Genomic DNA, 102,814 nt, shown 5'->3' on the forward strand with positions numbered 1-102,814 from the left:
CATGGGGTTCTCAAGGCAAGAATACTGAAGTGGTTTGCCATTCCCTTCTCCAGTGGACCACATTCTGTCAGACCTCTCCACCATGACCCGTCTTGGGTTGCCCTGCAGGCATGGCTTGGTTTCATTGAGTTAGACAAGGCTGTGGTCCTAGTGTGATTAGATTGACTAGTTTTCTGTGAGTATGATTTCAGTGTGTCTGCCCTCTGATGCCCTCTTGCAACATCTACCATCTTACTTGGGTTTCTCTTACCTTGGGCATGGGGTATCTCTTCACGGCTGCTCCAGCAAACCACAGCCGCTGCTCCTTACCTTGGACAAGGGGTATCTCCTTACCGCCGCCGTTCCTGACCTTCAACGTGGGATAAGACTCTACACATGGACATCACCAGATGGTCAACACCGAAATCAGATTGATTATATTCTTTGCAGCCAAAGATGGAGAAGCTCTATACAGTCAACAAAAACAAGACCAGGAGCTGACTGTGGCTCAGATCATGAACTCCTTATTATCAAATTCAGACTCAAATTGAAGAAAGTAGGGAAAACCGCTAGACCATTCAGGTATGACTTAAATCAAATCCCTTATGATTATACAGTGGAAGTGAGAAATAGATTTAAGGGCCTAGATCTGATAGATAGAGTGCCTGATGAACTATGGAATGAGGTTCGTGACATTGTACAGGAGACAGGGATCAAGACCATCCCCATGGAAAAGAAATGCAAAAAAAGCAAATTGGCTCTCTGGGGAGGCCTTACAAATAGCTGTGAAAAGGAGAGAGGCAAAAAACAAAGGAGAAAAGGAAAGATATAAGCATCTGAATGCAGAGTTCCAAAGAATAGCAAGAAGAGATAAGAAAGCTTCAGCAATCCATGCAAAGAAATCGAGGAAAACAACAGAATGGGAAAGACTAGAGGTCTCTTCAAGAAAATTAGAGATACCAAGGGAACATTTCATGCAAAGATGGGCTCGATAAAGGACAGAAATGGTCTGGACCTAACAGAAGCAGAAGATATTAAGAAGAGGTGGCAAGAATACATGGAAGAACTATACAAAAGGGATCTTCACAACCCAGATAATCATGATGATGTGATCACTCACCTAGAGCTAGACATCTTGGAATGTGAAGGCAAGTGGGCCTTAGAAAGCATCACTACGAACAAAGCTAGTGGAGGCGATGGAATTCCAGTTGAGCTGTTTCAAATCCTGAAAGATGATGCTGTGAAAGTGCTGCACTCAATATGCCAGCAAATTTGGAAAACTCAGCAGTGGCCACAGGACTGGAAAAGGTCAGTTTTCATTCCAATCCCAAAGAAAGGCAATGCCAAAGAATGCTCAAACTACTGCACAGTTGCACTTATCTCATACACTAGTAAAGTAATCCTCAAAATTCTCCAAGCCAGGCTTCAGCAATACATGAACCGTGAACTCCCTGATGTTCAAGCTGGTTTTAGAAAAGGCAGAGGAACCAGAGATCAAATTGCCAACATCCACTGGATCATCAAAAAAGCAAGAGAGTTCCAGAAAAACATCTATTTCTGCTTTATTGACTATGCCAAAGCCTTTGACTGTGTGGATCACAATAAGCTGTTGGGAATTCTGAAAGAGATGGGAATACCAGACCACCTGACCAGCCTCTTGAGAATCTGTATGCAGGTCAGGAAGCAATGGTTAGAACTGAACATGGAACAACAGACTGGTCCCAAATCGGAAAAGGAGTATGTCAAGGCTGTATATTGTCACCCTGCTTATTTAACTTATATGCAGAGTACATCATGAGAAACGCTGGACTGGAAGAAACACAAGCTGGAATCAAGATTGCTGGGAGAAATATCAGTAACCTCAGATATGCAGATGACACCACCCTTATGGCAGAAAGTGAAGAGGAGCTAAAAAGCCTCTTGATGAAAGTAAAAGAGGAGAGCGAAAAAGTTGGCTTAAAGCCCAACATTCAGAAAACGAAGATCATGGCATCCAGTCCCATCGCTTCATGGGAAATAGATGGGGAAACAGTGGAAACAGTGTCAGACTTTATTTTTTTGGGCTCCAAAATCACTGCAGATGGTGACTGCAGCCATGAAATTAAAAGACGCTTGGAAGAAAAGTTATGACCAACCTAGATAGCATATTCAAAAGCAGAGACATTACTTTGCCGACTAAGGTCCGTCTAGTCAAGGCTATGGTTTTTCCTGTGGTCATGTATGGATGTGAGAGTTGGACTGTGAAGAAAGCTGAGCGCCGAAGAATGGATACTTTTGAACTGTGGTGTTGGAGAAGACTCTTGAGAGTCCCTTGGACTGCAAGGAGATCTAACCAGTCCATTCTGAAGGAGATCAGCCCTGGTTTTTCTTTGGAAGGACTGATGCTAAAGCTGAAACTCCAGTACTTTGGCCACCTGATGCGAAGAGTTGACTCATTGGAAAAGACTGTGATGCTGGGAGGGATTGGGGGCAGGAGGAGAAGGGGACAACAGAGGATGAGATGGCTGGATGGCATCACTGACTCGATGGACGTGAGTCTGAGTGAACTCCGGGAGATGGTGATGGACAGGGAGGCCTGGCGTGCTGCGATTCATGGGGTCGCTAAGAGTCGGACACGACTGAGCGACTGAACTGAACTGAACTGAACCATCTTACTTGGGTTTCTCTTACCTTGGGCGTGGGGTATCTCTTCGTGGCTGCTCCAACAAAGCGCAGCCGCTGCTCCTTACCTTGGACAAAAGGTATCTCCTCACCACCCTTCCTGAACTTTAACATGGGATAGCTTCTCTAGGCCCTCCTGCGCCCGCGCAGCCACTGCTCCTTGGGCTTGGAGTTGCTCCTCCTGGCCACCACCACTGGCCTCAGACGCGGGGTAGCTCCTCTTGGCCATTCCTGCACCATCACAGCCTGGCACTCCCAGCCGCTGCCCCTGACCTCGGACGTGGGGTAACTCCTCTTGGCTGCCGCCCTTCGGGCATGGGGTCCTCCCAGCTTCTGCCCGTGACCTTGGATGTAGGGTAGCTCCTCTCGGCCGTGCTTAGTGCACCGGTCGCAGCCGCCCGCGCTTAGTGAGCCGGTTAGTACTTCTAATTTCCAAGGAGTTATGAAATGGTCAAAGAGACTGAAAAGTTTGACCGAGAAAGGAGAGTCTGGTCCACATGCTTTGCCCATTGATGGTCGGTCACCGAAGGAGACATTGGGTGCCTCTTGGTACTGGCAGGTCAGTATAAACCCCAGACAGGTTTCTGCCATAAGCCGCATGAGGTCGCTGCAGAACCGCAGAGCAGGGCTCCTCGCTTGCTTCGCTCAGGGCATTTCATTCATTCATGCAAGCACACCATAGAGTTAGTAAAGTACAGCAGAACATGTGTTTGCTAGGAGAACAGAGAACTATAGCTCCAAGCATCCTTACTTTGCCCTGAAGTATCCCAGACGAGCCCATAAGATGAAAGTTTGTTGCTGAACGACCCAAAGACGCCGGGATTCTTGGCCTCCAGAGGAGAAGAATTCAATCTGGGGCCAGAGACGAGGCTTGATCGCACAGAGCTTTTGTGTAATAAAGTTTTATTAAGTATAAAGGAGATAGAGAAAGCTTCTGACATAGGCATCAGGAGGGGGTAGAAAGAATACCTCCTTGCTAGTGTTAGCCATGGAGTTATATACTCTCTAATTAGTTATTACAGTGAATCAAAAGAAAGTCTGGAGGTTGTAAAGACCTCACTAGACCTACTCCCGTAATTTACACCTTAAGATAACAGGATTAGCCAGAAGGTTTTTTCCAAAGACATCCTCAAGCAGGATACATGATCATTATATAATCCTAAGGAACATAGAGAGACAAAAAAAAGTTCGTCCTTTCCTCCTCCTTGAGAACTCCAGACCCCTCTCTCCTTGGGGACCCCTGGACTTCTTATCAATCTGCCTAGGAACTGACTCTCTCAGTGTTGGCAAGTTGCATTTTGAACACGCACACTCGGTAGTATCCGATTGTATCTTAGGATCCAAGGTTGAGTATGTTTTCTTTCTTCTAAAGCTTATTGATGAATTTTCTTTTTCATAAACACCAGTGACTCACAGCTTTATTGTAAGCTCGGTATGTTATTTAGTTGGTTATATGCTTACAGATACTTAGAATAAAAGATAGAACATAATTTTTTGTTCTTTATATTCCATATGTATCACCAAAACTGGTTTTTAAGTTCTTGATGACACATAGTTCATATTCTTTCAAGCTGAGAAACAATCTTTCTAACTTTAAAATTTTTGTTAATTGGAGGATAATTGCTTTACAATACTATTAGTTTTTGCCATACATCAACATGAATCAGCCAAAGGTAACATATGTTCCCTCCCTCTTAAACACCCTCCCTCCCCTTCCCACCCCTCTAGGTTGTCACAGGGCACCGGGGTTTGAGCTCCTTGTGTGGTACAGCAAATTCCCACTGGCTATCTATTATAACCATTTTTAAAAACTTTTTATTTGCTATTGGCTGTATAGCCAATTAACTATGTTTATTTTCTATTAGAGTATAACCCATTAACAATGTTGTGAAGGTTTCAGATGGACAGCAAAGGGATTTAGCCATACATATAAATGTATTCATTCTCCCCCAAGCTCCCCTCCCACCCAGGCTGCCACATAATACTTAGCAGAGTTCCTCTGAAATACAGTAGGTCCTTGTTGATAATCTTTTTTTCTTCCCATTTGCACAGTTAGTTCATTTATTCTTAGAAGCATGAAATCAGTTCAGTTCCTAAAAGTTTCCTGAGTTTTTTCCTAAACTGCTACTTTCTGCCAAACACAAGATGTTTCCTCATGAACAAACCATCCTAATAAGCTCTCTGGACAAATACAGGAAGTGTGACATTTAGTTCAGTCTCTCTATATGACGGATAATGCTCTAAGTTATGAAAAAGAAGGTGTACTCACTTAACCCAGAATAAATGTCTGCCTCACCCTTACTACCACTGTATTACTCACAATAATAAATCTCACTTTGAAACACTGTCTTCATTAAATTAATAAGTGAGAAAATGAATCACCAAAAAATTTTCATCTACTGCATAATTTACAGTATTACAAATAAATTGAAGGTTCTCTGTGCCTCAGGTAGATGAATCTCAAACACAAAATAGCAATTCTTTCTTCTTTTGACTCAGGTTCATATTTGAAGTAATAACCATTGGGATTCTATGAATAACTTTTGCCCAAAAGTGTTCATCCAAAAGAATACAGAAATTACTTTTCCCATTAAAAGTTCTGTGAAGGATGATTTCATTTCCTTCCTCCAGTCATTATTAAAAATAACTAATTTAAATTTTTATAAAATGACTCTGAAATCTAATTTGCCAAAGATTCTAAAGAGAATGAAGACATATTCAACTGTGAATGAGGAAACCCAATGAAGTTATTCATCTGGGCAACCAACTATCAGACACAAGACCTGTCGTTGGCTTCAACCATCAGTTCTACCCTGAGAAGAAGATGAAAGGACTTCCCTGGTGGTCCAGTGGCTAAGACTCCACACTCCCAATGCAGCATGGCCTGGTTCAATCCCTGGTCAGGGAACTACATTCTATAAGCCACTTGGTGCAGCCAAAAAAAAGGGGTTATAGGGGAGAAGTCTTATAGAACTGAGAGCTTAACCTCTGGGTCTACCTACCTAGATAGGTCTACCTCTATCCTCAGGTAGATAGGGTCAGGATTAAGTTATCAGACACCCAGTTAGTGCCACAGTCGCTTAGTGGGGAGGAATCCCCACACCTCTGTTGCTGGAACTGTCACGAGTTTGGAAGTAGTGAGGGAGTAAAAGAGACACAGGAGGAAGAACTGAGCTTCCTGACCCAATTCCTGACCAACAGAAGCTGTAAGATAATAAATTTGTGCTGTTTAAGCTGCTAAGTTTGTGATAGTTTGTTAACCATTGATAGAAAACTAATACACTCTAATCCTTACAATAATCTATGTACTATTAATATTCCCATTTTATAGATAAGAAAAATGAGGCACAGGAAAGTTGAATAACTTGCCCAAGTTTTTAATAATTTGCTCAAGAGTTTTGTTTTGTTTTTTAATATGTGTGCTCAGTCGCATCCAACTCTTTGCAGCACCATGGACTGCGCTTCTCCAGGCTTCTCTGTCAATGGGATTCTCCAGACAAGAATATTAGAGTGGGTTGTCATTTCCCTCTTCAGGGAATTTTCTCAAACCAGGAATCCTAAACTGAGTCTCCTGCATTGGCAGGTGGATTCTTTACCCTTGAGCCACCTGGGAAGCCCCCTATACAAGTTGTAGTGAGGTTTAAATTTCAACAGTCAAGATCCCAAGATCTTTATCCACCCAGACCCCTCCAGTGGATGTGCTGAGCTCAAATGTTACAAAACAAACTCCCAAAAAGTTGTAAATAAAAAGACACACCATAGAGTGGTAGGAGATATCTGTATATCATGTGCCTTACCAATGATTAGTATCAAGAACATATTCAGAAATTTGACAAATCAAAAGCAAAAAAAAGGGAAAGAGAGAGAGAGAGAAATAACCCACTAGAAAATTGAACAGAAGGAATTCCCTGGTGTCCAGTGGCTAGGACTCAGCACTTTCACTGCTGTGATCCAGGTTCAATCCCTGGTCAAGAACTAAGCTCCCACAAGCTGTGGCTCTGCTAGGAGAGCAACCAGGTCCTAATGTACCATAAAACCCACTCATTATAAGTGGACAATGCAGTGAACTCACAGAGTTGTGCAACCATCACCACAATCCAGTTTTGAAGCATTTTTCACCCCAAAAATGTCCCTTATGACCTTGTACGGTAAATCGTCACTTCTATCCTCAGCCCTCAACAACCACTAACCTACCAACTGTCTATCTAGATTTGCCTTTCCTGGGCATTTCAGATCGATGGAACCACACAATACATGGTCTTATGCATCTGGCTTCTTTTGCTTCATGTAACATTTTTGATATAATGTCTTTGACATTCATCCATGTTATAATGTGTATCAGTAGTTTTTTTTTCTTTTTATGCCTGAGTAATATTCCATTGTATGGATCGATCACGTTTTGTTCATCCACTTATCAGTTGATGGACATTTAAACTGCTTCCAGCCTTTGTCTTTCATCAATAATATTGCTATGAATAGTCACATGCAAATCCTTTTGTCGATATATATTTTCTCCTGCGTGGAAGATACCTAGAAGAGGAATTGCTGGGTCATATAGTGAATTTACTTGTAACTGGTTAACTGTTTCCCAAAGTGGCTGCACTATTGTACGTGCTTAAAAATAATGACTGTTAATCTGCCTTCTGCACCTCCTCTCATCTCTATGAATGAATTAATTATTTTGACAGAGTTGCACAGCTGGTGGGATCAGCAGTGAAAGTGTGGAGTCCTAACCACTGGACTGCCAGGGAACTCCCTCTTCCATCTTTTTTAATCTAGAAATGACTCTGTCTTCCCAATTATTTTCATGACATTTAGCTTTCTAAGATGCCCAATCAGTTGTATAATCTCCCTCATTTTAGATCTGTCTTTTTGTGATGCTGTTTAATTTATCCCTTCTACTTCTAGGAACTGGAAATAAGACCCAAAGACTTGATTCAAGTTCACATTATTTGGCAAGTGATAATACATACATCATATTGTATCTCATCAGGAGGCACATAATGTCTGATTGTCCTACCATTAGTGGTTGTGAAATTGATCTTTGGGTTTGGATGGTAAAAGCCAGATCTCCATTTTAGGTACTTTTGTCCTTGGCAGTTAGCAAGTAATCTGTAGGATAATTCTATGCCTATTGCCAAAAATTAAGAGTGAGAAGGTGTTTTAGATAACTTACAAAATATTAAGACACAAGCTGACAATTAAAATTTTAAATATAATGTTTTAAAGATAATATGTATACTCGTCATCTGGAATTAAGCAGTACAGTCAAGTACTCATTTGGCCATGAGTTTTCTGGGAAGCAAAAACAATAAAGCAAAGATATTAACTAAGAACTCTCACTTCCAAATAGAATAAGGCACATATATTCCTCCATAAAGGCAAACTAGACTCCAGCAGGAACTTCTCAAAGGATGCTTATATAAAGAAGTTCAATAACATAGTGGATAATTATTCAAATAGTGTGAAAATCTGGACATTTGTATACCTTTACTGAAGAACCAGCCTTCTGTATTTGAAAAGAAAGTCTTCCCCCATCAGACATCCAGTTTTGTGAAACAGACCCTAAATGGTAAGATAAGAAAGAACACCCATCATTTCTGCTAGATCAATTATAGCAGCACTAGAAATTAGTCAAATGGCAGATTAGCCAAACAGCATTGTTGTTTGGAGCACAGCATCCTCCTATAAGGATATTTTTAAAGGAACTATGATTATACACAGCTTCCCTGGTGGCTCAGTTGGTAAAGAATCTGCCTGCAATGCAGAAAACCCTCCCTGGGTTAAGATGATCCCCCTGGAGAAGGAAGTGGCAGCCCACTCCAGTATTCTTGCCTGGGAAATGCCATGGACAGAGGAGCCTGGCAGGCTACATCCATGTGGTCACAAGAGTCTGACACGGCTTAGTGACACCACCATGATTATCCACACACACATATGTGCCGGGGTCCAGCCCCGGTGCATCCAGGGAATTCGAAGGTGGGGATGGCATCGGCATCCTTAGAAAAATACATATTTAATTACAGATATATATAGAGATTAGAAACGGATAGTGTAGTAGGAAAATTAGTGGAGAAAAAGAGGCTGAATAACTTGGTTTACATGGAATAGCATCCATGCTCCAGATGGGAATTCAGCCAGAAAAACGGGGAGCAGAAAAGAACGACACGAGGGAATCAGTCTTTCCAGAAACTGATCCAATTTCTTTATTTTGGGGTTTGCTTATATACCTTTTGTTACACATAGGGATGAATACAGAATCACGCGGGGGTCAGCAGTCCTGACCTTTATCAAAATCAGGTTCTTCACATAAAAAGGTCTTAGGGATTTTACATCATCTTCTGGCCATGAGACCTGCTGACATTTTATGACCCTTTCTTTCTGATAACCAAAAAACTTATTTCTTCCAAGGGTGTTTTTTCTTAAACCAGGCACCACCCTCCAAATAAAGTTACATTCCTATAGGGTGAGGGTGTAGTGAGTTACAATCAAGAAAGGAATTTATTTAACCCAAGGTTAACATGATTAATCTTAAAAGTTAATGCTTATTTCTCCTATATGCTTAAAGGTTAATACTTATTTCTCCTATATGCTAGTTATATTCATTATAAGGGCAGGGAACATGGAGATTTAGCAGCAAACATCAACCCAACAAATGAAAATCCTTTCACCAATGTTCCCCTTAAGATCTATTTAGCCTTAAGATAGTGATAAAGTTACATTTTTACACAGCAAGGACACAGTGATTTATAACAAAGTACCGTGATCTATTACAAAAGAGAAAATTCATTAACTCAAAAAGTCTAGTATTGCTAACCTTAAAAACTACTATATTTCCTTTTCTATATTCCAAATACATTGATTAATATATTCCCAGGTGCCTAAGGATATGGAGGCCTGGTGGCAATCATTGACTCAACAATGAGAAAAGCCCTATGCTAATTAAAACTTTAAAAATACTCCAAAACTCTCTGTGCTGTTTATGGTTGAGAGGTAGTAAACAATCATGTGCATAGTGGCAGGAGTATGGATAACCCTGTCACACAAGCTAGTCTGTCAGCAGAGAGGTTTGACCTGAGACATCCCTGTCACACCCAGGGCAGGGAATTAGCAGCAATTATTGGCACAACAAACGAAAAACCCTTCACCAATATAATTCCTAACCAACCCACTATACTAATAATTTCCAACTCCCCAAAAGAATTTGCCTTTAGTAAGTCTAAAACATCTCGTGCCTCTCAGATTGGGAGGCTGTAAACAATCACATGTGGCCGAACGATCCTATACAGGCGGGCTAGATAACCTTCAGAGGAGTCCGTAAGCTGAAACACTCTTGTCACACCCAGGAATTTTTATTGCCTTGGAGCTGCACGTTTACTCCTTCTCCGAGAAAAATGGTTATGGGGGAGAGCATAAGACAGACTCTGGTTTTGGGGTAGATGCTCGGGAACAGGGGGTTTCCTGAGGCTTGATCAAGCCTTTGAGTATGCCAAGCCTCCTTCCTAATGACCTTTGCCATGGGCGGAGTTCCTCAGCTGGCTCACATTTGCAAACACACACACCCTGAGTCAGAACATTATTCTCTAATCACTTAACACAACACAATCCAATAACTTAGAGGCCCTAGAAAAAGAGATAAACATAATTATATCCACAAATCTTTTTTCCTTTCTCTTTCTCTCATCAGATGTCATGAGCAAACTTCTGGCAAGGGCTGAATTGCCATCAATTCGTAGTGACAAATGACTAAAATGCCAGTCTTCTGTGTTGTTGAATGGAGGAAAATACATATGCTTTAGATCCCAGACATCCAGATGGCACATTTGAAAGTGCTGGGAAAATTTAGGAACCTGGTTTATATCCTTGCCAGAGAATCAGAGCAGCCTAAATTCCTAGGGAAGAAACAGTGTATTTTTTTTTCTCAAAATACAACTTTGGATCATAAAGAAAAAAATCTTGCCTACCATTCCAGTTCTACTAGGATGAAGCTATTAATGACTGCACTCGCCTACTGACAGTACACCCTGAGGGGAACTAGTATGGAGGAAAACAGGAAGCATTCTGTGCTTTGAATATACTGATCTCTAGATAGTTAAAATGCTTATCCAAGGAAAATTTTCAGTGACCCCAGATTCCTGAATCTTCCCATACTTCGAAAAGCACTAAAATCATTAACTTGAGTTGTTTGTTCTTTGGGATTAGCAATAATCTTTTTATGCTTAACTATATGTTTTTCCCAGAAAAAAAAAATAATCATCTATATCCTGACTCCTCTCTCACCTCTTCAGAAAAATTTCTCAGAGCTATCTGAGAGCCTGTGTCCTGAGATACAGTCCTCAGTAAGGTGCATGAGAGCATAAGTTGCTTCGGTTGCGTCTGGCTCTTCGCAACCCTATGGACCGCAGCCTGCCAGGCTCCTCTGCACGAGATTCTCCAGCAGCAGAATACTGGAGTGGGTTGCCATGCCCTCCTCCAGGGGATCTTCCCAACCCAGGAATTGAACCCGCGTCTCATCTGTCTCCTGCATTGGCAGGCAGGTTCTCTACCCCTGAATAAAACTTAATTCACAACTTTTACATCATGTGTTTTTATTTCAGCCAACTGAATCTGTATCGTAAAACATAGAAGAAGTTGCTTTGTCTTTTAAACTATTTAACGTCTTCAGGCCTTAGAAAACTACCTTAATTCCAACACTTTTTTTTCTTTTTGGCTGGTCTGCACAGCTTATAGGATCTTAGTTCCCAGACAAGGGATGGAACCTGTGCCCTCTGCAGTGGAAACTGCCAAGTCTTAACCACTGGACCACCAGGAAAGTCCCTTAGTTTCAATTCTTGTATCTAGCAATCAAGTAATCCTGGGCAAGTTACTCATGTATCAGAGTTTCTCCGTCCACATCAGGGACAATACCTATCAGAGTTGTTTTGAGAAAAGAAAATAATATAAATAAAAGTGCTGAGGCACACTGTGGGTGCTTCATAGACATGGCAGCTACTCCTGCAGCTGAACGGTGGTCCAAGTTCAGCGTCCCCCAGCCCCTCCTCCAGCGCCTTTCCTCAGGCTGAATGAAGAGCAGGCGCGGCGGGAAGGAACACCAAAGGAAAGACAGAAGCTCTTTGTTAATAGCTAAGCAAAGCCCCTAACATAAATTCTGTTAATAGCAGCCCTGGAGAAGGGCTTAGGCCTAAGGGTAGAGAGTGCACTTCCTGCTGCTTTCCCCAAAGGGTGAGGTACACACACACACACACACACACACACACACACACACACACACACACGCACGCACACGCTTCTGACCTTCCCTTTAGTCTGGGGCTTGGGCAGGAACTCCTACAGCTGGAAGTCATGGAGGAAGGGGAGCTCAAGCACGGAACCCCACCTGCTAGGAAAACCTGCTTCAGTGGGATGTGAGGCTCTTGCTCAGATTGGTCCTCCTCTTCCCAGGGATGTCTGCTGTTCCAACATGGGGCAGGATGGGGATGGGAGGCTAGGTAAGGGGAGAAGAGCTCTATCCTCGTGGTCCCTCTGACCATTAGCACTTCTGATAGCTTCAAAGCCCCCAGGTTCTCAGTATAATCTGTGTCCTAGTGGGTTTATCAGAATGATTTGGCAGCAGGATGTGTTAAGTGTTTGCGAATGGAAATAATCAGTACACTTGTTTCCAAGGTTGAGCCTTGTTTTATAAACACAAAAACTGTGGCAGAGGTCTCCCTCCATTCCTCGAGGAGAGTACCGAGAGTATTTGGTGATACTTGAGGCTCGGTTGTGTGAGATCCCATACTCGGCAGCATTTAGCATCCCTCATCCTAAGACACTAAACGCCAGTTGTGCCTCCCATGCTCCATGACCACCATAAATGGCCCCCATGTGGCTCCAAATGTCCCTGGCAGGGAGCCCCACACCTGACTGAGAGTCTCTGGCTGATGGTCAGATGGCTTGCTGGTAAGTTAATCAATGGTTGTCATTCCTTCTTTCCACCCATAAATTTGGGATTTGCTGTTGTTGTTTAGTCCCTAAGTCCTGTCCAACTCTGGGACCCCATGGACTGTAGCCCGCTAGGCTTCTCTGTCCATGGAATTTCCCAGGCAAGAATTCTGGAATGGGTTACCACTTCCTCCTCCAGGGGATCTTCCCAACCTAGGGATCAAACCGGTGTCTCCTGCATTGGCAGGCAGGTTCTTTACCACTGAGCCACCAGGGAGGCCCCCATAAATTTGTGATTAAACAAGCCAAATGGTTTTATGGTATTGGTCCATGTATCAGAGAGAATAAATTCATTTACATAATAGTTTCACATATTTAGATCAAATAAGGCACTTACTGTAGTGCTGAGCAACTTGTGAACACTCAACAAATAGCTACAATTTTTAGCTTTTTTATTATGATATATTAGTTAAAAGGGAAATCAAAAGAAGCAATATTTTATACCATTTTGAACTTTAATTTCACCTGAGCATATTCATAGTACCTTTTCCAATTCTTATATTAGCTCTCTGATCTCCTTAAGACTCAATTTCTTTACCTATGAGTAGGGATGATAGTACTGATACTATGAGCTTGGTATGAGGCTTAAATGTGACAGTGTTTGTGAAGTATTGGTGAGTGATAGCAATTAAGCAGGGGACTTCCCAGCTGGCTCAGCGGTAAAGAACCTGCCTGCCTAATGCAGGAGATGTGGGTTCGATCCCTGGGTCAGGAAGATCCCCTGGAGAAGGAAATGGCAACCCACTCCAGTATTCTTGCCTATAAAATCCTATGGACAGAGGAGCCTGGCAGGCTACAGTCCATGGGGGTCAAAAAAGAGTCCAACACATCTTAGTAACTAAATAGCAGCAGCAGCAACTAAATAAAAACAAAATTCTTTTTTTGGTTATTTTAACAGATTGATGAAGAAAATTGGGGGTGGGGGACAGAGGAGGGAGGTCTCAGATATCTTCTCAAATCGCTGTGTAATCTAACTCCAAACATTAACGGCCATACTGGGCTTCCCTGATGCCTCAGCGGATATAAGAATCTGCTTACAATGCAGGAGACGTGGGTTCAATCCCTGGGTGGGGAAGATCCCCTGGAGGAGGAAATGGCAACCCACTCCAGTATTCTTGCCAGGAGAATCCTTTGGATAGAGAAACCTGGCAGGCTACAGTCCATAGGGTCACGAAGAGTCAGACACGATTGTAGAAACTAACACACACACACAGTGTACACATTATTCACCTGGGAGTCTTATTAAAATGCAATAGGTGGGGGCTTGGAGGGGCCCTGAGATTCTGCATCTAAGACGCTCCCAGAAAGAGATTTTAGAATCTGGACCGATCTGGGTTTTCACCCATCATGCAGGAAGCAAGGTACTCTGCGCCTTCAAACTTTAGTGTCTTTATCTGTAAGATAAAACTGCTAACTACTCTGTATTTACTGTGTACGGATTAAATGAGCTATCGCTCAGGTAAAACACAGCACATATATGTAGCAGAGCCTGTGTTCTGTGCTTAGTGTGTGCATGTGTGTGTGTGCTCCTTCTGTCATGTCTGACTCTCTGCGACCCCATGACTGTATTCCACCAGTCCGTGAGAATCTCTCTGTCCGTGAGATTCTCCAGGTGAGAATACTGGAGTGGGCTGCCAGGCCCTTCTCCAGGGGATCTTCCCCACCCAGGGATCAAATCCGCGACTTGCATCTCCTGCTCTGGCAGACAGATTCTTTACCACTAGCACCACCTGGGAAGTCTCTGCATGCTTAACAACTGATAGCTATTATTACATCAAGCAATCTAGGCTGTTTCCAGATTGTCTAAAATCTTTTTACTATACAAAGTGGAATCCTCTGCCAGAAACACTCTGGCTGGAAAGTTTACTCATGGGATTGAAAAGATGTCTACTTCTCCTTCGCATTATCATCATTATCTTACTATTTGGGTTAAGGACAGTCAGACGCACTTTTGAAAAGCAACAATATTGAGGGACCGAACATACTTATAAAGGAAAATGATCACTTTTAATTTGATCTAAAATACCTACCTCAGGAATTCCCTAGCCGTCTAGTGGTCAGGACTTGGCGCTTTCACTGCCGAGGGCGAGGGTTCAATCCCTAGATGGGAAACTAAGATCCCACAGGCTGTTGGCATAGCCAAAAATATAAAATAAAATATTGAGAATTCCCTGGTGGTCCAGTGGCTAAAACTCTGTGCTCAAGATACAGGGGGGCTGGGTTTGATCCCTGGTCAGGGAACTAGTTCCCACGTGCCACAACTAAGACTCTATGCAGCCAAATAAATAAAAATAATTTTTTTTTTAATTTTTAAAAATAAAATAAAATATCTATCTCAAACTGAAATTAATTTTTTTAATGGCCTAAGTGGATTAAAGTGCCAAATTTTCCCCCCCAAAAAAACCTAGCCCTTTAAATCTACATGAAAATATACAGTGTGATTAGCTCGTGACAATAAATTCACTTGGCCAGATGGTTTCCATTTGGTGCAGGCAAGCATTCTGAGTAATGGGCCCCAGGAAAGCAATCTCCACCCCACGCTTCCTGTGGCTGAGACTTATAGGGGCCAGTGTGCATCCCAGTGCCTGAATTTCCTAACATTATTAAGCAAGCTAATGAGGGCCCGGTTGGTCATCACATTTGTTCCAGATCCGAAGTTCTAAGCACACAGCAGTAAGAGGTGTACATATTCAAGCAGGACTAGCCAGAAACATAGATCAGGAGAACTCCCATGACCTTGATGTTAACGAAGGCCATGCTGGTCATGCCAACCAGCACCACTTACTTTTTCAGACGAGTGAACAAGAAAAGGATTGAAAACTGTGGCCCTAGGATTTTGTTTGGCTTGGTTTGGTGTTCTAAAATCGTCCCTTTGTAAACACATCTTATGAAAGCCTCTGAGGGAGTTGAGAGGTTGGGATTTTTCCTTGCTTCCCTTCCTATCCCGTCACAAAAGAGGAAGTTAATCATCAGGCGATGAATTCCCAGGTGGCTCAGTGGTAAAAAAAATCCGCCTGCCAGCAGGAGACGTGGGTTCAATCCCTCAGTCAGGAGGATCTCCTAATGGAGGAAATAGCAACCCACTCCAGTATTCCTGCCTGGGAAATCCCATGGACAAAGGAGCCTGGTGGGCTACAGTTCATGGGGTTGAAAAAGAATTGGACACAACTTAGCAACTAAAAAAGGACAAGAAAAGTTAGATCACCCCTTTGAGACATGTAATTAGTAGAGTGAATGATCTCAGGATGTTCAGGAAAGGAAATCACAGGGGAGGATCTGGTTGTTCTGGCATCATTACACATGAGCATGGGAGAGGGGTCAGAAAATCAGCTGCTGAATTGGGCCACGGTCATTTTAGCAGAGTAGTTTCCCTAGCATGACTGAGTTGGAAGTTTTATGACTATCATATAGGGAATTATTCTCCTATGTGGAGGTGCAGAAAGATTAACACACCTGCCCTGTTAGGAGGGTCGACTCACACCAGGAGTGGAGAATTCCTTGCCAACAGTAACTGAAGTGGAGAATAGGATCGAGTTTCCATCTTTCTTTGAAGATGGGAATCACTTACGCATGACTGACTATATGTTCAGGAGGAGAAGCTGGAAATACGCAAGAGGATGATAGTTGATATATAGGTAGGAAGTAGGGTTTCCCCAGTGGCTCAGCAGATTAAGAATCTGCCCATAATGCAGGAGACACAGGAGACGTGGGTTCGATCCCTGGGTGGAGAAGATCTCCTACAGGAGGAAATGGCAACCCACTCCACTGTTTTTGCCTGGAAATTTCCATGGATAGAAGAGCCTGGTGGGCTACAGTCCATGGGGGTCACAAAGAGTCAGACACAATTGAGCACATGGCACAAAGCAAGTAAGGTAGGAGGTAAGAGGTCCGGGATCCAGAACATGAGTGGAAGGTGCACACCTTCTGTTGTGAAAGGAGAAGGAAATACGAATGAGTATGAATATCCCAACCTTGTACACACAGGAGTAGAGTGTTTCCATTTCTTTGGGTGTCTATATTTGGCTGGAAAGTTAGATCTGAGACTGCAGGGCAAGGAGCTGAAGGGTAGGATGACAGGATTGACTCGGATTTTTTGTGTGTGCTCTGTTGTGTCCAACTCTTTGCAACCCCATGGACTGCAGCCCACCAGGCTCCTCTGTCCAGGACAAGAATACTGGAATGGGTTGCCATTTCCTTCTCCAGGAAGGACTGACCTATAAGATTACAAAAGTGGTTAATTGGTTAAATATCAGCCTATAACAATGTTTGAATACTATGCGGTGGGGGTTGTTGAGGGAGTTGGGAGTTCTGGTTTGTTTTTTGTTTTTTTTTTTTTTTTGGCCACACAGCATTGCTTGCAGGATCTCAGTTCTCTGACCAGGGATTGTACCTGGGCCACTTCGGTGAAAACCCAAAATCGTAACCACTAAGCCACCACGGAATTCCCAGGATGATACAGTTTGTAATCCAGAGATATCTTCACAGGGGAAATGAAATGACCTTAAATATAAAGAAACAGGAGATTTTCTGAGCAATTTTTGAAGCTAGCTCTTCAGAAGGTAAAATTTCAGTCTGAAGTTTTGCTGGGAGGGAAAAAAAAAAGTAGGCTTAAACCTAGGGAGAGGGTGTATGCAGTCCCAAACCAGAGGCATGGATCTTGTTCCTCCAGGGTTCAAACATTGGTGAAATGACAGAAAAACTCCCTCTGACTTCTGGTCTATTATCTTTTTATTATACTTGTTTCCTGACAGCCTCTGTTGCAAACACCCTCTCTGCCCATGGAAGGAAATTCAGAAGCCAAGGTCATTCCCTGAAGCGTTTGTCCCAATAACCTTTCTGAATCATACACTCGGCTCTCCAGTGTTACTAATCAGACATTTAAAAATCCTTTAGAGACAGAAGAGGCTGTTGAGTCTCATGGCAGAGTGACCTTGACTTTCAGTTCAACAAATACCAGGACATAAACAGTACACAGAGCAGATTTAACAAGTATATCCAGAAACTCATGAGCTAGGCCTGACTCTGAAGATAGTCACTTTCAAGGTCATAGTTTCAACACAGAAAAAAACGCATTGAATTAAACAGATTCCAAGTTTTAGTTAGTGTTATCGGTCCCTACTCTCTGGAACAGGCCGAGCACGCTGTAAATTATTCAGGTGCTTTGATGAGTTATACCCGTTGCCATAATGAGATTCTGCCTACCGTGCCATGTCCAGATCATGCTCCATTTATTCTAATAACAGGGCACTCCCACCCCGGCTAAGGCCTCCTGTCCCTGGAGAAATTTTTCTGTATGTAGATAAAAATCCATCTAGAAAACTGGGTCCCTGCGTGTTCAGTCTCGCCGAGCCTGTTGATGGCTTTATCCATTTCTACCACAGGGTGGCGCCCGCGGACCTCGAAAGGCGCCGCGAAGGGGGACTGCTGAATCCCAGCCTCCGCGAACTCGAACATGGGGGTGTCAGAGCGCCCCCCGCCCATTTCAGCAAGGAGAAAACCGCTATCCAGAGAAGGTAAGGGACGTGACGCCAATCACACTGCTACTCTGGTGAAGGCAGGATCAAAGTCCGTGTTTCCACGCTGTCAATCCCAAATTCATCCCAGTGGTTTTCAAACCAAAACAACCTCTCGTCTCTGGATGTTTCGTCTAATCCCTCAGAGGAGACCCAGCCACCAACTTGGCTACCTAGCACAAAGCACACTCGAGCCCTCCAGGTGCGGTCCTAAGAGTATTACATGTACTAACTCATCCTAACCTTCACAGCAGTCCTACAGAGCAGAAAAGAGTGTTTAGGGACTTCCCTGGTGGGCCAGTGGTTTAGACGGCTTTCCAGTACAAGGGGTGAGGGTTTGTTTGATCCCTGGTCGGGTGAACTAAAGTCCCACATGCCGTAGGGTGTGGCCAAAACTTTTTTAAAATAAATAAAAGACAAAAATGGTTAAAATGGTAGATTTTAATGTTATATATATTTTACAATTAAAAAAATCAAAAGAGCCATCAAGCTCGATACTTAGTAAATAACTATAAGGTTTCCTTAAATATATTTCCCTAATAATAGATAAAATTTGCAAACTTCCTTAAATAAATGCAATATATGTCTCCAAGATGGGATATCAGTAAAAAGAACAGCTTGGGTAACAGCTTTCCAAATCAAAGTTGGAAAGAAGTCATTAAAAATAAAATCACAACTTAAACATCTAAGGAAGAGAGGCAGGAGGAGTAGGGTAGTTCTCACAAAGAATAGGGAAGGATGAGACGTTTTATTTCACACAAAAGTCAATCAGAACAGAAACTGTAACTTAAAAGTCTGTCCCTTGGACTTCCCTGATAGTCCAGTGGTTAAGACATCACCTTCAAATGCAGGGGTGTGGGTTTAGTTCCTGATCAGGCAGCTAGTATCCCACGTGCCTCCTAGCCAAAAAACCAAAACATTAAAAATAAAAAACAGAAGCAATAATGTAACAAATTCAATAAAGATTTTTAAAATGGTCCACAGCAAAAAAAAAAAAAAATCTTAAAAAAAAAGTCTATCCCTACACTTCTGCTCTTGCACAGAAGGGATATTTAATTTTGAGTGTCATATTGAAAGATAAAGAATTATGAATATTAAAACTGCTATTGTTATTCTCTTTTTGATGAAATAATCTCCTGCTGGAAAACTTCAAAAATATTTCCCAAAATAATACAGCTGGAATTTCTCATGGGTTCATTCCCAAGCGTTCCCATAGAAGATTTAGCAGGGGCCGCTGGTGCCCCCCAGGTCTCTCCTGTGTCTCTCCCCGCCCTCCAGGCTGCCTGGTTATTGGGCTGGGGACACTTTCCTGCCAGTGGAAAGTAGCAGGGGGACACGTTTTCTTTCCAAGGTAGAGCAGGTGAGAGCCAGCAGGCCTTCTCCGGGCGCTTCCCTGTCCTGCCGAGTCCCCACGTGACAGAGTTCACAATACGCGGGAAACCCGGATCCCAAGACGCTGCATGTAGACGGGTGTGAGCAGCCTGCCTGGTACCTTCTGCTAGAAAAAAAGGAAAAAGAAAAAACTTGTTTTTTTCAGCCACTGAGATTTGTTCCCATAACAGAGCCACACTTCTACTGACTGATAGACATGATAAGGTGGAAATCCTTATTATCTTTCCTACTCTTCAAGTCGGTGCACCTCTGACCACTTTTTAAAACTCCAACATAGCCGTTATGATATACTAAGAAACGCTAGAGGGCACAATGCCGTTGCGGGAAACTTGGACCCATACTGTAAATGTAGTAAGGTGCGGGATCTTGCAAAAATTAATCCAACAGAAAAATAGGCCGTGGAAAAAATCACTAGCTTTGGAAACAACTGTTTTCTTTGCCAGTCTCTTAGCCACATGTCACGATCTGCAAATCACTTTATTAAAAGAAAACTTGGAACACTTCAACACAAAACTAGTAAATTCCAAAACCACGGGAAGCCTATATACTTTTCCAAATAGGAAAAACTAATGGGAATGGCCTCAGTGTAAGAGACACATTTGTCTTCCATCTGTGTTTTGTTTCTGGCCTTCGGATGTGCCCGTCTGCCAGCACTGTTAGGCCATGGAATCCGGACCTATTGTAAACCGGCAGCTTGAGAAAGCTCAGGTTTCTAAAGTCTCCTTGTCATGAGAGGTGACCAGATGCTGCACACATCAAGCTGTGACAGGAAGCTCCCCTCCCACCCCAATGTCATCCTGCGTGCTGAGCAGACTTCCTCTTCCCGTTTCCTTTTCCCCTCTCTCTCCTTTTTTTTTTTTCTTCTTCAAAGTCTGCTGCCAAAACTGTCTTGCTCTACTGTTGTTCTGATGACATCACCCCTTCCCTAACTTGCCCTTAGTCTCTGGGTCCCAGTTTGCCTTCATTTCCTTGGGCAGCCTTTAGGCCGCCTCTACATACAGTAAGCCTCCTACACACGAGCCTTCAATTTCGAACCTTCAAAGAGGCAAGCGAGGGTTCCATCAGCGTCAGACGGGAGTGACATTGCCGCTCGCCCTCCGTCTCCTATTGCTGACAATCCTTCAGCTCTACCATCTCCCTCCTCCTCTCCCTCCTCCAGTCAGTGTCTCTTCTTGCCTGTTCACTCGATGCCAACCTCTGTATGCCAGCTGTAGTATAGTACAACAAGGTACTGTACTGTAAAATTCTAAGTATTCTCTTTATTTTGTGTGTTTGTTTTTTTAAAAATATTATTTGTGTGACAAGTATTATAAACCTATTACAGGGTAGTACTACATAGTTGGTCTTGTTGGCTGAGTACCTGGGCTCATTCTGTTAGACTTAAATGAACACGATCTCAGAACAGAACTGGTCTGTACGAAGGGGACTTTACTGCATTTTTGCCCTGCTGTCTGCTGCTTCTCAGCACTGCCGCACGGGACTGTCGTTGTTGATGTCCCAGTGCTGAGGCATCCTTTTTCACTTCTAACAAAGAAAGTATTCCTAGGTCTCTTCCAAACCAGCTTCATGTATATATTTGTTGCTCAAGCATATATTTAGCACCGTTTGCATGCATGGCATGGTTCTGGATACTTTAAGAGGACATACAAAAGTGAAAGACACGGTCCTCACACTGGAAATGACCAGGTAGCCGTTTGTGCTGGGGCTTTGGGAAACCAACTTGAGAGATGAAGTAGCAGGAGAAAAGTACGCAGTGATACCAGATAACTATACCATCAGAGTTGCAGACGTGGTGTCATTCTCATTATTTTATCATCTTGTCAAAATTATCATTTCAACAAAAAATGACTTGAGTCTTAAGTTGGTGTTAAGGATATGATCCTTATACCAAATTACAAAAACTGTTATCTCCATTGCATACCATGCTCCTTACAAAAAAAAAAAAAAGAATCAAAAAAAATTTTCCCATCTATCTTGTGGTTAAGACTCCCTGCTTCCAATTCAGAGGGCATGGGTTCGAACCCTGGTCAGGGAACTAAGATCCCACATGCCTCATGGCCAAAAAACCAAACATAAAACAGAAGCAACATTGTAACAAATTCAATAAAGACTTTAAAAATGATCCACATTTTAAAAAAAAATCCTAAAAGAAAAAAAATCTGTTTGCTATGTCTCCATTTGCATGGAAAATTCCATGGACAGAGGAGCCCGGCAGGCTACAGTCCTTGGGATTGCAGAGTTGTACACAACTTGGTGACTAAGCAACAGCAACAAATATGCTCATACATTTGTTTCATTTTTTAAAAGATGCTGCTTGCCATCCACTAAACTGATTTTCCCACTCACCAAGGAATTGCAAACCACAGTATGAAAAGCTTTGCTCTAATAAACTCCCTTCAATTTACAATGGAAATACTGAAGTGTTAAGAACTTGGGAAACGTACTTAAGTAGCTATGAAACATGATACATCTCATTAATAGAATGAAGCATACAAATTATATGATCCTCTCCATAGATGCAGAAAAAGCATTTGACAAAATTCAACACCCTTTCATGATCAAAGCTCTTAAGAAACCGAATGTAGAAGAGACATAGCTCACATAACATAGACTATATCTAAGAAACTCATTGCTAACATCACACTCACTGGTGAAAGTCGGTAAGCTTTTCCTATAAAATCAGGAATGAGACAAAAGTACCCACTCTCAAAACTGCTATTCAGCATAGTGAAAAGTGAAAGTGAAGTCGCTCAATCGTTTCCGACTCTTCCATCCGTGGGAATATTAGAGTGGGTTGCCATTTCCTTCTCCAGGAGATCTTCCCAACACGGGAATCAAACCTGGGTCTCTCGCATTGCAGGCAGACGCTTTACCATCTGAGCCACCAGGGAAGCTAAGTTCTAAACAGAACAACCAGAAAAAGAGATAAGTGCAATCCCAGTGGAAAGAAGAGAATAATGGCACAACTCACTATCCACTGGGGGGAGAAAAGAAAAAGAAAATTGCTACTTACTGTCCTACAACATCAAACATATTCAAATGGTCTAAATTTTTTGGACTTTTTGTTTTGTATTGAGGTTATCCTGTTAACAATGTTCTGATAATTTCAAGTGAACAGCAAAGGGGCTCAGCCATTCTCCCCCAAACTCCCCTCCCATCCAGGCTGCCACATAACACTGAGCAGAGTTCCCTGTGCTGTACAGCGGCCAAATGGACGAACTTTTTTAATGCAAAAGAAAATTACAAAAATACTAGGAAAAAAGTATATAAATAATTTTAGGGTCGGAAAGGAGATTTTTAAGACCAGTGATTTAAAAGAAGGGATTGCCATGGTGGTACAGTGGATAAGAACCTGCCCGCCAATACAGGGGACATGGATTGGATCCCAGCTCCGGGAAGATTGCACGTGCCTCAGAGAAGCTGAAGCCTGTGCGCCGCAACTGCTGAGCACATGTGCTGCCACCAGTGACGCCTGCGCTCTGGAGCCCATGCCCAGGAGTGAAGCCACCGCAGGGAGAAGCCGGAGCACCACCAGCAAGAGTAACCCCCGCTCACCGCAGCTAGAGCAAAGAAAGACCATGCAGCAACGAAGACCCAGTGCAGCCAAAGTAAATACATAATTTTTTAATTAAAAAAAAAAAAATGAAGACACCAAGAAGGAAGAGATTGATAAATTGACTAAAATAGTTTTCAGTTTCTCTGTACTAAAAGAAAACCCACAAATAAAGTTAAGCGGCATGTGAAACCTTGGGGGAAATGTTGCCATCATTTATGAAAAGTAAAGAATTCAAAATCTCAAAATAGAACCCTTAAAAATTCATAAAGACAGTCACACCTAAACGCGAAGTTGCTAAAGGACAGGTCACAAAATTAGAAATATGAGTGGCCAATAAATTTGCAGAAAATCTTGAAGAAAATTTTCTTTCTCCAAATGGATAGTCAGTTGTCCCAGTATCCTACTCTTTCCATTGGAAATTACATAATAGCTTTTATTTCCTTGCTGCTACTGCTTCCGATAAGTTGCTTCAGTTGTGTCCGACTGTGCAACCCCATAGATGGCAGCCCACCAGGCTCCCCCATCCCTGGGATTCTCCAGGCAAGAACACTGGAGTGGGTTGCCATTTCCTTCTCCAATGCATGAAAGTGAAAAGTGAAAGTGAAATCCTAGCATGCATTTTATACTTATTGCTTTGATCTAGACTATGTAGCATAAATGGTGCTGGATGTGCTAACTTTATTGTGATAATGTTTTACAATGTATACAGGCATCAAAATCATCACAGTGTACATCTTGAACTTACACAATTTTTACTGTTGGATATTAGCTGCTCAGTTGTGTCTGATTCTTTGCCACCCCATGGATTGTAACCCGCCAGGCTCCTCTGTCCATGGAGTTCTCCAGGCAAGAATACAGGAGTGGGTAGCCATTCCCTTCTTTAGGGGATCTTTCTGACCCAGGGATCGAACCCAGGTCTCCCCTATTGCACAATGTTATCTGTTATACCTCAGTAAACCTGGGGGGAAAGGATTAGAGTTCCAAAAGGGCATAAAATTCTGGAACCAGGATTTTCTTTTAATCAAGACATAATTTACATACCATAAAATTCACCCTTTAAAGTGTACAATTCAATGGTTTTTAGTATATTCACAAAGTTCTGCAAACATTACTACTATCACATTCCAGAATATTTTCTTCATCCTTAAAGAAATTCCATACCCACTAGCAATTTGATAAGAATTGATATTTATTCCCAGTCCAAATATCTTTCCACTGTCATAGCTTTCTATGGACTTTCAAACTGATTACCATAAGGTAAGTAAAGCTTATTAAGTGTTTATATGTACTTCTAAATGACCAAATTTATCAAATCCTTGCTAGGACTTTACATAATTTTGTGCTGTTTATCATCCCAGAGTTTTATATAAATTTCTGTATTCTCTGACTTTTTTTGTTTTGTTTTTAAATTTCTACCAGATTCTTTTTTTTTTTTTTAATTTCTACCAGATTCTTGAGAGTACATAACAAACACTCAGGAACTAATCCTATGTACATGTACACTAAACAGACTCAGGAAATGCTTTGTTCTTTGGATGTATAGCTCATCATCTCAAAGGAAATGAGACTGGTGATTTTTAAAGAGAATATGTGAGACTTGGAGACTTTTACAAAAGGAGGAATTATTTTTTTTTTCTGTTTCAAGGTTTTCAAATAAAATCCACAACTAGACAATAGGTCCTTAAGAGGGCGAAGGAGAATCTAAATATTTTCCTGAACAGAAGTTCAAATAAATTTTAAAAGGGCTTCACAATAATATAAACAAAATTTCCAGTCTGGTTTTCAAAACATTCCTTGCTTAGTCTCCAACTCTGCTTCTGCTTAAACTTGTTGGAATTCATTTTACATAAAATGAGCACGAATGCCAATTTTCGATTTTATGCCAAAATTACCAGGTGTCCGAAAAAAAAAAAAAGATCTCTACTTTGAAGTTAGTCACATTTGGAGTTTTTAAATAGCATCCTCTAAAGTATGAATCATTGTACACTGATTCTTCAGTCCACGGTTGTTGATTCTTTAGTAAACATGGTTTCAAGTATTCAGAAGCACAGGGGGCCCACAGAAATTAATGACCAGAACTCGGTGCTCAAAAACTTGAAATAGCTGTAGATTAGCCCACGATGTATGTGTGTGTGCTCAGCTGTGTCTGACTCTTTGAAGCCCAATGGACCATAGCCCACCAGGCTCCTCTGTCTGTGGAATTTTCCAGGCAAGAATACTGGAGTGGGGTGACATTCCTACCCCAAGGGATCTTCCTGATCCAGGGATTGAACCCGCATCTCTTGCATCTCCTGTGTTGGCGGGTAGGTTCTTTACCAGTAGTGCCACCGGAGAAGCCCGAGTCCACTATAAAGAAACAAAAATGATGATGACAATAAAGCTAAAAGAAAAATTTAAAAATAGTGGCTAGCTCTTTTGAACAAAACAAAATCTCTTTAAAAAATTAAATTAGCTATAAACACTAATTTTATTAGTCTCTAATGAAAATGTCCAAAACTATGTATGTTAACATTAAATTTGGTAGTATAGTAATTCCTTTTTCTCTGAAAAAAAAAAAAATCTACATAACATCTTTGAAAATCTTAATATTTAGGTTTGTTGAATTCCAATACAAAGACAGTATCCTGCTATTGATTTTTCCAGTTCTTCAAGTTAATAAGATCATAAGATCTCTTTTAATATAGCATAAACTGAAATATACAGAATTTGTTAGGAGATATTCTATAAATGTTTTATGAATGAATGAATAAGCTGATTTTTAAAAGATTCAACAACCTTACCTAGTTTGGGTTCTTAGCCATGATTTTTTTTTAATTTATTTATTTTTAATTGGAGGATAATTGCTTTACAATATTGTGTTGGTTTCTGCCATATATCAACATGAATCAGCCACAGGTATACATATGTCCCTTCCTTCTTGAACCTGTTTTTTTTGTTTTTGTTCTGTTTTGCTTGTATCTTTTTTGTGTGGGATGGGCGGGTTATGACCTATTTATTGACTGCGAGCACTGAGTTAAGTTGACTTTGAAGGTTTAACTACAGTTACTTAACCTTAGCAGATTAAAATGTAAACCTTAATGTTGATTTAACATACATCCTTTGTATTTGGCAAGGTAAATTATATATGCTGTACATACAGTCATTTTTCAGATATTTGGTTCTTCAGTTGAAGATCACGGTTTGAGGGAGATGTCATTGGAAGACTGCCTTGATAGATGCCAAATACTAATCTCCAGAAAGTTATGCTTAATTCATATGCTCTTTCTGAATTGAATTCATTCTTTTAAGGCTAATCCCATACATCTTTTTAAGTTTGCCCCCAACTCTTTCTTAGGGATGTAAAATTACCCAATAAAGAATTTCCTATGAATTTGTTGAATCCCACATTTTTTTAATAAGTGGCTTTCACATGACAGCAAAGGCAGGATTAGAAATAGAATATGAAGATATAAAATGAAGTGAAAGGGTTAGTTCCTCAGTTGTGTCTAACTCTTTGAGACTCCATGGACTGTAGCCCACCAGGCTCCTCTGTCCATGGGATTCTCCAGGTAAGAATACTGGAGTGAGTTGCCATTGCCTTCTCTAGGGTATCTTCCCGACCCAGGGATTGAACCTGGGTCGCCTGCATTGCAGGCAGATTCTTTATTGTCTGAGCCACCAGGGAAGCACAGAATCCTACATTTTAAAAAAATTTTTATTTATTTATTTATTTATTTGGTCATGCTGAGCAGCTTGTGGGATCGTAGTTCCCTAACCAGGTATTGAACCCAGGCCCACGTCAGTGGAAGTGCTGGATCCTAACCACTGTACCACCAGGGAAGTCCCAGAATCCCACATTTTTTATTTGCATTTCCTAATTATAAAGGCAGTTTACCAATTTTAATTATTTTAGAATTTGGAAAAATAAATGCAGTTTTACATAGTCATTGAAATAACACTAAAAAAAGAAAAAGAAAAATTCTTTTATGCAATCACAGTGACTTTCTGTAGGACAGGTTCTGGAGCATTTCCTCTTATTAGCTGGGTGTTGTTTAACCTCTCCAAGCTGGAGGGATCCAATCTTCAAATGGGAATAATACTGCCAACCTCCATGGTGTTTATGAGCATTCAGTGAAAGATGCAGGTAATCCTAGTATCTGTATTGTTGGTCACAGTAATTCATTCACAGGACATTTCATCAAAACATGCTGCTACTGCTGCTAAGTCGCTTCAGTCGTGTCCAACTCTGCGACCAGATAGATGGCAGCCCACCAGGCTCCCCCGTCCCTGGGATTCTCCAGGCAAGAACACTGGAGTGGGTTACGTTAAGTATTTGTTGTGTACCTTATTCCCTTAAGGGGCTTCCCTGGTGGCTCAGATGGCAAAGAATCTGCCTGCAATGCAGGAGACCCTGGTTCAGTCTCTGGGTGGGGAAGATCCCCCAGAGAAAGGAATGGAAACACACTCCAGTATTCTTGCCTGGAGAATTCCATGCACAGAGGAGCTTGTCAGGCTACAGTCCATGGGGTCGCAAGGTGTCAGACACGACTGAGCAACTAACACTTATTCCCTTAGAAGGAAGAGCTATTTCAAGTACTGAAAAGCCCTTTTCATATACAAGTAAAATAAGCATAAATACACTTTGCTAAAGGATTAAAAATGCATTATGGTTTACATCACATAATAAGATCTTTTCTGATTTTTAATTGCTCACAGATGTAAAAAATAATGATCTATACCACTAAAAATATGAAAAGAAGGCCTAACTTAAAGAAATATTAAAACAGGTTTTCAAAAACACAGATTTATTCTAAATGTATTTTTAACCAGACTGCAAAGTTAGCTTGCAAAATATTTAAAAATAAAAAGTTTCCTGATTCCAGTCCTTTATGTTTTATGATCTGATGTCAGTTAATTCAAGAGATAAGAGCCTGACTGACTTGCAGTTTCTTTTCTAAATCTTTGATGTAGGTAAACATTCTAACTTCTTGCCTTCAAGCAAAGTTATGTTCTACTTTCTATAACCCATTTGTAAAAGATTTCCAGGAAGTAGCAATCTGGTAGCAATTTTAGTCGGGGGTTTAAACTCACTGTCAGAGTCACTGACTTATTCTGACCACACATGGGCTTAATGTATCAGGCCAACCACTGGGTAATGGCTACAGGAATTGCAAATATAGATCCTGGGAGGAAATTACAAGCCTATAGGGCAGAGCTAGCAAATGGGCTTCAACATCTAATGTCAATTTCAGGTGTCTGCTGCCTGAATTGCTGCGTTAAGTCTTTTGAGGATGGAGGTGGTGTCCTAGAATAGGGGTCACCTACTCCAAGGATCTGATGCCTGATGATCTGAGATGGAGCTAGAGTAATAATCATAGAAATAAAGTGCACAATAAATGTAACGCACTTGAATCATCCTGAGACCATCCCCTTCCACTTGGGTCCGTGGAAAAATTGTCTTCCACAAAACTGGTCTGGTGCCCAAAGGGCTGGGAACCACTGCTCTAGGAGAAAAGGTATGTATGTGCTTCTGTGCTGCAATCTAAAAGCAGTGACTCCCTGGGCAGCCAGAGGTGGGGCTGATTGGCCAGCTGTGTTCCCCTCCTGGGGTCTTACATGTGGCTCAAGGCAAGGAGAGTTACCACTGGGGTCCTACAAGCTCTTATCTGCACACAGGCTTCTCACTGTCCGTCTGCTCTGTTCTCTCTCTGAAAACCACTGTCTGCTGCTCCTGGCTCCCCTGCCCCCATCCCTGGAGACTCACCTACTGCCACTGGACCCTTGACTCCACCTCCCCACCAGGAATAACATGAGTCACCTTTGTGTCACTTCCTCCAAATTCCAAATTTCAAGCTAGAGCCTGACAGTTGGGGTACTCAGACCAAAGAGCTACACACCAGCTATTGGCAGAGGCGGGGTTCTCAGAGGAGAGGACCTTGGGTTCCACAGACACCTTCAAAAGGTGTCCACTGCAGTCTGTGTGTCCGCTGTACTCTGTGAGGTGGAGGGCATGTGAGAAGATGCCAGGTGCCATCTAGCTTCGAAACTGCTGTCACAGGACAGAGTAAGGAACCAGGTTGAGGACAGGAAAGTCTGAAGGTATGGCAAATGCTAGATTACCTAGGAACCTCAGCCATAACCTCAGACTTCCCAGCTCCCAACCTGGTTCCTTACTGTGTCCTGTGATAGCAGTTTTGAAGCTGGTTGCCTTGAAACTCAAACTTAACATTAGAAAAAGTAAGATCATGGCATCTGATACCATCACTTCCTGGGAAATAGAAGGGAAGAAGTGCAAACAGTGGCAGATTTTATTTTCCCGGGCTCCAAAATCACTGCAGACAGTGACTGCAGCCCTGAAACCAAAAGATGCTTGCTTCTTGGAAGAAAAGCTATGACAATCCTAGACAGCATATTAAAAAGCAGAGACATCACTTTGCCAACAAAGGTCTATATAGTCAAAGCTATGGTTTTTCCAGTAGTCATGTATGGATGTGAGAGTTGGACCATAAAAAAAGCTGAGCCCCGAAGAACTGATGCTTTCGAATTGTGGTGATGGAGAAGACTCTTGAGAGTTCCTTGGACTGCAAGGAGATCAAAAGAGGCAATCCTAAAGAAAATAAATCCTGAATATTGATCGAAAGGACTGATGCTGAAGCTGAAGCTCCAATACTTTGGGCACCTGATGGGAAGAGCTGCCTCTTCGGCTCCTTGGAAAAGACCCTGATGCTGGGAAGGATGGAAGGCAAAAGGAGAAGAGGGTGACTGAGGATCAGATGGTTAGATAGCATCACTGACTCAATGGACGTGAATTTGAACAAACTCTGGGAGATAATGGAGGACAGATGGGCCCAACAATCTGTAGTTCATGGGGTTGCAAAGAGCCAGACATAACTTAGTGAAAGAAAAACAATATCTAGGAACAGGTAGGGACTTCCCTGGTGGTCCAGTGATTATGACTCTGTACTTCCCCTGCAGGGGGCACTGGTTCAATCCCTGGTTGGGGAAGTAAAATCTCACATGCCATTTCGTTCAGCCAAATAAAATACTTAGGAATAGGCAAAGTGGTGCGGGGTGGGGGTGGGGTGGGGGTAAGATTGCTGACACTGGTAGGGACTTGTCTATATGTAACAGGCCTGGGACCAAAATGCAGGAGACCTAGGAAGAACTGAAGTCACAGAAATAAACCAGGATGACCCTAGAATAGAATCCAACAGCAAAGACTAGATTTCCAAAAAAATAGTCCTGGAGCTTGGAGGAAATCTAAGATCATAGACCAGGTGGTCAAGAAATTAGACACTGGAGAGAGCAACAAAATAGGGCAAAAAGATGGGTTGGATTTGCTGAAGCTCATGTAAGACTGCCATTTCTTATGTCTATTCATTGTTGGAGATGTCCTTACACATCCAATGAATTACCCAGTTGAGCACTAGTCTGTGAAGCAACGAAGGTATCACAAATGGATTGGTTATGGCACCTCTCCACAGAGCTTGGCACAATGAGCCTAATATTTAAGGATGAATAATTTCCTTTTGCCTGATTTTCCAAATCTTTGCTTAGAGCGCTCCTCATGTTTGCCCTAATTGGCCAGGTGGAAGAGGCAAGCCTGGGGTGGTGAAGATAACCTGAGGCACCGAGTGGACCTAAGGAGTGCCAAGCTTTGGGCAGGTACTTCAAGCCTGGTGGAAGGCATTTTTCGGTAGGGGGTGGTAGTGAGGATAAAGAGCAGAGACCAGTGCATGCACCCCCTGTAGGAATACAAGGCTCTCTAGTTACCAGGAAGAGAAGATTATCATCACAGCCTGAGTGATGGAGGCAGCAGCAGCAGATGATTGACGGCAGGCAGGAGAGGCTTATACCAAACACAACCGTTTCCTGGCAGAATCAGATGTTCCAGGGTGAGAGGGTATGGCCCTAGCTAAACTCCAAATGTACTGTAAACTGTACTTCAGTCAAGTAATTGTAAGTATTAATAAACTTAAATTTTGCGTTTCACTTTTGCAAGGACTTAACACATTTCACTCATTTATTTCAAGCTTTCCCCTTTGTCCAACAGACTCACCCAGGGACCCCATGATTTGGGCTCCTTATGACTCCTGAACCCTTAACCCATAAGGTTAATGCATACTCCCTGCCCTGTTGGAGGCTGTGCTTCTTCATTTGTCCTTTTCACAAATGAACAGAAATCATTTGAAAGCAACTTCTATTAAACCAAAGTTAGTGAGACTTGAGGTTCTTTGTCCTGTTTGTGTGTGTGTGTGTGTATTTATTTTTAGCTGCGCTGGGTCTTCATTGCTATGTTCAGGATTTCTCTAGTTGTAGGGAGCAGAAACTATATTTCTCTAGTTGTAGGGGCTTCCCTTGTGGCTCAGCTGTTAAAGAATCCGCCTGCAATGCAGGAGACCTAAGTTCAATCCTTAGGTCTGATCTTCCTCAGTCAGGAAGAGCCCCTGGAGAAGGGATAACGCTACCCACTCCAGTATTCTGGCCTGGAGAATTCCATGGACTGTAGTCCATAGGGTCGCAAAGTCCACAGGACTGAGCAACTTTCACTTTCAGGTAGCAGGCGCTAAACAGGTGCAGTCTTCTCTCTGCAGTGGCTTCTTTTCGTGCAGCCCGTGGGCCCTAGGGCTCAGTAGTTATGGCGCTCAAGCTTAGTTGCTCCACAGCATGTGGGGGTCTTCCTGGAGCAGGGACTGAACCCGGGTCCCCTGTACTGGCAGCTGGATTCTTAACCCCTGGACCACCCAAAAAGTCCTGTCCCATTTGTTCTAAATATGCCTAGAAATAAATGAGCCACTGAGTTTAAGGTTGAAAAGTCTGCAAGAATATTCAGACTGAAGCTTGATGTTAAGATGAAAATTCCAAAAGAAAAAACAGGGAATGAGGTTAAAAAAATAAAAATGATGGTTAAGAGAAGAAAACAAGGATAAGTGAATGTAACGAAATATGGAGAGATTTTGACACCCTCACCCACCTTTAAAACTCCATACAGAATATTTTCAAAGCCGCCTCACCCCTTATGGAGTTGACTTTAGTATTTTAGAAGTGATTTTAGCATATTTTAACTAGTATTTTAGAGTTGATTTTATGAAGCTGAGAGGTGTTTTGTTTTGAAGATGAGTTTAGGACAAAGATATAATCTCTATTTTATATAGAAGTTTAGAAAAGTTAACAGTTCAAGGAATTTATTTTCTAGTTAAAAAAAAGTTAAATGTTAAGTTTCATGACGTTTATTTATTCATTCATTTATTTTGGCCAAACCAAGAGGCAGGGAGGCTCTTAGATCCTGGATTAGGGATGGAACCTCCTGCTTTCTGCAGTGGAAGTGCAGTCTTAACCAGTGGACCACCATGGTTGGTGAACCAACATGAAATTTTTAATGCCCATGACACTCAAGAGCAAATGAGGTTTTGATAGCTAAATCTAATATTAAAGCACCTTTTAGTTAATGTAAATGTCTAAGCCTATCTTTGGTTCATCTAGTGAACTGAAAAAACATTTTTTTCATACCCTTATATAGTTTCCTAAATTCCTAGACTACCAGAATACTGACACATATGATTGTATAATTTTGTGTTTATCAAGGATGATTCTGAATTTCGCTAAAAACCACAAAGGAAACCAACAGTCCCAACATTAGTAGTTTTGATAACCTCACCAAAGAGGAAATACGAAGAGGAAGTTAATCTAAGAGTTTGACAGGGCAGTGATTTCAGCAGAAGAGACTCCGTATTCAGCCCTTTCTGACACTGACTGGCCCACATTTTAGAATTCCAGGTCCTTCTGGACACTCTCCCCTTTCCGTCTAGCGACAGGCTGCAAAATATAGGAGTCTTAGTTGGTGGGTGCTCTGCCTTCGTTGGAGTGGCAACCTCAGTTTCCACAGCTGTCAAATGGGACAGTAATACCTGCCGCCCGCTCCGGCGCCCCCCGGCCCCGCAGTTCCTCCGCTGGGACATCGCCAGCATCGCCTAAGAATACGCGGTCCCAAGCTAAGCCCAAACCACCATTAACGGGAGAATCGCCAACAGAACTCGGCTTCGGTCCCCTCTCCCGGCAAGGCTGGTTCGACCTACAGTCAACAGGAAGCTCCCGGGGCTGGACAGGATCCCCGGGTCGGAAGGCGGCCAGACGCGAGCGTTTTTGGACGGCAATCAGGCGGGTGATGAGGGGGTTAGGAACGCCCCCCTGGCTCACGCGGCGCGACTGAGATTTTACTACCCACGACAAAGGGTGCGGAAGCCTAGTACCGAGGAGCCAAGAGCCAGCCCCCCAAACTCCCCGGTCCTCCCCCACGAAAACAAAGCCCTCGGCACTACACAGAGCGGGGCGAAGGGACGCGAGAAAGCGAGGGGGCGGGCAGCCCACTCCATCTCGCGCGGCAGCCGCGGGGTCCGCGAGCGGGGAGGGGGCGCTGTGGGCCTGCTCTCCGCGTGGAGAAAAGCCGCCTCCTCACGCCCCCTCAGCCTGAGCCGCCTCGGGAAGCCGCCCCGGGCCCCGCCGCCATGTTGGGTCGGGATTAGCGACTCGGTCTCGCCGCAGACGGCGACCGCGGGAGGGGCGACCCGCCCCCCGAGGGGGCGCGCGCGACGGCGGCGGCGGCGGCGGCGCCGGAAGGCGGGGTCGCCGGAGCCGGGCCGGGCGCGGCGCGAGTTCCGGTGAGCGGACGACCGCGCGCGCAGGTAGCCCCCGCCCCCCGGGCCGGCATGGGGGGCGGGGCCGGGAGTGAGGGCGGGCCCCGCGCGGGGAGAAGGTGGAGCGTGAGGCCGCGGGGTGGGGAGCCCGGGAATTCCCTCCTCCTCAAGTGGAGAGCCGGAGGCCGGCTGTGCCGTCGTCGCTGCCGCCCGGCGCCCGGGACGAGGAGGTGGAGGACGGGAGCGGGCGCCGCGGGCCTGGTCTCCGCCCGCCGCCCCCTCCCCGCCACCCTTCCCCGCTGCTGCGGCGACTCATGCGAGCCCGGCCGGAGCGCAGGTAAGGAGCCGGCGGGGACCCCGCGGGCGGAGGCGGCCGACCCTGGCCCCTCAGCGCTAGGCCCAGCGCCCGCGCGCGCCCGGCGGCGCCGCCGCTCCCGCCCCCGCCGCTCCGAGTCGGGAAGTTCGGGGGAAACTTCTCCCCTCCCCCGGCCCGGCGGGGCGTGTCTCCTTCCCGGCGCTACCTGCTCGCCCCCTGCTCGGTCTCCGCCCCGTCCAGTCCTTCCCGGTCCCGCCCAGATCCGACCTAAGGTCCCCGGAGCGGCGGGAGTCCCGCACCCGCTTCTGTAAGGTTGGCGGGCCGCCCGGCGAGGGGGCGGCGGGGCCCTTTCGGGCCGAAGTGGGAGGCGGGGGCAGCGGCCCTTCCCGGCCCGGGGTCGCGGGTCCGCGGGTCGGCTGTGCCCACGGCATCTGTGCCGGGAGTCCGGGCGGGGGTGGGGCGGGGGAGCGGGGGAGCCTCCGGCTGCACTTGGTTTGATTGAAAACCGCAACATGTTAAAGTTTTCCTTTGTTTTGGGTTGGGGGTTGGGAAATATGCCGTTTTCAACGTGCACTTTTACAGCCGTTCTGCCGCTCCACCTCCCCCCTTGGTTCGGTTCTCTGTCCGCATGTGTTATAGAAAATCTTGTTTTAATGTGTGTTTTTCTTCTTGGTAATTGCTTCCAGCTTTCGCTCTATTGGGCATGGGGCAGCGTTGTTTTAAGAAGCTCTTCGAAAATCAAGTCCGACGTAGGGACTGATTTTGTTTTGTGGTGGGTGGGACCTGAGGCTGTTCGGATTGGGTAGAATTACTTTCTGCTTAATTAATTAAAACAGGCACAGCCTGACACATGGTCTAACAATTTGTAAGTTGTTAGAGAAATGAAAAGTTCAGTCTCCACTGGGATCACACTTTATGTATATGCCATTTATTATGTGTGTGTGTTCCCACAGGTACGTGCGTGCACATAGGTGATCTCACGTACACACATGTGATTGTGGTATGTTCGTGCGTTGCAGCTGCAGGAATGCAGTGACAAAGTTTTCTTGACAGTTCTAAGTGTTTTTAAGCCATCCTGTTAAATTATCTGTTGTTAAAACTACACGCTAAGGAAAATATTACTAATACATACATGTGACTATAGGCATTTAAGGCAAAGTGGTAAATTTAACTCTTAACTAGCACAATGGTTAGCACACAATGGACAGGAAACACTTTGAATGGACAGGTAATGAAGTGTCCTGTATTACAAGCCGAGGATCTTGTATGTATTAAGTATGGATTTTCATCTATTCTGTGAGAAACTTGTATTTCAATATTTATATTTTATTCTGTTTTACTAATATATTAGACCCCTGCCATAGTTGACCCTTTAAGAAAAGGACATTTAATTGTATTTTAATTTTTGGATATTAGCTAAACTTCAGTGGAGATTTTGAATGTTAGATGACAATTCATTGGGTCCTAAATTAGAAAAAAAAATGACTGCTCTGAATCTAAATACAAGACAGTTCATATCCGCGTTTCCAGGATAAAATATAAAAGTGCTCTTAAAATACATACTCTGCTGCAACCACCATAATGTTATAATAGCTTTAATTTTGCAGTATGTTTTTGCTGACTTCATAAACCACAAAGTTGACTCCTTTCTGTTTAACCGAAAGTGAAATTACAGCTTTGACCTATCTTATGGGATAGGTGGAATTTCTTATGGCTGAAGTGTAATATTAATACATGGCTTAAGTTGTTGTTTTTATAAATCAGTAGGTTCTCAAGCTGAAAAATCAATGTGCAAATAAAACTTCATATGTTGTGTTAAAATAATAAATATTTTAAAATAATAGTGAACCGGTGTAAATGAAACATTATTGACACATGCTCTAAGTCTTGTTTATATAATAGAGGTCAGTTTTGCATCTCTTTAGGCAGTAAATAATTAATGTCATTTTCTCCATATGTGCATTTAGCTCTTAATCTAATGAATCTCTTTAACATAGATAGACAGGGCTTATTAGTTCCTATTAGCATTATAGCTAAAAAAAAAAAAAAGCAGCAGCCTAATATCAAAAATGTTTAAAGAGCAGTACAAGGTCTGGTGACTTGTAATGCAAACTTAGGTGATAAAACTATGTATTTTTAAAAAAACCTGCAAGGAAGTGATTTCTAGAGAAGTACCAAGATTAGAGAGGGAGGAAACTGTGATTGGGACCTGGCTCCTGGACTGATGTTCTTTCACCTGGTGGTGGCTACAAGGGCGACGCAAGTGTGTAGTTCATTAAGCCATGATTGCTTTTCTGAATCTGTGTTTTAGTCTATGTGAAACTTTTTTTTTTCTTTTTAAAGAAGCCTATGTGTAATGTGCTTTATAAAGGACTTCATGGAAGAACTTAATATTTGATGACTTTGGAACACTGCTTGGGTTGACCATTTGCAAACAGGTTAGACCTATTAAATGGTAACTGGCAGATAACCAGCAGGTGTATGTAACTACTTCTGCATGTAAATAACATATTAATTATATTAATATTTTGAGACAAGACACCAGATTTAACTTTAAATCCTCTTCACTTTTGCATGTTGTACATGACAAATAGTAGGTAATCAGAGTATGTTTTTAAACTAGTGGACACTGTTCTGTCATCGGATATAAAATATACCCTATTTTTCAGCAAGTTGTGGTAATTAAGACTCAAAATTTTAACTGTGGCATCAAAGCAGTAGGTCTTTTCATCCATTTTCAGTTTTCTGAAACAGTAATCCTTCAGATCAGTCATTTCAGCCTGCGTTCTGATATTCTTAAGGATGTCTTTAAATTATCAGCTTAAAATAAGTTTTGGTTTACTCAGACTTCATGAAGATGTGCCGAACAGCACCTGAAGAGAGAGTGTTTTCTTTCAGGTGACACCATGATACTGGAGTTTCTGAAATGCTGTGAATCGTTGCCTTGTGCTTTACTTGCTGTATGGAATGGGTTGCTATAGTTGCCGTGATCTTTCTTTGCCTTGCTGTAAAAAGCAGAGTTGAAGAGATCATGTCTGTGCCACGTTCTTACATCACAGGAACTTTCAGTTATGTTATAATGGTGATGTTTGTGGCGCTGGCTTTGTTGTGTGAAATATTTACAGGAAGTTTTAGTTAAGATCTTCCATTGTTCAGAATGCTGCATGGCTTAGGTCACCTTGAGTTCACGTTTAAACAGGTCTATAACACAAATACAAGTTCCTCTAGCGAGGTACAACTGCTTTTCTTTAAAGGAAGTCATCTGTTCCTCTTAAAGTATCTTGGTATCTGGTTGGTGGTGTGTGTGGCCGTCTTGTGTGTGGCTGCGGTGGGCTATGTCGTCTCTCTTTTCTTCCTCTCAGCTGCTCCAGCGCCACAATTAGGCTGCCTATTGCTCAGCTGCAGCTGCTGGGTGATTATGAACCATCCAGCTCCTGTCTAAACTCAGAGGCAGATTTAGCAAAAGGAGCTATAGTAACAGCAGAGGGTGAAAGAGAAGAGCCGGTGCCGCTGCCAGTATCATTTTAACACGTCTGTGTGCCAAGGAATCGTTGGCTGCGGCAGCACCACTGTTGTCTTGGCACTAGCAGACTTGATAGCAACACCTCCTGCTCTGGCTTGGGTTTACCTGGTGTTATTCTTTAAGATCTTGACCTTCCCTCCAGGGCAGAGAGCGAATGCTCTAAGTTGAGAGTACAGGGTAACGTCCAGTGAGGTTACTGATGGACTGAGCCGAGCTTCCCCCCACCCCACCTCCCACCACAACAGTGCCCTGCAGTGCCCCTTATTTGAGTCTGGATGGGATTTCAGATTCTCTGAAGCTTATATGAACCACATACTCTGCTGCTTTAAGCTGTGTCTCTTGGAAGTGCTGCTGCTGTTTCTGTTGTTTGGTGGGCGGCAGAGCTGATACACAGGTTCCTTGGACTCTCAGCTTTTCTTCCAGGAAGTGGAAGACCTTCAAGAGGAATTATTTCTAGAGCTAGCTGTACAGGGCATCTCCCCTGTGACTGCTTGAGTTTTGCAAGTGGGAACCCCGGATTATTTTTCCTGTTGTTCTTCCTTTGTTCCTGGGATATGAGAACATGGACATCAGCAAACGCATACACAGCATCAGCTGTATATGGCAAGCCCCAGCCTGGAAGATGCTGCAGGCAAATTGTTGCAGGTTCTGAAATATTTCTCAGTTTACGATTACGCCAAGCAGAGAGCAGCGACATCTTGTCCTCTCTTTTACCATTGTTGTTGTTCAGTCATGTCCGACTCTTTGCGACCCCATGGACTGTAGCCCACCAGGCTCTTCTGTCCATGGGATTTCCCAGGCAGAAATACTGGAGTGGGTTGCCATTTCCTTTTCCAGAGGATCTGCTCCACCCGAGGATCAAACCCTTGTCTCCGGCCACCAAGGAAGCCCCTCTTTACCATACCATTGGAAGATCTAGGTAGTTCCCCTTGCGAGTTCAGGTTTTCAAATTTAGTGGTTCAAGATTTGGTCAGTTTAGGGTAGGGGATAGAGAGTGTTGGGAGAAGTAGCTCTCAAACTTACACAGCCAAAAGGAGGAAAGACATGCCGAGGACTCACACTTGACACTGTTGTTGTGGCACGTACTCTGCAAGACCCTGGCGTGGTGACCCCACTCTCTGTGCTCCCATAGAACCTTGGCATCAAAGCATAGTCCTCCCTCCTTTCTAATTATTTCTTCTCATGACCGTGATATACTTGACCTGTGGTAAGCAACTGTTTGACATGAATCTTTGAGATCAGTCTCTAGGAGAATAAATCCTTAATAAATCTTGAACTGTATACAGGGATGTGGCTCAGTGTATATTTATGTGAGTTTATATACACAGACTTTATCCACACATGTTTTTAAGGTATGCTGCTGCTAAGGCGCTTCAGTCGTGTCCGACTCTGTGTGACCCCATAGACGGCAGCCCACCATGCTCCCCCGTCCCTGGGATTCTCCAGGCAAGAACATACCGGTACTAAAATTTTGCAAAAGTAGCTTAATGCTTTTTCAGAAGCTAATGTTAAAATAAGTTCTTTAGATTTTTAACCCTCGAAGTTTGGGCCTAGAAAATCACTTTTATAAAACTGTTTAAAAAGTTTCAACTTTAAATGTGAACTTAAATATCATTTTTGTATTTCTAACATAAACTGGAAACTTTGTTGTTGAAGTTATACTAGTTTCTGGTAAAGTTTGTTAATTTTTTTTTTTACTATTTTAATGAATGTTGAAAACCCAAGATCTTAGATTCTAAGAAAATACGTTTGGTATCCTATCAGTGACAGTCAGTATTATAATTATGACTTAATGATATTCATATATTCAAGGACAAAACGAAGAAATCTTTATCTTCTTGATGTAACATATGAAAGCATGCATAGGTCATAGGGTATGTCTGCTGAAGTATTGGTGGGGGTGGACCCAGGAAATACTGGGAGGAAAAGACTGACCACCGAAATTTAAAGATTGTCTGGTTTCAGCCTCTGTTCCTAACAACGCATTGATCTAAATTGATTATAGGAGATAGTCATTTCTTGAATTTTTTTAATGTAACTTTCAGTTTCTTAGCATTAAGTAGAAATTTGGATGAGGTGGAGAAAATCAGTGGCTTTTGCTGCATGAGTCAGTACTTAAAACTGTTCCATGGCAAGTTTATTGATTTCTTGTGTTAGTCGCTCAGTCGTGTCCTTCTCTTTGCGACCCCACAGACTGTAGCCTGCCAGGTTTCTCTGTCCATGGAATTCTCCAGGCAAGAATACTGGAGTGGGTTGCCATTCCCTTCTCCAATGGATTTCTTACATTTACTCTAATGCAATTAGTATTGATATTTTCCACCTTACGGATAATTTTAAAATAACAGCGGTCAAGCATTTGGAAAAAAGCAGAGAAGGTAACATAATAAGAACAGGACTAAAAGGTGGAAGGCCACCTGGTTTTTACTCCACTTCTGACAGGAAAGAGCTGTGTTGGTATTTAGTCACTCGGTCATGTCTGACTTTCTTGCAACCCCATGGGCTGCAGCCTGCCAGGCTCCTCTATTCATGGGATTCTCCGGGCAGGAACACTGGAGTGGGTTGTCACTTCCTTGTGAAATTTGCTGAGGTCACTTCCTTGTCCAGGGGATCTTTCCAACCTAGGGATCGAACCCGCATCTCCTGCTTTGGAAAGTGGATTCTTAGTCACTAAGCTATGTGGTCTTGGTCAATTTGGTGGACTCCATAGGCCTCAGTCTCACCACTTGAAATGGGGGTATAGTTTGGCCACATGTTTTCTAACGCTTTATGTGACTCTACTACAGTTGAAGGTTTTTATGTTGATAAAAATGTTGAGGAAATGCTTTGGAGTCTAAAATTTGAGATCCAATTAGATATCATATAAGTAAAAGTTAGGGTTAAAAATTGACCCATGGACTTAACACTGGACTTCCTCAAGCAAATGCAGTGTATTCCATTCAATAAGTGGGCACTTATTAAACCTATGATGCAGCAAATACAGTGCCAGTTTTGATGTTCTGAAAATGGTGGCAGCATGACTACTGCCTTCTAGGAATTCACAGTCGGGTGGAGCTGGCTATAATTAGGAGGCTGTTATGAATTTTTTAGATTGATCTTAGTGTGATAATCCATTAGAGTACTTCTCTGATTTTTGGTGGTATTAGGGTGTGATACATTTGAAACTTTTCTTTGCACTGCATAGATTTAGATTCTAGTAAACAGATTGAATTCTCTAGGCAGGAAGGCTTGAGTTGATGTTTTTCTAGATGTTAGTTCTTTGCAGGTATTAGTGACTCACATACACAGGCTCCCCAACACCTATCTAGAAGTTTTACTAGAAAAAAACACATTTGAAAGCAAGGCTTTTAATTTTTTTTTTCAGATTTATTTTGCAGTAAAATTAGAAAAGTGAGGACTTACTGATTCATTGAAGCTCATAGTTGTGATGTCAGTTAACAGTCATGACAGCTTCGTCCCATTGTGTCAGGCAAAGAGCCATTAGTGTTAAAACAAATTTACTTTTTTAATTGACAAAAGGGCACACTAATTGTTCTGGATATTTTTCTTTAATATGTGTAATTAATATTTAGAACAAGCCATGGGCATTTGAAAATGGTTAGCTTTTTAAGGTTTGCACAGTATTGAATAGAAAGAGAAGGAAGGGAAAGAAAGAGAAGGAGGAAAAGAAAGGAAGCTACAGTTGTAAGGTTGAAAGTAAAAATACTTTTTCCGGAAAAAGTTCTTTTCTGTAGGGTTTGTCTTTTTGGCTAGATTCTGGGAAGCCCGTTAGAGTTTACCTGTAAAAGCCTAATATACAGATAAAACAGTGTTTCAGTGGTAAATATGTTCTGATTGATTTCAGGTTTGGTTTGTTTTTTTTTAATTCACCAGGCTCCGTGAACACAGGAAATACCTGGCCTACCAAATGCTCTGATTATACAGTAGGTGAACCTGTATTTCTGCCAGCCACCCTCTCTCCCCACCTTCCTTGCTTTTCACTATTTAAAAATCACTGCTATGAGCTCCATATTAGGATGTGAGGACTCTAAGCTTGATCTAAGGACAGGAGCTTCCCTAGTTCCACCCGCCTGCTTGTACTGAAGCTTGCCTCCTGCTCCAACCCTGTAGGACAGTGTGAAAAATGGAAGCAGGTCAAAAGACTGGGAATGAGAAATGAAAACCATGAAGGCAGAAGGGAAAACTGGGCAGTGGACGTAATGCGGAGTCTATGATTTTCTTTTTCACACCCTTTTATCTGTCTCATACCCATTCACTCCTCCTCTTAGGCACTGGGTAAGGAAGGAATAAAACCTGTTTTATGACATATGCTTTGCTATATATTATCATGTTTAACTTAAATCTTTGAAATGCTTTTTCAAAAACACAGAAGAATCATGTGTAAGATAGGCTTTCATTACACACAAAGGAAAATTGAGGATCAACAAGGATATGAAATTTGCTGAGGTCACGTGACTAGTTGATGTGCCTGAATGACTGACAGTGAGCGTGTTTCTTATGAGACGCCTTCCTTAGGGTTAAAGAGCAGTGATGGAAAGGGGGATTTCTTATCTTTTTCCTTCTTTAAAGTGTGCGTTTGTATTGGGGCTGAGAATTTTCAACACCTAGACTTTTCTTTTTAATGGAAGTAGCTTTGTGGTGCATATTTCATAATAGATGTCAAGGTCGGATATTATATGTGCTGAAAAAGATGGCTTATTACAGTAGACTGTAGCAAATGCTTTCCTTTTACAAGTTTGGGTTTGTAATGGAAAATTAATGTACTAATTCCAAAGCATTCTTTGTCTTTTTTATGAAACAAGATGTACAGCCCGATTGCAAAGAGACAGTGTTCACATGTTTTTCCAATCAAGTTTTTCTTCCCTATCTAAATTTAATTCATCAAGGATTCCCTGGCGGTCCAGTGGTTAGAACCGAGGGCCTAGAATCAATCCCTGGTTAGGGAACTAAGATCTCATAAGCTTCTCACAAGCCTGTGGCTAAAGAAAATAATTACATTAAAATTTTTTTCAATTAAATAATTTTTTTTCAAGTTTATTAATCAAAAGACCAAAAAAGCATGCAGAAATGGGTTACTACTCTAACTCAACTGTAGGAAATGCTGTTCTTTTGTAAGTTTGCGTTTGTAAAGTGTACATATAGTCTGTATCTATGAAGTCAGCACCCCTCCCCCACATATATGTCCGTAGTTTATGCTTGTATCAGTTTTCCAACTCCAAAGCTGGACCAAGCTGTACAGTATTGCCTTCTTTTCTGCTGAGAACATGATTTATTCCTAGATGAGTTGGTAGAAATAGCTGAAAGCTCTGTCTTATCTACATTATCCTCATCCCGTTTCGGGCTCATGCTGCAGAAGGAGATAAACTTTCTGGTTTGCTCCATGGGGAGGACAGTGATTTCCTGAACCTTGGTGCAGACCCACCAGCCTTCAAAGCTGCACTTCCTTCTAGAGGAAATCCAGTAGGATTCTTCCATACTGGCTTGTTCCTTTAAATCTTATTGTTTGTTCCATGAATTCCTTGCTCTCTGGATGAAGAATCTGATCTCAAGCTCTGAATGGAAATTTTGTTTGCTCCTCTTTGGCCACTGTGTCCAGTTACATTGGCAGTGATTTCCTTCACCACCTTGGCTTCCTTTTATTTCTTTCATTTTCTCATCTAAGAATGTACCCTTTATCTTCATTAATAAGCTGGAGCACTGTTTTCTTTGGGAATACGGGTTGATGTTGTAGCACTATTGTCCCACATAGAATATCTACAGTATATCACCACCAGCAGTTTTCCGTTACTGCCTGTGCGTACTGAGTCTCCATGAGGGTTGGCAGATAGGTTTTCCCATGTTGGGCCAGGGACATTCCTGATGATGCAGTGGTTACGTGTCTGTGCTCCCACTGCAGGGGGCACAGGTTCTGTCCCTGGTTGGGAGCTGGCCTCCCTGCATGCCAGGCAGCGCAGCCAAACAGCAAAAAACTATGCCAACTCTAAATGCTTGGAATGGCTGCCACTAGAATGTAAGCTCCACGAGGGCAGGGATCTTGCTTTTGTTTACTAAAGTTATCCCATGTATCTAGATCAATAACACATAGTAGACACATGTTTTTTATATAAATATATATTTTAATGTGGGAGAGTGCAACAGTTTGCTGACAGTGTTTGTCTAGCGTGGGCATGGGAGAAAGAAATGTTAGCAGTCAGCTCCTCGCTGAAAACTCATGTGGTAACCTCAGGACTCCTTGCAGTGGCAGGCCCAGTGCTAAACAACGGTGTTGATGCTCAGGATGAATTCAAAGAAACATTCTACTCGAGTCTGATGGAAAAACTGAGATTTGATTTAGCAGTGACATGTAAATGTAAGGAGAGGTGAGACATGTAAGGAGAGGTGAGAAAAGTACTTTCAGTAAGTGGGTTTTTCTTTATATCATAGTCCCTAGCTTTTATTTTTCGTTTTTTTTTTTTTTTTCAGTTGTGTCTGACTCTTTGAGAGTCCATGGTCTGTAGCCCGCCAGGCTCCTCTGTACGTGGGATTCTCCAGCCAAGAATACTGGAATGGGTAGCCATTCCCTTCTCCAGGGGAACTTCCCAACCCAGGGATTGAACCTGGGTCTCCTGCATTGCAGGCAGATTCTTTACTGTCTGAGCCCCCAGGGAGTCCCTAGCTATGTCCCTGGCAGCCATGCTCTTAAGTCTGGCACTTGTCAGTTTCCCTTACATTGATGGTATCATATGCAGGTGTTTGGTTGAAAGTAGAACTGAGACAAATAGTCCTTGGCAGGGCAGTTACCTTCCAGTGACAACATCGCACCATAGAAGGGAAGATGGGCTTTTTAGTGGAAAAGTTGCAGGCCCTGCCTCGGTAGGGGACAGGAAGTAACCTAGTAGTTGCCTGAAACTGTACAATTTAGTTGTGTAAACATGGTTAGAATATTTATTTGAAAGATATGGACATAGATGGTATCTTAATTCAGGAAACAATATTTGAGTTCAGTTCAGTTGCTCAGTTGTGTCCGACTCTTTGCGACCCCATGAACCGCAGCACGCCAGGCCTCCCTGTCTGTCACCAACTCCCGGAGTCCACCCAAACCCATGTCCATCAAGTGGATGATGCCATCCAACCATTTCATCCTCTGTTGTCCCCTTCTCCTCCCACCTTCAATCTTTTCCAGCATCAAGGTCTTTTCCAGTGAGTCAGCTCTTCGCATCAGGTGGCCAGAGTATTGGAGTTTTAGCTTCAGCATCAGTCCTTCCAATGAACACCCAGGACTGATCTCCTTTAGGATGGACTGGTTGGATCTCCTTGCAGTCCAAGGGACTCTCAAGAGTCTTCTCCAACACCACAGTTCAAAAGCATCAATTCTTCGGCACTCAGCTTTCTTCGCAGTCCAACTCTCACATCCATCCATGACCACTGGAAAAACCATAGCCTTCACTAGACGGACCTTTGTTGGCAAAGTAATGTCTCTGGTTTTCAATATACTATCTAGGTTGGTCATAACTTTCCTTCCAAGGAGTAAGTGTCTTTTAATTTCATGCCTGCAGTCACCATCTGCAGTGATTTTGGAGCCCAGAAAAATAAAGTCAGCCACTGTATCCACCGTTTCTCCATCTATTTCTCATGAAGTGATGGGACTAGACACCATGATCTTAGTTTTTTGAATGCTGAGCTTTAAGCCAACTTTTTCACTCTCCTCTTTCACTTTCATCAAGAGACTTTTTAGTTCCTCTTCACTTTCTGCCATAAGGGTGGTGTCATCTGCATATCTGAGGTTATTGATATTTCTCCCGGCAATCTTGATTCCAGCTTGTGCTTCATCCAGCCCAGCGTTTCTCATGATGTACTCTGCATAGTGACAATATACAGCCTTGACGTACTCCTTTTCCTATTTGGAACCAGTCTCTTTTTCCATGTCCAGTTCTAACTGTTGCTTCCTGACCTGCATACAGATTTCTCAAGAGGCAGGTCAGGTGGTCTGGTATTCCCATCTCTTTCAGAGTTTTCCACAGTGTATTGTGATCCACACAGTCAAAGGCTTTGGCATAGTCAGTGAAGCAGAAATAGATATTTTTCTGGAACTCTCTTGCTTTTTCCATGATCCAGCAGATGTTGGCAATTTGACCTCTGGTTCCTCTGCCTTTTCTAAAACCAGCTTGAACATCTGGAAGTTCACGGTTCACGTATTGCTGAAGCCTGGCTTGGAGAATTTTGAGCATTGCTTTACTAGCGTGTGAGATGAGTACAATTGTGCAGCAGCTTGAGCATTCTTTGACATTGCTTTTCTTTGGGATTGAAATGAAAACTGACCTTTTCCAGTCCTGTGGCTGCTGTTGAGTTTTCCATATTTGCTGGCATATTTAGTGCAGCACTTTATTTGGGTCCAGAAGCAAACTAATAATGATGGTTTAAGACTCTAATGGGCAGTTTACCACCTAAAGTAATGAAAACTCTAAAAATGCCGTAGACTTTTTTATATGAAAAGTTTAAACACTCTGGGAGGGGAGGGAGTCAGAATAGAATGGGACTTCTATCTACATTTCTATAGCATTTTTAGTAATTGAGAAAAGACAGTAATTAGCTGTATCAAAGAATTTGGTTGGGGTAGTGGTAGGTGGAAATTAGAATGGAGCTAAAACCTCCCTTTTCCCCAATCTCAAGGCACACTTTCCCTCCCACCCCCCACCCCTACCCTGCTCCCTTAAGCCACTTCTCCTGGGGCTTAATTTTTGATTTTGAATTTTTTTTTTTAACGAATAGAATTCAAGTCAGAAGGAGGAGCTTGTAATAAAGGTCAAGTGGAAGCGAGGGTCCGGAACCTCTTAGGACATTACCAGAGGATGAGTAGGACTTTTAGGATGATGGATGCTTACAAGATGGAAAATCTGACAGCACAGACCACTCTTAGAGAGAAATCCACAGCCAGAAGGAAGGAACCACAGATCTACAGTTTCAGAAAGTTGAAATAATCGGTAGTAAAAAAGAGCTGACATGTCTTGTTTTTAATCTCATAAGTTCTGTAACAAGAGGATATTCTTTCGTGGAAAAGCTAGTAAAAAAGTGTAAGAAGCTAGTTAGGAGATAGTAAGAGGGCATCTAGCTTTAACTGATGTCAGGCTTTTAGGTCTCAAAGAATCCATTGGAAGGTTCTGAAAGACATTTCTGATACTCCCAGGACCCCACCAGTAATAGAAATCATGGAGACAGACATCTCAAAAAAAGAACGAATTAAATGACGTCTTAAAAGGTGAATTTTAATAAATGCAGACACTGAAAGTTGCCTTTGAATCTGGACAGAATTCTGTCAGTTTATTAAACAGTTTCCATTTATAAACAATTGGAATGTTATTAATACAAAGAAGTAACCTTTAACAGTTAGTTGTCCAGGAGCGCTTTATGGAATCCTTTACCCACCTTTTGGAGTTTGCAGGAATACTCACTCTGGGTCATCTGTCAATGGTACTTTTCCTGTGTTGGTGAGTGGTCTGGCCTGATAAAGCTTCATTTCCTTCTAAAGGCAAGGGCCAGTGATTCGTTTTCCACGTTTTTTTTCTTTCTCTGTCTGTTTTATTTTCCCCTTTCTGCAATTAAATCTTCTAATGTCCCTATAAACTTTGCTTTATCTTTTTGATGATATTCAGAGTCAGGGATATTAACATGCTTAGAGCTCTTTTTATGTATTTCTGGGTTTTGTTTTTTAAAGAAAAAATAAATTGGAGTATATGAGCATGGGTGTTTGTCCCATAATGTCTGTGAACATTGTTTTGTTTTTGTTAGTCATATATGTGAACAATTTTTATTTGCTTTTTCAGTTGAAGGCTACTGTGCATTTTTCCAGGTGGTAAACTGCTTGCTCGTAACCTTTGCCAATTTTATTCTTGGGACGTCTTTTTCTGATAGATTTTTACAGACTGTTCGTATACAATGGATACTAATCTTTCATGTTGCAAGCATTTCCCTCATATCTCTGCTTGTCTTTATTTTGTCTAATATTTTTCTTTAATCTTAAAAAGTTATTGCAAATAATTTTCCTTTTGTAACTTCTGGATTTTGTATTCTAAGAATACTTGCCACAACTGACAGTCGTTTAAAAAATTCTATTTATGGGTTTTTGTTTTGGTTTATATTGCAAATAATCTAGCTTTTTACTCTGAAATTTATCAAATTATGATGGAGCACACCAGCTGTTTATTAAATCTCTTCCTTTTTCCCACTGATGTAGAATGCCACCTTTAGCATTTACAGATTCTTACTCTCAGGCTTGTTTGAGGGCACTCTTTATTTTCTGATATTTACGTGTTTAGTCCTTGGCCAGTACCACATAGCTAGATGAGGGTAATTGTGACCTTGATAACAGCAGCAGGAGCAGCAGCTAATTATTATTTACATGTGTGTCCATCACAACAGCAAATACTCTTAACTTATTTTACCTGATTGTTTCTTACAACACCCTGAGTTAGGCATTCTTTTTTTTCTTTTGAAAATCTGGCTTAAGTGTTCTGACATGTAGCCGTTTTGTTTAATGAAAGGATTTTCTTTCTTTATTTTTTCTTCCCTTTAAATCTCTGAAGCCCTAAGCCCCTCACAAACATGCTTGTCCTTGCATGGGGACTATGTCTGTCTTCTCTGTCTGGTTCACATCTTAGCGCATATGCTGCCAGATCAAGCAACTGAATTAAGTATTCTCAATGTCTTTATTTTTGCAGGTGAAGAAATAGGCTTTGAGAAGTTACGTTTCTTCAAATTACAATCCAGGACTGCCACCAGCTTTCCAACTGCAGAGTTTATTCTCTGAACCATGAGGTTGTGGTTACTAGTGGGACACATTTCCTCATTTTTTTTCTCTTTTCAGAAATTTGTCAGCTGTTCTTATGCATCTCCTTCTTCATGTGAACATCATGATTTTGAGGTAGATACTGTTAATTATTTAGATTTATTTAGGGAAGAATGGGCATCGTAATAATGGATCTTACTACCTAAAAATAAGTGGCATGGTTCCATTTATTAAGGTTCTTTATATCCCACAGTTTTATTTTTTTAATATAGACTCTGAACATTTTTTTATTAAGCTTATTCATAGGTATTATTTCATGTGTGGTTTTAGAAAAACTTGTTATTTAGAAATAATTTCAAAGTTACGGAAGAGTTGCAAAAATAGTGCAAAGAATTCCTCGAGCTCCCTCACCCATATATACCAGTTGCTAACATTTTGCCTCAGTCAGTAAAGAATCTGCCTGCAATGCAGGAGACTGGGGTTCAATCCCTGGGTCAGGAATATTCCCTTGGAGGTGGGTATCCTCCCCAGTTACTTGCAAATGTCATTCTCGTTACCCTTAAGTACTACAGTGTGTATTCCTTAAAGCAAAGACATTTTCTTATACACCCACAGTACCGTCAAATCGAATTTGGGGCTTTTAACATCCCCATAATGCAGTCATTTAGTAGACCATTATCGTAGGTTGCATTGCATTCTGCTAGAAGTTCTAGGCCCCAGCACCTGTGAATGCAGCCTGATTTGGAAGCAGGGTGTCTGCAGATGTGATCTAGTTGAGATGTAGTCATACTGAATTAGAGTGGCCCCAGTGCATTATGACCTGTGTCCTGTTAAGAGGAAAGTGTCATGTGACCAGAGGGACAGAGGTGGAGTGATGTGGCTGCAAACCAAGGAGCCCCACGGGCTACCACCCACAACCGGAAGTTAGGAGGGGCAGGAGAGGTTCTCTCCAGAGTTTTGGAGGGAGCATGGTCCTGCCAACACCTTGATTTTGAACTGCTAGTCTCCCTTACTGTGAGAGAATACTTTCTGTTGTTTTAAGCCTTTTCCTTTTCTTTTATTCCTTCCTTCTTTTCTAGCAGCCCTAAGACGCTAATGCAGCAGTCCATAATCCACATTTTTCTGATTATCCCAATAATGTCCTTTATAGCAAAAATCCAGAATCCAGCGCACTGCATTTAGGTATGTCTCTTTAGTCTCCTTCAATCTGGATAGTTCTCCAGCCTTTATCTTCTGTGATGTTGATCTTTTTGAAAAGTCAGAATGCTTATTTTGCACAGTGTACCTCGCTGAGATTTCTCTGCGCTTCCCCGTGATTAGGTGCAGATTACAGGCAGGAATACTGCATTGGGGTGTTGTGCCCTGCCGCGTAGAGCCCGTCGGGAACAAGGCACCCCTTGTTAGTCTGTCCTGTTATTGGCGGTATTAAGTCTGCTTTGGTAATGTGATATCTGTCGGGCTTCTCCGCTGTAAAGTTAGCATGTTTTCCTTCTTCATCAATAGTTGATACATGGAATAATAGTTTTAGTTTCCATGAATGTGAGTCTTTCCTGAATTGGTTATTGAAATGATGACTGCAGAATAATGCTTTTCGTAACCCTGTAATTCCTTCTACATTTATTAGTTGGGGTTCTCTAAAAATCTTCCTTTCACTCTCCTGTGTTATCGGAGTGATTTTTGGATTTTCTTTTTAGCCAACAGGTTATAATCCATTAGTGTCGCTATTCCTTTTGTTGCTCAATTTCATCCTACATTTGGCAATCAAGAGCCTCTTCAGGATGTTTCCTGTATACTACGATATATCCACATCTTGTTTTGATTACTACTTACTTATTTTTTGGTATAAGGTGTCCCAGGCTCTGAAACCAAGCAGAGAGCTGGTGTGTCTGCAGTGCAGAAAGGCAAACTCTGACAGCGCGAGTTGTTAGCAAAAACAGGATTTGATGAGGGGCACTGTGCAAGGCAGTGGGAGACAGGCCTCAGGGCCACTGCAACTTGGTCTTGAGTTTGCTGTTCAGTTGCTGGGTCGTGTCCCACTCTTTGCGACACCAGTGGTCTGTAGCCCGCCAGGCTTCTCTGTCCATGGGATTCCCAGGCAAGAACACCGGAGTGGGTCTCGGAGTTGGGGATATTCTTGAAGGGGAAGAACAGAGAGGCTGGGATTAACCATGGTCTTGTGACATTTCTGGATCACAGTTTTGGGAGTCAGGATGTTTCTGACTTTATGATTTATGGTTTATGATTCTCTGCCCAGGTGGTCCATGGCTTAGGAGTCAGTTAGCTGTCTTGCCCTAAAGAAATGACCCAATCTTGTATGTTACTGATAATATCTACAATAGCAATTGTAGGTATCTGATTCCAGTTGATTACTGTTCAGTTAGCACAAGATTGCGGTCAGAGGGGACAAAAAAAGGATAAAGTTTTGGATAAAGAGATTAATCCTAAACGTGGTAATGGAACTTGGTTTTGGGAGGACTTAGTTTCAATCCTCACTACTGTTTTAACTTTCCCCATATCTTTGAGGGGTTGGAGTGACAGCTGCTCTGGCTACTTCTTGCTGAAACAGGGTGTAGTTCTACCTCAGTTTGGGGGATGGAAATGTTGCATGCCAAGCTTCAAATAGGATCACAGGTCGCTGAGAAATAATACTTGTACTTTTCATTTAATAAAATGACAATAAAAGAGTTCAACAGGAAATAAAGAAGATTGTAACAAATTACTTAAAAGGTAAGGAAACTTAGCAGCTCAGTATTTCCTCCCCAAGAAATGTTGTTCTCTTAACAAAGACATATTCAAGTTTTGTACCATATTGCCTTTAATATTAAAATTTATTAACTGAGTGAAATTCATTCTAATCTTAGTCCTGACCACACATAGAATTCCTTTCTAAAGATTCTTTAGTTTTCTCTTGCAAATCTTCTACAACTTTCTGTATCCATATTAATTTGTCCCCTACTTTCTTTCCCTTAACAAAATGTATTTCCATTCCTTATACTTTTTTTACTTGCATACAAAGATGTTTTCCTTATTAATTTTTAGTTTTAATTACATATATTAATTAAAATTCTCAACTCTTAAAAACCTGAATTTCTGATGAAAACTAAGAAGTAATCAATTATGGACTCTATCGTACCACCATTTCCTCATTGGCAAACTGACGAATGTATTCTATAACCTCCAGAAACATTCATTTCCTTATAGCATAATTTGCCTTTCTTTTTGGCCACATGATGCACTGCCTGGCATGCTTAATCTTAGTTCCCCAGACAGGAATTGAACCTGACCCTGCTGCATTGAGAGCACAGTCTTAACTATTGGACCATTAGGGAAGTCCTTTTTTTTTTAATTGAAGTGTTGATTTACAATATTATGTTAATTGGATATTTCTAATGAACCCAAGTATCTTTAGTTTTTCTCTCATAAGAAGGCAGAAGTAGGGAAACTTACACTAGTTTCGCAGGTAATGTTTCAATATTTTATCTTATTTGAAAGGATCTGGGTATTCAGTGAATTCCTATCATTTAACCTGATTTGTGTGTGTGTGCGCGTGCATGCGCGTGCGCTCACTCAGTGGTATCCAACCCTTCGCGACCCCATGGACTGTAGCCTGCCAGGTTCCTCCATCCATAGGTTTCTCCAGGCAAGAATACTGGATTGGGTTGCCATTTCCTTCTTCAGTGGATCTTCCGGAACCAGGGATCAAACCCACATCTCCTGCATTGGCAGGTGGATTCTTTACCACTGAGCCACCTGGGAATCCCCTAACCTAATTTAGCGGAACTCTATAAACTTTCAAGTACCAAAAATCTGGAGAAACTGTTTTTAAATAGACATGCACTGTGCTTAGTCACTCAGTCGTGTCCGACTCTGAGACCCCCCGGGCTCCTCTGTTCATGAGGATTCTCCAGGCAAGAATACTGGAGTGGGCTGCCAAGTCCTTCTCCATGGGAACTTCCTGACCCAGGAATTGAACCGGGGTCTCCTGCATTGCAGGCAGATTCTTCACTCCTGTCTACCTGGGAACTACATGGTAGCAAAGCATAATTACACCTGAAGAGTTCACCTAAAAATTCTCACCTCATTTATCTCTACTTCATTACCTTCCATTCATATTATCAAGGCCACCTCTTTGGGTTTGGTTATTTGCTGGGATGCCTAACAACCCAGGAAAAGTTCATTTACTTGGCTCCTGGTTTATTATAAAAGGATATAGCTTGGAAACTGGTGATGGAAGAGGGGCAAGGGGCGTGGGAAAGGGTTTGGGCTTCCAGGTGAGCCACCTTCCCAGAACCCCCAGGTCGCTTCAGTGCTTGGAAGATCTCTGAACCCCTTCAGTTAGGATTTTTCTGGAGGCTTCTTTACAGAGCCTCACTTCTTGCAATGCAGGAGCCCCATGTTCGATCCCTGAATTGAGAAGATCCCCTGGAGAAGGGAATGGCACCCCACTCCAGTATTCTTGCCTGGAGAATCCCATGGACAGAGGAGCCTGGCCGACTACAGTCCATGGGGTTGCAAAGAGTTGGACACGACTGAAGGACTCACTCACTGATGAAATCATTGACCTTTGGTGGCTAGTTCAACCTCCAGCTTCTGTTCCCTCCCCCAAGTTGGGAGTGTTTGGTGGGTCCGAGAGTTCCACCACTTCACTGACCTGGTTGGTCCCTCTGGCATCCAGCCTCCCCCCACCATTAATGGCTTTCTAGGGGTTACCGTCTAGTCAAGGCTATGGTTTTTCTGGTGGTCATGTATGGATGTGAGAGTTGGACTGTGAAGAAAGCTGAGCGCCAAAGAATTGATGCTTTTGAACTGAGGTGTCGGAGAAGACTCTTGAGAGTCCCTTGGACTGCAAGGAGATCCAACCAGTCCATTCTGAAGGAGATCAGCCTTGGGATTTCTTTGGAGGGAATGATGCTGAAGCTGAAACTCCAGTACTGTGGCCACCTCATGCGAAGAGTTGACTCATTGGAAAAGACCCTGATGCTGGGAGGGATTGGGGGCAGGAGGAGAAGGGGATGACAGAGGATGAGATGGCTGGATGGCATCACCAGCTAGAAGGATGTGAGTCTGAGTGAACTCTGGGAGTTGGTGATGGACAGGGAGGGCTGGCGTGCTGCGATTCATGGGGTTGCAAAGAGTCAGACACAACTGAGCGACTGAACTGAGGGGTTACCACTGAGAGAAACTCAGGGAATTGTTGTAAGTAACAGAAGGAGTTCCTTCACTTTTTATTGCTCTTATCAGGAGATTCCTAGGGTTTTAGGAGCTCTGTGCTGGGAATAGGGAAGTGAAGTGAAAGTCGCTCTGTTTTGTCCGACTCTTTGTGACCCCATGGGCTATATTACTATCCATGGCAGCTATATTACTATCCATGGAATTCTCCAGGCCAGAATATTGGAGTGGGTAGCCTTTCCCTTCTCCAGGGAATCTTCCCAACCCAGGAATCGAACCCAGGTCTCCTGCATTGCAGGCAGATTCTTTACCAGCTGAGCTACAAGGGAAGCGCCCAGGAATAGGGAGGAAAAGCAAATACATGTTTCTTAGTGTTAATTACCATGTGTCAGGTAGCTCCTTGCCACATGGGAAGTTGAACGGCTGAAATGTGGCTGGTCCACTTTGAGATGTGAAATACACCCAGATTGTAAAGACTTGATACGATAGAAAGAATGTAAATAATTTAGCTGTTTTTGTTGATACATGTTGAAATGGTAATATTTTGGGTATGTTAAGCAACATCCGCTGGATCATTGAAGAAGTAAAAAAGAGTTCCAGAAAAACATCTATTTCTGCTTTATTGACTGTGCCAAAGCCTTTGACTGTGTGGATCACAATAAACTGTAGAAAATTCTGAAAGAGATGGGAATATCAGACCATCTGACCTGCCTCTTGAGAAACCTATATGCAGGTCAGGAAGCAACAGTTAGACCTGGACATGGAACAACAGACTGGTTGCCAATAGGAAAAGGAGTACATCAAGGCTGTCTGTTGTCACCCTGCTTATTTAACTTCTATGCAGAGTACATCATGAGAAACGCTGGACTGGAAGAAGCACAAGCTGGAATCAAGATTGCTGGGAGAAATCTCAATAACCTCAGATATGCAGATGACACCACCCTTATGGCAGAAAGTGAAGAGGAACTAAAAAGCCTGTTGATGAAAGTGAAAGAGGAGAGTGAAAAAGTTGGCTTAAAGCTCAGCATTCAAAAAACTAAGATCATGGACGTGAGTTTGAGTAAACTCCGGGAGTTGGTGATAGACAGGGAGGCCTGGCGTGCTGCAGTTCATGGGGTCGCAGAGTGGGACAAGACTGAGCGACTGAACTGAAAGTGAAGTTGCTCAGTCGTGTCCGACTCTGCGATCCCATGGACTGTAGTTTACCAGGCTTCTCTGTCCGTGGGATTTTCCAGACAAGAGTACTGGAGTGGGTTGCCATTTCCTTCTCCAGGGGATCTTCCTGACCCAGGGATCGAACCCAGGTTTCCCGCATTGCAGGCAGACGCTTTACCCTCTGAGCCACCAGGGAACTGAACTGAAGTTATTACAGTTAATCTCATCTGCTTGTTTTTCGATGCCCTTTCCCTAATCAGGGATAGAACCCCAGGCCTTCAGAGTCGCAACCACTAGACCTCCAGGGAATTCCCCTGTTTTTTTCACCTTTTTAAATGTGGCTGCTAGAAGATTTAAAGTTAGGTATGTGACTCACATCATTGCTCTGGAGCCAGGCTGCCTGGGGCTATCCTTGATTTGGGGCAAGTTACATAATCTCTATGCCTCAGTTTTCTCATCCTTAAAGGAAAAGAAAAAGTAGCGTTTACCTCACAGGGTTGTTTTAAAGATGAAGTGGGTTATCGTGTGCCAGAGTACTTAGTGCCTGGCATACAGTTAATGCCCAGTGCTGTCTGCCACTATTTCCAGTAAGAGTGCAAGCTGCCTGAGCACTGAGGCTTTGTTTTGTTCACTGCTGTAACTCCACTTTTAGGCTCTCAGTAAGTGTTTTTTGAATTCAAGAATGAATATGGAGAATTTCTGAGTAACCTAGGTGATGATCTGGAAGGAGGTCTCTTTTGATTACCCACCCAGTGTTTGTTGAAAAGACATTTAGAACTAAGAAAATTGCATCCCTAAAAAGACAAATGGCCTGACTCTCTTAGAAAATCTCTATACCAAAAATATTAGAAAAATCAAAAGATAAATTAGATATATTTCGAGATTAAAAAGTAGAAAATATACATTTTTATTATTTGCACTGCATTTGCTGGGCTGGTCTAGACTCTCAATAAAAATTCTAAGTCTGAAAAAAAAAACAAACTTCAGTCAGTGGTCACATCTGGTGCTGGGCAAGGAGAGAGTGCTGCTACTGGTTGTTGATGGCTGGTATTTTAAGGGCTTTTCAGTGCAGGTGTCCTCAGAAAAACCCTTAATTTGCTAGCGACTGATATTTGTTCCCTGGTGGCTCAGACGGTAAAGCATCTGTCTACAACGTGGGACACCTGGGTTCAATCCCTGGGTTGGGAAGATCCCCTGGAGAAGGAAATGGCAATCCACTCCAGTATTCTTGCCTGGAGAATCCCATGGACAGAGGAGCCTGGCAGGCTACAGTCCATGGGGTCGCAAAGAGTCGGACATGACTGAGCGACTTCACTCATTTCACTCCCAATAGAAGATTCTTGAGAGTGGGAAGATTGGCCTAACTCAGAAACTCTTCACTAGAGACTTCCCTGTTTCCCCAGCTTGTTCCATAGCAACCCCAAACCAGTGTCAGGTACTGAATGTCAGTAAAAAGTAAGAAGGGAATTTTTCAAAGCATCCAGAGATTAAAGAGCATAGTCCGTCAGTCGTGTCTGACTCTTTGTGACCCCAGGGACTGTGGCCTGCCAGGCTCCTCTGTCCATGGGATTCTCCAGGCAACAATACTGGAGTGGGGTGCCACTTCCTCCTGCAGGGGCTCTTCCCAGACCCAGGGGTTGAAGCCAGGTCTCCCACATTGCAGGCGGATTCTTTACCATCTAAGCCACCAGGAAGCCCAAAAGAGCATAGAACTAATTTCTTCTTGACAAGTGTCAAGTAATTTACCCATGACATATTTAACAATTTTTTTCATAGAATTTTTGACAGAGTTTTCATGCTTATTGATTCATTTAGGTCTCCTGTCTTTTAACTGAGTTACTAACTTTTTTTTCTTTTTAGCTGAATTAATTTTATTGATTTCCATTTGCCTAGATAGTCACCTCTTTCATCTAGTTGTTAAGACTTTATTAGAAGAGAGTTGTACAAAGTTCCTGTTTATAGTTTTTTCAGATCCTCTCTTGCTCTAGTATTCTCACACCTAAAACTGTACTCTCCCTTTCCATGTCTGGATTAAGATGAAATTTAGTGGTTTATCTATTTCATTGATTTTTATTTGTAAATCGCATTGTAAGTTTTTCCATTATAATAATGAAATAAAGTTAAAAGAAAAATTAATTAGAAATATCTGGAAAAGAAATCTCAGTATAATTTACAAATAAAAATCCTCTTTTGGGGTTTCTAGTGGCTACTTGGGTTTCCCTGGTGCCTCAGATGGTAAAGAATCTGCCTGCAGTGTGGGAGACCTGGCTTTGATCCCGAGGTCAGAAAGTTCCCCTGGAGAAGGGAATGGCAACCCACTCCAGTATTCTTGCCTGGAGAATTCCATGGACAGAGGAGCCTGGAAGGCTAGAGTCCATGGGGTCACAAACAATCGGAAACGACTAAGTGGCTTTCACTTTCACTTGGTTTTGTTTTTTCCTAAGTTTTAAGTAGTTTATTTGTAGTAATTCCTTTTTAGTAATAGGTGTGTAATGCTGTGAATTTTGCTTTGAATACAGCCTTGGCTGTAGCTCACTAATTTGGTAGGAAGTTGTTATTCTTTTTATTTTATAATTTCAGTTTTTGTTTCTACCTTGAAGCAGTATTGGATCATGAAAACCTTTATATATTCATCTTATTTAGGAAAAGTTGAAAAAATACTTTTTGTGTACCCATTTCTTTATGTTTTATAGCATATAGTATTCTGTTGTCAATGCTTGAAAATGACAACAGGAGAAAATTATGTCCAGTCAGAAATTCATTAATGCAATGTGTAGTTAACTTGTTTCATGGAATGTTAAATATCCATGCATAGGAATAAGGGGTTAGTCATATACTTAACAATGGTGGCTTTCATCATTACTTAAAAATAAGTGCCTACTCATCACCTGGGGCTGTCTGATAAAATGTAGGCTCCTAAATTCTGCATCCAGAAATTCTAATGCAGTAAACCTGGATTCAGAGCAAGGAATTTCATTTGTAATAAATACCTCAGACCATATCTTGCAGGTAGTATGGAAAAATAGAAAATAGAGACACATTTATACAACTTGAAACTTTAAAGATGTTCAGTTTGACCGTGGTAAACCATGGATTTCTAGAGTCTTATTACCTTACTTGCTGTGTGATCTTGGACAAGTCACTTAACCCTCTGTGTATCAGGTTTTGCATCTGTAAAGGAAAGTAACAGTAATTGTTTTTTTAAGAGTGTTTTGAAAATTAGATGAGATAATCCATTTTAAGTATAAGCATAGTAGCTATAACATACTGTTCAGTGAATGTTAGCTCTTTTTGAAATTATCATTGTCATCTAATCAGGAGAAACATTTTTACTAGATTATGATTAAATTCATTTATTATTTTACCTATATGCTTAATCAGGTAGCTGTTGCAGTGTATTACCTTATGTATATTACTTATTTTACTCATTTATTAAAAAATATGAAATGTAGTAAATGTGTATAGTATTAGATACGCAAAAGGTTTGAATGTCTCAACTACCTATTCTTGATTTGCTACATTACTGATTTTTATTTTAGTAATTGATAATTAAATACATAGCTAGCAAATTCAATACTTTTCTATTTGGGGCAAAACAATACAATGTAACATTTCATGAGTTTTAGTTCAGTCAGAAATGCAAAAGTGGTATAGAAATTGTTGGAGGGCTTTAATACGTTTAAAGATATTTTAAAATAGAAAAATAAGCTATACATTTTTAATGTATTTAATACAATCTAAAATGCTTTAATACTTGAAAACATTTTAGATTATATTATTTAAAAGTATATTCTTAGAGGGAAATTTAGCAGTATGTAATCAGTTTCAAAAAGTTTAACTTTTGACTCACTTATGAAAATCTTTTCTATCAAAATAATTAAGTACAGTCATTTCTCATTATTTGCAGTAGTTATATTCTAGAAAGTCACCTTGAACACTTGTTTAGTGAGTACTGAGCCATTGCTCCTAGAGGAAATAAATAGAAGGTTGGGTTCCTGTAAGCCCCTGGATATGACGTTTCGTCAGCTGATCGACGTATAATCTGTTTTATGTGTGCTTCTGTTTAAAGACACACCTTATTTAATGTGTATTATTGATTCAGTAACCTTGAACTTACAAATAGCTCTACAACTTGGTTCTAAATGAAGCTTATCCAGCACATTTTCTCCAAAGGCACACCCTGCTTGTGCTTAGAAACAGCAGACAGCACTTCAGCAGTAGCGCCTGGGATCCTGTTTTAAACAGTGATGGGATTTCCCTGGTGTTCCAGTGGTTGAGACTCCAGGCTCCCAGTGCAGGGGGGCAGGTTCAGTCCCTGCCTAGGGAACTACGATACCCCATGCTGGACAGTATGGCCTTAGAAATAGAAAGTGACATCACCAACAAAAAACCCAAAAATGCAAAAAAAAAAAAAAAAAAAAGAAGAAGAAAGAAAAGAAAAGTGGCACTAGATAAGCTGTGGAAAGCATACTTGTTTACAGTATGAGAGCCTTGTTTGCCCTGAGTTGGGGAGGTATGGATCTGGCAACTCATTTTTCACAGCTCTGCTCATATCTGCAAAAATCTACCAAAGCACCAGAAGTTATCCTTGGTTTGGGAGTTGGCAATAAATCTTAACAGGCAAGTTATTTTGCAAATGTGGAATCCATGATAATGAGGATTTATTAATGATGACATTTTTATAGTAAATGTTTTATTGCCAGTGTGGCAATAAGAAATAAAAAATAAACCTTTGTAGTCTGTTTTGCATCATTAGCTATTGAGATCAGAAGTTCAGGAAGTTAGAAATAAAGAGTTAATTCTTTTTATATATGTTGATATCACAATTTTTATTCATATAAAATTTAAAATCAAAGAAGTGTAACTTAAAATTTGACTAATTACTAATATACTCTTATTGGAGATAATTCATTTGAGTAAAATAAATGCTCTCTAAATGTTAATAGCTTTCACATGATGGAATAAGCCCCAAGCATTTTGATTGCTAAGACTCTCATTTTCTAGGACCTTCTCCACCATTTCATGGTTAAGAGGGAACTGCTATTTCAGGTGGTAATCCCACCTCTTGGCTATAGAGACCAACCCAGAGGCAGGTAGCTGACCCAATAGGGGCCGGAGCCCTTTAAAAATTTGAAATTGATACTGAGAACCCTCTGGCTCTAAAATGAAGATTGTAACAGTCGAACTGTTGACATCCATGTTCCAGCATGTGAAGAGCCCAAAAGCCATTGTGCCACAGGAGAAAAGGATGAGACAGATCAGGTGAAAGAGAGAAACTGGGACAAATACAGGAAGGGGATAAAACAGAGAGGGGATAAATAGGCAGGGAGGAGAGGAGGAGGTGAGGAAAGAAGAGGGATATTGGGAGGAAGTGAGTGGAGAGAAGAGGACCCAAGAGGAAGAGAGAAAAGGAACAAAGTAATTGTTTATTACTTGGGCTCCTGATTCTAGCCTTTTTCCTTACAACCTTGGGTTGGATTTCATGAGACACTGCTCTAACCTTTATTTAAAACCCCCAATTTGCTTAATCTCTAGTTAGTTCTGTCCTTGTAGCCAGAATTTCTGTCCTTGTAGCCAGAATAGTCTTAACTAAAGTGAATGTTTGCTTTTGTTAGGGTACTGGTAGCTGCTCTACATACAGTATCAGCTAATTCTCACAACCTTGCAAGATAGGTATCATTCCTCTAGAAAAATGAGCAAACTGGGCTTTAGGAAACATGAAATTATTTGATCAAGGATCCCAGTAGTTACAAAGAAATAGAACCAGATTTGAAATGTATGTCTAATCCCAAAGTCAGTTCTTACTCACTGAAGATATTTATTGGCCATCATTTGTGGGCTAGACACTAGGCCAAGCTACAGCAGAGACCCGCAGGCAGTGGCAATTGAGTACATGCTCTGGGGTAGGAATGAAATGTGTTATAAGAGCACATGAGAGGTCAGGGAAGATGCCTTGAACCTTTTAAGAGCCAAAGGCTGAGTAGTCACTGAGCTGACCATAAGGAGAGAGGTAGGTTGTAGCAAGCATTTATGAAAAGAAAATGGTACATTTCAAGATCTTAAGAAACAATTCATATGCGGAGAGCAAGGACATGGTTGAAAAGAGGTGAGCCAGGAGAGGTAAATAAAGGAAATCCTGCAAGGGCTTCTCTTTCACATTAAGGAATTTAGACTTTATATTGGAAAGAGTATTGGACAGGGACATTGAAGGCTCCTAGTAGATTTTCTCTTCAGAAAACACAAACATCCTTCACATTACACCCAGAAAAGACTGGAGAAACTCTTAACACTGGAGGCAGTGAAGGTCAGCGAAGGAAGCTTTTGCAATAATCCAGACAGTAAATGATTAATAGCCAAGGGAATTAGTAATTAGTTGAGGGGAAGGTGGAAGAATGTTGCCAATTACAGGGTATATGGTCAGTTAGTAGTGACTGACTGGATATGTGGGGCCTGGGAGAGATGTGAGTTAAGAATGACTCTCGGATATCTGACTGAGGCAGCAGGGTACTAGAACAGTGTACTCACCATTCACTGACCTGGTGACAGAAGGAAGAGTGGATTTTGGTGGGAAAGATGGCAAGTTCCATTTTGAACGTGATGAATTTGAGATCCTTGGAAGACAGCTGTCCCAGTTAACAAAGCCTCCCGCAGACAGTGGATATTTTGACTAGTGGATATAAAGACTATAGAACTAGTCTTTCATCTTCACCCATCATGTGAATGGAGGGGAATGCCTGTAGGACTCTTGTGAATTTTGATACTTTAGAGAATCTGAAAGACTTTTCCATTAATATTAAAAAATAATAATAATGTCATGTTCACTTCCAGCAAATCACTAGAAAGTCATTGCTTGTCTTTGCCATTCTACTGTGTAATTACCACTGTTCTGTAGACTTCTATTTTTAGAAGAAAAAACAGACCTATTTAAAGGCACAATTGGTGCTTAACATATCCTTTTACCTAGTAGATATCTAGAGATTTGTATTAGCTTTTGTTTGCTTTAAAATCAATGCCAAGAAAGAGAAAAATAAAAATTTGTTAAGTACATATTATATGACAAAACCATAGTTAAATTATTGCTGACAGGACGGAATTTTCTTCGTGGAAGTTAAACGTTTTTTAAATATCTTTTTAACATATTTGACAATTCAAAATTTGAAACAAGCATTTTAAAGCAAAGTAAACTTCATGGAGTAATATAACATCTTGTTTGAGAAGCGATGTTAGGTAGCAAAATAAGCTAAAAAGGACAGGGTTTTAAAAGAAGGTTATAATTATTCCATACATCTAATATTGTTTCAGAATAAGCAGTTGTTTTAAATAAACAGTGGTTTTAAACCTGCGTAATATGCACAGTTCAGTTCAGTTTCTCAGTCGTGTCCGACTTTTTGCGACCCCATGAATCGCAGCACGCCAGGCCTCCCTGTTCATCACCATCTCCCAGAGTTCACTCAGACTCACGTCCATCGAGTTCGTGATGCCATCCAGCCATCTTATCCTCGGTCGTCCCCTTCTCCTCCTGCCCCCAATCCCTCCCATGCTACGGTTAAATTCTTGGATACCAATAGAATGTATTTTTTAAAACTTCTCTCTTTCTACTAGAAATGCTAGCCTGAGTTTGAGAGGCGAGGACACAGCTTCTGCTTATTGCTGATAAAAGACTATGATTTTACAGGGCACAAGACGTGCACCAAAGGGTGTCAAAGATCAGAAAGGTTCCAGGTCTCTTAAGGGTGGAAACAGGTTAAACTGACTCACTTCTCGCCTTGCTTCCCTGAACTCTTCCCACGTTCCTCCCCTTGTGACTTGTATTAATTTTTGAAAACACACCTGACTATTCCTTGCTGTTAACTTCTGTTGCCAAAAGCTCCCTCTCTTCAGATCTGTGTTCATTTCATCTTTACAGTTGTGTATTTTATTTACCAATTAAACTTTGCAGTTTTAAATCTATTGACTAAAACAGGCATTGAAATTCCAAATATTGTCACAGCAGAAGCATAGTGGAAAAAAATGATTACAGGAATTTGGAGAAAGCAAAAGAGTTCTAGGTCCATTTTATAAGATGTTTCTAAAAATGTGAGTGTATGTAATTTCTTTTCTTGAGTCTTAAGATAAACAGAAGGGGTATATGCATTATTGTAGAAATAGTTGCATGATATATTTTTAAGGTTTAAAATTACAATGCAAAAAGAATTCATACAATGTCTGAGGAGCATTTAAATTCCATAAGGACTTGAAAGTAGTATTTAATTGTTTACTGTAGTTTCTAGGTCAAAAGTCTTGACAAAAAACAGTAGGTAAAGGATGAAAGCCTGAGAAGATTAAAAAAAAATTTTTTTTTTAAGAGTTGACTTAATTTGTGGAGAGAAGGATGCTTCTAAATACAAGTAATAAATATCTTGGGGTTTCCCATTAATTTGTAATTTGTTACTATATTTCCTAACACAATACATTTTAAGTGTTCTTCACATCAGGTCCTTACGGGTTGATCCTATGACATACTTCATTAAAGAAACCATGGGGAGTAACCCAGAATTTAGAATGAGTTGGCTTTTTCTTTAAGGTCTCTAGTTTGGGTATCTAAAGTACAAAAAAAGGGAAAAAAAAAAAAAAGATGGTAGAAGATTGCTGTCAGTGTGACTGCAAGCTTGGTTTTCCATTGCTCACACTTTCTATTCTCCTTTGACTCTTGGAAAATTAAGTTCTTTGTTTGCTTTACTAGACAGAGTACACGCCCTTCAGCGGGGTGATGTTTCCTCTTCTCCGTCTGTTTTCTATTCTTTTGTGTCCTGCTTATCTTCTGTACTTCTGCTAAAGGGAGGGGATTTAAAAATGAAACTTAGAGAAAAGATCACTCAATGTGTTTTTAATCTGTTAGAGCACAGGGACAAATGAGAGCTTTTTAGCCCCTTGCTAAATATAGCATATAATATCACAGTGGTTAACTTGCAAGAGTTAGTTTATGGAAATAATACACATTAAAAAAAATTTTTAGTTCAAAAATAGAAGTCATTGAGAATGTTGAGTCATTATCACTAGTAATAAAACAACATTGTTATGGTGGAGAGGGGTGGGTTGCAATTTTCAGAGTTAGTAGATTTGTGTTGTGGGTGGAGCAGTGAAGCTGACTGCCAATAATGTTATCATGTTTGTAGCATTTTCTGACAGCTAGATATTTAATAACTTGTCAAAGAAGAGAAAATGTTATGCTTAAGCACCCCTAGAGGCTGTATGAGTCGGGGAAAGAGGACAGCCTAACATTTAGACCCAGTTCCCTAGCTGTGCTCACTTCTAGCTTCATCTCCTTGGGCAGGTGACTTCACTCACCCAGACTTCAGGTTCTTCAAATAAAAGATGTGGAGATTATACCTACTTTTCCGCCTCTGTAACATTAGGATTATTATGGGATCAAATTGAATAATAAAAAATATTCTTGAAACACGAAACACTGTCAAAGTGTAAAATATCATCTAAACAAAATACCCTAACATAGAGTACAAAGTGAAGCACTGCTTGCTAATGACTGAGCTGGATGTATTTCACAGACCGTCTCAAATTTGCTCCAGCTCTATGAAACATGCTGTTACAAAAGCATGTTCTGATATCCTGTAGGTAACTCTGATATATAAGTGCCTGATACAAATTTGAAAAACTTGTGACTTATGGAATTGATAAGGAAATGGAAAAACCTACAAGTATTTCTAGAATGCTTGCTATGCTTGGCCCTTTGAAGAGAAACAAATGTTAGGCAAGTTGTTGAAAAGAGTATGTCAGAATCAAGTTACGATTCAGTGATTTATTCTTTGAACAAAAGTTAAGTGGATACTCATGCGTCTAAAGCAGCTTGTGTTAAGTAGAAGGAAGTAGAAGATCCTTGTAGTATAGCCTCTCCTCCCTGTTGCTGACTCTTCTGGCCTCGTCTTTCCCTTCGTACTTTTCCAGGTTGTACTTCAGCACCAAACTAGGATTTCAAAAGCCCACTTTGCTCTCCCCCATCTGTGAGCTTTTGCACATCCTGTTACTCTGCCTAAAGGACAGTCTCTGCTCTCTGATTCGAATAGTAAAATCTGATTGGCTTTTTTGTGTCCCCCAACCCCAGATCTATATTTTGGAAGATTAGCGGGTGGTTAGGAAAGTAAATTGGGGAAGTTAAGGAGTTGGTTCTTATTCTCTAGGTAGTAGGAGGCCATTGAAAGACTTGTCCTCGACAAGGTTCTAGACAGAGGTTTCCTTTATAAAAATCATTCATGTTAGAACCTCCTTGGGTTGGATATTGGAGTCTGCCAGGCTCCTCTGTCCATGGGGTTTCCCAGGCAAGAATACTGCAGTAGGTAGCCATTCACTTCTCCAGGGGATCTTCCCAACCCAGGGGTTGAACCACAGTCTCTTGCATTGCAGCTATTAATGGGCTTCCTTGATGGCTCAGACGGTAGTCCGCCTGCAATGCAGGAGACTCAGGTTCAATCCCTGGGTGAAGAAGATCCCTGGAGAAGAGAATGGCAACACAGTCCAGTATTCTTGCCTTTGAAATCCCATGGACAGAAGAGCTTGGTGGGCTACAGCCCATGGGGTCACAAAGAGTCCGACAGCACTGAGTGACACTTTCACTATTTTCTAGGTTCTGGGAATACTATAGAAAATGCCTTATAGATCAGTAAGAAAAAGAGACACTCATGTACAGAAGTGAATAAGTATTTTGAATAGACATTTCACAAAAGAGAAGTAGCCCATAAATACATGAAAAGGTGCTCACTTCATTAATAATTATGAACATGAAATTTTAAAACAGTGAGAGACCACTTGTTACATACTCACCGGAACAGATACATCTTAAAAGATTGAAAATACCCAAGTTTTGGTGAAAACAGGAAGCACTGACAACTCTCCTAATCTGCTGATGGGATTAGAAATTACTACAGCACTCTGGAAACACTGACCCAGCAGTCTACTCTCAGGTATATTTCCAGTAGGATAGTTGGCGGTAGTTAAGTCATGTTTCTTGATCTGGGTGATAAGTACATTGGTATTTGGTTTGTGCTCATTCATTGAGCTGTACGTTGGTTATATTTACTTTTCTGCATATGTGTTACACCTCAGTAAAATTAAAAAAAAAAAAAGCCCAATCTTATATACTGGAGGGGAAAGCCAATGTTATCCTTAGAGTCATTACTATCATAGCAAACAGTAGTGGTTATTACACGCCAGCACTGTTGTAGGCACATTACTTATATTAACTCGTTTAATCCTCACAGTAACCCTTGAGTCTTGCTTTTATTATTCACATTTTACAGATGAGGAAACTGAGGCATAGAAATGTTGAGTATCTTGCCAAAACTCCCAACAGCTGCTGAGCAGTGTACTCAGACTTTGAACTCAAACATTCTGTTTCTAAAGTCTGTTCCTGAGCACTGTGCTGTACATCCAGTAAACAAATAACGGAACAGTCTGTGCTCTCAGCCCTTATGTTTTGTATAGTGTCAGTGCTATCAAAAAAGCAGGTTAAAAGGGCAGTAGGCAGTGCTCTGGGGAGTGTTGCATTGCTGCTTTATGTAGGGTGGTCAGAGACGTTCTTGAGAAGGTGATCGCAGTGCGGAGACCTGACGAGGCTGGGGGCGAGCCAGGCAGTTATGCAGCTGAAGAGCTTTCCAGGCAGAGAGAAGGTGCAGTGGCTCAAGATGGTAGTTGCTTGGCCCATCTGAACACAGCAAGGCCTTGGGGCAAGTAAGGGCAGAGTTGTGGGAGAAGAGGAAGGAGAAGTGTTGGGAGCTCCGTTGTGGGAGCTTGAAAGCCATCGTGAGAACTTTGGCTTTTATTCTGAGTGCAACGCAAGGTCTTGGACGGATTGTGGCATAGAGTGATGTGAAATGATTTATAATCGAAAAGGCTAGCTTGGGCTTCCTTGGTAGTCCAGTGAGTGAGAGTCTGCCTGCCGATTCAGGGGACCCAGGTTTGATCCGTGGTCCAGGAAGATTCCACATGCCTCAGGGCAACTAAGCCCGTGTACCACAACTACTGAGCCCATTAGTCGCAACTCGAGAAAACCCATGCGCAGCAACAAAGACTCAGTGCAGCCAAAAATAAGTTAATAAAATACTTAGAAAGAAAAGGCTAGGTCTGATAATTTGAGAAGAGCCTGTGAGGGGATGCGACGGCAGGAACAGGGCAACCATCTCGGCAGTTGCAGGAATTCCACGTTGTAGGTAATTCACCTTCATTGCTGATGGGGATGCAAAATGGTACAGTCACTATGGAAACCGGTTTAGTAGCTTCTTATCATCATACTTAACTTTATATGATCAGACAATTCCATTCCTAGGAATTGATGGAGACAAGGAGGGAGGAGATGGGGGGGAAGGACACATATCTACCCTCCCAAAGACTTGTGCGGGACTGTTCACAGCCTCTTCATTTATAACAGCCCCAAACTGGAACAACCCAAATAGCCATCAGCAAGTGAATGGATGAATAGTTACGGCATATGGTGGGGTTCTACTTAGCAGTGAAAATTAATGAACTACCTATATAGGCAACAATATGGAAGTATCTCAGCTACACAGTGCCTAGTAAAGCATTGGTGATACAGTGGTGAGCATAGCTGCCTCCGCAATGGCTAGTTAACATGCCAGACACAAAGACAACTATATATAGAATTATTCTATTTATATGGAACTCTAGAGAAGATAATCTGTAGTTAGAGAAAACAAATCAGTGGTTGCTTAGGGCTGAGGTTCCCAATTAGGTTAATTGGGAAAAGGGTACAACAGAATCTTTTGGGAGTGATTGGAATATTCTATATTGTAATTATAGTATTGACCACACAGTTATAATAGACATTTGCCAAAACTCAACTGAACTATACACTTTCAATGGGTGCCTTTTATTGTATGTAAATTATACCTCAAAGTTGATTTAAAAAAATTTTTTAAGAAAGACTATCTGATAGGATCTAAGGGAAGAAATTTCCATAATCTAAATTTTAAATTCATATTTATCAGAAAATCTTAAAGTAACATTCAAATTGAGGTAAAGCCTTCTTTTTCGCAAATATTTGTGCACCTTATGCTCAAGCAAATATCAGTATGAAATTGTTTGCTTAAAGTTTTTTTAATTGTATTTCATTTATTTGGCTGCTGCACCAGGTCTTAGTTGCAGCTTGCTGGATTTTTAGTTGTGGCATTCAAACTCTTAGTTGCAACATGTGGGATCCAGTTCTCTGACCAGGGATCAAACCCAAGCCCCTTGCATTGGGAACATGAGATCTTAGCCACTGCCCACCAGAGAAGTCCCCCCAAAATATAAGTTTACCTTTATAGACTATGAATTCTGCAGATTTATGTAAATGCTTTGAGGATAGCTCAGACTGTATGTAAATACTTTGAGAGAAGACCAGTTTTTTCGGAGCTGTTGTCCCTGGACATGTTGAAAGGGGTTTAATGCACCAACCATTGTCACGTGACTTGAGTGGTTTATTATTTAAGATCCTTTCCACTGCAGCTGAAAACCAAACGAGAAAACTGACTTTTACAATAGATGCTTTATCTCACAGAATAAGAGTTTTGGAGCATTTCTTTGGGTTATTTCATTGAATTATAGGGTTACACAGTTCAATACCTGAGCAGCAGCATCAAGGACCCAAGTTCCTTTTCTCATCCTGACCTCCCTTTCTCAGTATGTTTATGTCCTCCTCTCACACGGGTGTGTTGTAGTCTCAGATTTAGGCAAGAACAGTAAAAACATCTAGGGAATGGAAATGGAATATTTCTGTCTTGTACTCCTTTTTACAGGTGAGAAAAACTTCCTGGAAGCCCATGTTCGTGGCTTACACGGTTAATTGGCAAAAGGATACGACTATATGAGTGGCTTAAATCAGTGATTATTTACTTCCTGAGGCTGGACAAATGAAGGACTTGTCAAGTGGGAGGAAAGTGAACAAAATCAGGGTTCTTTTATCAAAGCAGGAGGAGAATGGCTGTTGGGTAACTGAGTGTCTGTTGAAGTAGATTACACTGAGACTGTGAAGGAAAGGATCTGTGAACTAGACAAAGGAATCATAGAAAACATTTTGGTAAAAAGTGTATGTTCTCTCATTTGAGTCAGTTCTAATGAAGTGGATTAACCTGGAGCCTCTTACACAGAGTGAAGTCAGAAAGAAAAATATCAGATGTTAACGCATATCTGTGGAATCTAGAAAGATGGTACTGATGAAGCTGTTCACAGAGCAGCAGTCGAGATGCAGACAGACCAGACTGTGGACACGGGTTGGGGGGAGGCAGGAGAGGGTGAGATGGACGGAGAGCAGCATGGAAGCATATACATAACATATGTAAATAGACAGCCAGTGGAAATTTGCTGTGTGACTCAAGGAACTCAGACTGGGGCTCTTTAGTGATCTAGAGCGGGGTGGGAGTTAGGAGAGAAATTCAAGAGGGAGGGCACATATGTATACCTATAGTTAATTTATGTTGATGTATGACAGAAATCAATATTGTAAAGCAATCAATCAATTAAAATTTTTAAAAAGTGTACATTCTCAACTTACTAAGATGTTGCATTCCAGAATTTACCATATTTCCATGGACTAGTTATTATTCACTTTACTGCAATCTGTTCTCTTCATGATGCTAAGAAATGCTCTTGTGAAAGTCATCAGTAAGCTCCTGATTATTAATCAGCTGGCCTTTTAAAATCAGTTTAAAATCAGCTGGTCTTTACCATTATTAGCCATTTTCTTCTTGAAAGTCTTATCTCGCTGTTCTCACTTTACTATTCTACTTGTTAAAAATGTATTAAGTACTTCAAACTAACAAAAAGAATTACATGTTACCCACACTTAGCTCATTACCATATTTCTTTTAAGGAAAAAAGAAAAGTGCTACAGAGACAGTTGAAACTGCTGCTGCTGCTGCTAAGTCGCTTCAGTCGTGTCTGACTCTGTGCAGCCTCAGAGATGGCAGCCCACCAGGCTCCCCTGGTGATTCACCAGAATCCCTGGGATTCTCTAGGCAAGAACACTGGAGTGGGTTGCCATTTCCCTCTGCCCCATCTTGAAATCAATGATAGTCTTTTCCGGTTGTGTTTTGATACTTATGAAAGCACTCCTGACTCTTAATTGCTGCTTCCTAATTTCCTTGCCTGCCTGTACCTTATCTGTAGGTGTCCTGGAGCACTGTATTAATTTTTCACACCCCTCCAAATCTGTACCTTGGGTGAGTTTTATTATCTCCAAAAGGTGTAATAACACTGTGAAAATATTTTCATTTACTTTTTCTTTGGTTTCTGCCTCATTGTGAGTTTTAGATTTTATTATCAGTTCCCCACTCGATTTTGCAACATCATTCCCGGCAGGCCCCTAAAACTAACTTCTGAAACTGAACATGTTGGTCCAGAAAAACCTGTTTCTCTTTTCTCAACCTCCGTTATGGTGTTGCTTTCTGTTCAGTTCAAACTAGAAACTTTGGAGTCATCCAGCCCTTTAGCACACAATTAGTCAATACTTTTAAAGTGTCCAATAAATTGTAGGGAGTGCATGCTGCTGCTCCTGCTAAGTTGCTTCAGTCGTGTCCGACTCTGTGGGACCCCATACGGCAGCCCACTAGGCTCCCCCGTCCCTGGGATTCTCCAGGCAAGAACACTAGAGTGGGTCGCCATTGCCTTCTCCAATGCATGAAAGTGAAGTCGCTCAGTCGTGTCCGACTCTTCACGACCCCGTGGACTGCAGCCTACCAGGCTCCTCCACCCATGGGATTTTTCCAGGCAAGAGTACTGGAGTGGGTTGCCATTAAATGACTCTTTTTTCTTCACATCCACCCATAACGAGCCACTCATCTAAACTTGATTATTGTATTTAGTGTTTACCTCTCATCTCCCCCTCACCTTTGGCCCCACAGTATTCCTGCTTTTGTACTTCCTCACATGGATCTTTGCAATAGTTTTATGACTTGACTAACTGCCATCATTATTTCTTGCCAGTCTATAACTCGTGCTTCCACCATAGTTATTCTCAAACACATATTTTCTGCTCTTCAGCTTTTTAAGGATCTCAACTTTCCAGTGCTCCCTGGATAAATCTAAAAGTTACTTCTTAGCAAATAACCCTCTGTGTGTGTAAATTCTCCTCTAACTAGCTGCCTGTCCCACCATTCTCAAAAACACGCCCTTCTATTTCTGCCACGGAGTTTTCTGTTCCCTGATACACCTTGCTTTTCCAAACGTTAGAGCCATTCTTCACACTTCTTTCCTTCTAGAATATTATTTCCTAAATCTCCAGCCCTTCAAAACCTAGCTCAGTGCCACTGTCTGCAGAATTTTCTTTCCCAAGCTCTCAAAGCAGAGCTGATAACTTCGATGGTATTCCCAACATGTTTGTATATACCTCTGCTCTGGCATTTTTTGTGTTCACTCTGGCAGTTTTCCCATTGTGCATGCATACATGCGTGCTAATTCACTTCAGTCGTGTCCAACTCTTTGGAACCCTATGGACTATAGCCTGCCAGGCTCCTCTGTCCATGGGCTTCTCCATGCAAGAATACTGGAATGGATTACCATGCCCTCCTCCAGGGTTTTCACATTGTACAATACTATGATTTTTCTTATACTTACTTGTGACCTTTTTAAAGAAAAAGAACCATTTTCTTGGCATCTTTGGCTCCCTTTAGAGTGTCTAATAAATATGTTATTAATAAATAATATATCTGTAAGCTAGTAGCTTGGAACCTGAAAGAGGCTTCACTTATAAGTATTTTAAATCATGTTATGTTTCTAAGAGAATCCATTAAAATCTTTTAAATACATTTTATATCTGAAGATTACTTAAAAATAGAAGTCACATTCCACATTTATAATTATTTTTTTAAAAGAGGTAGGCAGCAGTGATGGTTTCTGTGTATTTGTGACTAGTTGGACCAAAGATTCTGGATTAAGAAAAAGAAACTGGAGGACAGGTTAAGAGAAGTAATGGAAAACTGGAAGGGTGAGGGCAGGGTGTGGAAGATAGAACTTACAGAGGAAGAATTAAGTTAGGAGTGATGTCTTATGGGGAGAAAAGACCTTAACAGGAATCCTGAGTGAAGAAGGTGAAAATGAGAAACTAAGAAAGCTGGAAATGGAAATGAGGGTAGGTGAGGGGTACAGTAACTTTGGTTATGAAGTGACATATTTCAATAGGTTTGTTATCCAATTTAAAGTAAGTTAGCACCCATTCTGGCTTTCATAACTTTTTCTTCATCATACAACTGCTGTTTTTAGACTTCAGATATTGGTAATAGTGAAAATCCTCTGTACAGATGTTAAAATATTTTTTGCAACTTAATGTATTTTGTGGGTATATATTGATTAAAATTCATGCCTCAGCCTTGAGTATTGAGTCAAAATTTGCAATCTGATAAGCAAAAAGGATACCTTTAGAGATTTGCATTTATTTGAAGATTGGGGTGATTGGACATGTCTTCATACGCTAATTGGCCTTTCATGTTTCATTTGTGAATTGCCTCTTGATAGGCATTCAGATTTTTTTAAGGGGCTATGTGTATTTTCTCATGTGTAAGAGTTGTCTGTATTGTGTGAATGTGTGAAAGTTGCTCAGTCGTGTCCAATTCTTGGCAACCCCTGGACTGACTATATATATAGTCCGTGGAATTCTCCAGGCCAGAATATTGGAGTGGGTAGCCGTTCCCTTCTCCAGGAGATTTTCCCAACCCAGGGATCAAACCCAGGTCTCCCGCATTGCAGGCGGATTCTTTACCAGCTGAGCCACAAGGGAAGCCCTTGTCTATATTAAGAACCTCAACTAATTCTTATATGGTACATTCCTGTGTTGAGAGAGCAAGTAAGAACATGAGCAAGTACAGAGACATTTTCCCTACTTCTCATGTCTTTAGTTTCACTTAAAAGTTTCTATGCCCATACCTGCCCCCCCCCAAGTTAATCATATATCTCTTCGTCTTTTCCTTCAGGGTTTCTAGAAACTTTCACACTATGCTTTAAAGGCTTTTCTTTTCCAGCTACTGCATTATGAACCAACCTACCTTACATTCCTTCTGACACTTTCAGACACAACTGCCTTTCATATATTTGGATTGTCATTGTCTCATAGTGTTTTCAGTAGATACTTAAGCTTCCAGTCCCAGTCATGTTCCTATACTGCGCTTTATTGTCACGTCTTCTGAATATACCAGTTTTAAGATAGTGATCTAAAGACATTCCAGCTCTGAGATCTGAGACTGTTTCTGTTTTATGCATAAGATAAGTGAGGAAATGACAGGAGGTAAAGTGGGAAAGATAGATTGGAATCAGATTTGGCATTGAGGGCATGTCCATCACTAGGGAAAAGATACAGCACTGAGTCGTCCAGTGGAATAGCCACTAGCCACATATAGCTGTGGAGCACTTGAGATGTGCTTGGTCCAAATTGAGGTGTACTGTGAGTTTAAAATATGCATCAGATTTCTACAATTTAGTACAAAAGAAGAGTATAAAAATCTCATTAACATTGTTCATACTGATGACATGTTGAAATATATATTACTAGAATTAATTTGACCTGTTTTTATTTTTTAAATGTGTTTACTGGAAAATCTAAAATTATAGATATGAAAAATAAATAAAATTATAGATACAGCTCAGATTCTGTTTCTGTTACACAGAGCTGGTATAGGTAGAAGGAAAAATGCCAGAATTTGCTAGTGCCTGCTATGCACCAGAGATAGTCTAGAAGTTGTGATAAATAAACTTACTTCTAATGGAAAACCTTATGAAGTAGGTGATATTGTTTTCTTTTTTCAAGGAACTGAGGTTGCAGCGAAGTTAAACAACATACCTAAAATCACTCCACTAGAAAGTAGGAAGCCAGGATTCAGACTTTGGCTTCTAACTTCAGAGCCCACGGTTTTCCCAGTACACTGTGGCATGTTGTCATTGAGCCATTAAAGGTGATTGAGCTGGAGAATGACATGATTAGAATGATATGTTAGCAGAACTATAATAAAAATAAATGAGGAGAGACTTTATTTTTAGCTGCCTAGGGTTTTTTGGTTTATTTGTTGTTGTTTCTTTTTTGCAGGAGAGAAATGCCTGGTTTAAAGGCAGCTGCTAAAGTATACCTCTTCTGAAGCATCCTTTATGATAACTGCTTTTCACACTTTGCCTTATCACCTTGGTAGGCTTGATAATGGGCTGCATTAAAAGTAAAGAGAACAAAAGTCCATCCATTAAATATAGACCAGAAAGCACGCCAGAGCCCGTCGGTACAGGAGTCGGCCACCACGGAGCAGAGCACGCTGTGGTGGCACCAACATCGTCCGCAAAGAGCACGTCTGCCAGCTTCAGCAGCCTCTCCCTGACGCCGTTCGGAGGGCCCTCGGCGGTGACACCATTTGGGGGAGCATCTTCCTCATTTTCAGTGGCACCAGGTTCATATCCTGCTGGTTTAACAGGTGAGCTTTAGATGGACAGTCTGTTTGTTTGAGAATATGACCTTGGGCAATAGAGACATCAAGTTGGTGTTCTGTAAGAGAAGTAAGTTATGGGGTGGGGTGTTTAAAATAAGTTTATGTGAAAATTAAAAATCTCCAACATACAAAGTAAACTCTACATGGATATTATTCTCAGAAATTTGGCAGTAATCTGATGGTGATTATGTACTGGTTTATACCATTAATTGGGCTTCCCTGGTGGCTCAGATGGTAATGAATCTACCTGCAATGTGGGAGACCCAGGTTTGATCCCTTGGTCAGGAAGATCCCTTGGAGAAGGTCATGGCAACCCACTCCAGTATTCTTGCCTGGAGAATTCCATGGACAGAGGAACCTGGCAGGCTACAGTCCATGAGATCGCAGATTCGGATATGACTGAGTGACTGGCACACACACTGTTACCATTAATCACTTCACTAATTCATTTTTCAGATAATTACTGGGTGCTGACTGTGTGGCAGGCATTGGGAATATAAAGATTAAAAATGTATCCCCCTCCCTCTAGAATGCTACCAACTTCTGAGGATTATAAAGTGCTGGCCATTTTTAAAGTATTATAGTAGTTATTTAATGCGTTAGGTAAAGGCAATTTCGTGATCATAGTGCAGTTCTGTTAGGTACTGCTGATTGAAAAAAGAAAAATCCTGAGGCTCACAGCTTAAGTGATTTTTTTTTTCCAGTCACAGATGATAAGCAGGAGGACACATATTTAATGCCCTATTCTAAAACTTTGTTTATTATACTGCAATGTCTTCAGAACAGTCAGAAGTGATGGCTGACAGCCTTTCATGGAGCCAGAAATGCTCTAAAAAAAAGTAGTCAGAAACTTTAAAAAGAGAAGTGGTCCTTCTGTGAAGGGTCCCCTACCAGGTTGCTTTTCCCTTGAGTAACAAACAAAAGTGCAACTGACTTGTAAAGGTAGGGGAGGTTCTAGGATTCCTTGAACCAGTAGTTTTTTCATGTCATCAAGGACTCGAGTTTCTTTGGTCTCTCCCTCTTGCGGCCCTTGGAGTATGCTCTTTATCCTTAGACTTGGGGAAACAGCTGCCAGCATCAAACTGAGCAACTTTTGGGGAGAAAAGAAGAATCTCTTCTACAAGCTTGGTCTATAAATGTATCCCTTACCTCTGCTCACCTCCAAGACAAAAATAGTGACCAGAGAATATCAGACACTCATGTGTAGGCTGTTCACTTGAGGAGTTGTGGACATCAGAGAGCCAGTTAGAGTCCCAACTTCGGCCCCTTGACTCTAAATACTTAACAGTATAATAACATAGTAATAGATGGTCATGATGGTTATTTCTCCATCACCAGAATAAGTTTATTTTCAGTATTACATGTTCTGGAGCGATAGTAATCCAAAATGATTAAATGTTACCTAAAGCAGTATGTTTATGTGAAATAGTCCATTCATGGATATTCATTTACTAATGAGTATCTGTGTGTTGAGTCCAGTATAGAGAGTTGTAAGCAAGAGAAGCAAGGTTTCTGCTCTAATGGAGTTTACATTATAAGGAGGGTTGGATAATAATTATAAAAACAACTAAACAGGATGATTTAACAGTTCATAAATACTGTGAAGGAGCTAACCAGAAAGATTGGTGAAGGCTCTTCAAATGATCGAGGAAAAACCATCTTGAGATGAAATTGTTTGAGCTGAGGTCTGGTTGATGAAAATGACCTAAATGTGTGCAGAACTAGGAAACGAGCTTTCTGGGGAGAGAGAGCAGCAAATGCAGTTCAGGAGGTACAGGTGGCCTTGGCAGTCATGAGGACTAGTACAGGCAGAGGGTGGAATTATGTGATGAGGGGTTGGAAAGTCAGGATTTCTCAGGACCTCATAGATCTGCCTGCAATGCAGGAAACTCGGGTTCGATCCCTGGGTCAGGAAGATCCCCTGGAGAAGAGAATGGCTCCCCTCTCCAGTATTCTTGCCTGGAGGTTCCATGGACAGAGAAGCCGGATGGCCTACAGTCCATGGGAGCCCAAGGAGTTGGACATGACTGAGTGACTCACACACACACAGAGACCATAGTATGAAGTTTGGGTTCTATTCAAGGTCAGAAGGAAGCTATTGAAGAGATCAGTACAGGATTTGCACAATTGAATTCCCCGTAACTCTGAATTCCCCACACTCCCTCTGGCTAGCTGTGTGGAGAAAGGATATAGGGAAGCAGATAGAGAGTGAGTTGGGCTACTACACTCCCAGTGAGAAATAACAGAAATAACATCCTTGGATTGGGATGGAAGCACTGAAATGGACAAGGAAGTGGATAAGGTACTTAAGGGGTAGAACTGGCAATACTGTTAATGGGATTGGCTTTGAGTACCTGATTGGCTGGTAGTGTTTGCTGAAATAGTGAAGACTTCAGCAATACAGGTTAGAGGAGAAAAATCAACATCTTTATTTTGTACCTCATAAGTTGTAAATGCTTGATAGACATTGAGATGTCAGATAGGTAGTTAATACATGGCTGGGCCTCAGGAGCAAAGCCAGATAAATGAGATTCTGTTCTTTCCTTTGCAGATAATAATTTTATTATTTAAATTGCTAATCTCTTAAGCATCCACATACAGTGATTTATATGACATAATTATTTTTTGAATTTATAATCCTTACCAGGCATACCATTTACTTTCTAAGAAAAACATACTGTTTTTTATCTCTGCGTTAAATATAATAAATAATATTAATTAAAAACCTAGTTATTACTGTTAATCATTAGTCTTTTTAAATTAATTTTTATTGGAGTATAGTTGATTTACAAGGTTGTGTTAGTTTCTGCTGTACAGCAAAGTGAATCAGTTATATATACTCTTTTTACTTTCTATTCCCACATAGTAGAGTTCCTTGTGCTATACAGTAAATGATGTGCTACACAGTAAGTATTAAGGATGGAAATGTTCACCTGTTGTTTTTAAGAATTTGAGATGATCCATGCCAGTAGTTTATAATACTTGTTAATGCTTTTTCTGCCCCAAAAAATTGATTTGAATTTGGGCTTCCCTGGTGGCTCAGCAGTAAATTTCTGCCTGCAATGCAGGAACCTCGAGTTCAGTCCCTGGGTAGGGAAAATCCCCTTGAGAAGGAAATGGCAACCCACTCCAGTATTCTTCCCTGGGAAACCCCTGGACAGAGGAGCCTGGCGGGCAGCTACAGTCTATGGGGTTGCACGAGTCGACTTAGTGACTAAATCATCAATCACCACATCACTTCTCAAGCTAGAGATGTTGCAAGTATGAATCAAGATTGAAAAGGTTTCTCTGGCTCTATAGAATTTTAGAATTTGTACAGTATAGTAGTCTCATGGAAGACCTTAAGACATCATCTTATTAACTTGAAAACTTCAGTGGCCCAAATCTCCAACTTTTAAAAATGATTCTGGAGACTAGGCAGAGAACTATGCTTAAGCTTTCTTTATCGTCATTGGCAGTGTTTTTACTAATAAATTTCTGTGTTGTTAATTTGTCTGTATAATTTACCTTGGTCTTTCTTTCCCCCAATAGGTGGTGTTACTATATTTGTGGCCTTATATGATTATGAAGCTAGAACTACAGAAGACCTTTCATTTAAGAAAGGTGAACGATTTCAAATAATTAACAACACGTAAGTGTTACAAGTTTTTTTACAAGGGAGAAATACCAGTGGCAGCCTACTTTACACTGAAACCACTGACCTAGTTGATGATTCAGACAAGAGTGGTGGGGCATGGGTCTCTGCCCACTGGGTTGGATGATACGTTGGTTCTTTTAGACACATGGCAGAAGACTACTGTTCAAGCCAAAAGTTACAACTTCTACAAACTGTGTTGCTGTGGTTCTGCAATAAACAGTTTTAAGAATGAGGATTGAGGAAATATATGAAAGTAGGTACATTACTTCAAAAAAAAAAAAACCAAAACCTTTATAAAGAGATTTCTATGATCCCTTTTCTCTAAGTACCAAGTGGTTTAAAGATGTTATCTTTTTCTCAAAAAACAAGAAAAAGGCTGAGGAGCTCCTGCAGTCCCAAACTGTCTCTTGCCTATGTGACTCTCAGACTTTCTGTCATTTAGTGATCCACCTTAGAAAATTCAATGCTTGTTATGAAAAACAGATCCCATAATTTCATTAGCAGGCACAGCAGCCACTTTGTAACTTCTCAAAATAGATATTTATGGTCTCTTTGCATCCAGGCATGTTTCCTTCCATCCTTATTCGCACTTACTACCAGTTATTGTTCAAGAACATGAAATACAATCCTGTCTTTCTTCTTTAAAGTCCTTCAGTAACTGCTCACTGCTGTGAAGATGAAACAGCAATAAGAGCAGGCATCGTTCATCAAGCTTTTTCCCCTTCCCACTCCACTGCCCTCCCAGACTCAGTTACTTGTGGCTCTGGATACACCAGGGTTCTCCCCTTCTCTGTGCCTTTACACATGTGATTTCTTCTTTCTGAAATGTGACTTCTTGTCTCTCCATTTTTCTTCCTTTATCTAGCCAACCCTATCTGTCGTTCAAAGTGTATTTTCCTGTGTCCTTTCTCAGGAAACCTTCCTTGATTTTCTTTCTATCTTCCCTGCCTGGATTGGGTGTCTCTCTTAAATGTTCACATAGTAGCCTGTGCTACTAAGCTCAGTTACAGCTGCCACCACAGTTTGAATTGTAGTTTATCACTTGCCTATCATTCTTTTGGCTCTTCCCTGGTGGCTCAGACGGTAAAAGCTTCTGCCTACAATGCGGGAGACCCGGGTTCAATCCCTGGGTCGGGAAGATCCCCTGGAGAAGGAAATGGCAACCCACTCCAGTACTCTTGCCTGGAAAATCCCATGGACGGAGGAGCCTGATAGGCTACAGTCCATGGAGTTGCAAAGAGTCAGACACGACTGAGTGACTTCACTTCACTGTCATTCTTTTACACCAGTGGTTCTCAGCCAGAGGCTGAATCACCCAGGGACCAATTGGTAATGTCTGGAGGCATTTTTGGTTGTTACAGCCAGGGTGCTGCAACTGTCATCTGGTAGATAGAGGCTAGGGCTATTACTCAACATCTGACAGTGCACAGGACAGTCCCACACAACAAAGAGTTAGCCAGCCAAAGCATCAATAATGCTGAGATTGACAGATCCTGCCCTCCACAGAGTTACCTGAAGTTAAGGACTTTCCCCCTGTTCCTGGTACACCCTATTGTAAGGTCTATCACTCAAAAAGATAGTCAGTGAAAGTCTGAATGAATCATTGAACGGTTATCAGGGTCAGAGTTCTCAGTTTGTGTGTCTCAATGTACTTAATATATACCAGGAAGCTACAAGGCAAGTGCTTGAGTTTGTAAACATTTGAAAAGCCAAAGGATTTTCCATTTCATTTTTTGGAGAGCAAATTCACCTCAGGCATTTATAAAATTTCAGTGTAGACAGTGTTTTGAGTAATTTTCCTCTGGTGAAGCCAAACATGCATTTAATCTTTAGCAGCAGAATCCATGTATCTTCCTCATTGTAGATTGATAATATACGCTCCTTTCCATTAATTCAGAGAAAGTTCAAGGCTTACATGTTAAAAATTACATGTACATCTCATGTTCTGAATTAATTTTAGTCTTATTTGGATATTCATGGATAACATTCTTATAAATGTGTAGTGTTCCAGGAATTAAATTTTTTATTATCGCTCATTGCTAAATATTTTGGCTACAAGAATTCTAGGGCATCTGAACGTTCCCCCCTCAATATGACTGAAAAGGAACACTACTGTTTTGCACTGTTAAAACGAAGATCATTTAGCAATTTAAAAAAAAAAAAACTCATAAATGCTGAAAAAATTATGCTTAGTAAATGAAGCCAGTCAAAAAGACCACATATTGTATGGTTCCATTTACATGAAATGCCCCCACAATGGGCATGTCCATAGAAACAGAAAGCTCATTAGTGGTTAGAAATGATGGGGAAGGGTCCGGATGGGGTGTGGCTCTTAATGCGTACACAGTTTCTTTTGGTGGGCAATGAAAATGTTCTGAAATTGATAGTGGTGATGGTTGCAAAACTCAAAAAATCTTAGGGGAATCTTATGGTATACAAATTATATCTCAGTAAAGCTTTTAAAGGAGAAAACATTTACTCGAAACTGAGTAATCTGAAAGATTTACTTCCCAAATTGTTTTATTCAGTATAGTTTATTGTCTTAGGTTGAAAGAGTTATGTAAAAAAGAGATCTTGTAAGTAAAATTAAAGTGGGTTTTGGGTTTTTTAGGGCAAGGGGTTTTGTTTTTCAGGGTTTTTGTTTTGTTTTTTGATTCAGAGCAAAAATACGCATTTGTGATTTTGCTTAGCCTTATTTCCTTAATTCATGTAACCTATTTTTTAAATACTATTTTCTTTGAGTTTAATTCTTGATCACACGAATGCATAAATTAAAACTGGAAGTAACCTCTCTTGTCCATTTCAGATACAAGACGGCACTGCGGCAGACTGTGTCCTGGGCTGCGGTCTGTCTTGTGGTGACTGTTGTTCTGTGTGTTACAGGGAAGGAGACTGGTGGGAGGCGAGATCAATCGCTACAGGAAAGAACGGCTACATCCCAAGCAATTACGTAGCCCCGGCGGATTCCATTCAGGCTGAAGAGTATGGCTCCACTTCATATTTTATTAATTATGTTGATTTTTAAAATGTCTTAATGCACATTTTGCTTAGCCACAATTTTACACACAATTACATGCCAGTCTTAATACAGCTAATGTGTCGTATTAATAGGAGATGATGCTTGAGAATTAATAATTAATGTCATAGGGTTCGCTTACAGCGGGAACATAAATGAAGCTGCATTTCTAATACTGCATTATGCCTAGTCCCTATTTTTTTTTCCCCCACTTTAAAAACATCGCATTAGCCCCTTTTTATATTCCACAGACTCTTTCACTTCAGAAACTTATCCTCAGCTGGTGTTACTGTGTTCACTCCTGGACTTAGGCCCTTCCTCCACGGCGGTGTGGGAGAGTCTTTGTCTCTTAGGAGGTGCACGCTGGGGTGTTCAGGGGCAGCAGTTCAGCATGTTTGCGACTGTCGTTCAGTTCAGAAGAAAATACACATAGCCACACACACACACACACACACACACACGTACACAGGGAAAGAGAGAAGATGACAAAGCAGTGTTAACAGGAAACCTGGGTGGAGGGTAAATGGGAGTTCTACGTATCATTCTTACAACTTTTAAAACGTTAAAGTTCGCCTTCAGTGACATTACAAGCATATTTGGAAATATTGTGGATTTGGTTCTAGACAACCACAATAAAGTAAATATTACAGTAAAGTGAGTTGGTTTCCCAGTGCATATAAAAGTTATAGTTACACTATACTGTAGTCTAAGTGTGCAATAGCTTGTGTCTAAAGAAAACAGTACATACCTTCTTTAAAAATACTTTATTGCTGAAATATGCTCACCATCATCTAAGCTTTCAGCAAACCATAGTAGCTTTGCTCATGGAGGGTCCTGCCTCCATGTTGATGGCTGCTGACAGGTCTGGGTGATAGTTGCTGAAGGTTGGGGTGGCTGTGGCAGTTTCTTAAAAGAACAATGAAATTTGCTGCATTGATCAACTGTTCTTTCACTCAGAGAAAGGAACACTTCGAGACCATTGTAAGCCTGATTTCAGTATTGCGTGTCTCAGACAGTCGGGGGCATGCAGAGAGGAGATAGAGAGTTAATAGAGCAGTCAGATCACACACAACATTTGTCAATTAAATTCACTGTCTTAAGTGGAAAAAAATGTTTGGAATATTGCAAGACAGCAAAATGTGTGACACAGTGACACAAAGTTAGCAGATGCTTTTGGAAAAATGATTTTGATAGAGTTGCTCAAAGCAGGGTTGCTGCAAACTTTCAGTTTTTAAAAAGACAGCATCTGCAAAGTGCAGTAGAGCAAAACACAGTTAAGATGAGACATGCCTGTACCTTTATGTCAAAGCAGGTTTTGCCTGGGATCCATAAATAATACTTCGTATCACAGCAGTTAACACAGCCCCCTGCACATAGTAGGTGCTCAGTCAATGTTTGCTTATATTTGTGATGTGTAATGTGTCCATAACTCTCTGTTATGCTTTGGCACTTGTTACTTTCGATTTTGTCCTTTTGTCTTCTCCACTATTCTATGGCTCCTCCACAGCAAAAATTGCATTTTTATTCACAAAATCAAACCCACACTAGGATCTCTAATAATTTGGGTATGATCACTTGCATCTTACTGAGTACAGGCTGGAATCAAGATTGCCAGGAGAAATATCAGTAACCTCAGATATGCAGATGATACCACCCTTATGGCAGAAAGTAAAGTGGAACTAAAGAGCCTCTTGATGAAAGTGAAAGAAGAGAGTGAAAAGGTTGGCTTAAAACTCAACATTCAAAAAACTAGATCACAGCATCTGCTCCCATCACTTCATGGCAAATAGATGGGGAAACAATGGAAACCTTGACAGACTTTTTCTTGGGAGCAAAATCACTGCAGGTGGTGACTGTAGCCATGAAATTAAAAGACACTTTCTCCTTTTAAGAAAAGCTATGACCAACCTAGATAGCATATTAAAAAGCAGAGACATTACTTTGCCATCAAAGGTTCATTTAGTCAAAGCTACGGTTTTTTCAGTAGCCATGTACGGATGTGAGAGTAGGAGCATAAAGAAGGCTGAATGCCGAAGGATTGATGCTTTTGAACTGTGGTGTTGGAGAAGCCTCTTGAGAGTCCCTTGGACAGCAAGATCAAACCAGTCAATCCTAGAGGATATCAATCCTGGATATTCATTGGAAGGACTGATGCTGAAGCTCGAATACTTTGGCCACCTGATGTGAAGAGCTGACTCATTAGAAAAGGCCCTGATACTGGGAAAGATTGAATTCAGGAGGAGAAGGAGACGACAGAGGATGAGGTGGTTGGATGACATCACAGACTCAATAGACATGAATTTGAGCAAGCTCTGGGAGGTAGTGAAGGACAGGGAAGCCTGGCGTGCTGCAGTCCATGGGGTTGCAAAGAGTTGGACACGACTGAGAGACTGAACAACAAAACTGAATACAAATGATCACTGCTGCCAGAGAACCACTTTTACTCTTTCCATATGTGTGTTAATTGCTCAATTGCATCTGACTTTTTGCAACACCTAGCCCGCCAGTCTTTTCTGTTCATGGGATTCTGCAGGAAAGAATACTGGAGTGGGTTGCCATTCCCTTCTTCACGGGGTTTTCCCAACCCAGGGATCGAATCTGGGGGATCGTATCAAATCTCCAGTGATCATATCTGGGTCTCCTGCATTGGCAGTCAGAGTCTCTACCATCTGAGACACCAGGGAAGGCCCTTTCACCCTTCCTATTGTAATGTTAATATTTCCATCTGTCATTGTCTAAAAGGCAGTCTGTCACTCTTGCCTTTCCTTCTGTATTTACTGTTCTTCTGACTACCACATGGAGTTTAAGAAACCTGTTGAGTAGTTAGTACATGAAAAAGCTATGACAATATATTCTGACAGTAATACTTGTAACATTCTTATTAAAGAAAGGTGTTCCATTTTGTTCTGCTCTATTTTAAAGCTGGGTTTTATTCTTTGTCATCCTCCCTACCCCATTCCATTCTTACTAATATCTGTGTTTAATTTTTCTGATGCGTACACTCTTCTAACTCAGAGCACTACTCTTTCTTTTCCCCAGATGGTATTTTGGCAAAATGGGGAGAAAAGATGCTGAAAGATTACTTCTGAATCCTGGGAATCAGCGAGGTATTTTCTTAGTAAGAGAGAGTGAAACTACTAAAGGTATGAATATTGTTAATACAAGTATCAAATTTTCCTCAGGGAGTATTTTAAGGAAGATAAAGTGAGAGTGTCCATTTCCTCTCTAGGTGCTTATTCCCTCTCAATTCGGGACTGGGATGAGGTGAGGGGTGACAATGTGAAGCACTACAAAATTAGGAAACTTGACAACGGTGGATACTACATCACAACCAGAGCACAGTTTGATACTCTGCAGAAACTGGTAAAACACTACACAGGTACGTGCATACTTCACAGGTGAAAGTTGTTTCCTTGTGTTTAATTTTATGAGGACAGATCCATGTCTTCATCCTCTTACGGTTTAGTGTGCTATTTCTCAGGCAGAATGTGCCCAGTGTATTTTAGTTTTAAAATGAAGAGCAGAAATACTTACCACCTGAGTTGGGCTCCTGTATGATGTGCTAAATAGATGTGACAATAAACGAAAAAGCAAAATTTTATTTTGGGATATTTACTAAGTAGGTAAAACTAAACACGTTAGTAAAAAGCTGTTATCATGTGTCCTGTTGGGTTGCCTTCCTCAGCATAGGCTGGACCACATAAGACTTGGTGAAGTGTGATTCTAATGAAATGTGATCTGAAGGTGCATTTTGTTTTCATAGAAAATTAAGCTGTAGCAAGTATAGACATTTATCAGTCCTTCACCGATCTTTGAACAGTAGTCAGTATTAGAGTCTTCTGTCTCAAAATGTTTAATCTCCAAATTGATACATAAATGCATCCGCAAGTCTTTAAATGATTAATACTAGGGGAGGGGAAGTTTCCATGACAGTTTCTTCTTCAGTGACAGCTAGCTGCAGATTGAGTCTATCAAGTCAATCATCAGTCTTGACATTGACTCAGCACATTACCAAGCAGTAGCATCAGTTGTAATTACACTTGTTAGAATGTGGATGTGTGTGGTTACTTGTTGAGAGTGGAACAGAATGTGTGTAAACAGGATTCGCAAGTCAAACCATTGTAAATTTGGAGTTTCCTGTTTTTATGTCTCCCTTTATTTGAAAATCAGTCCTTTAAAGTTTTTCCTTGATTTTTTTTGTGCTTCTTAACACTTGTGGATTCTAGAAGTAGCTGTTAATGGTAGCATTCTCTTTGGGGAAGAAATACAGTACAGTGATCAAAAGCAGAACTTTGGAGGCAGTCTGATCTAGGGTTTAAAACCCACCTCCATCACATATTTACTGGGTGGCCTTGAGAAAGTTGCTTAAGTTTTCTAAGATTCCTTTATTTATATGAATTTGTGAAGTGCTGAATTGTCACGATAGCTGGGACATAAGTATTCAATAATAATAACTTGAAAATTTATTTAATAAAATGTTTCCCTTCTCATATGTTTTCTTTTATGCAATTTCATTTTTGTGTTTGTGCTTTTGTAATAAAACTGATAAAACATCATGTTTTTATTTCCTATGATACTAACTTTTAAAAACACTGGTACAAGTATATATACCTCAGTTTTCATAAATTATTCATTTACAGTATAGTTTATTCATTTATCTAGAACATGCCGATGGTTTATGCCATAAGTTAACAACTGTGTGTCCAACTGTGAAACCCCAGACTCAAGGTCTAGCAAAAGATGCTTGGGAAATCCCACGAGAATCTTTGCGACTAGAGGTTAAACTAGGACAAGGATGTTTTGGTGAAGTATGGATGGGTAAGGAGCCTGAACTTTTGTTTTCTTTCATTGTTTGGCCATAGATTAAAAGGCCATCATTTATGATATGTTGAAATATGTAAGCTTACTGCTGCTCATTGAAGTTTGTTGTAAATCTCTTAAAATATATATAGATTAAAATAGTGAAATGTGAGTTGTTTCTCTAGGAACGTGGAATGGAACCACAAAAGTAGCAATCAAAACACTGAAGCCAGGTACAATGATGCCAGAAGCTTTTCTTCAAGAGGCTCAAATAATGAAAAAACTAAGACATGATAAACTTGTTCCACTATATGCTGTTGTTTCTGAAGAGCCGATTTACATTGTCACTGAATTTATGTCAAAAGGTATGTGTACATCAGTATCTCTGGGATATTCGTGTTAATAAATTTTGTCATTTCTCTCTTTATGCATACAGATTTTTATTGTGTTTTCTAATTGGAGATTTTTATGTAGACATATGAAAAGAGAAAATCTGATATGTTAACAGAATACTTAGTAATTAGTCCCAGTTATTCTGAAGGATAGTACAGAGTTGAAAAGGAAAATAAGGCACTGAATTTATTTTGAAAGTTAAGTCCTTGATTCCGTTTGACCAGAGGCAGTAGAATAGGAAAAAAAGTATTTGCACTAGTTGATTTAAAACAATGCAGTCAGAACAATATTTGTCTTCAGTGCTAAATGAAAAAATCAGGTAAAGTTAAGGAAATTAGTTTTATCAAGTTTTAGTATACTCTGAGGACTCCTAGAAACTTCTTTTTTACACTGCTGTCAACTGAAGGGTTTTTTCTCCAAGCCCCAGACCCCATGGTGTGGGATCTTCAGTAACAGGGTGGATTAGGGCAGGGAAAGGAGAAAGAAAGGTTGTCGCTCTTCCCTCTTTCTCCTTTGCTGATGATGCATTGGAAGAGGGACGGGTAAGTCACCAAGTATGCTTGCTGACAGGCGTGCTTTTTACCCTCTTGAATTTTATCTCCTCTTTTCAGTATTAATGAGTCACTAATCCATAGTGAAAGCCTCTGATGGCATCATCCCTCTCCAGATGTCCGTCTTGGTCAGTGAGGCACCTCCACCTAGTGGTGACAGCGCCAACTACAAGCTGCACATTGACGGGGAAATACTTCCCCCAAAAGAAGCAAACGCTAGAGCTTAAGCTGACATTCTTAGGAGAGTTCCAGAGAACAGCAGGAGAGAGAAGAAAGCCTTCCTCAGTGATCACTGCAAAGAAATAGAGGGAAACAGCAGAATGGGAAAGACTATAGAGATCTCTTCGAGAAAATTAGAGATACCAAGGGAACATTTCCTGCAAAGATGGGCACAATAAAGGACAGAAATGGTACGGACATAACAGAAGCAGAAGATACTAAGAAGAGGTGGCAAGAATACACAGAAGAACTATACAAAAAAGATCTTCATGACCCAGATAACCACAGTGGTGTGATCACTCACCTAGGGCCAGACATCCTGGAATGCAGTCAAGTGGACTTTAGGAAGCATCACTACGAACAAAGCTAGTTGAGGTGATGGAATTCCAGTTGAGCTATTTCAAATCCTAAAAGATGATGCTATGAAAGTGCTGCACTCAATATGCCAGCAAATTTGGAAAATTCAACAATGGCCTCAGGACTGGAAAAGGTCAGTTTTCATTCCAATCCCAAAGAAAGGCAATGCCAAAGAATGTTCAGACTACTATACAATTGTACTCATCTCACATGCTAGCAAAGTAATGCTCAAAATTCTCCAAGCGAGGCTTCAACAGTATGTGAACTGTGAACTTCCAGATGTTCAAGCTAGTTTTAGAAAAGGCAGAGGAACCAGAGATCAAATTGCCAACATCCATTGGATCATTGAGAAAGCAAGAGCGTTCCAGAAAAACATCTACTTCTGCTTTATTAACTGTGCCAAAGCCTTTGACCATGTGGATCATAACAAACTGTGGGAAATTCTTCAAGAAATGGGGATACCAGACCACCTGACCTGCCTTCTGAGAAATCTGTATGCAGGTCAAGAAGCAGCAGTTAGAACTGGACATGGAACAACAGACTGGTTCCAAATCGGGAAAGGAGTACATCAAGGCTGTATATTGTCACCCTGCTTATTTAACTTACATGCAGAGTACATCATGTGAAATGCCAGGCTGGATGAAGCACAAGCTGGAATCAAGATTGCTGGAAGAAATATCAGTAACCAAAAAAAAAAAAAAAAGAAATATCAGTAACCTCAGATATGGAGATGAAATCACCCTTATGGCAGAAAGTGAAGTGGAACTAAAGAGCCTCTTGATGAAAGTGAAAGAAGAGAATGAAAAGTTGGCTTAAAGCTCAGCATTCAGATAACTAAGATGATGGCATCCGGTCCTATCACTTCATGGCAAATAGATGGGGAAACAATGGAAACAGTGAGAAGACTTTTTTTTCTTGGGCTCCAAAATCATTGCAGATGGTGACTGCAGCCATGAAATTAAAAGACGCTTGCTCCATGAAAGAAAAACTATGACCAACCTAGATAGTGTATTAAAAAGCAGAGACATTACTTTGCCAACAAAGGTCCATCTAGTCAAAGCTTTGGTTTTTCCAGTAGTCGTGTACAGATGTGAGAGTTGGACTATAAAGAAAGCTGAACGCTGAAGAACCGATGCTTTTGAACTGTGGTGTTGGAGAAGACTATTGAGAGTCCCTTGGACTGCAAGGAGATCCAATCAGTCCATCCTAAAGGAAATCAGTCCTGAATATTCATTGGAAGGACTGATGCTGAAGCTGAAACTCCAATACTTTGGCCCCCTGATGTGAAGAACTGGCTCATTTCAAAAGACCCTGATGCTGGGAAAGATTGAAGGCAAAGGAGAAGGGGGCGACAGAGAATGAGATGGTTGGAAGGCATCACCGACTCGATGGACATAAGTTTGAATAAACGCTGGGAGTTGGTGATGAACAGGGAAGCCTGGCATGCTGCAGTCCATGGGGTTGAAAAGAGTCAGACATGACTGAGCAACTGAACTAATTGGTGGCTAAAACATTACCTAAAGTTCCCAAAGCACATGACTTTTTTTTTTTTGCATTTTTAAATGTTTTATTTTTTAATTGAAGGATAATTGCTTTACAGAATTTTGTTCTTTCTGTTAAACCTCAACATGAATCAGAGCACATGGCATTTTTAACAAGGAATCTCTGCCCAGAAAAACTGCCAGGTATCCTGCGTCAGAGTATATTAGGGGGAACTAAAAGTAAGGAAAGGGACCCGGAGGAAGTTTAAATCAGGATATTGAGAGTGTGAGAGTGTTGTGGAGGTAAAGCTAATGGGCCATTTAGCTTGTGTATTGATTTCAGGAAGTATTTAACTGGGGAATGTGGTAGAGGTCTGTGTTGTCAGATTGCCAGATTAGGATTATATCTAGATAGGATATTTAGAATGCAGGATCACAGACGCCCCCTCCATTTTTAAACTCGGTGGTTCCCCATTTTGTTCTTCATGCACTTAGAATTGGGCCCTCTGTAACCCAACTGAACTCATTACTTCTTGTGTTCTCTTGATCATCAGGATACTCGGAAACTGGAACTGAAGTCGCTCAGTCGTATCTGACTCTTTGCGACCCCATGGACTGTAGCCTACCAGGCTCCTCCAACCATGGGATTTCCCAGACAAGAGTACTGGAGTGGGTTGCCATTTCCTTCTCCAGGGGATCTTCCGAAGCCAGGGATTGAACCTGGGTCTCCTGCATTGCAGGCAGACGCTTTACCATCTGAGCCACCAGGGAAGCAGGATACTCTAGAAATTATTAATAATTGAAATGTATTGAATCTTCTAATATGTAAACAGCCTGCTAGTATTATAAGGCATCAAAGAAATAAAGCCATCTGATTAACTTACATTGAATTTGGAAAGAAGACCTAACCTAATGAGTTAATTTTCAGTATAAAACTAAATAACAGCTTACTATGAACAAATAAGTTCAAGCGAAAGCATAATGAATTTCTAGGTGTTTGACACATTCAGTGAATAACATAGAAATTGAGGAAGAGATTACCTAGGTTGGAATAAAAATGAGAAAAATCAGTAGGAAAGACAAGTCTTGTACCATTCTTTAAGATGATGAGGGATGTGGATGGGTAACAGAAGGGTTACTGGTATTTCTGCAGAGCTATAAGGAAATGGGGAGCGAAATCATGGGTAGTGGAAAGTGCAGAAGGTAAAAAGCAGTTGTCTAAGTGACACACTCCAGTCCCCGATTCTTGCTGTTTCTGGGCTCTGCTTTCTGGGCAGCTTTTGTACTGTTTTAGCAATTATCATTACACCGAATGATGTTCTGCTTAGTGGATTGATTGTGGCACTTTATCTAGATTCTGGGCCCAGAAACAAAGAACTGTAGCTTTTGCTTCTTTCTGTATTTCCACATTGCCGTGCAGAGTATTTATGTAACATCAGTCTGTCTTGCAGGCTAAAAAGAAGTGTCACTTCCTCTATTTAAGGACAGTTCTTAAACTATGTTCTTCATTCTTTCATTTAAACAGAAAACCCTTCTGTGGTCCCAGCATCCACTTTTCGCCAACTTCTTTCTGGCTCTTGCTTTCCTTCACAGTCAAGATTTTTTTTTTAAAGAACAGACAGTATTACGTCTTTAAATCCTAATTAGTTCATTTTACTCTTGTTAAATTTTTTTATTGTTCATGAATGCCTTGCTGTCTGTTACAGGGAGCTTATTGGATTTCCTGAAGGAGGGAGATGGAAAGTATCTGAAGCTCCCACAGCTGGTTGACATGGCTGCTCAGGTACTTGTGTGTTCATCTATGTGTCCATTTGAACTGCAAGTGCACATTAAAAATGTAAACTAATCTTGTGTTTGTGTGTGTGTGCACGCACGCATGTGCTAAGTCTCTTCAGTCTTATCCAACTCTTTGTGACCCTGTGGACCACAGCCCACCAGGCTCCTCAGAATACTATTGTTTATATGGTGAAATCATGGAGTTTTAGAGCTGGGAGGAACATTACGGATAATCCAGTCTAATCTCTGTATATTACAGATACTGTAGTATCTGAGGAGCCAGGTGTCTAAGATTTGTACAATTTATAAGGATTAGAATCAGTGATCCCAGTACTATGCTGCCCTGTATCATGTGGCCTTTCAGAAACATATGCATCCACAGCTACAAAATCTGTATGTATTTATACTTCAGCAGATACATGTTAAGACAGTGAATGATTGCTGTTCCAAAGAAAATATTAGAAATCTGAAGTATATGCTGCAGAAGACCTGAACAAAGCTGGGAGTGGGGTGTGGTAGCAACACAGAGTCACACTGATCCTACTAGGATAGAAGGTGGAAAGGTAATATACCTAAGTGAAAGGGTTAGTCTCTCCGTCGTGTCCAACTCTTTGGGACCCCATGGAATGTAGCTCTTCAGGCTCCTCTGTCCGTGGAATTTTCCAGGCAAGAATACTGGAGTGGGTAGCCATTCCCTTCTCCAGGAGATCTTCCCAACCCAGGGATCAAACTCAGGTCTTCTACATTGCAGGCAGATTCACCAGGGAAGGCCCAGTATACCTTTAAGTAATTAATCATATTGGTCTTTAAATAAAAGTAAAGTAGATGCTGGATTTCTTTTTTAATATAGCCCCAAACAAGAACTTAGGTGGCGGGTGTACAGTTTAAGATGCGGCAGTTTTACTCTGAGTTTTTGTTTCTAAATATAATTGAGAACTATTAAGAGTATTATTCAGATGTGTGATAGGTATTCAAGGGGCCTATTATTGGCTTTGGTTGACACATTGAATCTAAGGCTCCTCTCACGATGAGTGTCCAGATGTCCACAGGATCTGGCAATTCAGAGAAACTTTACACCAAGAAAACGGTGCCTGTGCGACCTTAGCATATGTCAAGCCTCGTCCACACGCCTGAGCTCCAGGCTCTGAGCCCCTTTATAGTAGAGGCGGGCAGACTGTTCATCTGTGAAGGGCCAGCTGAATGCTTCAGGCTTTGTGGGCCACATGCCATCTCTTTTCTCCCCTTCCCCCACTTCTCCCCTCTCCTCCCCTCGCTTCCTCCTCATCCTTCTCTCCCTGTTCCATTAAAAGGTTTTCTGTTTTTCCTGTCATCTACTAGACTGCCGCATTACCATCATCTCTTTTCCAGAGGCGTGTCTTCAGTGATCTGGTTTAACATTAACCAGAATTGCCCTCTCCATCCTTCCCTTCATACCATATATGTTTGTTTTTCTTCCCAAGATTGCTGATGGTATGGCCTATATTGAAAGAATGAACTATATTCATCGAGATCTTCGGGCTGCTAATATTCTTGTAGGAGAAAACCTTGTGTGCAAAATAGCAGATTTTGGCTTAGCAAGGTTAATTGAAGACAATGAATATACGGCAAGACAAGGTAAAATGACTGTTTAATAAATGCTGGTAACCTCATTTTCAATGAATGGATTTTCTTACCGTTCTTCTGAACATACAGGGTTGTATAGAATTAAGCAAACAGCTCTAGGCCTGCTCAAAAGAATCATAGAAATATTGATTTTTGATCATAAAATTATACATAGTGCATAATACTTTGGCTTTCTGATGGCTCTTTACCCCAGAGAAGAACCTGACTGTGGGTGGTGTTTGCATTATGAATACAGCGAGCAATATTCTCCTCTTCACACTTCCCTTGGCATGCCAACAAATAAGAAATATTTTAAAATGACATTTCTAACAAACCTCAGAACCATCCAGGTTTTACTACATTAAGCACTAGAAGCTCAGTGCTTTCTTTTCCATCTCCATACCTGTGTGCTGTCCCCGCCAGCTAGAATATCTTCCTGTTCTTCTACAGTCTTCACCTACGAAAATTCTAACCACTCTTTAAGGCTAAACTTCACTACCACTTTTTAAATGAAACCTTTTATGATTGTGCTAATGAAAATTGATCTTCTGTTTGTCAGAACATCTAAAGAACTATATTTTACAACATTATATATCTACATAAGTAACTAAGTATTTAAGACACCTATAATCTTGTTTTCACTGTAAGTATATAAACATCACAAAGGCTGTGTTTTTGTGTCTCTGCCAACAATTAGCATAATATGCATAAAAAGTGCTAAGATACTAAATATTTGAGTAAATTAATACAGGCTCTTCAAAATGATAGTACAGTAAACTTTTCTAGAGAGAGATCATAATATAGAAAGGAGATTATGGTCGAAAACCAGTAGACATTAGAACCAACAGAATATCCTCTTGGCAGCCAGCAGTTGTAACTACTAGGAGCTCAGTTCAATTCAGTTGCTCAGTCGTGTCTGACTCTTTGCAACCCCATGGACTGCAGCACGCAGGCAGCTGGACTGACTTAAAAAGTTGTAGATCCTATAATCCATGTTTTTGGTTGCTTCTTACTAGTGTTTTTACCTCTGTTCCTTCTTGAATGGTTGGTTGTCTGTCCCCACCAGCCATGCTCTTTCTTATGTCATTGAATATCTTATCAGGAAGAAATGTGTTTTCTACTAACGGGAATTTTAAATAGTATTAAAGAAGATCTTGTACTTTTGAAGAATTTGACACTGATGACAGGTGCAGTAGGGATACTGACAAAAAATGAGCCCTGCTTTTGCCATATGTGCACAGAAAGAAACCAGTTACTGAAGCAAGCTTGTCAATACTGTTTTAGGTGCAAAATTTCCAATCAAGTGGACAGCTCCTGAGGCTGCATTGTATGGTCGATTTACAATCAAGTCTGATGTGTGGTCATTTGGAATTCTACAGACAGAACTGGTAACAAAGGGCAGAGTGCCATATCCAGGTGAGCTTGCATTTCATGTAACTGGAGTTTATGGAGGAGAGGCCTTTTTTCCTCTTTGTTTATCTCTCTGTCTTCTTTCTTCCCTCCCTCCCTTCCTCTCTTTTTGGCATTGGATGGTGAGCAGTCTGTGAGAGCCGCAGTCCTTGAGATGGGGCTCTGTGTGCATAGCTTTCTCCCTTTTCTAAAAGGGTCTTTTTGCTCTACTGTTTTCTCAGATGATGAGCATAAATATATCTCAGTCATCTCCTTCCCTTCCTTCCATAAGTAACTGAGGGTATGCTTAGCCTGTGATAACACAGGGTGAGCTGCTGATGAAATAGTTGGGAATTACGTAGGAATACAAGAGAGGACCTGTGTAATAAATTTGAGCACAAACAGGTGACATTAGATAAGGAAATTGTTTCAAGGAAGTGACTTGATATAAAGTAACATAATCAGTATATCTGGCAAATGAGAACTAGAACTCCTTCTGAATTCCTTTCAGACACTGTCTTGCCTCTGTTCCTCATTAGCCCAAGTTTGGGGTTGGCTTTGAAAAGCATGAGTACTAAAAACCAGATTTTTGGTGGAATGAAGAAAGTTAGATATGTTGAAACAGATTAGCATTTTTCTAAGCTTTTGTTGATGTCCTTTGACATTTAACATTTATTTTTCTGTCAGAAAGGATCGTTTCAGTAATGAAACTCACTTGAATATATCTCGAGTTAGTGGTTGGGGGGTTGGTTCTGTTTGGCTCGTGGTGTGTAGGGGCACCGTTTCTCACCGTTTCTCGCTGTTTGACGCTCGTGTGTCAGGTATGGTGAACCGCGAGGTGCTGGAGCAGGTGGAGCGAGGGTACAGGATGCCATGCCCGCAGGGCTGTCCAGAGTCTCTCCACGAATTGATGAATCTGTGTTGGAAGAAGGACCCTGATGAGAGACCAACATTTGAGTATATCCAGTCCTTCCTGGAAGACTATTTCACTGCTACAGAGCCACAGTACCAGCCAGGAGAAAATTTATAATCCAAGAAGCCTATTTTATATGCACCAATCTGCCAAAATTGTAAAGAACTTGTGTAGACTTCCTCACTTACGTACAGGAATCAAAAGAAGAAAATCTTCTTCACCCTGCATGTTTTTGATGGTAAACTGGAATTCCAGACATGGTTGCACAAAACCACTTTTTTTTTTTTCCAAGTGTTAAACTCTGAAGTACCAATGATGAATTTTTCCAGCTGATTTCAGGGTCCAAAGAAAGTATAGTTAAGATTTGGATGACCATGTGAATGATGGCATGACAATGAAGAGCAGCAAGGCTACTGCTTATGAATCACTCCCTTTTATTCCCCACACTCATAATTAAGAGAAATTTATCAATCAGTATAGGCAAAACTTGGGAGATTAAAATCAGTTATACCATAATAAAATTTAGAATTATGGAATTTTCACGGGACCAAACAATTCCATTCCAGTTTTTAAAAATATTTTGCATTTATTCTTAGAAGTTTTTTCTAAGTTGAACTGTTAATATGCAACCTTTATATATGCCTCTGTTTGTATGGAAGTGGGCCAGGTTTTTAGAAGCAGAAAGGAAACGCATCTAAAACTTGATTAAATGTTAGATGACAGCAGTGGAATTTGAAAGTGTAATGCATTGTGTTACTTCTCAATATACTCATGAAACTGGAAAATAGAAGACATTTTTCATTTTAATCATTTCTTAATAACTCAGTTTAAAATAATGAAGGTAATTAGAAAGTGAGCTAATCTTTTGTAAGGTTGCATTGATTTTTTTTTTTAAAGGCAATACATAATTGAAATCGTACAATCCAAGGGGAAATCTTTTAATCTTTAGATAGCATGAAAAAAATAAACTCAGCGTTTTTTAACAGTCATTTTTGAAAAGTAGACTGGTACTGTGAGATTGCGAATATGTACTTAACGGTGGCTGCCACAAATGGAAAATATCACTAGATCAGGGACTTGAATGCACTTTTGCTCATACTGACTATAGACTAACAGAGAGGAAAATGTATTTAAAAGAAATATGAGAAAAGAAAATGTGAAAGTTTTACAGATAGAGAGATGGGATGTTGTGTTTAACGTTGATGTTATGGAGTGACAAAATGGCTTTGCTGGCACTCAAAGCTCCTCACTTAATCTATTTTCTGAAATTTTAAGAGTTATAGGTAGGACTATAAAACTAATCTTTCTTAACACAAACACTAAATGAGTGCTGTAGCCTCAAATAGCTAAGTTAAGGCTTCCCACTAATTCCAGTGATACAGCTTCTATGCAGAATGTTTTTAGAACTCCAGTTTTCAAGTCCGTGTTGAAATCTGCATTCCCTTTTTAAGTATACTTAATGACGATCATTTTTCCCCTTTTAGAATTTAGTTGATTTGAGGAGAACATACTCAGTATAATTGGTGAAAAGAGGGGGACAGTTGTTGCATATTTAAAGTACGCCAGTGAAACATGCAAAATAATACTGATTTTTATGACTAACTCAAAAAGAGAATTTAAATCCCAAAATATGAATTTGAATGGCAGCGTCACGGGTGTAAGTGTCTAGCAAAGGAACTGAGTCTGACAAAAGTCTGGTATTTAGGTTTTAAAACACTCTCTTTTGTAGTTATATTTTAAATATAGCAACACATCCGGTCCCAGCATTTTAGGAATAGCATTACTGGCTATCATCACTTACCTGATTTGGTCATTAAATAAACAGTTCTGTGCTGTGGTATCTGTGTTGAGATCCAAATCATTTTAAAATGTGACAGATGAACTTCCTGCAGGTTGGCAGTAGTTCTGGTACTAAAACTTGCAGTGGTTTCTTATGTTTACGTAACTTGCATAGTATTGAATCCTTCCATGAGGATTTTCCCAAGAAGTCTGTTGTCATCATTTACCTTTAACATCTTCAACCTGTGACTTCAGATTTTTAAAGGGCTTTGTGTGAACTATGATATTTCAATTTTTCTAAGCATTTTAAAAAGGATAAAATTATGTTTATGTACTAATAATTCCCTTCTGAAAAATAAGCCAGAAAAAGTTGATGGCATTCATTAGGTTTTAATTGAATGGAGCAGTTCCTTATAATATCAAGTGTATAGTTAGGAAATAAAACACTAACTTAATGTGTATTCAGTTTAAATGGTTTATGTATTTTTAAATTGCTGAGAAAAATAAACAAGTTTGTACATTTGAAGATTTTTTCCAACAGCTTTTCTTCAGCCTCTTAATTTGTTTTCCTTACCAAAAAAGGAAGTTGGTAAAAACAGCCTTCTAGCACAAACACTTTTTTTAATGAATAATGGTAGCCTAAAACTTAATATTTTTATAAAGTATTATTATATTGTTTTGTGGATAATTGAAATAAAAATTCTCATTGAATGTACCCATTTATCTTTTGAGCCACTATTCATATGTTTTATCAGTTTTTTAAAAATGGCATTTAAAGCAAAGTATATTCTGAGTTTCTTCCATTGGGGGGAGGAAAAAAGTATTGAGTTATGACTCTTGAGCAGAGTTAAATCAATTCTTTTTAAATTCATAACATTATTAAACTTATTCTGTGTGATTAATTTTCCATGTCAGGTGAGTGACATTGTTTCTACAAGGATTTTGGTGGTGGTGTTTTTTTTTAGTATCAGCAAGTACAGTTTTAATGTACTGACAAACCTAAGAGATTTAAGTGAAGTTATTCATAGAAGAAGATTCTATGTGAAGGATATAAAATAGAATAACCACTTTTGATCATAAGGGATTTAATTTCCTAAAAATGAAAAATATGCAAGCCTTATTTCTATGTGTGTTTTACACTTCTATTATAGGTATAATGAAAATAAGATTATGCTAAATTATGAATGGCCAATCAAAATCATTTGTTATTTCCAACAAGGTAATAGTATTAATTGCTTTCTACTGTTATTTTATCTAAAATTACTAGCTTTGTTTTTCCCTAATGACTCCAGAAAAGTAACATTTAATGAACAAACACATCATTTAATAAACATTTATTAAATATTTTTATACAATAGAGAAATAAGTTCTCAATTTAAGAATGTTTTCCTAGTTTGCTGTTTGCCTTTTAATTTTACATGTATTTTTTTGACATTTAAGTTGTACATTTGTGTGTTGTCAAATCTTTTTTATTCCTAAACTGTCTTTTGCATCCCAAGATTAAATATTCATCTCATCTGTTCTATTTGATGCTTTTTGTGTTTTACATCACTCTTTAATTCACTTGGAAGTTTTGAGGGTGTAAAATATGACTTAAGAGTCTAGCTTGATTTTTTTTTTCCCCCCATACCATTAATGTTCCCAGCAGCAATTACTGGTTAATGTATCTCCCACCCCATTGGTTTTGTCCAATCCACTTGACATTCTGACATGAGTATAATACTTTCAATGACTAATCACTTGATAATACAGTTTAATAATTAAGTAGCCTTTTTTTCCCCCAATGTTGATGTTCTCGCAAATTGTTGATAAACTTTTTAGACTCTATTTTTTATACTCCAGAAAAATTCAGGGGAGATTTTGGTTAGGATTATATTATGTTTATATAAATTAGTTTGGTAAGAAATAATATCTTACCATCTTTTCTAGTCAGTCTTCTGATCCCATTTATGCAAAATCTTGATTTACATCTTTTAGTAAAGTCTCTAAGACTTTTCTCCGTGGAACTGGAAGATGAGTCTCATCTCTTGTCTGATTATGCTGTTCTAAAGATGCTACCTGGATGCTGCTGGAGTCCAGGTCCCCACTTAGATCCAAAGCAAACCGCCATGCAGAGGGGAGGGAGAGAGCATGGGCCCCAGCAGCATTTATTTCCATAAAATCAGCTCCTCCTCTGCCTTCCATTTCCTTCCTTCCTCCCTTCCTTTTCATTTTTTGACATCAAGTTGAGTTTCCTTCATACCAATCAGAGTCCTGATTAATTCACATACAAGCTGTTGAGACACAGAAAGGAATAGTTCTGAGTAAAACAAGCCGTGTGTGCCCGGTATCATCCATTTGTCCTTTCACAGCCACACTCCGCTGGAAGGCTCGCCTGTCCTCATCAGTGGGTTCTGTCTCTCTGGATTTCTCATGAGCTAAGCCAGCGAGGAGCTCAGGCAGAAGACCGGAGGAAACCTGAGAGGTCAAGGTATTTATTCCCCTGCTTCCCTCCTTGGGAGTTGGGCTGGCTGTGTCCTCTCCACTTGTAGGTTCCTTTCAGTGTGACCTCCTCTCTCCTTTGGGGGACTGTTAGCACCTGCTGTCCCATCTTTTCTGCCTTAGGGCTGCTTCTACTGACTAGTTGCTGTGTTGATTCTTGTGGTCCCCTTTTCCTGCCCCCCTCTTTGTAAATACCCTAGAATTATCTGGAGTATGACATCTATTCCCATGTGGGACCCTGACTGATACTCAGCATGCTAACACTAGCCGTATCTTACTTTATTACATCAAAGTGAGAGTTCATACAAAAGTAACATTTTTGATACAGTAGCAATATATGTCATTCTGTTAAATGTAACCATAAGTGAAAGTGCTAGTTGCTTAGTTGTGTCTGACTCTGTGACCCCATGAACTGTAGCCTGCCAGGCTCCTCTGTCCGTGGAATTCTTTAGGCAAGAAATACTGGAGTGGGTTGCCTTTCCCTCCTCCAGGAGATCTTCTGACCCAGGGGTCAAACCTGGATCTCCTGCATTGCAGGCAGATTCCTTACCATCTGAGCTACTAGGGAAGCCCTAGTTACCATAAATGGAGAGAACATACGAAATGTTGAGCATATTCAGAACTCTGATTTCTCAACTGAACCTTACAGACTTTTCAATTAACTATTTTTCAAAAAATTGGCAAACTAAATGTGGTAAAACGCCACTGAACCAACCAGTTAGGTATAACAACTCCAAGGAGTGTTTGTCATCATTTATTCATGAGTAGAATGAATGATGAATAGGAATGAGGGAGTAGGAGGGCTGAGCTAAGAAAAAGAGGAAATGGAAGAAAGAAGAAGCACCCAGAAAATTAGTGAAACAATGAAACCCAAGCTAAATAGTGTGAGAACCCCAGGAAAGGCCCTCAGACCTTAAAGAAACAAATGTCTAAGATGCTTGATAAGTTCTCCTGTTACCACAGACTCCAACTCTGCTTTACGACCTGGGTGGGTGGCATTGAGGGTAGTAAAGGGATTAGGAGAATGTCCAAAAAGGTTGACAACAGAGGGGAGGGGTGGGTTTCACACAAAGGAGTTTAAATGTAGTGATGAAAGTCCCCTAAGTGCTTCAGAGACTGGGAGGCACAGACAGTAGGTTTCCCACATACACAGGGAAGCAGTTCAGTCCAGCCGCACTCACATCTTAAAGGTCAAATTAGCATGAGTAAGCTGGAAGACTCAGAGTCTGAAGTAAAAAATTGCCTACAGTCTAAGTGATAATAGAGATGAGAGAAATAAAAACTTTTAACAATTGGCAGAATGGAGTGACAGTGATCCTAATAGAAAAACTGAATTATGTAAAGTGGTGTGTTCCTTAAAGGCTATCAGAGTCCTTTTACTCACTTACATAATTGCTATTTTCTGGGAATGCCTTGGTCTCCTAAAACACAGAGAATATACCATGGAATTAGCAAACTATGCCTGGTTTACATCTCCTGACCCCAAACCCTCCGAAAGGATCAGAGATCTGACTTTCTAACTTGTGTTTTTGTAATCCATATCACTCCTAGAAAATTAGAAAGATGATATTAATACAGAAAAATGTTTATCTATGGATGTGCTGGGTCCACTGCTGCCCGAGGGCTTTCTCTAGTACAGGTGAGGGGGGTTACTCTTCGCTGCAGTCCTTGGGCTTCTCCTTGTGGTGGCTTCTCTTGTTGCAGAGCTCAGGCATGGTAGTTGTGGCGCCAGGCTTAGTTGCTCCTCGATCTGTGGGGTCTTCCTGGACCTGGCATCGAGCCCATGTCCCCTGCATTGACAGACTCTCAACTACTGGGCCACCAGGGAAGTCCATAAAAGTATTTTTAAAACATTCTGAAAAGAAGTCTTTTATTCCTGGTTTTCAGCAATTTATTTATGATGTGCCTTCACATTACTTTCCTAAAGGTTATTCTGTTTTAGAGTTTGAGAGGCTAGATTCAGTAGAGTATGTGAAGTGAAGTCTCTCAGTCGTGTCCAACTCTTTGCGACCCCATAGACTGGGGCCTACCAGGCTCCTCTATCCATGGGATTTTCTAGGCAGTAGTACTGGAGTGGATTGCCATTTCCTTCTCCAAGGGATCTTCCCAACCCAGGGCTCGAACCCGGGTCTCCCGCATTGTAGACAGACGCTTTACCGTCTGAGCCACCTAGTTCTCATCAAAGTTGGAAAATCTGGGAGATTATTTTTCAGTTTTTCCCTGTTCACTCTGGGGCTCTTAATTATATATATATATATTGGGCCATTTAATATTGCCTCACAGGTCAGTAATGTTCTGTTCTTTTTTCTGTTTAATCCTTCTTTTTGCTTCATTTTGGATACTTTTACTCTGTCTTCATATTCACTTAATTTCTTACTTTGCAGTGTGTTTTCTGCTTTTCATCCCACACAGTATGTATATAATTTTGTTTATTTCTTTATGGCTGTGCTGGGTCTTCATTGCTGCGATAAGAATATAAATCCTGTCCATTTTACTTTATTTTTCCTAAAACGTAATGGGACTATTAGTTACAGGGGTGTGGGGAGGGGGGTGTCAGCATTTGGAATGGCTGTCTAGGCAGAACTGAACCTGTATAATAATCTGACCCAGTCAGTGAGCTGGAATAGTTAACCAAAGGATATGCCCAGAACTCAATCAAAAAGGAATTTTTTTTTTAAATTAAAGCATGGGTGATAGATTCAGAGTAAGTTTAATATCAAACCAACATAAATTCCAGATGAAAAAATAATTAAGAGGAAGAACCAAGTAGAGAAAATTTCCAGAGCAGTATGCTGCTTCTGGTTTGAAAGAGTCCATCAACTGTGGAGTAAAATTAGTATCTAAGTGAATCTTAAATATATGTTAGTAATTATTTTAAAACCATAAAGAGAAAATCCAAACATTTTCCAGAGAATGGGGAAGAAAAAATTCTTAAAGAATGAGATTTAACATTACTTTAAAAAGTGTTAATTTGAACTAATAATTCTATACAGTAAAATCCTTCAAATCTTGAAAGAAAAAGACATGTTCAGAACACAAAGTACTCAGATTATATCACTCAGCCCAAAGAACCATTCTGAAAGAAAACGAGCATATATTCCAGCCAGACAACCCCACCCTAAAAATCAAGACAGCAAAAAATAGGGATGAACAAATAGTACAATTAAATGTTGATAAACATTGATCCATATGTAAAGTTAACTATCTAAACTGCAGAGTGGGTAGGACAGGCCAGGGGGAAAGCAGGGCTATTTCCTATTAACATTCAAATTTCAGACTTCTCTTGGAAACCAGGAAGATGCGACAATCTGCGCTCTTAATTCCTACAGGGCTGCAATCAACTGGCGCTGCCTGGCTGTCCCTTTAGCTGCAGTCACTGCTGCTCACCTCACCCCTCTTTGCTTCCTGGTGCCCACCCAGCCTCTGTAGCATTTGACTTAACCATCTTAGTCTAGCCAGAGGAATTCATCCGACAGGGTTCTATGTGTATGCATCCTTGAGCAGCAGAGGTGACCTGGAGATCCCTGAAAACATCCCTGCCATACCCACAGGAACATTTATTAATGGAAAAATATATCTATAGCACTGCTTCCCAAACAGTCGTCAGAACAGTCCCTAGAAGTAGGAACTGAAAGGTGGAGTGCTGTAGGCAAGACAAGGGGTTAAGTGGACCATCCCTAAAATGGTATAAAAACAACGTGTGCGTGCACTGCGGTGTGTATGTTGGGCGTGGGGGCTGTCCGTAGCCCTCACCATGTTGTCAGAGGGATCCTATAGCTGTGAACCCCACAATTCCTGCCACCCAGAGGACAGCCTTGGGTTTGCAGCTAGTTGCTACTGCTAAGTCGCTTCAGTCGTGTCCGACTCTGTGCGACCCCCATAGACGGCAGCCCGCCAAGGCTCTTCTGTCCCTGGGATTCTCCAGGCAAGACTACTGGAGTGGGTTGCCATTTCCTTGCAGCTAGTACTCTTAGCCATTTATCTAGCTGTGTGGCCTCGGGCAAGTCTCTTAAATTACTTAGTCTCTCTGAATCCCATTTCTTCAGTAAAATGGACAATACCTGCCTACCTTGCAGGACTGGGTAGTTAAGCGGTCCTGTATTTAAAGCTTTCTGTATCAGCAAGGATGTAATAAATGGTGACCCGCCTCTTAGTTTATCAGATGGCAAACAGGCTGAGGTCATTTCAAGATTTTCTGGCTCAAGGCTATCCTTGCTGCGCCAGCCTTGACTGACTTCAGACTTGGAGCTGGTCCAAATCTACTGCGAGGCGATCGCACTCTGAACCGACCGGGTTTCTTCCTCTCGGGGCGCTGCTCCGGGTAAGGTCACATGACAGTTTCTAGTCTGGGCGGAGCA

General features: G+C 40.9%; 1 protein-coding gene and 1 non-coding gene across 3 annotated transcripts; one reads left to right on the forward strand and one right to left on the reverse strand.

Moving 5' to 3' along the window:
* The first annotated feature begins 33,766 nt into the window (after positions 1 to 33,766).
* YES1 (YES proto-oncogene 1, Src family tyrosine kinase) lies at positions 33,767 to 97,500 on the forward strand. 2 transcript variants are annotated; one of them, XM_040264690.1, is made up of 12 exons: positions 33,767 to 34,032; positions 73,775 to 74,047; positions 77,594 to 77,693; positions 80,583 to 80,681; positions 83,755 to 83,858; positions 83,945 to 84,094; positions 85,378 to 85,533; positions 85,701 to 85,880; positions 90,223 to 90,299; positions 91,753 to 91,906; positions 93,179 to 93,310; positions 94,105 to 97,500. In XM_040264690.1, the coding sequence occupies exons 1-12, from the start codon at positions 33,768 to 33,770 to the stop codon at positions 94,311 to 94,313; spliced, it is 1,899 nt and encodes a 632-aa protein (XP_040120624.1). In that variant the 5' UTR covers position 33,767; the 3' UTR covers positions 94,314 to 97,500. The 2 variants fall into 2 exon arrangements, with proteins under 2 accessions (XP_040120624.1, XP_040120626.1); XM_040264692.1 differs by having other exon boundaries at positions 34,012 to 34,032; positions 73,675 to 74,047.
* On the reverse strand, positions 89,216 to 89,287 carry TRNAC-GCA. Its single transcript has one exon. It is a non-coding gene; the product is annotated as a tRNA-Cys (tRNA).
* Positions 97,501 to 102,814: the final 5,314 nt, after the last annotated feature.

The sequence above is a fragment of the Oryx dammah genome, unplaced genomic scaffold, assembly GCF_014754425.2.
Source record: "Oryx dammah isolate SB20612 unplaced genomic scaffold, SCBI_Odam_1.1 HiC_scaffold_22, whole genome shotgun sequence".
NCBI lineage: Eukaryota > Metazoa > Chordata > Mammalia > Artiodactyla > Bovidae > Oryx > Oryx dammah.

Coding starts and splice junctions, on each gene's coding strand:
- YES1 (XM_040264690.1), top strand. CDS start 33,768: ATGGGGGGCGGGGCCGGGAGTGAGGGCGGGCCCCGCGCGGGGAGAAGG. Junction 34,033..73,774: donor CGAGCCCGGCCGGAGCGCAG/GTAAGGAGCCGG, acceptor TCACCTTGGTAG/GCTTGATAATGGGCTGCATT. Junction 91,907..93,178: donor TGAATATACGGCAAGACAAG/GTAAAATGACTG, acceptor ATACTGTTTTAG/GTGCAAAATTTCCAATCAAG.